This window comes from Oncorhynchus keta, chromosome 18 (genome assembly GCF_023373465.1).
Source record: "Oncorhynchus keta strain PuntledgeMale-10-30-2019 chromosome 18, Oket_V2, whole genome shotgun sequence".
Classification (NCBI taxonomy): domain Eukaryota; kingdom Metazoa; phylum Chordata; class Actinopteri; order Salmoniformes; family Salmonidae; genus Oncorhynchus; species Oncorhynchus keta.
Window position 1 is genome coordinate 2,876,175 of NC_068438.1, and position 118,047 is coordinate 2,994,221.

Genomic DNA, 118,047 nt, shown 5'->3' on the forward strand with positions numbered 1-118,047 from the left:
TAATTGGTCTTTTGACCAATCAATTCAGATTTTTTGACACCAGATGTTTTTCAGGTTTGATCTAACTGGTCAAAAGAGCAATTAGTAATTGGGAATTAAATGTGTCCACCATAATCATGAGAGAGATGACGATATTGACGAAATTAGACGCTATTGCAAAATAATTTTAATGTCCTTGTTGATTTTAATAAGGAATCGTGCAGCTGAGTGAGTGATATCAGTAGTCTCCTGACTGTTGAAATTTTACATCTTAGATATTCATGGCTATCAGCCAAATCAGTAGCAAATTTGGGAGTTCCGATCTTTTACCAACGATGAGTGGCCCGTCCATTATAGTACCCGGTGCCAAGATCAAAGAGCATCTCTCGCCCTCACCGGCCACCCAGACCTCCCTGACGATACAACCAAATGGCAACCTCGGCTGGCCTCATCCTGATGAGGAGGATGAACGGAATTAATGTTCAATGCATTTGTGTTTTGCATTTGTTCTTCTATTAGTATTTTGAGGTACAGTGGAATTGCAACAATAACAGCAATGAATGATTCCTGATAGTGATAATGGTGTGATCAACAAGTGTTGACCCCAGAGGGGCATACTACAGAGCAGGATTAATGGCTCAACCAGCAAACTTGCCTAAATATTCTGAAATAGTGAGCTTGAAATTGACATGGTCTAATTGACTCATCAACCAAAGACACATAAGTCTAGCTTTCTTATTGAACCCGAAAATAAATGGTTATTTCTGGTGGTTTACCAGAGATGGTTGGCTAACTCATTGATCCTGTTTTGTCTTATACCCCTCGGGTCTACTGCACTCCACTAGAGTGTATTTGCTAAATGACTTAAATGTAATGTAAATGTATTAGCCCACTGAGCTATGAAGGCATTAACTTGGGGAGACGAAACAAGTCTTCAGGGAAATTTAAATTGTCACACAAGTGTGGTTCTCAACCATTCCTGGTTATAATGGAATAACGTGAGCTGAATAAGTGGGCTCCCGAGTGGTGCAGCGGTCTAAGGCACTGCATCTCAGTGCTAGAGGCATCACTACAGACCCTGGTTTGTTTCCAGGCTGTTTCACAACCGACCGTGATTGGGAGTCCCATAGGGCGGTGCACAATTGGTCCAGCGTCATCTGGGTCAGGGTTTGGCCGGGAAAGGCCGTCATTGTAAATAAGAATTTGTTCTTAACTGACTTGCCCAGTTAAATAAATAAAAATGAAAGGTGAAAGGTATAAACACTGTAAACATCAGTAGACTGTCCAACTGGCCTAACCTATGGCTACAGTAGCCTACTGTTCTGTGTGCTGTGCAAGATGAAAAGGAGATAGTTACGATGATGGCATGACAAATTAAATCCACCAAATTAGAGACCAAATTCTATCTATTCTGCTTTGCAACTGGAGTTAACGTTGGTTGTATTGTACCAGAACATTGAGCTTTGTCCAACAGCTGATAAAACTAGCACTGTAAAAGAGTGATTTTTTTTGCTGTTAATCCATTTCATTTCTTGACACAGGACCTTCTAATCAGCAGGTTTGCATGTGCGAGAGTTTTGTCTTGCTTGGTGATCAATGTGTTAATATTGATCAACGGAGGGTCAGAGGCAAATTGGTTCATAGAACAATAAGAGTTCCAAACCTCTCTGCCAATAACAGCTAGTTTTCAGTTCCCCCCTCAGACCACTCCCAGACAGTCTTGCTTTTTTCAATTTGAATGGAAAACTGTTACAGTTTATTACATCAAGATACTCAAGAAAGCGAAGGTAACAGAACTAAATTAATTTCGCCCCATATCACTCACTTCTGTCATCATGAAGTGCTTTGAGAGTCTAGTTTAAGGAGTATGTCACCTCCACCTTTCCCGACACCCTAGACCCACTTCAATTTGCATACCGCTCCAATAGATCCACGGACAATGCAATCGCCATCGAGCTGTACACTGCCCTATCCCACCTGGACAAGAGGAATACCTATGTAAGAATGCCTTTTCATTGACTACAGCTCAGCCTTCAACACCATAGTACCCTTCAAGCTCATCATTAAGTTCGGGGCCCTGGGTCTGAACCCCGCCCTGTGCAACTGGGTCCTGGACTTTGGGCCGCCTTCATGTGGTGAAGGTAGGCAACAACACCTACACTACGCTCATCCCACAAGGGAGCTTACTCAGCCCCCACCTGAACTCCCTGTTCACTCCCTGTTCACCCATGACTGCGTGGCCCCGCACGTCTCCAACTCAATCATCAAGTTTGCAGACGACACAACAGTGGTAGGCCTGATTACCAACAATGAGACAGCCTACAGTGAAGAGATGAGGGCCCTGGCAGAGTGGTGCCAGGAAAATAATCTTTCCCTCAACAAAACAAAGGAGCAGATCGTTGACTTCAAGAGGGAGCACGCCCCCATCCACATCGACGGGGCCACAGTGGAGAAGGTGAAAAGCATCAACTTTCGTTCTGTACACATCACTGACAATCTGAAATGGTCCAACCACACAGACAGTGTGGTGAAGAAGGTGCAACAGTGCCTCTTCAACCTCAGGAGGCTGAAGACATTTGGATTGGCCCCTAAGACACTCACAAACTTTTTATGATTATTTATTTGAATTGAGAGCCCTTGCCCATTGTCCCGCTGGCGGGGCCCCTATCCCAGAGGGGTTTTAAAGGCTTGTAAGTAAGCATTTCACTGTAAGGTCTACACCTGTTGTATTCGGCGCATGTGACAAATAACATTTGATTTGATATCCGTAAGGAGACAGTCACTTTGTGCGGGACACCTAACCCTAAGAAGCTTTTAACCCAAAATAGGTTTACTCCAATTGCAGCATTATTTTTAAAATGGCATATGGACAAACAAATTGACACATCTTGATTTTAGAATATTTTTTTTTACCAAGTAATCCATAACTAAAACATACACCGTTACACAGAAATGTTCCGAGAAATGTCAAGTTATTAAATTGACATATTCTTGGCTAATTTAAGACAAAAACATCAACTGTTACTTTATTTGGCACTTACTATAGTAATGTATTTATTTAACTTACTAAACATCTTGAGTTCAGATTTTTTTTTTATTAAAGGGAAATTTCATCCTGGGGGAATCTGGGCTTGTTTCCATCATGTCCGAGGCATTTCTAGGTCAGTTTCACACATAATTGCCAAGTAGAAAGGCAGGTCTGGGCTTCACGCGCTGAATGATACACTCTATGATGGCTTCCAGTGTATTGGGGAGAGATCTGAAAATACATCTAGGACTGCTTTGTGGCATTTCATCAAGGCTCTATCTATGTTATACTGATCGCACTAGATATTTTTGTCAAATCAAATTTTATTGGTCACATACACATATTCAGCACATGTTATTTCGGGTGTAGCGAAATGCTTGTTTTCCAAGCTCCAATAGTGAAGTAATATCTAACAATTCACAACAATACACACAAATCTTAAAGTAAAAGAATGGAGTTAAGAAATATATACAGTTGAAGTCAGACGTTTACCTACACCTTAGCCAAATACATTTAAACTCAAGAATGGGAAATGTCAGAATAATAGTAGAGAGAATGATTTATTTCAGATTTTATTTCTTTCATCACATTCCCAGTGGGTCAGAAGTTTACATACACTCAATTAATATTTGATAGAATTGCCTTTAAATGATTTAACTTGAGTCAAACATTTCGGGTAGCCTTCCACAAGCTTCCCACAATAAGATGGGTGAATTTTGGCCCATTCCTCCTGACAGAGCTGGTGTAACTGAGTCAGGTTTGTTGGCCTCCTTGCTCGCACATGCTTTTTCAGTTCTGCCAACAAATTCTCTATAGGATTGAGGCCAGGGCTTTGTGATGGTCACTCCAATACCTTGACTTTGTTCTTAAGCCATTTTGCCACAACTTTGGAAGTATGCTTGGGGACATTGTCCATTTGGAAGACCCATTTGCAACCAAGCTTTAACTTCCTGACTGATGTCTTGAGATTTTGCTTCAATATATGCACATAATTTTCGTCCCTCATGATGCCATCTATTTTGTGAAGTGCACCAGTCCCTCCTGCAGCAAAGCACCCCCAAAACATGATGCTGCCACCCCAGTACTTCACGGTTGGGATGGTGATCTTCGCCTTGCAAGCCTCCCCCATTTTCCTCCAAACATAAAGATGGTCATTGTGGCCGAACAGTTATATTTTTCTTTCATCAGACCAGAGGGCATTTCTCCAAAAAGTATGATCATTGTCCCCATGTGCAGTTGCAAACCGTAGTCTTTGCACACTCTTAGAATTCTCTCAACCAACTTCATGAGGTAGTTACCTGGAATGCATTTCAATTAACAAGTGTGCCTTCTTAAAAGTTCATTTGTGGAATTTCTTTCCTTCTTAATGCGTTTGAGCCAATCAGTTGTGTTGTGACAAAGTAGGGGTGGTATACAGACGAAAGTCCTATTTAGTAAAAGACCAAGTCCCATATTATGTCAAGAACAGCTCAAACAAGCAAAGCGAAATGACAGTCCATCATTACTTTAAGACATGAAGGCAAGTCAATACGGAACATTTCAAGAACTTTGAAAGTTTCTAAAAGGGCAGTTGCAAAACCATCAAGCACGATGATGAAACTGGCTCTCATGAGGACTGCCACAGGAATGGAAGACCCAGAGTTGCCTCTGCTGCAGAGGATACGTTCTTTAAAGTTACCAGCCTCAGAAATTGCAACCCAAAAACATGCTTCACAGAGTTCAAGTAACAGACACTTCTCAACAGCAACTGTTCAGTGGAGGCTGTGTGAATCAGGCCTCCGTGGTCGAATTGCTGCAAAGAAACCACTACTGAAGGACACCAATATGTAGAAGAGACTTGCTTGGGCCAAGAAACACGAGCAATGGACATTAGACCGGTGGACATTTGTCCTTTCGTCTGGAGTCCATATTTGAGATTTTTGGTTCCAACCGCTGTGTCTTTGTGAGACGCGGTGTGGGTGAACGGATGATCTCTACATGTATATTTCCCACTGTAAAGCATGGAGGAGGAGGTGGTATGGTGTGGGGGTGCTTTGCTGGTGACACTGTCTGTGATTTATTTAGAATTCAAGGCACACTTAACCAGCAATTCTGCAGCCATCCCATCTGGTTTGGGCTTCGTGGGACTATCATATGTTGTTCAACAGCAAAATGACCCAACACAGGCGGTGTAAGGGCTATTTTACAAAGAAGGAGTGATGCATCAGATGACCTGGCCTCCACGATCCCCCGACCTCAACCAAATTTAGATGGTTTGGGATGAGTCGGACCGCAGAGTGAAGGAAAAGCAGTCAACAAGTCATCAGCATATGTGGGAACTCTTTCAAGACTGTTGGAAAAGCATTCCAGTTGAAGCTTGCTGAGAGAATGCCAAGAGTGTGCAAAGCTGTCATCAAGGCAAAGAATCTCAAATATAAAATACATTTAGATTTTTTTAAAACACTTTTTTGATTAGTACATGATTCCATATGTGTTATTTCATAGTTTTTCTGTCTTTACTATTATTCTACAATGTAGAAAATTGTATAAATAAAGAAAAACCCTTGAATGAGTAGGTGTTCTAAAACTTTTGATCGTGCTTCTACACCTGCATTGCTTGCTGTTTGGGGTTTTAGGCTGGGTTTCTGTACAGCACTTTGAGATATCAGCTGATGTACGAAGGGCTATATAAATACATTTGATTTGATTTGATTTAGTGTAGGACTCTGTTTTTACTGTGGATATAGACCTGTTTCCTCCAGCATCTTCACAAGGTTCTTTGCTTTTGTTCTGGGATTGATTTGCACTTTTTGCAACAAAGTACGTTCATCTCTAGGAGACAGAACGCGTCTCCTACCTGAGCGGTATGATAGCTGCGTGGTCTCATGGTGTTTATACTTGCATACTATTATTTGCACAGATTAACGTGGTACCTTCAGATGTTTGGAAAATGCTCCCAAGGATTAACCAGACTTGTGGAGGTCTGCAATTTATTTTCTGAGGTCTTGGCTGATTTCCCCATTATGTCAAGCAAAGAGGCACTGAGTTTGAAGGTAGGCCTTGAAATACATCCACGGGTACAGCTCCAATTGACTCAAATGATGTCAATTAGCCTATCAGCAGCTTCTAAAGCCATGACATAATTTTCTGGAATTTTCCAAGCTGTTTCAAGGCACAGTCAACGTAGTGGATGTAAACTTCTGACCCACTGGAATTGTGATACAGTGAAATAATCTGTATGTAAACAATTGTTGGGAAAATTACTTGTGTCATCCACAAAGTAGATGTCCTAACCGACATGCCAAAACTATAGTTTGTTATCAAGAAATTTGTGAAGTGGTTAAAACATTTGTTTTAATGACTCCAATCTTAGTGTATGTAAACTTCCGACTTCAACTGTATATAGTTGAACTACAGTGCCACCAGAAAGTATTTACACCCCTTGACTTTTTCAACATTTTATTGCGTAACTGCCTGAATTTAACATAGATTAAATTGCCATTTTGTTTTACTGGACAAACACACAACACCCCATAATGTCACAGTGGAATGATGTTTTTAGAAATGTTTACAAATGAATTAGAAATGAAAAGCTCAAATGTCTTGAGTCAACAAGTATTCAATCCCTTTGTCATGGAAAGCCTAAATAAAGTCACACACATTCATGTGTGCGATAATAGTGTTCAACATGATTTTGAATGACTGTACCCCACCCATCCAATTATCTATAAGGTCCCTCAGTCAAGCAGTGAATTTCAAGCACAGATTCAACCACGAAGACCAGGGAGGTTTTCCAATGCCTCACAAAGAATATCCCTTTGAGCATGGTGAAATTATTAATTACACTTTGAATGGTGTATGAATAGTGTATCAATACACCCAGTCACGACAAGGATTTTTAATGTATTTTTATTTTATTTCACCTTTATTTAACAAGGTAGGCTAGTTGAGAACAAGTTATCATTTGCAACTGCGACCTGGCCAAGATAAAGCATAGCAGTGTGAACAGACAACAACAGAGTTACACATGGAGTAAACAATTAACAAGTCAATAACACAGTATATATTTTTTTTGCAGATTAACACTGGAGTGATAAATGATCAGATGGTCATGTACAGGTAGAGTTATTGGTGTGCAATAGAGCAGAAAAGTAAATAAATATAAACAGTATGGGGAAGAGGTAGGTAAAATTGGGTGGGCTATTTACCGATAGACTATGTACAGCTGCAGCGATCGGTTAGCTGCTCAGATAGCAGATGTTTGAAGTTTGTGAGGGAGATAAAAGTCTCCAACTTCAGCGATTTTTGCAATTCGATACAGACATCCTTCCTAACTCAGTTGCCAGAGAGGAAGGAAACCACTCAGGGATTTCACTAGGAGACCAACAATTAGAGCAGTGGTCACCAACCCAAGGCATTCCGAGTCGATCACCAAACATTTCTATTGAAAATCCAACGGTAAAAGCTTGTGCTCCTTTTATTCTTATTTTTTTGTGTTGTGCTGTTGGTAGGTGCACTTTCTTTATTATTGAATATTAAAACATACAATCTACTTGCAGTGAAGCCGCTCAAAATGTACATTACATTCAGTCATCTAACAAACTCCCATCCAGAGCAACCCACAGAAGCAACCAGGGTCAACGCCCTGCTCAAGGGCACATCGACAAATCTCCCACAAGGTCAAAACGGGAACGCGAACTAGTGAACTATCAGCCACCGGCCCAAGTCCTCAACTGCCAGGCCACCAGCCCTCCAAGATCCCCCCACAGTTCCCCGGGAGCTGCCCCTCAACCATCCAAGACTCCCCCAACAGTCCACCCCCCCCAAAAAATAAAAAACATAATAAAATAATTCCACTCCCCACCCCCAAGACCTACGCAGCCCCATCTCCAAATTCACCAACAACCAACAAAATGAACAAAAGAGAAAAGACAAAGGAAAACAGAAAACAACAATGCAAACAACAAAAGACATAAAGAACAACAAAAATCATGGTAGGTGCACTTGATTCAGAATCCCTGTGCACCGTGTAGGCATTTTGGACTGTTTAATTATAGAACTCTACCCAACAGACCAGGAGATCTGTGGCTAAATCAAGTGTATCTACTGCTGGTCAATCAGATCAAATCACTGTGCTGACAGATTTTACGACCCTGGCCACAGCAAAGTTTGATACTAGCCTACGTGAGGTTTTATCACTTTTAAAACCATGACCAGAGACAGACTGTCAAATAATACAGGAAAGAGCTGCTGTTTTTATGACTGAGTTTAAGTTTTTATTAAGCACTGTCAAAAGTTTTTATTATTTTACAAAACACGCTTCTCACTACTTCCTCCCATGCTGCAGCTGCAGTGAATGAGTAGGCAAGTGTATCGATTGAACAAAAATATAAACACAACATGTAAAGAGCTGAAATAAAAGATCCCAGAAATGTTCCATACGCACAAAAGGTTCTCTCAAATTTTGGCAAGAAATGTGTTTTACATCCCTCTTAGCGAGCATTTCTCCAGTTTTTCCGAAGCGTGCATTTGGCATTCTGACTGCAGGGATGTCCACCAGAGCTGTTGCCAGATAGTTTAATGTTCATTTCTCTACCATAAGCCACCTCCAACGCTGTTTTGAAGAATTTTGAATTACATCCAACCCGGCCTCAAAACCCCAGACCATGTGTAACCACGCCAACACAGGACCTCCACATCTGGATTCTTCACCTGCGGGATCGTCTGAGACCAGCCACCCAGACAGCTGATGAAACTGAGGAGTATTTGTGTCTGTAATAAAGCCCTTTTGTGGGGGAAAACTTATTCTGATTTCCTGGGCCTATCTCCTAAGTGGGTGGACCTATGCCCTCCCAGACCCACCAGTGGCTGTGCCCCTGCCCAGTCATGTGAAATTCATAGAATATGGCCTAATGAATTGATTTCAAATGACTGATGTCCTTGTATGAATTTTAACTCAGTAAAATCGTTGAAATTACTTTTCTTCAGAAAAGGTTGGCGTTAAGAGTTTAATGCCTGATAGCAGAAAACTGAGGATGGATAAACAACGTTGTAGTTACTCCATAATACTAACAAGTTATGTAAATTATGTTGTTTGGGGCAAATCCAACATATCATTGAGTACCACATATTTTCAAGCATGGTGGTGGCTGCATCATATTATGGGTATGCTTGTCATCGACAAGGACTAGGGAGTTTTTTTTAAGATAGAATAAAATGGAATAGAGCTAAGCACAGGCTAAATCCTAGAGGAAAATCTTATTCAGACTACCTTCCATCAGACACTAGGAGACAAATTCACCTTTCAGCAGGACAATAACCTAAAACAAGGCCAAAAACACTGGAGTTGTTTACCAAGGCGACAAGGAATGTTCCTGAGTGGCCTATAGTTACAGTTTTGACATAAATCAGCTTGAACATTTATGGCAAGACTTGAAAGTGGCTGTCTAGCAATGATCAACAACCAACTTCACAGAGCTCAAAGAATTTTGTACAATCCAGCTGTGCAAAGACTTACCCAGAAATACTCACAGCTGTAATCGCTGCCAAAGGTTATTCTAACATGTATTGACTAAGGTGTGAATACTTGTGTAAATGAGATATTTCTATATTTCATTTTCAATAAATGTCCAAAATATATTTTCACTTTGACATTATGGGGTATTGTTTGGGTGAGCAAAATCTATTTAATCAATTTTTAATACAAGCCAGCAGCAAAACATAGAGATCATTTCTGGTTGAATTGGGACAACCGGTCCCCATTCTCTGATCACATTACGTCCTATTGTTCTAATGTGGATGTTTGGTCATATCTATTTGGTGCTATGTACAGTAAATATACATGCTTTGTCACACCATTCACCATTCTCCAAGAAGCCGACAGTTTTATGTGGGGCAGTCCAAGGTCATGGTCATTAAGCACCAATAAGTAAACCGAACTGAAACTGGGAGGGACTACCTGGAGTGTTCATGAAAAAAAACACTCATTTTTGTTTTTTCCACCGCAAAATGTTTTCAATTGCATTTCCTAATGCAAAGTGCTTTCCTTTTCTTCTGTGGCGGTAACTCTCTGATGTCAGGTCTTTCTGAACACATATCGGCACTCAAACAACGTTCACACAAAAGTGAAGTGTCTTCAATTATATTTTCAACAATTGTCACAATATACACACACTTCAAAGTAAATATTTTTCCAAGGAAACGCCCACCCCACTCAAGCCAAGCCATGAACGTTGCCTGTATTAGCGACATTTCATCTTTGATAAAAACCAAGCTACCTTACCAAAATCATACACTCTTATTCACAAACTCCTACTGTACTGCTGCTAATTGTGGTACAATAATAGTAGCCTCCCCATTGGACTGGAGAGCAACGCACCAGGGGTGTATTCATTAGTAGACACTAGCTAAATGTTTTGCAACGAAAACAAGTTTCTTATTGGACAAATTCAGATAAATTCCACCCCGTTTGCTTCCTAGCGAATACACCCCTGCTGTCTGTAACCGTTCCACCTCCTGTTCAGTGGCTGAAATTACAAATGAACCCTAAACTCTACACCCTTGGCACTCCTGTTGTGTTGAATGAATTTGAAAGATATAAGCATTATGACAACTTCCGGCTAAGTGAAAGATATCGCCATATATAGTGTCCCACTGTGGTGCTGCCTACAACATTCCACTACACTGTAGTGATGTGTAGCCTCTGGCTAGATGAGAAATGTTACCATCGTGCTTCCACATAGTCTCCAACTGTGATCCTACACCATTCCACTCCACTGTAGTGATGTGTACACCACCTCCTCCCCGTCATCTTCCTGACTTCCCCCTGACGAACACAGGAGGACAGTCTTCTTCACATTGGACCCTAGCCTGGCAATGGCCAGAACGTCACACAGGGGCATCGATTCGTCCATGGAGATGCACACGACAATGAAATAGGCGTGGAAACGGAGGGGGTCACCTGAGAGAAAGGGGATACAGAAGAGAGGAACAGAAAGACTGACATGACCGTAGGTTCTCTTTTGTAGAGAATGATAGGCTACCCAAGTCGGTAACATCAGACAAAAAAAAAGACACTTTGAAACTACTGGAATCATGCACTCAGCTGAGCTCAATCAAATGTAACCATAAATCAACGTGATTGAAGTACGGAGCTCACCTGGGTACACCAGGAAGTCTCCCCCAAACTTCCCGGCCGAGGTGAGGTAAAAGCCCTGGCGTCTCAGGTCCCTGAACACTCGGAACCGGGTCTCGGACCTCTCATCCCGTGGTATGGGCCAGTCTGCGGCCAGGAAACGGCGCACCTCGGGACAGTGAGAGAGTCCAGCTCGGGCTGTGCACAGTTGTACCGCCATGGCCGTGCGAGGGAATGAGAAGCCGCGGGCCAGAGCTTCGAGACGGTCTCTCACCGCACCGTCCGAATCCTCCTGGCATCCAGGATTCTCTAAGAGAAAACATAGTGCTGTCAGAGTCAGGACACTTGATTCACTTGTCTCGCACAAATGCCTGTATGTGAGTGATGATGTCTCCTCACCGTTATGTTTCTCAGTCATAACTCTCATTAATGTTGCCTTCCTGTCCTCCAAGGCCAAGGCACCCTGTTCCTGAAAGCTGTTCTCCAGTCCTGCATGATAGTGCTCCACCTCGGGATCCTCATTCTGTAAGGATCAATTGACCAAACTTAGTGTCTAGGGCTTGAGGGGGGAAACACCGGATTAGGGCTTGAACCCACAACCCAGTTATATGGCAAGACACTACCCCCTGTGCCATAAATGTATTTTATACTATGCTCACTAAGTGGCTAAATCGGTCTTTTACAATCCCAACCACCAATTGCTTTATTTATACAGTACAAATCGTAATGCCAAAGTATTTGCAGCCAAATAGTCATTATAGCATCACCACTACACTTGAAAGTACTGAACAAGTGACACAAAGTGTTTACTGTCGAGTCAGGAATAACTGCAGCTCTCCCCATGTCCGCCAGCAGTCGCCCCTCCTCCGGCAGCAGCTCGAGGGGTCTCCCCAGCCGGGTGTTCTGCCTAGGTTGTCGGGCCAGAGACCCCACCAGGTTCCCTATGATTCCCAGTTCACGGACCGATTTCAAATCGTCCGCACGCCACATCAGAGGCGTGGGCCCACAGAAGTTTATTCCGATGACCTGACGGCTGTTCGCCATGCTTTCTTTACTCGCGGTCACTCTGGACACAGTTTTCGTTATCTTTTGCTCCGGCGAATCCATCTGACTGTAGCATACCCAAACGTATGATACTTTTGAGGTCGATTTTGAATTAAATGTTCAGGCACTTAATGTGGTGTCCAAATGAGTAATCATGATGCGTATTGGCTGAAAAGCACAATAATTGAATGATTCCTTGGGTTTAAGAAGCTATTTGCAACAGTAATATCGAGAGAAACGACACGACAATCTCTTAAATATTGAGCGTACCTTACGTGCAGTTCCAGTACGGGTGAGCTCTGGTACTTCCTTGTGTGTGAGAACAACTTCTTATTCGATGAGGTTTAACGGCGGTTGGCATCCAATATGTTGCATTACCGCCACCTACTAGACTGGAGTACAACTCTCTTATAACTTTGCTTGTAAAATAAATAAATACCCTACCATCTAACACTACACTCACATTTTTTTATTCACCAAATAAATACTCCACTATTTACATCTATTTAGACCTACCTCATGCCAACAACCTGATAGGATAGGACATCACCACTTATCCCACCCTGTAACTCTTCTGATGTACAGATCTACTAGTCACACCACTCCTCTCAGGATCCCTCCCTCTGTTCTGGTACAGATCTACTAGTCACACCACTCCTCTCAGGATCCCTCCACCTTGACCCATCTTCCTTTACTTTGTTCACTCAAAATAACAGACAATGTCTCTTCTGTTTCACCACTCTCGCCACCCTACCTGCGTCGCACAATAAACAACGAGCATCACAACACCAGGAATCATCCCCTTCAGTTGGTCAACTTTAACATTTACTGCTACCCATGTAATCATGGCGCCCATTGAGAGCGAAACAATTCTCATTTCTTGCCCCCAATTGTTTAACGCCGAGCACCTTCTCCCTCTGATCAGCAGAAACACAAACTATCACAAGACCTCTTCTGGTTACAATACCCAACTCTGTTTTTACCCACCCTGAAACCACAAATGGATCAGTCGAAAGGCAAGGGTCCCCCTTTTTCCCAAAACCTCACTCCGACTGTCACAGACTCATTTCTATCCTGATCCCCGGTGCAAGCCTCGGGCTCCGAGAACTTCACCACACCTACCCCCTCCGATACCTCGGCCTCATTCACTTCCATTTCTCCTCCTGTCTTCTGCTCCCTCTGCTTACACTTTCTACCATTCTTCTGCCATTTTTAACCAACCATCTCCTTCTCTCCCTCTCGTAGACCTCCTCTGCCTCTCTTTTTCCCTCCATTCATCCTCCGTATTCCAAATACACATCTCCTTATGATAATACTGCACTTCTCCTGATATACACTGCTCAAAAAAATAAAGGGAACACTTAAACAACACAATGTAACTCCAAGTCAATCACACTTCTGTGAAATTAAACTGTCCACTTAGGAAGCAACACTGATTGACAATACATTTCACATGCTGTTGTGCAAATGGAACAGGTGGAAATTATAGGCAATAAGCAAGACATCCCCAATAAAGGAGTGGTTCTGCAGGGGGTGACCACAGACCACTTCTCAGTTCCTATGCTTCCTGGCTGATGTTTTGGTCACTTTTGAATGCTGGTGGTGCTTTCACTCTAGTGGTAGCATGAGACGGAGTCTACAACCCACACAAGTGGCTCAGGTAGTGCAGCTCATCCAGGATGGCAGATCAATGCGAGCTGTGGCAAGGTTTGCTGTGTCTGTCAGCGTAGTGTCCAGAGCATGGAGGCGCTACCAGGAGATCAGTACATCAGGAGACGTGGAGGAGGCCGTAGGAGGGCAACAAACCAGCAGCAGTACCGCTACCTCCGCCTTTGTGCAAGGAGGAGCATGAGGAGCACTGCCAGAGCCCTGCAAAATGACCTCCAGCAGGCCACAAATGTGCATGTGTCTGCTCAAACGGTCAGAAACAGACTCCATAAGGGTGGTATGAGAGCCTGACGTCCACATGTGGGGGTTGTGCTTACAGCCCCAACACCGTGCAGGACGTTTGGCATTTGCCAGAGAACACCAAGATTGGCAAATTCGCCACTGGCGCCCTGTGCTCTTCACAGATGAAAGCAGGTTCACATTGAGCACGTGACAGACGTGACAGAGTCTGGAGACGCCGTGGAGAACGTTCTGCTGCCTGCAACATCCTCCAGCATGACCGGTTTGGCGGTGGGTCAGTCATGGTGTGCGGTGGCATTTCTTTGGGGGGCCGCACAAATCAAAATCAAAATCAAATCAAATTTATTTATATAGCCCTTCGTACATCAGCTGATATCTCAAAGTGCTGTACAGAAACCCAGCCTAAAACCCCAAACAGCAAACAATGCAGGTGTAAAAGCACGGTGGCTAGGAAAAACTCCCTAGAAAGGCCAAAACCTAGGAAGAAACCTAGAGAGGAACCGGGCTATGTGGGGTGGCCAGTCCTCTTCTGGCTGTGCCGGGTAGAGATTATAACAGAACATGACCAAGATGTTCAAATGTTCATAAATGACCAGCATGGTCGAATAATAATAAGGCAGAACAGTTGAAACTGGAGCAGCAGCACAGTCAGGTGGACTGGGGACAGCAAGGAGCCTTCATGTCAGGTAGTCCTGGGGCACGGTCCTAGGGCTCAGGTCAGTTGAAACTGGAGCAGGAGCATGGCCAGGTGGACTGGGGACAGCAAGGAGTCCTCATGTCAGGTAGTCCTGGGACATGGTCCTAGGGCTCAGGTCCTCCGAGAGAGAGAAAGAAAGAGAGAAGGAGAGAATTAGAGAACGCACACTTAGATTCACACAGGACACCGAATAGGACAGGAGAAGTACTCCAGATATAACAAACTGACCCTAGCCCCCGACACATAAACTACTGCAGCATAAATACTGGAGGCTGAGACAGGAGGGGTCAGGAGACACTGTGGCCCCATCAGAGGACACCCCGGACAGGGCCAAACAGGAAGGATATAACCCCACCCACTTTGCCAAAGCACATCCCCCACACCACTAGAGGGATATCTTCAACCACCAACTTACCATCCTGAGACAAGGCCGAGTATAGCCCACAAAGATCTCCGCCACGGTACAACCCAAGGGGGGCAACCCAGACAGGCCGACCACAACAGTGAATCAACCCACCCAGGTGACGCACCCCCCCCCCAGGGACGGCACGAGAGAGCCCCAATCAAGCCAGTGACTCAGCCCCCGTAACAGGGTTAGAGGCAGAGAATCCCAGTGGAAAGAGGGGAACCGGCCAGGCAGAGACAGCAAGGGCGGTTCGTTGCTCCAGAGCCTTTCCGTTCACCTTCCCACTCCTGGGCCAGACTACACTCAATCATATGACCCACTGAAGAGATGAGTCTTCAGTAAAGACTTAAAGGTTGAGACCGAGTTTGCGTCTCTGACATGGGTAGGCAGACCGTTCCATAAAAATGGAGCTCTATAGGAGAAAGCCCTGCCTCCAGCTGTTTGCTTAGAAATTCTAGGGACAATTAGGAGGCCTGCGTCTTGTGACCGTAGCGTACGTGTAGGTATGTACGGCAGGACCAAATCAGAGAGGTAGGTAGGAGCAAGCCCATGTACTGCTTTGTAGGTTAGCAGTAAAACCTTGAAATCAGCCCTTGCTTTGACAGGAAGCCAGTGTAGAGAGGCTAGCACTGGAGTAATATGATCAAATTTGTTGGTTCTAGTCAGGATTCTAGCAGCCGTATTTAGCACTAACTGAAGTTTATTTAGTGCTTTATCCGGGTAGCCGGAAAGTAGAGCATTGCAGTAGTCTAACCTAGAAGTGACAAAAGCATGGATTAATTTTTCTGCATCATTTTTGGACAGAAAGTTTCGGATTTTTTGCAATGTTACGTAGATGGAAAAAAGCTGTCCTTGAAATGGTCTTGATATGTTCTTCAAAAGAGAGATCAGGGTCCAGAGTAACGCCGAGGTCCTTCACAGTTTTATTTGAGACGACTGTACAACCATTAAGATTAATTGTCAGATTCAACAGAAGATCTCTTTGTTTCTTGGGACCTAGAACAAGCACCTCTGTTTTGTCCGAGTTTAATAGTAGAAAGTTTGCAGCCATCCACTTCCTTATGTCTGAAACACATGCTTCTAGCGAGGGCAATTTTGGGGCTTCACCATGTTTCATTGAAATGTACAGCTGTGTGTCATCCGCATAGCAGTGAAAGTTTACATTATGTTTTCGAATAACATCCCCAAGAGGTAAAATATATAGTGAAAACAATAGTGGTCCTAAAACAGAACCTTGAGGAACACCGAAATGTACAGTTGATTTGTCAGAGGACAAACCATTCACAGAGACAAACTGATATCTTTCCGACAGATAAGATCTAAACCAGGCCAGAACTTGTCCGTGTAGACCAATTTGGGTTTCCAATCTCTCCAAAAGAATGTGGTGATCGATGGTATCAAAAGCAGCACTAAGGTCTAGGAGCACGAGGACAGATGCAGAGCTCGGTCCGATGCCATTAAATGTCATTTACCACCTTCACAAGTGCCGTCTCAGTGCTATGATGGGGTCTAAAACCAGACTGAAGCATTTCGTATACATTGTTTGTCTTCAGGAAGGCAGTGAGTTGCTGCGCAACAGCCTTCTCTAAAATCTTTGAGAGGAATGGAAGATTCGATATAGGCCGATAGTTTTTTATATTTTCTGGGTCAAGGTTTGGCTTTTTCAAGAGAGGCTTTATTACTGCCACTTTTAGTGAGTTTGGTACACATCCAGTGGATAGAGAGCCGTTTATTATGTTCAACATAGGAGGGCCAAGCACAGGAAGCAGCTCTTTCAGTAGTTTAGTTGGAATAGGGTCCAGTATACAGCTTGAAGGTTTAGAGGCCATGATTATTTTCATCATTGTGTCAAGAGATATAGTACTAAAACACTTGAGCGTCTCTCTTGATCCTAGGTCCTGGCAGAGTTGTGCAGACTCAGGACAACTGAGGTTTGGAGGAATACGCAGGTTTAAAGAGGAGTCCGTAATTTGCTTTCTAATAATCATAATCTTTTCCTCAAAGAAGTTCATGAATTTATCACTGCTAAAGTGAAAGTCATCCTCTCTTGGGGAATGCTGCTTTTAGTTAGCTTTTCCACAGTATCAAAAAGGAATTTGATTGTTCTTATTTTCCTCAATTAAGTTAGAAAAATAGGACGATCGAGCAGCAGTAAGGGCTCTTCGGTACTGCACGGTACCGTCCTTCCAAGCTAGTCGGAAGACTTCCAGTTTGGTGTGGCGCCATTTCCGTTCCAATTTTCTGAAGCTTGCTTCAGAGCTCGGGTATTTTCTGTGTACCAGGGAGCTAGTTTCTTATGAGACATTTTTTTAGTTTTTAGGGGTGCAACTGCATCTAGGGTATTGCGCAAGGTTAAATTGAGATCCTCAGTTAGGTGGTTAACGGATTTTTGTCCTCTGGCGTCCTTGGGTAGGCAGAGGGAGTCTGGAAGGGCATCAAGGAATCTTTGTGTTGTCTGTGAATTTATAGCACGACTTTTGATGTTCCTTGGTTGGGGTCTGAGCAGATTATTTGTTGCAATTGCAAACGTAATAAAATGGTGGTCCGATAGTCCAGGATTATGAGGAAAAACATTAAGATCCACAACATTTATTCCATGGGACAAAACTAGGTCCAGCGTATGACTGTGACAGTGAGTGGGTCCAGAGACATGTTGGACAAAACCCACTGAGTCGATGATGGCTCCAAAAGCCTTTTGGAGTGGGTCTGTGGACTTTTCCATGTGAATATTAAAGTCACCAAAGATTAGAATATTATCTGCAATGACTACAAGGTCTGATAGGAATTCAGGGAACTCAGTGAGAAACGCTGTATATGGCCCAGGAGGCCTGTAAACAGTAGCTATAAAAAGTGATTGAGTAGGCTGCATAGATTTCATGACTAGAAGCTCAAAAGACAAAAACGTCATTTTTTTTTTTGTAAATTGAAATTTGCTATCGTAAATGTTAGCAACACCTCCGCCTTTGCGGGATGCACGGGGGATATGGTCACTAGTGTAGCCAGGAGGTGAGGCCTCATTTAACACAGTAAATTCATCAGGCTTAAGCCATGTTTCAGTCAGGCCAATCACATCAAGATTATGATCAGTGATTAGTTCATTGACTATGATTGCCTTTGAAGTAAGGGATCTAACATTAAGTAGCCCTATTTTGAGATGTGAGGTATCATGATCTCTTTCAGTAATGACAGGAATGGAGGTGGTCTTTATCCTAGTGAGATTGCTAAGGCGAACACCGCCATGTTTAGTTTTGCCCAACCTAGGTCGAGGCACAGACACGGTCTCAATGGTGATAGCTGAGCTGACTACACTGACTATGCTAGTGGCAGACTCCACTATGCTGGCAGGCTGGCTAATAGCCTGCTGCCTGGCCTGCACCCTATTTCATTGTGGAGCTAGAGGAGTTAGAGCCCTGTCTATGTTGGCAGATAAGATGAGAGCACCCTCCAGCTAGGATGGAGTCCGTCACTCCTCAGCAGGTCAGGCTTGGTCCTGTTTGTGGGTGAGTCCCAGAAAGAGGGCCAATTATCTACAAATTCTATCTTTGGGAGGGGCAGAAAACAGTTTTCAACCAGCGATTGAGTTGTGAGACTCTGCTGTAGAGCTCATCACTCCCCCTAACTGGGAGGGGGCCAGAGACAATTACTCGATGCCGACACATCTTTCTAGCTGATATGCACGCAGAAGCTATGTTGCGCTTGGTGATCTCTGACTGTTTCATCCTAACATCGTTGGTGCCGACGTGGATAACAATATCTCTATACTCTCTACACTCGCCAGTTTTAGCTTTAGCCAGCACCATCTTCAGATTAGCCTTAACGTCGGTAGCCCTGCCCCGGGTAAACAGTGTATGATCGCTGGATGATTCGCTTTAAGTCTAATACTGCGGGTAATGGAGTCGCCAATGACTAGAGTTTTCAATTTGTCAGAGCTAATGGTGGGAAGCTTCGGCGTCTCAGACCCCGTAACGGGAGGAGTAGAGACCAGAGAAGACTCGGTCTCTGACACCGACCCGCTGCTTAATGGGGAAAACCGGTTGAAAGTTTCTGTCTGCTGAATGAGCGACACCGGTTGAGCGTTCCTACAGCATTTCCTTCCAGAAACCGTGAGAAAGTTGTCCGGCTGCGGGGACTGTGCCAGGGGATTTATACTACTATCTGTACTTACTGGTGGCACAGACGCTGTTTCATCCTTTCCTACACTGAAATTACCCTTGCCTAACGATTGCGTCTGAAGCTGGGCTTGCAGTACAGCTATCCTCGCCGTAAGGCGAGCACAGCGGCTGCAATTAGAAGGCGTCATGTTAATGTTACTACTTAGCTTCGGCTGTTGGAGGTCCTGACGAATCGTGTCCAGATAAAGCGTCCGGAGTGAAAAAGTTGAGGAAAAAATAAATAAATATATGAACGGTAATTAAAAAGTGAAACCCGTAAAGTTGTCAGGTAGCAAAATAGGTTGGCAACAAAACGCACAGCAATTCGAAAACAAGCCTGCAAGTTGTGACCGGACTCCCCTCCATGTGCTCGCCAGAGGTAGCCTGACTGCCATTAGGTACAGAGATGAGATCCTCAGACCCCTTGTGAGACCATATGCTGGAGTGGTTGGCCCTGGGTTCCTCCTAATGCAAGACAATGCTAGACCTCATGTGGCTGGAGTGTCAGCAGTTCCTGCAAGAGGAAAGCATTGATGCTATAGACTGGCCCGCCCGTTCCCCAGACCTGAATCCAATTGAGCACATCTGGGACATCAGCTCCATCCACCAACGCCACGTTGCACCACAGACTGTCCAGGAGTTGGCGGATGCTTTAGTCCAGGTCTGGGAGGAGATCCCTCAGGAGACCATCTGTCACTTCATCAGGAGCATGCCCAGGTGTTGTAGGGAGGTCATACAGGCACGTGGAGGCCACACACACTACTGAGCCTCATTTTGACTCGTTTTAAGGACATTACATCAAAGTTGGATCAGCCTGTAGTGTGGTTTTCCACTTTAATTTTGAGTGTGACTCCAAATCCAGACCTCCATGGGTTGATAAATTGATTGATTGATTTCCATTGATAATTTTTGCGGGATTTTGTTGTCAGCAAATTCAACTATGTAAAGAAAAAAGTATTTAATAAAAATATTTCATTCATTCAGATCTAGGATGTGTTATTTTAGTGTTCCCTTTATTTTTTTGAGCAGTGTATATCTTCTTCTTGCTTTCTCAAGGGATGCCATGTTATCGGCTGTCACAATCTCTGTACAATCAGCACGAACCCCACAGGATCACCTCCTAGAACAATTGTTAGCATTAACCCCAACAACGTTTACTATATGCAATTGAGATTAAGACTTGGGCAAAACCTTCTATTATATGATTGCAGTCTACAAACAAACATTACAGGTGCATGCCGCTACCTACTGTGCTGGAGTGTGTGGCCAATCACAGTTTACAACATTAAATCCTCCTACCTAACTCAGTACTACTGGGAAAATAAAAAACAGCCCTATTAACTTCTAATAGACCCCATCCCCCAACCTCAATGACCCATCTCTTCTGCCACACTATCAAAATGGCTCTGATATTACATTTGCCCTCACCTTTAACCAGTGGAACATTAATATAATTTATATATCTCATTTTAAATTGTCTACAATTTCATTCCCTTCCACACCCGAATGGGCTGGGACCCAGCAGAATCTCACTACTACACCCATTCTCTCAATTCTCCCTAATAACATGAATTCCTCCAATAGTAGGTCACTCCTATTAGATTTACCAGATGAGTGGTCCTTCTGTAGCTCAGTTGGTAGAGCATGGCACTTGTAACGCCAGGGTAGTGGGTTCGATTCCCGGGACCACCCATACGTAGAATGTATGCACACATGACTGTAAGTCGCTTTGGATAAAAGCGTCTGCTAAATGGCATATATTATATATATATTATTATAAACTATTCAATACAGACAGGGAATCTGAGCATCCTATAATTCTAACAGGTTGTACGTCCTCCACCCACTAGAGGGCAACTATCATCACCAACAGTTCAACTGAGTATACTGACATCAAATTCAGGAACGTCAACACCTGCTCCTGTGCGCCATCTATCTGGGTCCTTGAATCCATCTGTGAAAAGTGGAAAAATGCATTAAAAACTACCATTGTAATTATCAACCAGTTTCCATATATCACTGACTTCTGACCAATCTTTCCTTTTCTCTGCCAAGGTTAGATCAACAATAGGATCTGGGAGTGACCATGGAGGAACATCCCCTATCACCACAGAAGGGCCAACCTCCAACTCCCTCAAACCACTCTCATCAGCAAGCTTTCCAACTGTCCAACCAAAATCACTACCTTGTCTACTTGTATATTCCCAACAGTCATCTAGAACAGTAGCAGTGAGATGACCAACCTCACAGCCTTTCAGCCTAACCTAATAATGACCATTTTTTACGTCGTATATCCAAAGGCATCTCACCTGCCTCCATTAGTAATGCATCATACAGATGTTGATTTAAATGCACCAATACATATCCTTAAAGCTCTATACTGGATTCTGTCCAGCCTCTGAAGCCTAGTCTTCACCTCTGTTCCATAAACTATACACCTGTAATCAATTGTCGTCCTGATCAGAGCTCTACAAATATCCATCAACGATTGTCTGTCAGCACCCCATTCATAAACTGAGACCGAGCGCATAAGATTCACCACCTTCTTTACACTTTGTTTCAAAATGTATGGCATGATCTTTCCATGTATATCCCTCATTGAACCAAAGACACAAATATTTGTACTCAGAAACCCTCCCCATAAGCTGTCCATACAGAAACAACTTTATATTATCAGCAACTTCCTACTTTCGAAATACTTTGCCAATGACAATTTAAATCCCTAGTCAATCGACCATCTTTCAACATCCACTATAGCTTGTTGAATAGATTTGGTCACGAGAGACATTCCTTCGCCTCTTCCAAATAGCTCCATCATCAGCATATAGGGAAGTCCCAATACCCCTACCTACCTACATTCGAAAACACATTGTTAATCATAATGTTGAACACAATCGGACTGAAAGCACTGCCTTGACGAATGCCATTGTCAACTCCATAGGCATCCGATAAAATGGATCCTATTTTAATTCAAAAAGAGTGATTAAATAAGAAAGCCAAAACCCAGTTATATAATCTCCTACCAATACCAAGAATTTCCATCTTAATCAGTAGGCCTTCTCTCCACAGAGTTGTAATGCCTTTTCAATATAAAAAAAACAGCCATTACATCTTTCATGACCAGGGTTTTTTCATCTTCATTGCTTACCTTTACTTATGCATCCAAAGTAGTTGTACCTTCATGGAATCCACTTCGACATTGACTCAATAAACCTTTATGTTCCAGGAAATATGACAATCTGTTGACTATCATCTTTTCACAAGTTTACACAAGTTAGAGGTCAGTGCTATTGGTCTATAACTAATCAGCACATGAAGGGTCCTTACCAGGCTTTACAAAAGGTAATATGAAATCTAATTTTGTCACATGCGCCGAATACAACAGTGAAACGCTTACTTACAAGCCTTTAGCCAACGATGCAGATTTAAGAAAAAAGTTCAAATGTAAAGAAATTAGAAAATAGAAAAATATCAAATAATTCAAGAACAAAAAAATAACAGTAACGAGGCTATATACAGGGGGTACCGGTACAGAGTCAATGTGCGGGGGCACAGGTTATTCGAGGTAATTAAGGTAATATGTAGGTAGAGTTAAAGTGACTATGCATAGACTATAAACAGAGAGTAGCAACAGCATAAAAATGTGTGTGTGTGGATTCAATGTAAATAGTCCAGGTAGCCATTTGGTTAGCGGTTTAGGAGTCTTATGGCTTGGGGGTAGAAGCTGTTAAGAAGCCTATTGTTCGCAGACTTGGCGCTCCGGTACCGCTTTCTGCCATGCGGTAGCAGGGAGAACAGTCTGTGACTGGCTAGGGTGGCTGGAGTCTTTGACCATTTCTAGGGCCTTCCTCTGACACCACCTGGTATAAAGGTCATGGATGGCAGGAATCTTGGCCCCAGTGATGTACTGGGCCGTACTCACTACCCTCTGTTGTGCCTTGCGGTCAGAGGCCGAGCAGTTGCCATACCAGGCGGTGATGCAACCAGTCAGGATGGTGTAGCTGTATAACTTTTTGAGGATCTGAGGACCTATGCCAAATCTCCTGAGGGGAATAAGCACTGTCGTGCCCTCTTCAAGACTCTCTTGGTGTGTTTGGACCATGATAGTTAGTTGGTGATGTGGACACCAAGGAGCTTGAAGCTCTCAACCTGCTCCACTGCAGACCTGTCGATGAGAATGGGGGCGTGCACGGCCCTCGTTTTCCTATAATCCACGATCATCTCTTTTGTCTTGATCACGTTGAGGGAGAGGTTGTTGTCCTGGCAGTCTCTGACCTCCTCCCTATAGGCTGTCTCCTCGGGCCTTACTGCACATTTCCAAATAGAAGGTACAACCCCCTCACTTCAAATCGTATTAAATAATCCCAGGAGAACATGTATGACCTCATCAGGTAGATGCTTACACATTACATAGCACAGCTGATCATGACCTGGGGCTGTATATCCACAGCCTATTAAGGCTGAATGCATCTCATGTATGGTAAAATCAACATCCAAAGAAGAGTCAACAGTATCCCTTTTCTTATAAACATTAACATGAGCATTAAAAAAACTCACAGCTGCATTGCTTATATACTTCATCCAAAGTAACCCCACTATGTATCCTAACAAATGTCTTCCCCAAAAAGTCAGCCTTTTCTTTATAAATTACAGCCATTTTTTGACCCACAATTAAAATTGGAATTCGAGTGGACTTGCTTCTCCCAGTCATTTTCTTCAACATAGACCATACATCCCCCAGCTCTGTACCCCTGCCCATTGTAGAGCAGAACTGTCTCCATGCATTTCACTTGAAAGACTTAATGACCCTACGAACTGATGCTCTCATCCTTTGGAAATCAAGTAGATTCTCAGGAGTCGTAATCCCTATGCAACATCCTGTAAACACAATTTATTTTCTTGAATAGATGCAGTGCACTCTTCAGTCCACCAAGGAACCACCTTCCTTTTCTCACCCACTTCACTTACTGGCAAATATAAATTCACAGCACTTAAAATCAGCGGTCACAGAGGCAGCACATACATCAACCAGCCTCTCTAAAGATAACTGTCCAACAGACTTTAAGCAAACAGACTTTAAGCATATCACATCAGGTTTGATCTCTAAATCAATTTTTCTTAAACTCCTGACCATTAGCAATAAGCCTTCTGGCATTCCACTGAAGAAAGCCCATCTGAACTTCCTTAGGCAAAACCTTCTCAAACATGAATACTGCTGTCAGGCTTTCACTTCTCTGCCCCTTTCTTACTGAATAGCCTTTTGGCTTCAACCACTATGCTCCCTCCGCACTACATTTGATTTTATATCATCTATGGACATAGATAGTGGAACCCCAGAAATGACCCCCCTCGGCTTAGCCGAAGCTCCAGGGACATAACTCGTTTTTTTCTTCCCATTGAGAGTATTCATTTTCAGAATCGTCCCGTTGAACATGGTCAGCACAGAATATTAACAGTCTACCATTACCAACGAATCAGGCTAATGCGACTTCACCTTTCTTTCTTAAGCCCTTGGTTAATCGAATAGGTTGCACGGTAGATGAGGCCCCGTGGTCTCATAAAACACAATTACAACTTTCCACTTCAACACATTACTTTCGTTTTCCACTACCTTCACCCTCGCAACACTAGATAGAAGTGCCACTGCTGTCAGCAGCGCTTATAGATGGGTCATTCTTTTTCACCACAGACCATCCAGGTCCATGACTTTCATCATCCCCACCCATACCGTCAGAACTATCATCCATGTCGTGTACAGTCCAGCACAGCTGTTGCTAAACGCCTAACCCAATATAGAACGATGGATTCTATATTGCTTCTCCACCGACCCTTGAGACCACAAAAACGTTTTCTACATAACAAATGTTTATTTTTCTCGGTTTACCTTTCGGGTGGTTACAATATCACTGGTGTGTTGTGTGGTTGCCAATGGAAAGGAAGAACCGTGATTGGCAATGTTCTCGTCCAATGATAACCCAATTCAATCAGTAGTAGTGACATCACACAAACTATTCTCAATTATACTTTTTTTTTGTGGCAATTTATGAAATTAGCAACCCTTTCTTGGAACCATGAAGAAGAACAACTGTTTTGGCAGCATACCTTTTTTTTCAGAATCTCAATGAACTGAAACTAGTTAATTAAATTTAAAGTAAAAACCAACGTAACATCTAGCTGTTGAAACAGTTAACTGCTTACTATATACATCAAATTCTAAATAATATGTATCATCACTGGTTTTATTAACCTGTACATACATTGCATAGCAATAGTGCGTCGATGTTTTTAAGTTTTCAAGGCTCAAATTGACTTTAAAATGTGACAAGCCTTCCCGAGTAGTAAAAATGGTATGAGATCCGAATTTTTGTCCATTAAATATAGCTTTGGGAGTGCTCTTGGATCTTGATCATATGGCAAGGATGTTTTGTGTTTTATTCATGAACAAATTCAGTCATTTCTTTTACACTTTTAGTTGAAGATCCTCAAGCTCTTTCATGAGTTGAGCCTCCTTTTCCATCTTTTCAAGCTAAAAGAGAAATGACAAGGGAGAAAAAGAGAATACATATTTTAACACAATTCTGTGATATTTACAAGTTGAATATACAAATGTATAAACTGTGGATATTTATTGACGGTTTGCGTGACAATAGTTTGTCAGAATAATACCTGGTTCTTTTGAATGGGTTTCCCAGTTGCTTGCAGCACTTTCAGCTCGTCTATAGCTTTCAGTTTCTAGGAGTTAGTTTGAAATGAGTAGAATTAACGTACAGCTAAGCCATTCTCAACACCAAGGGCAACACTTGACGTGGAACTTACTCAAAGAGTCATTTGTCTACAGTATGCTTGTGATAAATAATTTTCATAGGAGTGAAAAAATTAAGTCCAAGTACAGAAAGAAGTAAAACTCGCTTTCCCACATACATTTGGGAAACCAGTCAACGGTTTCTCTTTATTTTTTACCATTTTCTACATTGTAGAATAATAGCGACTTTTTTGGTTACTACATGATTCCATGTGTTATTTCATAATTTTGATGTCTTCACTATTATCCTGCAATGTAGAAAAACTCTTGAAAGAGTAGGTGTTTAAACTTTTGACTTGTAGTGTATATTGCATATGAGAAATGACTGTGAAGTAAATTTGTAAGTAACAAACAGGTCACTGCAGGTACTTCAGCCACCAACTGATACAGTAACTCCTGAGTAATAAACAGTGACCGTGTTTTGTCACCTTTTTGACGCTCTTGATCTTCTTGTCAGTCTCTGGGTCGCCACAAGAGGTTTCAGCTTGAGCATTACTGGCTGGAGATGGGTCTGACTGGGGCTCAAGAGCATCTGGGTTTATCTCCTACACAAGCAGAAAACGTAACTTGTTCAAACCCTAGAAGGCTTCAAACGTCACAAAAATAATACACACAACTTGAGATCGCTTACCTCTCCCCCTCTGATAACTTAGACAAGAGCAGTAGCTCTGAGCTATTCTCCACCTCACTCAGTCATGAGGAGAAGATCATGCAAAGCATCCGTACCTGTTTGGCTGCTTTCTTTGCCTCTCGTTTTTTCTGGTTCTTCAGAGCCGTCTTGGACAGCTGCTTGTCTCCGGTGGCGCCAGGCCTCATGTTCTGTGGAGGCTCCTCTTCATGCTGACAGAGAAAAGGGTGGATATTTATGGATATTCCCTCATCACTATTAGGTTTTTCTCCTCAGGGGTGGATTTGATACAACTTTATTTGGCCCTTTAACACATCAGAGTTTAAGCCAGGGGAGGGGTGTGTGAGTTCTACTAAGCTATATGGAATTGTTTTAAGATGGTCATAACAGGGATCATTTAGTTATTTGATTTTACATTTTAAGACCCCAAAAAACATATTTGATTTTTTTTTCTTTTTTTGTCCTTACTGCTACTAGCCAATACAAACGCATTGAATAACAGATTCACTACATGGAACAGATAGTCCCAAAAATATCGAAAGGAAGTTTGCTCTGAAGTGTCTCTCCTATATCTGTTAAGATCAGGAGAGAAAAAAATGTTGTTATAGATGTTTTAAACACCATATTTTTGGCAAAATATATTTGGATTTGTTTAAAACTTTTTTGGTTACTACATGATTCCATGTGTTATTTCATAGTTTTGATGTCTTCACTATTATTCTACAATGTAGAAAATAGTAAAAAATAAAGAAGAACCCTTAAATGAGTATGTGTCTCCACAGTTTTGACAGGTACTGTACATGTTGGTGAGAATCTCACTTTTGCAGTGGGGTAATATTAGTGTGTAGCCCAAACGGTTTGGACGCTACAAACAGAATTTGGCAGATCGCCTGTACCGACTTCAGCCGAGTCTCCTGACACTTGTGATGGTACCATCGTGTTCGTGAGAGTCTCATCTTTCCATAGAGGGGTCATAATAGTTTGTAGGCCAAAACGTTCAGACGATTTTGTGAGAAGACCGATTCTCAGGATGTCTCATGGTATGACAAACACCGCTCTAGCTATGTCACCTTTCACCACAGATTCGGAAGTGCAACATAGGCGGATGTGGTGGATTGAGACGCATCCAATGCAAAAGACATTTCTATCTCAAACTTTTAATTTTTTTAATGTATTATGCTAATTAGATTTCCACGCCGACATTGACCTTAGGGGGTTAAAAGGATAGTTCACCCACATGACATCATGGTTTCTTTACTCTGTAAGCAGTCTATGGACACGGTAAGACAGCAATCCATGCTTTGGTTTTGTTCACCTGGCCACGGTCTCCAAATGCTAACTTGTCAGCATTTATGGCACAAAACCAATGCCTGGTATCACTTATATTAGCACCAATGCATTTTATGTCCAAATCATCCCAAAGTGGTTCAAACTGATTGTGTAGCTCAATAAAGTCACTTAAAAGATGATTGGGCATGCTAATTCGAATTTGGAGAACTCTCTCTTTAAATGCACATTTTTGTTTTACAATTGAATGCCTATTGAAAACAACACAAACCTGAACCTCTGGACCTCCTCTACTCACCAGTTTGGAGCTGGCTGTGACCGGTTTATTCCGCAGGGCAGGTGGGCGGTAGGCCTGGGCCAGCTTGGCCTCTGTGCTGCCCAGCTCGCTGGGTGCTGCCTGGTACTTCACCGGCCTCTCAGGGAACGTCCCGTCTGGGAAGGGCTGCCACACAGTCTCCCAGAGCTCTGTTCCCGTCGGCGTGTCCTGCTTGTACAGAACCGTGCCAGTGTAGTGCCAGATCTTATAGCCGTTACTGACACGTAGCCGGGGGGCACAGGTCGACGTGACGACATGTTCACCATCCGGGCACCAGGCGAAGTGGGTGGAGTCGGGCACCTGGGGCTTGGACACCTGCTTCCACTTCTTGACATCCCACACCTCCATCTGGCCCCGTAGGTTCCCGAAGCCGGCCAAGACCAGGATGTGGCCCTGGGGGCTGTAGTAGACGGCATTGCGGGGGCCCGTGCCGAAGTCGAAGACAGGGTCACACTTGAGGTTGTAGACAGTAGCCTTGGCGGGCATGAAGCCATAGACCACGCAGAACTCTGTGGAGCTTGGGCTCCATGCCACATCGTAGATGGGCCCGTTCTTCTCTGTTCACAACACAGATAGATACCACACGTTTATGAACCACAGAGCATCAGCTAAATTCATTTAAATGAAACCTGGGCGTAAGCAGCGTGGCTCGGTCAGAGGTTCGAGCTGCTCAGCGTACAATTGCACTCTGGTTCTATTTTTTTAAGAATGACGCACTGCTCACGCCAGATAATACTTAATAATGTGGCTCGTGCTCCCGCCGGCAAAATCTACACGTCCAGTGTAACAGCTAAAAACATACCGAATGACCATGCCTTCAGACATACAAATAATGGTGGAGTAAAAACATACTAAATACAAATCTGCAGACTCACGTAGCTGCACAGCAGCAGTCTCCCCATTGGTGGCCAAGTAGTGTAAAGTTTGTTCTCCGTAGTATGAGGCTCCTGTTTTATCCACCTCTATGCTGGCCTGCACCAGAACCGCAGTGGCTGATGGGAAAAAAACAAAACCCGTCATGGCAGTAATCTTCTACAACTACAAACTTTATTAGGATAATGCAAACCACACATTCTCCATAACATTTACTTAACATAATTCTATTATAAACATTGACCAACCTTTTTTGTTCCATAGCATGGTCACCCTGTCGGCCTTAAAGAAACTCTTGTTGGCCAGAGCACAGGTCGGGCCACCAAAGTTGGGGTATTGGTATAGCCGGACAAACGAGGGGGCACCTTTGCTCCCAGGGACATAAACAGCCACCTTCAGCAGAAACACAGTGGCAAATGTCAGTACCCTCTTCTACAGTCAGCTAACCAAACTGATATATGGAAACAAGATAAAAACAGAGGTATACCTTACTAGGCTGACTTCCAGGGGACAGCATAAACTCGGACACCTTCTGCAAGTGAAGCTTATTGGCAATGTTGACTGGGAAAAGAGATGATTAACTAATACAACTATTGGTACTTGTACAATATAAAGTGCATAAAATCGCTAACAAGTTCTCTCAATAAATTCTTGGTTCTATGTGTCACATCAGTATGGAGCTGCCATCATAGCTTGTTCTATATTGTTAAGGAGATCTCTTGACCGCAATGGGAATTCCTGGTTGATTAAACTTTCAATAAATAAATACAATTTATGGTGGACAAGAAAGGGGGCAATTGAAGACACTTACTAAAATCGTTGTTCTCGAAAAAGTGAAGTTCATTGTTAACACTCCTGACCGCAATCTTCTCGTCATCTGACCAACTTGGACACCTGTACACATTGACAAGATAAAAAATGATCTGTTCAGAAAATAAAGGACATGATGCAAACATAGCTAAAAACTCTCAACATTTTCAGTTTCTATTCAATGGAGCGAGGGGTTATAACGATCGACAGTTGGACAAAGTGGTGGCAGACGTTATCTAGCCTTCCCAAGTCCATCATTAATTAAATCACACTCACATGATTAGTAACCTTGTCATAGTCTTGGGCCTTGGCTTTAGCTTAGTGGGCACACAGGAGACCCTGTTTCTAACTCAATCTGTGCATCATTGATAGGCAACACATACTAATGTATTTATTTACCCTTATTTTTAGAGGTAAGTTGACTGAGAACATATTCTCTTTTGCAGCAATGACCTGGGGAAGAGTCACAGGGGGGAGGAAAGGGGATGAATGAGCCAATTGGAAGCTGGGGATGATTGAAAGGGGCCAGGATAGGAATTTAGCCAGGACACCGGCTAACACCCCTACTTTTATGATTAGTGCCATGGGATCTTTCGTGACCACAGAGTGTCAGGACACCTGTTTTAATGTCCCATCTGAAAGACGGCAACTTACGCAGGGTAATGTCCCCGTCACTGCCCCGGGGCATTGGGATTTCCTTAGACCAGAGGGAAAAGTGCCCCTTACTGGATCTCCAACACCACTTCCAGCAGAATCTGGTTTCCCATCCAGGGACCGACCAGGACCGACCCTGCTTAGCTTGAGAGGAAAGCCAGTAGTGGGATGCAGGGTGTTATGCTGCTGGCTAATCCTCTGCATTTCTTTACAGATGGACAAACACACAATAATACAACACTGTGCAAACTCACCATCCCTGAACCTTCTTCTGGTAGAGAGCCTTGAGGCAGGTCCCAGTTTTCAAATCCCACAGCTGCAAGTTGGCATCTCCCTGTGGGTTGTCCTGCGTCTCTGACAAGAGAAAGGGAAACTATAATTACATTACTAACTGTAAAGATGAGTGCTAGTGCAGCACAAACAACCGCAAACCATACATTGCAATGGACATGACGTTCAAATTATATCTAGGTTCAAACGGAACACATTTCGACTCCCTACTCGTGTTCCTGCTTGAGGACTCTAATACACTAGGCAAACAGAGTAACGTATAGTCCGTCCCAAAAACTCTGTGAATAAAAGGTACATAGAACTAGGTAGAAAGTGACTCTCCGTCACTCCATTTGCATAATGTGTAGAGCCCTTTAGCCATAAATAGATTCCTGAAATATGCGAAGGAGTACAATATCAAGGGTCAGTGTTTTACATTTATCATGATCTAACCAAACCTTATAATAAATGTTTTATTGCATTTCTATGTAGTTATGGAAACTTACTGCTATACACCTGCCATGTAGCCAGCACAGAGTTCAGCGGAGAGAACTCCAACATTGCAGTCTTTGGAAGGTCAAACGACCTGACTTGAGAGCCATCTGCAACCTTCACAACAGTGACCCTGACAAACAAAACATGGGCATGACAACTACTGTAATCGGAACAGTCTCAACTCATGCAAAATATTCCAATGACTGAAGAGGTAGTCTACAGGACTAATGTCATTCAAACTACAGCATGCAAGAGTTGTATACTAATTCTGCATACGGATACATAGGGCTCGGGGCAAAAGTGGTGTACTATATAGGGAATAGAGTGCAATTTTGGACGCAGACATAGTGTCATAATGTAGCTTTTATTACTTCTCTCCATTGCACCATGCAAACAATGTCCCGTCCTTGCTGAACGCCACATATCTACTTTGCCGAGGGTCCCTGAAATTGAAAGGTTTAGTAAATAAAAATGGAATTCGAAACAGTTGCAAAGTGATTGATTTGGCTAACAATTTAAAATTGATGGAAGGGAAATTACCTTTGAAAATCTGCATTCTTCTCGCAGTTTGGTGGTCCACGGAGGAGCACTGTCCCGTCAGATCCCCGGACTGTGTGATCACAATAACAGCAGCAGTTAGTCTAATATCACTGATGTAATAGCTCTGGAAGATTAAAGAATTGGCCATATTATCATCAGCAGGAGGTGAATCTGATTGGAAAGGAATTTTACTTGCATGCTACAGCACCTGCCAAAATATTTATAAAGCATTTGGCTAGCTTGTAACATTATGACTCTGACAACAGCAGGTCACAGTCGACTTGAAATTAAGGAAATTCCAACATTCCAACTCACGTGGCAGTTAAAATGGGCCGTTGCGTATATTCTACAACCCAGGTTAACATGTAAAACAACACGTAAACAACTAATAAAGAGTTTACTTTTCAATAAAGTAACCCACCTGCTAAATTAGGTATGGGGGTCGCCATGATGTACCGGAAAGAGAATAATTTGCAAAAGGAAATGCGGAAGTCTCAAGAAAAAAGGGGCGTGTCATTGGAACATTGGCCACATCATCATGAAATATGTGACTAATCACATTTTATGTCCATAATAAATTCACTCCTAAATTGAATGTTGTTTATGATCAAATACATGCTGATCTATAAAAAAAATGTATGAAATTCTTTTAGCCATTTTGTATTCTTTCTAAGAAAAGAAAAACATTTGTGGAATGACACGACCACGGAATAGCCCTTCCTGTGTGGGAGTGGTCTACTTTGTGTGTACGTAGACAAATTCGAGACACCCTGCCAATGGTGGAGTTTGTTTTGCATGATCCGGTGCCCCGCTGAATCGAGATTTTACTGAAGGATCAATTGGAATGGTCTAAAGTCTATTACGCCCGGGTACCGGGGCATGCAAAACTGACTCCACCCCTCACTCATCACTAAACGGCGACCGAGCTCTGGAAATTAGCCTACTGTCTACATTTGACAGACACAACTTCATCAATAATCAATAGCTAAAAGGCTACAATTATCTTAAACAATGGTGGCAAAACAGAGAATACGCATGGCCAACGAGAAACACAGCAAAAACATCACGCTGAGAGGCAATGTGGCCAAATCCACGGTAAGTTTTTGGGATACAAAGAACCAATAGTCAGTGAAGACTGTACTAGATACATTTCTATTTTGTTTTAAAATAATAGCCTAGTTACTTGTTTGAATGGTTTCAAAATATCTAAAAGTTTACTTCAACATTTTGATGTATCTTGATGTTGGTTTCTGATCTATTTCTGCAGAGAAATCCAGGTGAAGACAAGGTGGCAGTGGGACCATGGCTTCTGGCGTTATTCATCTTTGTCGTCTGCGGATCAGGTAAATGCATATGTACAGTGTACACGTTTTTTCCCAATGATGTATACATTACTATTGGTTTATTTCTCTAGGCCTATGTCTCATGATAAACCAATTGTTTTACGCGGCTAATATTATGTGATTTAGGTAAGGAGTTCCCCATTCGTAGACACTATAGCTACTTTTAGCGCCTATTGATGAAGGTATCTTCTTCCCGGGGGACTTTAGTTAAGACCCTTGGTCTGAACTAGCCCAATATGTACTCTTAAGAAGCCTAACGTTACCAAGGACCTTATGTTATTTTCAGAGGTAGACTTGCTCTAGCAGCCAAAACAGCCAAATACTCCATCTAAACGTTAATCGATTCTCATTTGCAATACGGTTCTAGAAACATAAAGCCATTTACTTTCATATCACATCTAAATAATTTTACAAATGCAAAATACACACATACTGCACACTGTTAACCGCCTTTATCATAGTTTCAGCCAACAGTATTTTTCAGTGACAACACGTTTCTGGTGGCCTTCTTCTTTTACACAGGTGTTCGGAGCATGCTATAGATAACTAATTAGCACAGAGGGTCCCTCTGTCTTTTGTAAACACGTAACATGGATATATGGCTTTGTGGGAATACTAACTGCATAAAAGGTGTGAATCAATTTAACATTTTGTTTTTTGGAGAAAAAAAATACAGAGGCCTTCATTCAAAGACTCTTATTTGTAAAGGAACTGAGAGTCATGATCAAAAGCTAGGTTTCAATGTGAACATGCGTGGCTTGCAGTACAGTTTTGGAAACATAAGGAACATATCTTTCATATCGGTGATAAGTAACTTTCAAAAAACAAAAGGTGAAATTACTCCACACCTTTTTTATAGGGTTTGGGTTAGTGTTCCCACACAGCCTTGCCAGAAGATACTGAACCTACCATTACACCGATTTACACTGAGCTGCACTGAGGTCAGAACGCAATCATGGTTACATTAAGACACCGTGGAGCCGGCGCGAGATATGGGTCAGAACTTAACTCAATGCATTTTGCAATGGCAATTGCGTTCCGACCTATGGCCGATACCGTTGGCTGTAACTGCAATAAATCCAGATAAAATCATGTACATTAAGGGTATATTTTGCATTTGTGAAATTGTTTTGATTTGATATGAAAGTAATAGGTTTTATGTTTCTAGAACTGTATTGCAAATGAGAATCGATTAATGTTTAGATGGAGTATTTGGCTGTTTTGGCTGCTAGAGCAAGTCTACCTCTGAAAATAACATAAGATACTTTGACCATGCAGCGCCTTTTCATGTCCATCTGACATCTGCATTGGCCGTGCATCATTTAAGGTGATACGGCCTCTGCAGATGTCAGGGCATTCATACTTCATGCGCTTTGTGGAGTAGCGCAGCGCTGCTGTCAAGGAAGTGAGTTTGTGTTTATACAGGACCTCACGCCCCCACCTTTCGTCAACCAATCATCTCATTTGTGGAGCTATACTGCGCCCTCATTGTTACAGCATTTTGAAGACTCATGGCAATGCGGTACGGAGCTCAGTTTGGCCTCTGGATGCTTCACCCAATAAGGAGCCTCCAACCACATTTTCAAATCAAACATAAATTGGCTTTAAGGAGTAACGGTATGCTTGCCTACACTCCTTAAGAGTACATTATTTTGCTAGGCTAGGAGATGCAATATGATATCAAACATCAGTTTCTCAAATAAGTGCTGTTTGACTGAATGGTTGAAGTTCACCACTGTATCCACTAACTCAAACCTTGAGCTTAGGCCCTCTGGCTGTGGACAGTTTTAGATAGTTATACTTCCTGTCTGTACCTAATAAGTGTAGTGTTACTTTTGCAAGGTCCTATCCAACAATCAAACATTTCGCTACACCTGCAAAACATCTACGTATGTGTAGGCGACCAATAAAATGTGACTTGATTTGTATGCTGTACAGTGATACCATAGCCAGTAGGCTACTGCTGAGGATAGGAGCACATGTACACTTTTCAGATTCAAATAACATTTTATTAAATAATATAACATTTTACACATATTTTGCAGATGTCATTGTGGGTGTAGCGAAATGTTTGTGTTCCTAGCTCCAACAGTGCAGTAGTATCTAACAATCTAAAAGTAAAAGAATGGAGTTCAAAAATATAAATATTAGGACGAGCAATGTCAAGAGGCATTGACTAAAATACAGTAGAATAGAATACAGTATATACATATAGAATCACTGGTCACTTTACTCATATCGTGTTTATGTATATAGGGCAGCAGCCTCTAAGGTGCAGGGTTGAGTAAACGGGTGGTAGCCGGCTAGTGATGGCTATTTAACAGTATGATGGCCTTGAGATAGAAGCTGTTTTTCTGTCTCTCTGTCCCAGTTTTGGTGCTGTAGATGTCCTGGAGGGAAGGCAGTGATTAGTTGAGCAGACTGCACCAACCTCTAGAGAGCCGTACGGTTGCGGGCGGTGCAGATGGGTTAGGGCAGTGTGATGGGGATTGCATCGTCTGTGGATCTATTTGGGTGGTATGCAAATTGAAGTGGATCTAGGGTGTCAGGTAAGGTAGATGTAATATGATCCTTAACTAGCCTCTCAAAGCACTTCATGATGACAAGTGAGTGCTACGGGATGATAGTCATTTAGCTCAGTTACTTTTGCTTTCTTGGGTACAGGAACAAGGGTGGACATCTTGAAGCAAGTGGGGACATCAGACTGGGGTAGGGAGCGATTTGAATATGTCCTTAAACACACCAGCTAGCTGGTCTGCACATGCTCTAAGGACGCGGCTAGGGATTCCATCTGGGCCGGCAGCCTTGCGAGGGTTAACACGTTTAAATGTCTTACTCACGTCGGCCATGGAGAACGAGAGCCCACAGTCCCTGGGAGCAGGCCACGTCGGTGGCACTGATCTTCTCAAAGCGGGTGAAGAAGGTGTTTAGCTTGTCCGGGAACAAAACGCCATTTCATCAATCTAATCTAACCATCCCCCTGCTATTTGATAGAAGCAGGAATAACCTCTGTATTTAAATACAATCTAAAGATAAGATGGGTTTGAATTTGCTGCGTCATACGTACTATCATGCATGTTCTTTTTCTTCCACATGTGGGATAAATAAATCAGTCAATCAAGAGTACATAAACCACAGTGGAACTATCCGTTTATGTAATGTGATTGAGGGCCCTATTTAATGTTCCTCTCTCAAACGTATTGAATGCTTAATAGTGTTCTGATATTTTTCAGCAATCTTCCAGATCATTCAGAGCATTCGAATGGGAATGTAATATCAGGAGCCCTACCGCCATCACCTGTTTCCAGCATTCCTCTACACATCAAGTCGTTTCATTGTGCCTCACAAGACTGAAGATGATCAACTACCATCTGTCCATTCCTTTTTTCCCCCCTATTTCTCTTTTCCCCTCTTTGGCATAGCCAAGCAGGGTAAGCACACCCTTGTCATCTTTGCCTTACATAAATTAAGAAGAAAAAAAAAAAAAGATTGGAGATGTTGTTTCAGGGAACTACATGGGTATTTGTACAGTGATGACTGCTGTATGTGTTGATTGATGTGCCAAAACCAAATGGAGTGAATGTCTGATATTCTCCTGTGGTATAAATTCCAGAACACAAGACCACAGTGACTTCATTCTAGGACTAAACTCTTCTTCTTGGTTGTACACGGCCAGTATCTGGTGTCTTATACCCTTTATATTATAATGAATATTATGTGACGCCTTTGCTGTATTTACAGTCATTTCTTCAGTTACGAAAGGAAAGTAAAGGTCTTTTGAATCAGAAGATTTGCACTCTGTGGCTAAGACAATGACATCTACTATTTCTGCTTAAACAAATAAAAAAAAAGGTGTATCCTTGTTATTGTTTGTGTTATTTTCTTGAATGGCTGCATGCCAAATAACATTGTATGGGTTCATGCACTTCAAATGTGTACTGTTGTATTGAAAGAGGAATATATATATATATAAACAAACAACTGGTCCTGTGTGGCTCAGTTGGTAGAGCATGGCACTTGCAACACCAGGGTTGTGGGTTTGATTCCAATGGGGGGGTGTATGTGTTCTATGGGATTAGTGTTACTGGTGGCGCTAAGTAATATCTGTCCTGTCTGAATCTGCCATGTCAATAGTTTTTACTTGGCAGGAAGGTTTATTATCCCAGCCATGAAAACCTACTGTTTTGTTGTTGCAAACTCTGGTCCTCTGATAATACTTATCCCGTGCGAGTCGTCATCCCTGTGTTTTGAGGGATATTACAGAGTTTAATGTGCTGCACCCAGTTTGGGTAAGAACATGGGAAGAAATTGATGCCTTAAACAAAGTGCTATACACGTAGCCTACAGATGAATGCTCTGTTTTGTCATATCAACTTTCCTAGTAACATACTTCTTTTAAAAGGTGAAGTGGACAATATTGTGCCAATGAATTGATACATTGCCAAATGCGTAAGTTAATTAAATGTGCAAACCAAGCGCCACCGAATGATCAACAAAATGTGCAATTTTTTTTTATACAGATGTTATTAGCAACTTCTGGAGTAGCTAGCTAGCTTTAGCTTGGTACCTAGATAGCACCAATGAAACCAGCCTGAAAACAATGACTAGTAGAAACTGCATTCATTTTCAATATTTTAAGCAATGATTTAGGAATCATTGTAAGTATTCGCTAGGTAGGTTTATAGGTTGTAGTTATTTTAGGAATTATAGGACTATTTCTCTCTACCATTTGTATTTCATTAACCTTTGACTATTGGATGTTCTTATAGGCACTTTAGTATTGCCAGTGTAACAGTTTATTGATGTCCTGATGCAGGTTTATAATGTTTGGGCGCAGGTTATTGATGTCCTGATGCAGGTTTATAATGTTAGGGAGCAGGTTATTGATGTCCTGATGCAGGTTTATAATGTTAGGGAGCAGGTTATTGATGTCCTGATGCAGGTTTATAATGTTAGGGAGCAGGTTATTGATGTCCTGATGCAGGTTTATAATGTTAGGGAGCAGGTTATTGATGTCCTGATGCAGGTTTATAATGTTTGGGAGCAGCTTATTGATGTCCTGATGCAGGTTTATAATGTTTGGGAGCAGGTTATTGATGTCCTGATGCAGGTCTATAATGTTAGGGAGCAGGTTATTGATGTCCTGATGCAGGTTTATAATGTTTGGGAGCAGATTATTGATGTCCTGATGCAGGTCTATAATGTTGTTTGATGTCCTGATGCAGGCAGCAGGTTATTGATGTCCTGATGCAGGTTTATAATGTTTGGGAGCAGGTTATTGATGTCCTGATGCAGGTTTATAATGTTAGGGAGCAGGTTATTGATGTCCTGATGCAGGTTTATAATGTTAGGGAGCAGGTTATTGATGTCCTGATGCAGGTTTATAATGTTAGGGAGCATCTTATTGATGTCCTGATGCAGGTTTATAATGTTGGGGAGCAGATTATTGATGTCCTGATGCAGGTTTATAATGTTTGGGAGCAGGTTATTGATGTCCTGATGCAGGTTTATAATGTTAGGGAGCAGGTTATTGATGTCCTGATGCAGATTTATAATGTTTGGGAGCAGCTTATTGATGTCCTGATACAGATTTATAATGTTTGGGAGTTTATAATGTTAGGTTTGATGTTGATGCAGGTTTATAATGTTAGGGAGCCTGATGCAGGTCTATAATGTTAGGGAGCAGGTTATTGATGTCCTGATGCAGGTTATAATGTTTGGGGGAGTCCAGATTATTGATGTCCTGATGCAGGTTTATAATGTTTGGGAGCAGGTTATTGATGTCCTGATGCAGGTCTATAATGTTAGGGAGCAGGTTATTGATGTCCTGATGCAGGTTTATAATGTTTGGGAGCAGGTTATTGATGTCCTGATGCAGGTCTATAATGTTAGGGAGCAGGTTATTGATGTCCTGATGCAGGTTTATAATGTTAGGGAGCAGGTTATTGATGTCCTGATGCAGGTTTATAATGTTAGGGAGCAGGTTATTGATGTCCTGATGCAGGTTTATAATGTTAGGGAGCAGGTTATTGATGCATCTTAATGTTGATGTCCTGATGCAGGTTTATAATGTTGGGGAGCAGATTATTGATGTCCTGATGCAGGTTTATAATGTTTGGGAGCAGGTTATTGATGTCCTGATGCAGGTTTATAATGTTAAGGAGCAGGTTATTGATGTCCTGATGCAGATTTATAATGTTTGGGAGCAGCTTATTGATGTCCTGATACAGATTTATAATGTTTGGGAGCAGGTTATTGATGTCCTGATACAGGTTTATAATGTTAGGGAGCAGGTTATTGATGTCCTGATACAGGTTTATAATGTTAGGGAGCAGATTATTGATGTCCTGATGCAGGTTTATAATGTTAAGGAGCAGCTTATTGATGTCCCGATGCAGGTTTATAATGTTAAGGAGCAGGTTATTGATATGTCCTGATGCAGGTTTATAATGTTAGGGAGCAGGTTATTGATGTCCTGATGCAGGTTTATAATGTTAGGGAGCAGCTTATTGATGTCCTGATACAGGTTTATAATGTTAGCGAGCAGATTATTGATGTCCTGATGCAGGTGTATAATGTCAGGGAGCAGTTTATTGATGTCCTGTATTCATGCTCCTGGATGCACAAACAACAGTTCTAGGCACAGGAGGTATATGGGTTAGTGACAGGATTTCATTGGTGTAAACGTTGTTCATGTGACTGCTTCCATTCATGGTGTTTTTGCCTGTCACATTGACCAAAATGTGTGCTATCCAGTGGCAGGCTTATGAGAGTGAGGCCTGCCACAGCACAGCACCCTCCTGTTTCCCAACATTTCCTCATTGTTTCTCTGCCCTTTCATCTTTACTAATGCTGCAGCAATCTGCTTGAAAGCAGTATCCAGATCTATCGGATGTAGTGATCACAATATAGTAGCCATATCTAGGGAAACCACAGTTCCAAAGGCTGGACCTAATATATTGTATAAGAGGTCATACAATAAGTTTTGTAGTGATTCCTATGTTGTTGATGTAAGAATATCTGTTGGTCCGTGGTGTGTAATGAGTAGCAACCAGATGCTGCACTTGACACATTTATGAAATTGCTTATTCCAGTTACTAATAAGCGTGCACCCATTAAGGAAATGACTGTTAAACACTGTTGAATCCCCATGGATTGATGAGGAATTGAAAAATGGTATGGTTGAGAGAGATGAGGCAAAAGGAATGGCAAATAAGTCTGGCTGCACAACCGATTGGCAAACGTATTGCAAATTGAGAAATCCCGTGTCTAACCTGAATGAAAAGAAGAAGAAACTATACTATGAAACAAAGATAAATTAAATAAAGAATGATAGTAAAAAGCTTTGGAAGACATTCAATTAAAGTCTGGAAAAAATAGGCAAACTCAGCTCCATCATTCATTGAAACAGATGGCTCAGTCATCACAAAACCCACTGATAATGCTAACTACTTGAATGATTTTTTTAATTGTCAGGTTTAGCAAGCATAACATGCCAGCAACAAATGCTGACACTACACATCCAAGTATAACTGACCAAATTATAAAAGACAAGCATTGTCATTTTAAATTCCGTAAAGTTACTGTGGAAGAGGTGAAAAGATTATTGTTGTCTATCAACAATGACAAGCCACTGGGGCCTGACAACTTGGATGGAAAATTACTGAGGATAATAGCAGATGATATTGCCACATCTTCAATCTAAGCCTACTAGAAAGTGTGTGCCCTCAGGCCTGGAGGGAAGCTAAAGTCATTCTGCCACCTAAGAATAGTAAAGCCTCCTTTACTGGCTCAAATAGTCGACCAATCAGCCTGTTACCAATCCTTAGTAAACTTTTGGAAAAAATTGTGTTTGACCAGATACAATGCTATTTTACAGTAAACAATTTATAGTTCACAATTTCTTAACAACACCATCAACCAGGCAGGTCCCACAGACCCTAGTTTTGTCGCACCTGGACTACTATTCCGTCATGTGGTCAGGTGCCACAAAAAAGGACTTAGGAAAATTGCAATTGGCTCAGAACAGGGCAGCACGGCTGGCCTTTGGATGTACATGGAGAGCTAATATTAGTAATATGCATGTCAATCTCTCCTGACTCAAAGTGGAGGAGAGATTGACTTCATTACTGCTTGTATTTATGAGAGGTATTGATATGTTGAATGCACCGAGCTGTTTGTTTGAACTACTGGCACTCGGACACCCATGCATACCATACAAGACATGCCACCAGAGGTCTCTTCACAGTCCCCAAGTCCATAACAGACTATGGAACAGGCACAGTACTAAATAGAGCCATGACTACATGGAACTCCACTCCACATCAAATAACTCATGCAAGCAGAAAAATTAGATTTAAAAAACACCTTATGGAACAGCGGGGACTGTGAAGCACCACAAACATAGGCACAGACATGCATACATACACACCTAAAGAAAATCAAATCCAAACCTGGCCAAAAGAGCACTCTTCCTTGGCTAAATGGAGAAGTCTGGAAATTGATGCAAGAACGAGATTATGCTCTAAAAACAGCCCTAAAATTCAAATAAGAGCATGACAGACGTAGGTTTACCATGTTGAGAAATAAGGCGATGAAAGAAATCGGACAGGCCAAGGCAAACTTTTTTATTAACATAATTGGTGAATCAAGGGAAATTCTAAATTGATCTGGGAGAATCTGAAAAAGTTAACAGGGAAAGACCATAGTAACACTGCAAAAAAGACTAGAAATCATGGTGAATAACAATCTAACACAGGATGCAGTCGAAATAGCAATAGCCTTCAATTCCTACTTTATTGACTCTGTCAGGGTACTGACACAGAACCCCTCCACTGGTTTCTTGGGCTCAGTGCTAGTAAATGACGCTCAACCTGTCTTCATCATAAGGGAGGTTTCTGAGTCAAAGGTGAACAAGGTGATTAGCTCACTAAATAACTCTAAAGACAAAGATGTGTTTGTGATGGACTCTACCTTTTTTAAAAACTACAAAGAGTCACTCATTGGCCCCATTACTAAGGTCACCAACACATCTATTGGTCTGGGGGTGTTTCCAAGGGTATGTAAGTCGGCCATAGTAACGGCCATCTTTAAATCGGGTGACCTTGCTGACGTGAGTAACTACAGGCCCATTAGTATACTACTCGTGGTGTCGAAGGTTGTTGAAAAGTGTGTAGCAGAACAACTGATTGCCCACCTCAACAACAGCCCTTTCACATTACACTCCATGCAGTTTGGCTTCAGAGCGATACACTCCACAGAAATGGCCAACTGATTTCTTCTGGAAAATGTGAAGTCCAAGATGGACAAAGGGGGTGTTGTTGGGGATGTGTTTCTGGACCTAAGGAAGGCTTTTGATATTGTTAACCATTAGATTCTCATCACAAAATTGTCCAAGTACAAGTTTTCCCCAGATGCCTTGAGATGGATGAAATCCTACCTTGAAGGCAGAACTCAGTGTGTCAGAGTAAGCAATGAGCTGTCGCCCACTCTTAGCTATGATGTGGGCGTGCCCCAAGGGTTAAAACGGGGGCCCCCCCTGTTCAGCCTGTACATTAATGATCTGCCTTCTGTCTGTAATGGGTCTGAAGTTCAAATGTATGCAGATGATACAGTGATATATTTGCATGCAAAGAGCAAACAACAAGCTGCACAAGAACTCACTACTGTAATGGTCCAGGTTACAAAGTGGCTCAGTGACTCGTGTTTGCATCTCAATGTGAAAAAAACTCTGCATGTTCTTCACAAAGAGGGCAACAGATGCTACTGAGACAGATTTGTGTCAGGGGAGAAGCTCCAGGTGGTGTCTGATTTTTAAGTACCTTGGCGTCATACTTGATTCCAACCTCTCTAATAAAAAGCATGTGAAAAAGGTAATTCAAAGAACCAAATTCAACCTAGCTAATTTCCGATTTAAATGAAATTTTTGACTGCAGAGGTAGCAAAACTGTACTTCAAATCTATGATACTCCCCCACTTAACATACTGCTTGACTAGTTGGGCCCAAGCTTGCTGTACAACATTAAAACCCATTCAGACTGTCTACAAACAGGCTCTCAAAGTGCTTGATAGGAAGCCCAATAATAGCCGTCATCACTGTTATACATCAGAAAGCATGAGCTCCTGAGTTGGGAAAATCTTGGAAACACAGACTTGCTCTGTCTGTATGCTATGTCTTGCTTGTCCTATGTTGCTCTGCGTGTGCTCACTGCTCAATAATTGTCTGTATTGTTATTGTAATTGTTTTTAATAACCTGCCCAGGGACTGCGGTTGAAAATTAGCCGGCTGGCTAAAACTGGCACTTTTATTGGAACGTTGATTAATGTGCACTGTCCCTGTAAAAAAATGTAATAAATTCAAACTCAAACACACGATAGCATCCGCACTATACACCTGTACACATGGATTCTGTACTGTATATATGTGGTAGTGGTGGAGTAAGGGCCTGAGGGCACACGGTCTGTGAATGTATTGAAATGTTTTTACAATTGTATAAACTGCCTTCATTTGGATTAATTTGCCTTGGCAGCAGCTAATGGTAATAAATAAAAATACAAATCTTGTTTTTATTTGAGCTTTTCAATGGCAAAGGGCATGTCTGTCTTGTCATACTGTTAACCTGTTGACTACAATCAGTTGTAACAGGACTAAAATGTTAAAAGAAAAATACGCAACTTTGAAGTAAAATCACTTTAATATACAATGGTCTATGTTTGGCAATGTGTTGTTGCATATTTCTAAAGTGGTGTTGGTGCATATACATGTCTGGCAACCATTCCGTGTTACACAGGAGTGAAAATATCTGAATTCTCATATTTTTTTCTACAATATATACCAAACAATTGAACATGGTACAAAAACATCATAGGCAATAGTATTCACTTCAATTGCAGTTTTCACATGTTGCATTAAATATACATTTTCACTGATCTGCACATCCTACGCCACATCTTTAAAGGGAGAGACAAAATATAGAAATGTTCTAAAATGAATTTCTGCTTGAATGCATACATATTCACCCATCTTTCCTGTGGCAAACCTAACCCATTCAACATTGCAGTAATGTCCTTTAACTAGTCACTAAATAAATGTAATGGAGTCCATCTCTTTGTGCAACAACATTTGTTTACATTATATCAGAATAAATACCCATATTTGTGATAGATTTCAAGCAAATATTTAACCTCAAAGCTACCCTGGAGCATTCAGAACATCCATTCATAGATTTATAGGCAGGTATAGATCAGAAGAGGGTCCTTTAAGCATGGTCAAGTTAATAATTAAGCTGTGAATGATTTATCACATCCCCCATACGACACAAAGATCTGTCCATCTATCCTAACTGAGCTGCCGGAGAGGAAGGTAAATGCAATGTCACCGAGAGGCCATGGTGATTGTGAAATAGCTAGAGTTCCTTGGTCAGATGGGGGGAAAAAGATAAACAACATTGATGTCACTCCACAATACTAGCAGAGTCAAAAGAAAAATGGTGCAAAGTCCGGGTAAAACATATTCCGTCTGTTGAACGCCTGGATAAGAGTTTCACATTTCACCAGGACATTAACCCAGAATAAGACCAATGTTTACATACACCTTAGCCAACTACATTTAAATTCAGTTTTTCACAATTCCTGACATTTAATCCAAGTACAAATTCCCTGTTTTAGGTCAGTTAGGCCACTTTATTTTAAAAATTTGAAATGTCAGAATAATAGCTGTTATTTATTTCATCCCATTTCCAGTGGGTCAGAAGTTTACATACACTCAATTAATATTTGATAGAATTGGCTTTAAATTATTTAACTTGAGTCAAACATTTCGGGTAGCCTTCCACAAGCTTCCCACAATAAGTTGGGTGAATTTTGGCCCATTCCTCCTGACAGAGCTGGTGTAACTGAGACAGGTTTGCAGGCCTCCTTGCTCGCGCACGCTTTTTCAGTTCTGCCTACACATTTTCTATAGGATTGAGGTCAGGGCTTTGTGATGGCAACTCCAATACCTTGACTTTGTTGTCCTTAAGCCATTTTGCCACAACGTTGGAAGTATGCTTGGGGTCATTGTCCATTTGGAAGACCCATTTGCAACCAAGCTTTAACTTCCTGACTGATGTCTTGAGATGTTGCTTCAATGTATCCACGTCATTTTCCTACCTCTGTCACGTTCTGACCTTAGTTCCTTTGTTTTGTCTTTTGTTTTAGTATGGTCAGGGCGTGAGTTGGGTGGGTTGTCTATGTTAGTTTGTCTATGATTTTCTATTTCTGTGTTTGGCCTGGTATGGTTCTCAATCACAGGCAGCTGTCAATCGTTGTCCCTGATTGAGAACCATATTTAGGTAGCCTGTTTTCCATTGTGTTTTGTGGGTGGTTGTTTCCTGTTTGGTGTTTTTGTTTCACATTTCAGGAATGTTTGCTTGTCGTGTTTGTTGTTTTGTCTAGTGTTGCATATTTCATTAAATAATGTGAACACTTACCACGCTGCACATTGGTCCTCCTCTCCTTCCCCAGACAAGAAGCGTTACAACCTCATGATGCCATCTATTTTGTGAAGTGCACCAGTCCCTCCTGCAGCAAATCATCCCCACAACATGATGCTGTCACCCCCATGCTTCACAGTTGGGATGGTGTTCTTCGGCTTGCAAGCCTCCCCCTTTCTCCTCCAAACATAACAATGGTCATTATGTCCAAACAGTTCTATTTTTGTTTCATCAGACCAGAGGACATTTCTCCAAAAAGTACAATCTTTGTCCCCATGTGCAGTTGCAAACTGTAGTCTGGCTTTTTTTATGGTGGTTTTTGGAGCAGTGGCTTCTTCCTTGCTGAGCGGCCATTCAGGTTATGTCGATATACTGTAGGACTCGTTTTACTGTGGATATAGATACTTTTGTACCTGTTTCCTCCAGCATCTTCACAAGGTCCTTTGCTGTTGTTCCGGGATTGATTTGCACTTTTCGCACCAAAGTACGTTCATCTCTAGGAGACAGAATGCGTCTCCATCGTGACCGGTATGACGGCTTCGTGGTCACCTGGTGATTATACTTGCGTGCTATTGTTTGTACAGATGAAAGTGGTACCTTCAGGCATTTGGAAATTGCTCCCAAGGATGAACCAGACTTGTGGAGGTCTACAATTTGTTTTCTGAGGTCTTGGCTGATTTCTTTTGATTTTCCCATGATGTCAAGCAAAGAGGCACTGAGTTTGAAGGTAGGCCTTGAAATACATCCACAGGTACACCTCCAATTGACTAAAATTATGTCAATTAGCCCATCATGCTTCTTAAGACATGATATTCTGGAATTACCAAGCTGTTTAAAGGCACAGTCAACTTAGTGTATGTAAACTTCTGACCCACTGGAATTGTGATACAGTGAATTATAAGTGAAATTATCTGACTGTAAACAATTGTTGGAAAAAATACTTGTGTCATGCACAAAGTAGATGTCATAACCGACTTACCAAAACTATAGTGTGTTAACAAGAAATTTGTGGAGTGGTTGAAAAACGAGTTTTAATGACTCCAACCTAAGTGTATGTGAACTTCCGACTTGAACTATATCTTATAAGAGTTTAATTTGAGAGATAGTAACTCGTTAAATACGTTTTCCCCCTGGTGCCCCAAGTTACTGAGTTAATTGTTACACGAGTAATTTAAATCACATACTAATTCAATCATAATGAATTGATTTGATAAGATAAGATATAACAGTCATCGCATTAATGATAGTCACGTCACAACAACGGATGACTGTTCAATATTTTATAGATGCATGTCTGAGAATTTGGGCACGGTCAGAATGTGGACAAGACCAGGATGCATGTTAGAACCAGGCATAAAAAAACGGGGCTTGAGTGCCCTAATATCAGTTATGACTTAAATCTGCGAATACTTTCCGTAAGTACTGTACACACAGTGATAGCTACATCATATTTCCACCATTTTCATCAAAACATCTTACTAGAAATATCAACTCTGTCCTAGACATTTTACAAAGTGAGATATATCAATACAACAACTGCATGGAAATGACAGTCATCACATTTAAAGGGTGAGCAAAGCTAGTCTTTTCTGTCTGGATCTTAAAGTCTGATGTCCTTGATGATGAATGAAGTATAAGGTTGAGCGCTGGGGTCTATCCCATTTATGACCTGGGGAGTACTGTCAGAGTACAATCTGCTTAAAGGTAGACTCAGCTATATGATATCATCCTACAAACCGGGGAAACTTCCTGTTTACAGACATTAACAACAACAGAATTTCAATCTGCAAGACTGACACTATTGGCTCTAGACTAGAGGGTTGTTTCCATTGGTAAATGATCTGTTGATTCTAAGGTTAAACTCAAGGAAGGTTTTCTGTTTTCTGTTGGGTTCTTTTATTTTAGAGAAAGGAGGATACCTAGTCAGTTGTACAACTGAATGTCTTCAACTGAAATGTGTCTTCCGCATTTAACCCAAACCCTCTGAATCAGAGCTCACAACCCCTGAGTGAATATGGTCCAATATGTGGCAGTCATGGCAGATTTTAAATATCAGGAAGTCGTCATGGTGTATGATGTCAAATTGCTGAGTTCCATTTTAATATTATAATTGTTGCCACCTGCATTCCACTGCGGCTAGCGGAGAGGCACATGTGGCACAGCTGTGGGTTCGTCCTCTTTTCCTCCATGCCTTATACTTTCCTTCCCAGCTCTCATTCTTCCTTTCCCTCACTCACTCCGTTCAGCTCAACTGTTGGAGGGCTGTTCAGGCTTCAGCCGGATGGCCCAGGAGTTTGCAGAGACCACATTGCCGCTACGATGGACGCGACAGGTGTAAGTGCCCTCGTTAAACTCGTTGGCAACGATGCGGAGGTCGCGGCCCTTCATGATGATGTAGCCGGGGATAGAGATCAGGAGCTGTTCTCCATCCTTGTACCAGCTGGAGCAAGGTCAAAGGTCATACCAGGGACGAGCACAGGGAGAGAGGAATCAATCATTCAAATGTTATGTACATATGTCCAACAACCTTTGCCAGAAACAGAGTCACAGTAAAATAAGAAATACTCCCATAAAAAGACCTGACAGAGCAATGGGAGAATCTGAGCATTAATTATGGTATATAGTGGTCTGAGATTTGGACAAGCCGTCTGCCCCTGCCTCTGGATCACTTGTATTGTGTACTGCCACTATGTGCATTGGTTCGAATCCAACCTACTGTTCTATCACCATCTCTCCTCCATCTACTTCTCTCGCTCTCTATCCTGTCCAATAAACACCCAAATATATGAGTTGTACATTACTGTATTTAGACTATTCTCTCACCTGACTTTGGGAGGCGATCTAGGATTCTTCGTCCCACAGCGGAAGCCCACAACCTTTCCACGAGGAACCATCTTGACCTTGACGTTGGAAGGCAGTGGAGTTGGCGTGATAATGGCCTCAAGAGGCTCTACAGGAGGTGAGTGAAATATCAGGACAGTCATGATACTTCCCCCACAAGATAGGCCTAATATTCCTCTGTGGGTTTTTCTCAGTTCATCTTTCCTCAATTGCTCGCATCCTATTTCCTCTCCTCCTTCTCAAAACAAACTGGAGGAGAAGGTCTGAGGGGAGAGACCTTGGACGTTCTCCTCCAATATGGTTGAGAAAGAGGAGAGAAGATATGATGCGAGGATTTGTGTAAAGATGAGTCTATTTGGGGATAAAAACATATGCCACAGAAGTGATATCAGTACAGTAGGACAAGGGAGGACACAGAACACAGAGTTGGGCAAGCTAAAGCCTGAATTTGTGCAACATAACACAAGGTTTAAGCATTTTAGTTATCCGTTTCGCAAATGTTGTCATCCAAAGCTTCTTACAAACCCAGGCAGGTCCAAAATCAAATCTATCAAAACCAGGCTAGATCCACATTTAAGTATTGAGTCCTGATCCATTTGCTGGCTTAAGACAGTCCTAAAAGCATGCTGTTAATAGATGTAGATACATGGAGAATGCAACTTTACATTCAATATAAAATCCAACTGGTGAACTGCAGTGTACTTAAATGAATGTACAATCAAGAGTGGACAATATGCCTGTCTGACCATAGCAGAGGTCGCAGCGGCGGGCACAGTGTTTCTTCATGAAGCTCTTCCTCCTTTCGCAGAAGCCAAGGCGAGCCCATGGATCACACACGCGCTTCTTGTCTGTGCATCCTGGAATACAACACACATATAGACATTTGTGGTATTAATGTTTTCTTAGACTTATGTCTTATACCTGTGTAATTAAAACGAATTACTTGTGTATCAACAACATTGTATTAACACGTTACATGGTACTGGGGTATTTGTCTTGTTATTGTGTTGTAATTGCACAATGAGTTGAGCGGGAATTGAGGGAATAGAGAATATGTTAATACAATGTTAAGACAATGTTAATACAATGTTAGAAACTACATCATCACAATACATGTATATAAAGTCTTAATGTATCCTCGCACACAAACAAAAAAACATATGATTGATCTGAGTGTTCCTTCACCATAGAGGCGCTGGATTCCCCAGATGTCGTCCTGGGCAATGTTCCTCTGGCCCGTGTAGGTGGCATTGGGATGCATCAGGGCCTGGGGGTCACGGGAGTGCCACAGTCCGAGGGCGTGCCCGATCTCATGAGCCGCAACCTGTACCAGGTCATTCAACCATACACCTGGGGGAGGGAATAGACACAATTACGCAGGTACACAACATATATCAAAAGACAAGGGGGATTGGGATTCCTGGGTAGAATACGTAGAGTCATTATAGACGTGATCATGGTTGAGTAAACTTAAAGATTCTAGAATGGTGTGTTGGTATGTACAGGTATCTGCCAAAAAAAGGAAACACAAGTAAATGAGAGTGTGTGTGGTATTTCTCGTGGAAGAATGTTGTTGAAACCCTCCAAAAGAGTTCCAGACACTTGTAGAATTTATGCCAGAGGCATCATGCTCATAGGCGACACAGGTGCACGTGCCACCTCAGATTTGTCCAGTTCAAAAATATACATTATACACTATATATACAAAGGTATGTGGACACCCCTTCAAATTAGTGGATTCAGCTATTTCAGCCCCACCCATTGCTGACAGGTGTATAAAATCGAGCACACAGCCATGCAATATCCATAGACAAACATTGGCAGTACAATGGCCTTACTGAAGAGATCAGTGACTTTCAACGTGGCACCGTCACAGAATGCCACCTTTCCAACAAGTCAGTTCGTAAAATTTCTGCCCTGCTAGAGCTGCCCCGGTCAACTGTAAGTGCTGTAAAATGTGAAGTGGAAACATCTTGGAGCAACAACGGCTCAAATGCAAAGTGGTAGGCCACACAAGGTCACAGAATGGGACCGGCAAGTGCTGAAGCACGTAGCGTGTAAAAATCGTCTGACCTTGGTTGCAACACTGACTAACGCGTTCCAAACGGCCTCTGGAAGCAATGTCAGCACAATAACTGTTTGTCTGGAGCTTCATGAATTGGGTTTCCATGGCCGAGCAGCTGCACACAAGCCTACGATCATCATGCGCAATGCCAAGCCTCGGCTGGAGAGGTGTAAAGCTCCCCACCATTGGACTCAGTGGAAACGCGTTCTTTGGAGTGATGAATCCAGCTTCACCATCTGGCTGTCCGATGGACAAATCTGGGTTTGGCGGATGCATAGTGCCAACTGTAAAGTTTGGTGGAGGAGGAATAATGCAATTCTAGAGTGGTGTATCAATATACCCAGTCACTACAAAGATACAGGCGCTCTTCTTAACTCAGTTGTGGGAGAGGAAGGAAACTGCTCAGAGATTTCACCATGAGGCCAATGTGACTTTAAAACAGTTACTGGGTTTAATGGCTGTGATAGGAGATAACTGAGGATGGATTAACAATATTGTAGTCACTCCACAATACTAACATAAATGACAGAGTGAAAATAATGAAGCCTGTACAGAATACAAATATTCCAAAACCTGCATTCTGTTTGTAATAAGGTACTAAAGTAATACTGCAAAGAATGTGGCAAAAAAATTCACTTTTTGTCCTGAATACAAAGCGTTATGTTCGGGGCAAACACAACACATTACTGAGTACCACTCTTCATATGTAAGCATGGTGGTGGCTGCAACATGTTATGAGTATGCTTGTCATTGGCAAGGACCAGGGAGTGTTTTAGGATTAAAAAAATAAACGTAATAGAGCCAAGCACAGGCAGAATCCTAGAGGAAAACCTGGTTCAATCTGCTTTCCAATAGACACTGGGAGGTGAATTCACCATTCAGCAGGACAATAACCTAAAACACAAGGCCAAATAAACACTGAAGTTGCTTACCAAGACAACGTTGAATGTTCCTGAGTGGCGTAGTTACAGTTTTTAATTAAATAGGCTTGAAAATCTATGGCAAGACTTGTCTGTCTAGCAATTATCAACAACCAACTTTGAAAGAGCTTGAATAATTATTTCAAGAATAATGGGCAAATATTGTACAATTCAGTTGTGCAAGGCTTTTAGAGACTTACCCAAAAAGACTCACAACTATAATCGCTGCCAAAGGTGATTTTAAAATTTCATTGATCCAGGGCGTTGTATACATATCTAATCAAGATATTTTATTTTCCATTAATGTGGCTAATAGTAGTACTAGCCTCTCTACACTGGCTTCCTGTTAAGGCTAGGGCTGATTTCAAGGTTTTACTGATAACCTACAAAGCATTACATAGGTTTGCTCCTACCTATCTCTCCGATTTGGTCCTGCCGTACGTACGCTGCGGTCACAAGACACAGGCCTCCTTATTGTCCCTAGAATGTCTAAGCAAACAGCTGGAGGCAGGGCCTTCTCCTATAGAGCTCCATTTTTATGGAATGGTCTGCCTATCCATGTGAGAGACGCAGACTCGGTCTCAACATTTAAGTCTTTACTGAAGACTCATCACTTTAGTAGGTCCTATGATTGAGTGTAGTCTAGCCCAGGGGTGCAAGGTGAACGGCAAGGCACTGGAGTGACGAACTACCCTTGCTGTCTCTGCCTGGCCAGCTCCCCTCTCTCCACTGGGATTCTCTGCCTCTGACCCTATTACAGAGGCTGAGTCACTGTGCTCTTCCATGCCGTCCCTAGGAGGGGTGCGTCACTTGAGTGGTTCGAGACACTGACGTGATCTTCCTGTCCGTTTTTTCACCCCCTTGAGCTTGTGTGGTGGAGGAGATCTTCATGGGCTATAAGCCTTGTCTAAGGGTAGTAAATTGGTGGTCTGTTGATATCCCTCTAGTGGTGTGGGAGCTGTGCTTTGGAAAAGTGAGTGGTGTTATATCCTGCCTGGTTGGCCCTGTCAGGAGGTATCGGACAGGGCCACAGTGCCTCAGATTTTTTTGGGTGCATGATGCCCCTAATCTATGCCAAGGTGCATTGGAGTGGCTCAACGCCCTATTGAGACACTTTATGTTGGTGTTTCCTTTGTTTTTGCAGTTACCTGTATATGCAGTTACCTATATATATGATACAATACATTTGTGTGATGTATCTATGTGCTGTATGTTTTTTGGTTTTGTTTGTTTGTTGTTTGTTTTTGTTATTTGCTGTGCTTAAAAAATGGAATTACTGAATATCACATGACTTATTGAATGTTGTGAAAACCAATAAATACAATTTTCCACCCCCAAAAAGGACAAGGGGGATAACGGAAGTATGTTCGATTTACAGTAGCTCGTCTGGCGAGCAGAGTCAGCACAAAGTGCAACCTCTTCGTGCCCATCTAACACACACAATATCAAGTGCACCTCTGGTTGTAAACTGGTTTTCTGGTTGAGGATACGTCAACCAGATTATAACCAACTGGTCTCTATTACAACCAGGTAAACAGTTTTTTTTTTCAAGACAACATCAAGTTTACATCTGACAAAAGCATCTAAAAAAGATGTCATCAACGTCAATCGATTCCTTTGAAATCCATGGGTGGGGGAAAGTGAACTAGTACACTGTTTGGGGGAGGATAGAGAATCGGAGCACAGACAGACAGGGAGTAGAGTCTTTGCACCTTGTTTCCAGCTGAAGCGGGACTTCCCCAGGATCCAGAACTCATGGTTGTCAAAGTGGATCTCCCCACGCGGGGGCAGGAAGGCATGGGCCAACTCCCCGTTTAGCCCATCAAAACAGGGGTGCAATGGAGACCACCAGCAGTCTGTGTGGTTCCACGTGTAGAAGCCTGGAAGCATGAGCACACACACGCGTACACATTTAAAGCAGGGTGAATTAAAGTCACACACACACCATTAACTTATTAATGTCTAATCTATAGTGATACTGTCAGGTTCTATTTAATTATGTGGTCTTACCGATGATAATGTCAGCACTCTTGTTGGGGTTTGTGATTTCAGCAAAGTAGAGAGGAGACACGTCGCTCCACTTGGAGAACGCAATGCTGATGGCCTTGCGGGTGCCATCTTTGTTCAGCGTGTTGGGAAACTTCACGATCCTGACAGACGTGAACGGACACGCAGACATACAGACAGATGTGAACAGAAAGACAGACACAAGTATAGATTAGAAAGTGACAGACAATTTTTTTTTTTTGATTTGACAATGCGACGAACTTGGATTCCCAAAAACATATTGCTGTTCCCTTTCAGTCGGTCATTCAGTATAACATTCTATGGGGAGTCAACGATCAACCATATTCACCTGAAAAACGCCCAACAGGCCAATGGATGCCGAGTCTGTCACGCCTGCTCCCGCTCTTCCCCCCTTGGCGCTTGAGGGCGCCAGGCTGCCCTGCATCACGCACTCCTACCATCATCAATTGCACAATCTGCCTTCAATCTGCCTTCCCTCGTCATGAGCATCAGCGATATTGGACTCACTCATCACTTGTTTATTACCTCCCCTATATTTGTCAGTTCCCCTGTTCTGTTCCCTGCTGATGCATTATCTGTTTTTGTCTTTGCCTCATTGCAGAGGGATCGACAGGCGTCCTTGCCTCAGCCGGATCGTCAGGCCCCCATGTCTCAGCCGGCTCGCCACGCTCCTACGCTCCTGCCGGTTTGTCGGGCTTTCCTCAATTCTTTTCTCTTCAGCTCGCCTTATCAAGCAAACTTTTCAAGCACACAAAGACTACGAGATTTGCCTCTGACTTCGGTGTCTGTTAGTGGGGAGTACTCATCCCCCTAGATGTTGAGAGTTTTGGGTATTGGTATTGGTTTTTGAGAGCGAACTACTTTCTGCTCTACTTGTGTAGCTAATGCTTCCTTGCTTGGGTAGGATTTGTGTTTGCTAATACCCCATTAATTTCTGCTCTGCTTGTTTAGCCAGTGCTTCCTTGCTTGAGTAAGATGGCCAGTGGTAAGAGTAAGTTTAAAAAGGCTAACTATTCGGATGACATCAGTCTGGGGCAACCTAAAGCCCCGGCTTTGGATTTGGCGGGGAGAGTGAACTGTTGGTGGTTAATGCGCCTTTGATGGAGCTGTGTTGTAAGGCGGCAGATCACCTGGTTGTGGATTGGCCATCTTCTCCCCCTCAGTGGACATACTCCAGGTTTGGGGGAAGGTATTTACCTTCTGTCCCTGCAGAAGTGAAGCGTCGCTTAGCCCTGTTTAAACATTTTGCAGATGAGCTAAAGACGACCTGGGATTCCCCTCATTCAGCCAGGCTGGTGCTGCCAGGTTTTGGATTAGTTCATGAATGTAGAGGGTATGAAGGAGGCGGGGCTTGTTTGCACACCGCCGATGGATGGAAAGCTGCCAAGTTACTTAACTTCCGAATAATAAACAGTGCCGGTTCTCGGCGGATCAGCTGGACAAAGTGTAAAAGGCTCATGGTGTTACTCTGTACTCGGACAGAGGGATTTGGTCAACAGCGTAAAGGGAGCTGCATATAAATTACCTAGAGTTACGGACTGTTTTGCTGGCGCTGAGGCATTCCCTTCCGATGTTGGAGGGTCATGTGTTGGTAAGGTCCAACAGCATACACTACCATTCAAAAGTTTTGGGTCACATAGAAATGTCCTTGTTTTTGAAAGAAAGGCAAATGTTATTGTCTCTTAAAATAACATCAAATTGATCAGAAATACAGTGTAGACAATGTTAATGTTGTAAATGACTATTGTAGCTGGAAACGGCTCATTTTTTATGGAATATAGGCGTACAGAGGCCCATTATCAGCAACCATCACTCCTGTGTTCCAATGGCACGTTGTGTTAGCTAATCCAAGTTTATCATTTTAAAAGGCTAATTGATCATTAGAAAACCCTTTTTCAAATTATGTTAGCACAGAATAAAACTGTTGTTATGATTAAAAAAGCAACAAAACTGCGTGTCTGTTCTTCTCAATGATGGATCTGTGCACTCCGCGGGGACCTGTGGTGGGTTTTGTGTCATTGGGTCTATTGTCCCAGGCGCACAGGAGAGATTGGCACCCATGACCACAGATATGGGATCTGTGGGTTTGGCCCCTGAAAGGTTTAATTTGACAGCTATGAGTTTACCCTCAAACGTCATTACGACTATACAGTCGTCGCGTGCGCCCTTTACAAGAGGGTTCTTCGTCAGTCTCTCATTCACAATTTGGTGTCAGGTTAAAGGAGTTTCTCCTTTTCAGAAGTCTTTGGTGAACATGTTGATGTCCTTGCAGGAGCTTTTTGAGTAGGGCCTTTCTTTTTCCACATTAAAGGTTTATATCAGTATACCCTTCCCATATGGAGTCCGTGCCAGGCGACATGTAAAGACAAAGGCATAAGTAGGGCTGTGGCAGTCACTAAATTTTGTCAGCCGGTTATTGTCAAGCAAATAACCGTTGGTACGTCAATTAACATAAACACATTTAGCATCTCCTGGCTTCCACACATCACTGGCTTCCTACAAGCCAGTGATGCAGACCTATGGAGCATCTACCTATCTATCTATTTAAAAAAGTCTAATAAAGCCATGTAATATAGCCTACACCTTTACAATAAATCCATTATTTATTTTAGACAAGTCTAAAGTAACATGATATGAAGAAAATGTAGTCAATTTCAGAAGAACCAAATAGCATACTCTGAGTTGTCCTTATGTTCGGTCCTGATCGCTGTGGGCTACACTAGTTAATTAAGCAGACAAGATTTGCTTAGAATTCCGATGCATTATTTTATATTAAGAATACTATATCAAAGCTGAATAAAATACAACGGATATTTTCTCCAAACGATTTGAGGGAATGCACACATGCTATTCTATGTTGAGGGGTTAACAAAGAAATTGGTACTCATATTTGCTTAATTTAGAGTTATTAATATAACTTTAGTTGTTCTACAAATGTTAGACTATATGTTTTGAAGATTTAATACATTGTAAGACTGCATGGTGCAACTCCACCAAAAACCCTGACATTTCCATCCCTAACTATAACAATTTCCGACAAGATAGAACTGCCAAATGGGGCGGTGTTGCTATCTACTGCAGAGATAGCCTGCAGAGTTCTGTCTTACTATCCAGGTCTGTACCTAAACAATTCGAGCTTCTACTTTTAAAAATCCACTTGCTATAGACCATTCTCTGCCCCCAGCTGTGCCCTGGACACCATATGTGAATTGATTGCTCCCCATCTATCTTCAGAGCTCGTGCTGCTAGGTGACCTAAACTGTGACATGCTTAACACCCTGGCCATCCTACAATCTAAGCTTGATGCCCTCAATCTCACACATTATCAATGAACCCACCAGGTACAACCCCAAATCCGTAAACACGGGCACCCTCATACATATCATCCTGACCAACTTGCCATCCAAATACACCTCTGCTGTATTCAACCAAGATTTCAACTATCACTGCCTCATTGCCTGCATCCGTTATGGGTCTGCGGTCAAGCGACCACCCCTCATCACCATCAAACGCTCCCTAAAACACTTCCGCGAGCAGGCCTATCTAATCGACCTGTCCCGGGTATCCTGGAAGGATATTGACCTCATCCTGTCAGTAAAGGATGCCTGGTTATTCTTTAAAAGTGCCTTCCTCACCATATTAAATAAGCATGCCCCATTCAAAAAAATTAGAACCAGGAACAGATATAGCCCTTGGTTCACTCCAGACCTGACTGCCCTTGACCAACACAAAAACATCCTGTGGCGTTCTGCATTAGCATTGAATAGCTCCCGTGATATGCAACTTTTCAGGGAAGTTAGGAACAAATATACACAGGCAGTTAGGAAAGCTAAAGCTAGCTTTTTCAAGCAGAGATTTGCATCCTGTAGCACAAACTTTAAAAAGTTCTGGGACACTGTAAAGTCCTTGGAGAATAAGAGCACCGCCTCCCAGCTGCCCAATGCAATGAGGCTAGGAAACACTGTCACCTCTGATAAATCAACTATAATTGAGCATTTCAAAAAGCATTTTTCTACGGCTGGCCATGCTTTCCACCTGGCTACCCCTACCCCGATCAACAGCCCTCCACGCCCCACAGCAACTCGCCCAAGCCTCCCCACTTCTCCTTCACCCAAATCCAGATAGCTGATGTTCTGAAAGAGCCGCAAAATCTTGACCCCTACAAATCAGCCGGGCTAGACAATCTGGACCCTCTCTTTCTAAAATGATCTGCCTGAAATTGTTGCAACCCCTATTACTAGCCTGTTCAACCTCTTTTGTATCGTCTGAGATTCCCACAGATTAGAAAGCTGCCGCGGTCATCCCCCTCTTCAAAGTGGGAGACACTCTTGACCCAAACTGCTACAGACCAATATCTATTCTACCCTGCCTTTCTAAGGTCTTCGAAAGCCAAGTTAACAAACAGATTACCGACCATTTCGAATCCCACCGTACCTTCTCCGCTATGCAATCTGCTTTCAGAGCTGGTCATGGGTGCACCTCAGCCACGCCCAAGGTCCTAAACAATATCATAACCGCCATCGATAAGACACATTACTGTGCAGCCATATTCATCGACCTGGCTAAGGCTTTCGACTCTTGTCAATCACCAGATTCTTATCGGCAGACTCAACAGCCTTGGTTTCTAAAATGATTGCCTCGCCTGGTTCAACAATTACTTCTCTGACAGAGTTCAGTGTGTAAAATCGGAGGGCCTGTTGCCCAGACCTCTGGCAGTCTATATGGGGGTGCCACAGGGTTAAATTCTCGGGCCGACTCTCTTCTCTGTATACATCAATGATGTCGCTTTTGCTGCTGGTGATTATTTGATCCACCTCTACGCAGACGACACCATTCTGTATACCTCTGGCCCGTCTTTGGACACTGTGCTAACTAACATCCAAACGAGCTTCAATGCCATACAACTCTCCTTCCGTGGCCTCCAACTGCTCTTAAATGCAAGTAAAACTAAATGCATGCTCTTCAACCGATCACTTCCCGCATCTGCCAGCCCGTCCAGCCTCACTAGTCTGGACGGTTCTGACTTAGAATATATGGACAACTACAAATACCTAAATACCTAAATGTCTGTAAATTCTCCTTCCAGGGTCACATTAAACATCTCCAATCCAAAATTAAATCTACAATCGGCTGCCTATTTCGCAACAAAGCATCCTTCACTCATGCTGCCAAACATACCCTTGTAAAACTGACCATCCTACCGATCTTCGTCATTTACATAATAGCCCCCATCACCCTACTCAACAAATTGGAAAGTCTATCACAGTGCCATCCGTTTTGTCACCAAAGCCCCATATACTACCCACCACTGCGACCTGTACGGTCTCGTTGGCTGGCCCTCGCTTCATACTCACAAACCCACTGGCTCCAGGTCATCTACTAGTCTCTGCTAGGTAAAGCCCCGCCTTATCTCAGCTCACTGGTCACCATAGCAGCACCCACCCGTAGCACACACTCCAGCAGGTATATCTCACTGGTCACCCACAAAGCCAATTCTTCCTTTGGCCGCCTTTCCTTCCAGTTCTCTGCTGCCAATGACTGGAACGAACTGCAAAAATCACTAAAGCTGGAGACTCTTACCTCCCTCATTAGGTTTAAGCATCAGCTGTCAGAGCAGCTCCTTATCCTACCTCATTTGCACATGCTGTATATAGACTTTTTGACTGTATTATTGATTGTATGTTTGTTTATTCCATGTGTAACTCTGTGTTGTTGTATGTGTCGCACTGCTTTGCTTTATCTTGGCTAAGTCGCAGTTGCAAATGAGAACTTGTTCTCAACTAGCCTACCTGGTTAAATAAAGGTGAAATAAAAAAATAATAAAAATATTGATGATTTGAAAAAAGTCCCTTGAAAGGCATTGAGGTCTGCTTTGTTTTTTGCGCAGGCAGTACACACTGTCAATTTCCTATTCACAATTAGAGAAGCCCTCACATTTCCCAGCGGCATCCCTTTTGTGTGGCTATAATGCACCCTAAAAAAAATCCATGTCTGCCTGCTCCGAAGCACCTTTCATCTCACTCGCAGGGCACTCCATCACGTGATTGGGTCTTTCTCACAGGCTACAAGTGGAGACGGACACATCGGGAATGCAACTGCGAGGTTCATATTGAAGATATTGGAAGAACTGTCCACATTTACTTTTCGTCAACAAAATGAGTAGGCCTAACAAACTGCAAAAGCACTTGCCTACGTCAATCTACTATCCCCCGTAGTACAAAAGTTTACCTATCCTATTCTGTGTGAGAAATAAATATTCCAAGCATAGTCTGGGACAGTTGTGTGATACGATAGATCCCAAATGAATACAACCACTAGCATCAAACAAACTTTTTTATGCAATGAGGCTGACACAACAGATTAGCTTAGACGTTTAGTTTTAAATGTTTATAAACTATTAGGCTATTTATTCAAATGATATGCACAGCAATGTGCACACGGCTAAACTATTAGGCTATTCCTGCACATTATAAGCGCAGAAAGGTTATAAGCAGGAATGTTCCATTAGCGGGAAAACACCACTCTCAAAAGCAATTGCAATTTTGCATGTAATGGTTTTATTATAAAGGTGCATTTTTATGGTGAAAATTATCTTCCCCAAACTTGAAGCACACTGCTTATGTATGCCAGTTAGGCTCTTCGACCTATGTAAAGCGGATTAATGTGCTTAATTTTGAGAAGTTATTTGGACGCTTTAGCTGTGATACAAATCATTCACAAGTGATAATATATTATTCACAAGTGATAGGCTAATATTGTCACCCAGGCTCGACTATTCTTGATTTATTCTTGTATTTACATATACAATAATACGGACATATTCAATCAATCCCTATACCAGTCTGCTGTTCCCACATGCTTCAAGAGGGCCACCATTGTTCCTGTTCCCAAGAAAGCTAAGGTAACTGAGCTAAACGACTACCGCCCCGTAGCACTCACTTCCGTCATCATGAAGTGCTTTGAGAGACTAGTCAAGGACCATATCACCTCCACCCTACCTGACACCCTAGACCCACTCCAATTTGCTTACCGCCCAAATAGGTCCACAGACGATGCAATCTCAACCACACTGCACACTGCCCTAACCCACCTGGACAAGAGGAATACCTATGTGAGAATGCTGTTCATCGACTACAGCTCGGCATTCAACACCATAGTACCCTCCAAGCTCGTCATCAAGCTCGAGACCCTGGGTCTCGACCCCGCCCTGTGCAACTGGGTACTGGACTTCCTGACGGGCCGCCCCAGGTGGTGAGGGTAGGCAACAACATCTCCTCCCCGCTGATCCTCAACACGGGGGCCCCACAAGGGTGCGTTCTGAGCCCTCTCCTGTACTCCCTGTTCACCCACGACTGCGTGGCCACGCACGCCTCCAACTCAATCATCAAGTTTGCGGACGACACAACAGTGGTAGGCTTGATTACCAACAATGACGAGATGGCCTACAGGGAGGAGGTGAGGGCCCTCGGAGTGTGGTGTCAGGAAAATAACCTCACACTCAAAGTCAACAAAACTAAGGAGATGATTGTGGACTTCAGGAAACAGCAGAGTGAACACCCCCCTATCCACATCGATGGAACAGTAGTGGAGAGGGTAGCAAGTTTTAAGTTCCTCGGCATACACATCACAGACAAACTGAATTGGTCCACTCACACTGACAGCGTCGTGAAGAAGGCGCAGCAGCGCCTCTTCAACCTCAGGAGGCTGAAGAAATTCGGCTTGTCACCAAAAGCACTCACAAACTTCTACAGATGCACAATCGAGAGCATCCTGGCGGGCTGTATCACCGCCTGGTACGGCAACTGCTCCGCCCTCAACCGTAAGGCTCTCCAGAGGGTAGTGAGGTCTGCACAACACATCACCGGGGCAAACTACCTGCCCTCCAGGACACCTACACCACCCGATGTTACAGGAAGGCCATAAAGATCATCAAGGACATCAACCACCCGAGCCACTGCCTGTTCACCCCGCTATCATCCAGAAGGCGAGGTCAGTACAGGTGCATCAAAGCTGGGACCGAGAGACTGAAAAACAGCTTCTATCTCAAGGCCATCAGACTGTTAAACAGCCACCACTAACATTGAGTGGCTGCTGCCAACACACTGACATTGACACTGACCCAACTCCAGCCACTTTAATAATGGGAATTGATGGGAAATGATGTAAATATATCACTAGCCACTTTAAACAATGCTACCTTATATAATGTTACTTACCCTACATTATTCATCCCATATGCATACGTATATACTGTACTCTATATCATCGACTGCATCCTTATGTAATACATGTATCACTAGCCACTTTAACTATGCCACTTTGTTTACTTTGTCTACATACTCATCTCATATGTATATACTGTACTCGATACCATCTACTGTATGCTGCCCTGTACCATCACTCATTCATATATCCTTATGTACATATTCTTTATCCCCTTACACTGTGTATAAGACAGTCGTTTTGGAATTGTTAGTTAGATTACTTGTTGGTTATCACTGCATTGTCGGAACTAGAAGCACAAGCATTTCGCTACACTCGCATTAACATCTGCTAACCATGTGTATGTGACAAATAAAATTTGATTTGATTTGATTTAATATATGTGTGATATTCATTTTGATTTGGAACGGTCCATTATCATGCACCTGTCTCGAAACAGGGACAGCGGGAAAATATACATGTCATCTACGCACTTAAATAGCGAATGGAGGACGCTGTGATAAGAGGGACAACAGAGTGCTGAGTATCAGGCAGTTAGCAAGTTTGGTAGGCTACTAATGACCAACAGCATTATCAGAGCTTGGAGAAGCCTAATTATCGAAATGTAACTGTGAAATGTGACTGCCTTCATGACTCGTGACCGCCGGTGTGGCGGTAATATAGTCACCGCAACAGCCCCCCGCAACACCCGTAGCCCACGCACAAACTATCTCGGTCAAACAGGGGAGAGGCGTTGTGTCGTGAGGTGCCGCTTTATCGGTTTTTTGAAACCAGGTTTGCTGTTCACTTGAGCAATATGAGATGGAACGGAGTTCCATGCAATAATGGCTCTATATAATACTCTACTCCTTCTTGCATTTTTTCTGAATTTGGGGACTGGTGGCATGTCTGGTGGGATAATTGTGTGTGTAAATTGACTATGCAAACAATTTGGGATTTTCAACACATTAATGTGTATTATAAAAATAAGAAAAGACGCAGTCAGTCTCTACTCAACTCTTAACCAAGAGAGACTGGCATGCATAATAATTATAATTAGCCCTCTGATTACAATGAAGAGCAAGACGTGCTGCTCTGTTCTGGGCCAGCTGCAGCTTGACTAGGTCTTTCCTTGCAGCACTGGACCACACGACTGGACAATAATCAAGATAAGACAAAACTAGAGCCTGGGTGCAACGTGCGCATTATCAAGGTTACCACAGTCCCCTGTGGGTTTCTGCCTTGGGCTGCCGTGGTCGATGCTTTGCTTTACCATGTCATGACAGGTGCTCTGTTGTTTTGGACTTGGGGTTCCTTGTACGAGTTCTGACATTTCAGGCTCACAAGGTAAGTATTGTTCTTGGAACCGTGGGCCGGCTTGGGGTTTGATTGTATTTCCCCATTGTATGTTATAGCAAGTGACCGACTGAAAGAGAATGATTGAAAATAACTACTGTTCCCTGACAGAGGTGATGAGATATAATATACTTTTGCCTCGTGCTGTCAGAGGATTTGAGCTTGCTGAAGAGGGGTACTGAATTGAGGAAATGGAGGCAATGGGCTGCCTTTGGGTATTATAGCCAGGAGGGATTCTGAGGGCAGGCTCGGCATCTATTGGCCAGTTGGGATTTATTTCAGTTTTCAGGGGAATATGAATGGTCATTGACTCTCCATAGTATGTTCCTCCTTCAGGGAACAGTAATTATATTCATAATTGTATGTTATCAATTTTGCTTTCACAATGAATATTTATATATCTGGCCAGTGGCCCCAAGCCATAATTCTCAAAATATCACTCCGAAGCCGACCTCACAGTCTCTTCCATTTCCTCCCCATCTCTCTCTTTCCCCATTTGTCTCTTTCTCTCTCACTCCCTGAAACCCTAGTCCCTTCCTCCTCGACCCTACATCTGAGAGGATTGGATAGGTGTCAGCAATATGGTGGAACCTCCATCTTACCCACTAAGACTTGGGGGAATTGGTGCCATATTTCTTTATCTACAGTGCTTCCAGAAAGTATTCATACCCAGTGACTTATTCAACATTTTGTTGTGTTACAGCCTGAATTCCAAGTGGATCCAATAGATTTTTGTTCTCACCCATCTTCACATAACACCCCATAATGACAAAGTGAGAACATGTAACAAAAAAAAACAAAGGTCACATTTTGTGAAAATGAAAAACAGAAAAATCTAATTTACATAAGTATTCACACCCCTGAGTCAGAATCACATTTGGCTGTGCCTCCCGAGTGTCTTATTGAAGGATTTGGTCAGCTGGGATGTCCTTGTCCCATCGCACTCTTCTCATTCCTGTGGCGTGTTGGGTGCATGCACGCTGACACGGTAGCCAGTTGTAAAGTGTTTGCTCTGACACATTGGTGCGGCTGTCTTCCGGGTTAAGAAGCAGTGTGGCTTGGCAGGGTCGTGTTTCGGAGGACTCATGGCTCTCGAGTCCCGAGGCCGTACGGGAGTTGCAGCGGTGGGACAAGAATGTAACTACCAATTAGATATGTTTTTTGTCACCTTTAGCAGCGATTACAAATGTGAGTCTTTCTGGGTAAGTCTCTAAGAGCTTTACACACCTGGATTGTACAATATTTGCACATTTTTTAATGTCAAGCTCTGTTAAGTTGGTTGTTGATCATAGTATATTTGGCCTTGTGTGTTAGGAAATTGTACTGCTGAAAGGGGAATTTGTCTCCCATTGTCTGTTGGAAAGCAGACTGAATCAGGTTTTCCTCTAGGATTTTGTCTGTGCTTCGCTCTATTCCATTTATTGTTAGCCTAAAAAACTCCCTAGTCCTTGCCAATGACAAGCATACCCATAACATGATGCAGCCACCACCATGCTTGAAAATATGAACAGTGGTACTCAGTGATGTGTTGTGTTGTATTTGCCCCAAACATAATGGCACATTTCTTGCAGTTTTAATTTAGTGTCTTATTGCAAACAAGATGCATGTTTTAGAATATTTGTATTCTGTACAAGCTTCCTTTTTTCCCACTCTGTCATTAGGTTAGCATTGTCGAGTAACTACAATGTTGTTGATCGAACAGGTTTCTCCTATCATAGCCATGAAACTCTGTAACTGTTTTAAAGTCACCTGATGGTGAAATTCCGGCGCGGTTTCCTTCCAATCCGGAAACTCAGTTAGGAAGAACGCCTGTATCTTTGTAGTGACTGGGTGTATTGATACACCATCCAAAATGTAATTAATAACTTCACCATGCTCAAAGATATATTCAATGTCTGCTTTTTTTATTTTACCCATCTACAATAGGTGCCCATCTTTGCGAGTCATTGGAAAACCTCCCTGGTCTTTGTGGTTGAATCTGTGTTTGAAATTCGCTGCTCGACTGAGGGACCTTATAGATAATTGTATGTGTGGGGTACAGAGATGAGGTAGTCATAAAAAAAATCATGTTAAACACTATTATTGCACACAGAGTGATTCCATGCAACTTACTGTGGGACTCGTTAAGCACCTATTTGCAATAAGAAAGGGGTTGAATTGACTCAAGACATCTCAAGACATTACAGCTTTTCATTTGTAATTAATGTGTAAAACAATTCTAAAAACATAATTACACTTTGACATTATTGTCAGTAGGCCAGTGACACAAAACCTCGATATAATTGTAAATTCAGGCTATAACACGACAAAATTTGAAAAAATCCTGGGCTGTGATTCGGCGAGTGAGTTTATAAGGAAGTGCATAGGAGATGGTCCACCCACACAGACCGTGTGATGAAGAAGGCGCAACAGAGCCTCTTCAACCTCAGGAGGCTGAAGAAATTTGGCTTGTCACAATTGAAAGCATCCTGTCGGGCTGCATCATCGCCTGGTACGGCAACTTTTAATGACTCCAACCTGAGTGTATGTAAACTTTTGACATCAACTGTATGTAAACATTATTAAAGCAGACTGCACCACCCTCTGGAGAGCCTTGCAGTTGTGGGTGGTGCAGTCTACTTTAATAATGTTTACATACAGTTGATGTCGAAAGTTTAACACTCCACAAATTATAGTGTTGGCAAGTCGGTTAGGACATCTACTTTGTGCAATTTTTACAACAATTGTTTACAGACAGATGATTTTACTTATAATTCACTGTATCACAATTCCAGTGGGTCAGAAGTTTACATACACTAAGTTGACTGTGCCTTTAAACACCTTGAGAAATTACGTAAAATTATGTAATGGCTTTAGAAGCTTCTGATAGGCTAATTGACATCATTTAAGCCAATTGGAGGTGTACCTAAGGCTGTATTTCAAGGCCTACCTTCAAACGCAGTGCCTCTTTGCTTAAAATCAAGGGAAAATCAAAAGAAGAAAAGAAATCAAGCAAGACCTCAGAAAAAAAGTCTGGTTCATCCTTGGGAGCATTTTCCAAATGCCTGAAGGTACCACGTTCATCTATACAAACAATAGTACACAAGTATAAACACCATGGGACCACGAAGCCGGCATATCGCTCAGGAAGGAGACGCGTTCTCCTAAAGGGGAGGCTTGCAAGCCGAAGAACACCATTCCAACCGTGAAGCACGGAGGTGGACACTGACTGACCTAAGACAAGGAATTTTTACTGGGATTAAATGTCAGGAATTGTGAAAAACTGATTTTAAATGTATTTGGCTAAGGTGTATGTAAACTTCCGACTTCAACTGTATCTTGCATTACTCGTCTCATATGTATATACTGTATTTTATACCATATATAGCATCTTGCCTATGCCGCTCTGTCATTGCTCATCCATATATTTATATTATATATATATATATATATATATATATATATATATATATATATATATAATATTATTATATATTTATGGATGATTTATAACCTCCTTTTACTCTCTGTTCCAGACGTTCTAGACGACCAATTCTTATTGCTTTTAGCCACACCCTTATTCTACTCCTCATATGTTCCTCTGGCGATGTAGAGGTGAATCCAGGCCCTGCAGTGCCTAGCTCCACTCCTATTCCCCAGGCGCTCTCTTTTGATGACTTCTGTAACCGCAATAGCCTTGGTTTCATGCATGTTAACATTAGAAGCCTCCTCCCTAAGTTTGTTCTATTCACTGCTTTAGCACACTCTGCCAACCCGGATGTTCTAGCTGTGTCTGAATCCTGGCTTAGGAAGACCACCAAAAATTCAGAAATTTTCATTCCAAACTACAACATTTTCAGACAAGATAGAACTGCCATAGGGGGCGGTGTTGCAATCTACTGCAAAGATAGCCTGCAGAGTTTTGTCCTACTATCCAGGTCTGTACCCAAACAATTTGAACTTCTACTTTTAAAAATCCACCTCTCTAAAAACAAGTCTCTCACCGTTGCCGCCTGCTATAGACCACCCTCTGCCCCCAGCCGTGCTCTGGACACCATATGTGAACTGATTGCCCCCCCCATCTATCTTCAGAGCTCGTGCTGCTAGGCGACCTAAACTGGAACATGCTTAACACCCCAGCCATCCTACAATCTAAACTTGATGCCCTCAATCTCACACAAATTATCAATGAACCTACCAGGTACCTCCCCAAAGCCTTAAACAAGGGCACCCTCATAGATATCATCCTTACCAACTTCCCCTCTAAATACACCTCTGCTGTCTTCAACCAAGATCTCAGCGATCACTGCCTCATTGCCTGCATCCGTAATGGGTCAGCGGTCAAACGACCTCCACACATCACTGTAAAACGCTCCCTGAAACACTTCAGCGAGCAGGCCTTTCTAATCGACCTGGCCGGGGTATCCTGGAAGGATATAGATCTCATCCCGTCAGTAGAGGATGCCTGGATATTTGTTTTAAATGCCTTCCTAACGATCTTAAATGAACATGCCCCATTCAATAAATTTAGAACCAGGAACAGATATAGCCCTTGGTTCTCCCCAGACCTGACTGCCCTTAACCAACACAAAAACATCCTATGGCGTTCTGCATTAGCATCAAACAGCCCCCGTGATATGCAGCTGTTCAGGGAAGCTAGAAACCATTATACACAGGCAGTTAGAAAAGCCAAGGCTAGCTTTTTCAAGCAGAAATTTGCTTCCTGCAACACTAACTCAAAAAAGTTCTGGGACACTGTAAAGTCCATGGAGAATAAGAACACCTCCTCCCAGCTGCCCACTGCACTGAAGATAGGAAACACTGTCACCACTGATAAATCCACCATAATTGAGAATTTCAATAAGCATTTTTCTACGGCTGGCCATGCTTTCCACCTGGCTACTCCTACCCCGGTCAACAGCACTGCACCCCCAACAGCAACTCGCCCAAGCCTTCCCCATTTCTCCTTCTCCCAAATCCATTCAGCTGATGTTCTGAAAGAGCTGCAAAATCTGGACCCCTACAAATCAGCCGGGCTAGACAATCTGGACCCTTTCTTTCTAAAATTATCTGCCGAAATTGTTGCCACCCCTATTACTAGCCTGTTCAACCTCTCTTTCGTGTCGTCTGAGATTCCCAAAGATTGGAAAGCAGCTGCGGTCATCCCCCTCTTCAAAAGGGGGGACACTCTTGACCCAAACTGCTACAGACCTATATCTATCCTACCATGCCTTTCTAAGGTCTTCGAAAGCCAAGTCAACAAACAGATTACCGACCATTTCGAATCTCACCATACCTTCTCTGCTATGCAATCTGGTTTCAGAGCTGGTCATGGGTGATCCTCAGCCACGCTCAAGGTCCTAAACGATATCTTAACCGCCATCGATAAGAAACATTAATGTACAGCCATATTCATTGATCTGGCCAAGGCTTTCAACTCTGTCAATCACCACATCCTCATCGGCAGACTCGACAGCCTTGGTTTCTCAAATGATTGCCTCGCCTGGTTCACCAACTACTTCTCTGATCAGTGTGTCAAATCGGAGGGTCTGCTGTCCGGACCTCTGGCAGTCTCTATGGGGGTGCCACAGGGTTCAATTCTTGGACCGACTCTCTTCTCTGTATACATCAATGAGGTCGCTCTTGCTGCTGGTGAGTCTCTGATCCACCTCTATGCAGGCGACACCATTCTGTATACTTCCGGCCCTTCTTTGGACACTGTGTTAACAACCCTCCAGGCAAGCTTCAATGCCATACAACTCTCCTTCCGTAGCCTCCAATTGCTCTTAAATACAAGTAAAACTAAATGCATGCTCTTCAACCGATCGCTACCTGCACCTACCCGCCTGTCCAACATCACTACTCTGGACCGCTCTGACTTAGAATACGCAGACAACTCCAAATACTTAGGTGTCTGGTTAGACTGTAAACTCTCCTTCCAGACCCATATCAAACATCTCCAATCCAAAGTTAAATCTAGAATTGGCTTCCTATTTTGCAACAAAGCATCCTTCACTCATGCTGCCAAACATACCCTTGTAAAACTGACCATCCTACCAATCCTCGACTTTGGCGATGTCATTTACAAAATAGCCTCCAATACCCTACTCAACAAATTGGATGCAGTCTATCACAGTGCAATCCGTTTTGTCACCAAAGCCCCATATACTACCCACCATTGCGACCTGTACACTCTCGTTGGCTGGCCCTCGCTTCATACTCGTCGCCAAACCCACTGGCTCCATGTCATCTACAAGACCCTGCTAGGTAAAGTCCCCCCTTATCTCAGCTCGCTGGTCACCATAGCATCTCCCACCTGTAGCACACGCTCCAGCAGGTATATCTCTCTAGTCACCCCCAAAACCTATTTTTTCTTTGGCTGCCTCTCCTTCCAGTTCTCTGCTGCCAATGACTGGAACGAACTACAAAAATCTCTGAATCTGGAAACACTTATCTCCCTCACTAGCTTTAAGCACCAACTGTCAGAGCAGCTCACAGATTACTGCACCTGTACACAGCCCACCTATAATGTAGCCAAACAACTACCTCTTTCCCAACTGTATTTAATTCATTTATTTATTTTGCTCCTTTGCACCCCATTATTTTTATTTCTACTTTGCACATTCTTCCATTGCAAAACTACCATTCCAGTGTTTTACTTGCTATATTGTATTTACTTTGCCACCATGGCCTTTTTTGCCTTTACCTCCCTTCTCACCTCATTTGCTCACATTGTATATAGACTTGTTTATACTGTATTATTGACTGTATGTTTGTTTTACTCCATGTGCAACTCTGTGTCGTTGTATCTGTCGAACTGCTTTGCTTTATCTTGGCCAGGTCACAATTGTAAATGAGAACTTGTTCTCAACTTGCCTACCTGGTTAAATAAAGGTGAAATAAAAAAAAATAAAAAAAATGTATATATTCTTATTCCATTCCTTTACTTAGATTTGTGTGTATTATGTAGTTGTTGTGGAATAATTAGATTTCATGTTAGATATTGCTGCACTGTCGGAACTAAAAGCACAATTATTTCGCTACACTCGCAATATCCTGCTAACAATATGTATGTGACCAATAACATTTGATTTGAAGAGATTTCATTGTAGGCAGAACGCATCAGAGTACAATTCAGCCCATACTAATCAGAGCTGCGGTAGGCTTACATGCAAATAGACCATTGCCATATATGGATCTGTGCCATTCACTTTGAACTGGACTGTGTTTACAGCATGAGTGGTCATGAGTAGATGCACTTTTTTTGAGATCAAAGAGAGAGCTGCATGGAGCCACGTTTGCACATGTTTTCATATCCTTTGCTCGTTAGTGAGTTAGTAGCCCAGTTATAGATCATTTGTAGTCAGCAATAGGGGAGTGATTGCTTTCTACAGGAGCACAAAATGTGAACATTTCTAGATATCTTTGAAAAGCGAGTCTGGTATAGATTTTTTTGTATTAAAGGGGCAGTGTCATATTTCGAGACAGGCTTGAATAAGTTACGGGTAGCATAATTTGTCTGAATCTCTATAATAATGGTATGGGAATAATAAAACATTTTATTTTGAATCAAACAATAACATTGTGTTGGTTGGTCTACATTATGATCAAATAACCACAGCAGCCTACTTGACCACTGTCTGAAACTGTACAACCTTATTGTTCACAGTAAACGCACGTGGTCAGCAGACCTGAAATTTGCTCAGTGTCCCTTTTGAAGGAACATTGGGATTGAATACTTTCTGAAGGCACTGCATATCTAATCCTCTCAGATCTTCAAAAGTGCCTAGGGGGTAAGGACAGGGGTCTGACTTGGTATTCAGGGTCTCACTTGTAGGTGAGGTTGAAATGCTTCCACTTGTGTCCCAGTGGGTTGATGGCGTAGCGTTTGGAGCGGCTCAATGCCGCTCCCGTCACGGGATGATGCTTCACAGAGCTCAGGGACTCCACAGACCGCTCACCAGCTTCCTGAGAGAGATGGAGGGGGGAGAGAGAGAGAGAGATCATTAGAGGTGACAAGAGGAGCATGACATGACCATGGAGAGGTGAAAACAGTGTGTGTGTAGGAGCGAAGCTTTGCACAGTCAGTATGTTGCAGTAGAGAGAATGGTACAGCGCCTGAGACAAAGAACAAATTATCAGTAGCCTGAGAAACAAGACAGGACCAGTGGCAACCCGCCATTCAGGGCAAGCTCGAAAATTCAAGCCCCTTGGGTCCTGCCATAGAGTTACATCGGAAGTGCCCATCCAAGAAGGCTCAAGGTCATTGGCCACAGATAAAATGACATCAAATCACTTTATATCTACTGTAGCTTTGATTGGACTGATCATGTCAACATCACACTTTCAAAATCTTAGCTAGCAAGCTAGAGAAGCGGTCATCATCTACTGGCAAATCCTTTTCAATCCTTGTCATATGAAGAGACATTATAGCTAAAACGTATCGGTGCTCATTACACACCAATATCAAAATCGCAAATTCAAATCAGTGGTTTGGAAGGAATCAGTGGCTAACAGCAAGTGTTGCAAAGCAAGCACTAGCCTGCTATTCAGTGGAGAAGGTGTGTGGTCCAAGTCTGGGTTTAAAGGTCTCTCTTCCAAGTTTAAAAGCATAAGCATTCAACACCATAGGCCAGAAAAGGTTGAAATGCAGTGCATTCTGAAAATATTCAGACCCCTGGACTTTTTTCACATTTTGTTACGTATTCTAAAATGGATTAATTTGTTTTTTCCCCCTCATCAATCTATACACAATACCCCATCATGACCAAGCAAAAACAGGTTTTAAGATATTTTAGCAAATGTATAAAAAAAATGTCAATATGACATTTACATAATACATATACAGACCCTTTTCTCTGTATTTTGTTGAAGCACCTTTGGCAGCGATTACAGCCTTGAGGCTTCTTGGGTACGAAGCTACAAGCTTGGCACACCTGTATTTGGGGAGTTTCTCCCATTATTCTCTGTAGATCCTCTCAAGCTCTGTCAGGTTGGATGGGGAGCATTGCTGCACAGCTATTTTCATGTCTCTCCAGAGATGTTAGATCGGGTTCAAGTCCGTGACTGGGCCACTCAAGGACATTCAGAGACTTGTCCCAAAGCCACTCCTGCGTTGTCTTAGCTGTGTGCTTAGGGTCATTTTCCTGTTGGAAGGTGAACATTTGCCCCAGTCTGAGGTCCTGTGTGCTCTGGAGTAGGTTTTCATCAAGGATCGCTCTGTACTTTGCTCCGTTCATCTTTCCCTCGATCCTGACTAGTCTCTCAATCCCTGCCACTGAAAAACATCCCCACAGCATGATACTGCCACCACTATGGTTCACAGTAGGGATGGTGCCAGGTTTCTTCCAGACGTGACGCTTGGCATTCAGGCCAAAGAGTCCAATCTTGGTTTCATCAGACCAGAGAGTCTTGTTTTTCATGATCTGTAAGTCTTTAGGTGCCTTTTGGCAAACTCCAAGCCTTTTAATGAGGAGTGGCTTCCGTCTGGCCACTCTACCATAAAGGCCTGATTGGTGGAGGGCTGCAGAGATGGTTGTCCTTCTGGAAGGTTCTCCCATCTCCACAGAGGAACTCTGGAGCTCTATCAGAGTGACCATTGGGTTCTTGGTCACCTCCCTGACCAAGGCCCTTCTCCCCTGATTGCTCAGTTTGGCCAGGAGGCAAGCTCCAGGAAGAGTCTTGGTGGTTCCAAACTTCTTCCATTTAAGAATGATGGAGGCCACTGTGTTCTTGGGGACCTTCAATGCTGCAGAAATGTTTTAGTACCCTTCCCTAGATCTGTGCCTCGACATAATCTTCTGGTCAGCGGGGTGGTGGCACCGGGATCCTCATCTCTCCCAAGTGGTCATTCTCTCTTTCTCCCCTTACCCATCTGTCTATCGCCTCCTTTGAATTCCATGCTGTCACAGTTACCAGCCCTTTCAAGCTTAACATCCTTATCATTTATCGCCCTCCAGGTTCCCTCGGAGAGTTCATCAATGAGCTTGATGCCTTGATAAGCTCACCTCTCACAGTTCTGGGTGACTTTAACCTCCCCACGTCTACCTTTGACTCATTCCTCTCTGCCTCCTTCTTTCCACTCCTCTCCTCTTTTGACCTCACCCTCTCACCTTCCCCCCCTACTCACAAGGCAGGCAATACGCTCGACCTCATCTTTACTAGATGCTGTTCTTCCACTAACCTCATTGCAACTCCCCTCCAAGTCTCCGACCACTACCTTGTATCCTTTTCCCTCTCGCTCTCATCCAACACTTCCCACACTGCCCCTACTCGGATGGTATCGCGCCGTCCCAACCTTCGCTCTCTCTCCCCCGCTACTCTCTCCTCTTCCATCCTATCATCTCTTCCCTCTGCTCAAACCTTCTCCAACCTATCTCCTGATTCTGCCTCCTCAACCCTTCGATACTGTGAACCATCAGATCCTCCTCTCCACCCTCTCCGAGTTGGGCATCTCCGGCGCGGCCCACGCTTTGGATTGCGTCCTACCTGACAGGTCGCTCCTACCAGGTGGCGTGGCGAGAATCTGTCTCCTCACCACGCGCTCTCACCACTGGTGCCCCCAGGGCTCTGTTCTAGGCCCTCTCCTATTCTCGCTATACACCAAGTCACTTGGCTCTGTCATAACCTCACATGGTCTCTCCTATCATTGCTATGCAGACGACACACAATTAATCTTCTCCTTTCCCCCTTCTGATGACCAGGTGGCGAATCGCATCTTTGCATGTCTGGCAGACATATCAGTGTGGATGACGGATCACCACCTCAAGCTGAACCTCGGCAAGACGGAGCTGCTCTTCCTCCCGGGGAAGGACTGCCCGTTCCATGATCTCGCCATCACGGTTGACAACTCCATTGTGTCCTCCTCCCAGAGCGCTAAGAACCTTGGCGTGATCCTGGACAACACCCTGTCGTTCTCAACTAACATCAAGGCGGTGGCCCGTTCCTGTAGGTTCATGCTCTACAACATCCGCAGAGTACGACCCTGCCTCACACAGGAAGCGGCGCAGGTCCTAATCCAGGCACTTGTCATCTCCCGTCTGGATTACTGCAACTCGCTGTTGGCTGGGCTCCCTGCCTGTGCCATTAAACCCCTACAACTCATCCAGAACGCCGCAGCCCGTCTGGTGTTCAACCTTCCCAAGTTCTCTCACATCACCCCGCTCCTCCGCTCTCTCCACTGGCTTCCAGTTGAAGCTCGCATCCGCTACAAGACCATGGTGCTTGCCTACGGAGCTGTGAGGGGAACGGCACCTCAGTACCTCCAGGCTCTGATCAGGCCCTACACCCAAACAAGGGCACTGCGTTCATCCACCTCTGGCCTGCTCGCCTCCCTACCACTGAGGAAGTACAGTTCCCGCTCAGCCCAGTCAAAACTGTTCGCTGCTCTGGCCCCCCAATGGTGGAACAAACTCCCTCACGACGCCAGGACAGCGGAGTCAATCACCACCTTCCGGAGACACCTGAAACCCCACCTCTTTAAGGAATACCTAGGATAGGATAAAGTAATCCTTCTCACCCCCCCCCCTTAAAAGATTTAGATGCACTATTGTAAAGTGGCTGTTCCACTGGATGTCATAAGGTGAATGCACCAATTTGTAAGTCGCTCTGGATAAGAGCGTCTGCTAAATGACTTAAATGTAATGTAAATGTAATAATCCTGTCTCTGAGCTCTTTGGACAATTCCTTCAACCTCATGGCTTGGTTTTTGCTCTGACATGATGCATATGACCTCAATTTAGTGTCTCATAGAAAACGCTCTCAATACTTATGCAAATACGGTATTTCAGTTTTTATTTTTTATAAATTAGCAAACATTTCTAAAAACCTGTTTTCTTTTTGTCATTATTTGGTATTATGTGTATATTGATGAGGAAAAACATTATTGTAACGGCCGTTGTTGGTGGAAGAACGTGAGGACCAAGGTGCAGCGTCGTATGTGTCCATATTTATTTAAATGAACACGGAGATAACAAAACTAACAAAGAGAACGACCAAAAACAGTACTGGCTTGTGCAGACACACAACAGAAAACGGAAAATAATCACCCACGAAACACAATTGAAAACAGGCTACCTAAATATGGTTCTCAATCAGGGACAACGATAGACAGCTGCCTCTGATTGAGAACCATACCAGGCCAAACATAGAAATAGCAAATCATAGAAAAACTAACATAGACAACCCACCCAACTCACACCCTGACCATAATAAAACAAAGACATAACAAAAGAACTAAGGTGAGAACGTGACAATTATTGCTTTTTTGTTAATATATATATATATATTTACCCCTTTTTCTCCCGAATGTTGTAATATCCAATTGGTAGTTACAGTCTTTTCTCATCGTTGCAACTCCCGTACAGACTCGGGAGAAGCAAAGGTCGAGAGCCATGCGTCATCTGAAACACAACCCAGCCAAGCCGCAGTGCTTCTTGACATCTTGCTCGCTTAATCCGGAAGTCAGCCGCACCAATGTGTTGGAGGAAACTGGCGACCGTGTAAGTGTGCATTGCGCCTGGCCTGCCACAGGAGTCGCTAGAGTGCAATAGGACAAGGACAACCCAGCCGGCCAAACCCTCCCCTGACCCAGACAACACTGGGCCACTTTTGCGCCGCCCCATGGGTCTCCCAGTCACGGCCAGCTGCATCACAGCCTGGGATCGAACCAGGATCTGTAGTGACGCAGCTAGCACTGCGATACAGTGCCTTAGACTGCTGCGCCACTCGGCCATGAAAAATATTAATTTCATCATTTTTAGAATACGACTGTAGGGTAACAAAATGTGGAAAAAGTCCAGGGGTCTGAATACTTTCCGACATGACTTTTTGTAAGAGTTCCCAATTGATGACATAGTTTGATGACAAAATTTGCCCACAAGGACTGCAGAGCCACCTTCCTGTTCAGGTGAGCACAGCACAACCATTTGAGTCCAAAAGTGTATTGTATGCTGCTGCATAAATTATGTAATATGCCAGGGAGATATGTATACTGTAGCTAAGAAAGTAATATGTATGTTGTGTAGTAAGCTCATAGTAGCCCATGTGCCTCACCCTAATAATTTCCCTTTCCCCCTCATAACTTAGCCTACTGTTCTGACTTGGTGGTGCACATGTAGCCTGTAGACTGTTTTAGAGAAATGTAATCATTGAATATTGTCAGAGCTTTCATTGTCTGCTTATATGCCCCCTTTATTTATCCTACGGTTCTGACTTGGTATACAGAGAGAATACTGTATGAACGGGCCATGTTCTGAATTCTGTCGCTGAACATTTTGACTACGTCCGTCCTAGCTCGCTCATTAATGTCGTAATCGAAATTACGGATTGCCTATTATCTGCCCGTCATCCCCTTATGCCATAGTTTGTACATCTCAATTGTCAGTAGAAACCACATTTGTTTAAGCAAGTCAGCAATATCAGATACATTTTTTTTATGCAGTAAATGAGGCTGAATGAACTGTTTCGCTGCCAGACAAGGCTCTGCTGATAGCAAGGTGTAGCAGTGGTTAGGATTCACTCCATGGTGCTGAAAAGAAAGCTCTGCTGTAGGGACAGCTTTATGTAGACCCTAACAGTTTGCGGGCACCGTTTGTCACCGTTATAGTGCAATTAATGTATTGTTTAGTGTTGTGTAGTGGCTTTGCTGGCATGCATAAAAAAACAAGTTGAGTTTTCCCCACCAAGGTTTACATGCAAAAAATCACTTCAATTATGACATTTTGTTGAATCAGTAATTGGGGGAAGATTTCAACTACCACCCAAACACAAAATAGTAATTGGAGTTGTTCATTCTATTTCTCCACATTTCTTCCACTATGAGTTAAAAGGAATAACTTAAAGTCAAGTTAAGCATTTTTCAGGCTTCCTGGCAAAAGGGAGCATGTCTGGCCTCTAGGAAGAAAATGTTGTAAAAAAAAGACACGTGGCACAAGTGCAAAAGGGAACAGAAATCACAACTTAACCCGACACAGATGTAAAACCCTCCTCATCTGCTCTCGTCGCCTGACAGCCCCTCTCCATCTATCCATCTCTCTGTGCTAAAATATCTGTCACCCACATGTGAGCTGAAGCTTCTCCTCCAGCGCTCCCCTTCCCTCACCACCTAAACCACTCCTTTCTTTCTTTTCTTCTTTCTCCCCATTTATTTTCCTATTATAGGCTATTATAACACTGATCAACAAATAAACATACACAAAAATACATTAGGATCAAACCAGAAAAATGTGACTGTCAGTGTAGCTTACTTAAAACACTTGTTTTTCAGTCTGTAAAAAAACGATGACAAAACATAATAAATTAATGAAAATACTGGGTTTGTTGAGTTGCTCGCACAGGCAAACAGTCTAAATATTACTTTTATCATTTCCATGTGCAGCCGTCCACTTACCGTTTTCCTTCTACACGCAGGGAGTCCGCCGACCCCATCCAAACCTACCAACATCAGCACTAGTAGAAAAAGTATCCGACGAGTTCCGCGCATCTCAAACACTGGGACGAAGCCCTTGGCCGAACTCAACTTCTGCTTCCTGTGCTCCATTGGAACCTGTTGTCGTTTTTTACAGTTGACAGTCAATGGTGACCTACACTCAATGTTGAGAGCACATGATTCTGCTAAATGCAATGATTGGTATAAAAGAGATTGATCATCTTGGATAGGCTACCTTATTCAGGTGTTTTCATGCAGAAAGCATGAGTTCTGAACCAGGACGTGGTGCGTATCACAACGTGAAATCCACATTTGAACAGCTCTGCGGAGAATTGGCCATTTGGGCATGGAGCTCCAAATTCTCCAGTCCCATCAAACTCGTATCATTCTCAGCATTCCGCGCTATTCCCCTGTGATAAAATTGTAAACTCTTACTTTTCAACCGAGTCCTTGGTTAATTGCGTCGCATTTGTATGTTTATTGGGTAACTTTGATACTTCCCTGCCTGGTCTATGCAGCGACCGAACGGATCAGGTGTCGGTCGTACAAGTTCGGGCACGTCAGTCGAGTTGGTGGGATAGAGTGAGAGCGCCGCCCAGTTCTAAAACAACAATTTGTCTCACAGACTCTGCTCTCCCATTCTCTCAAGTGCTCTCAAACTACACACAGTTCTCAACCAGACGAATATAGGGTAAAATGTTGCCTTCAAGTCTTCAAACTATTTTTGGGCTGTAAACTCTTACTTAAATAACCGCTCGTGGAATGTAAAAGTATCTCTCATCGGTTGAGGCCTCAATCCGCCATGGTTTAGAATATAAATTATGAAAGTCATTCATAGTTTATAGGCTAAAGACACATTTTTATAAGGAAACGTTTTTCCCTCATTTATTAGTAAGTGTTATTTAGCCACCAAAACTTGACATCGACACCGGCAAGTCTGCAACCCGCAAAAAACACAGCAACAGAGCCAGGGGTTTCTTCACGGTCAGTACTATCGGGGATCCTTGGAACGTCCATAAACTCTAACCCTAACCATCGGGACGTCCCAAAGGGGTATGGACGTCCCAAGGATCCCAATTGCACGGACTGTTTCTTCACCTGTTGACTCATGTGGCGTGCAGTCCCAACTGTCTGTGCAAGGAAGGTGGGCACCATGACAATATTGCCGCAAAGAACATCCTTCCAGATGCGCTCATTTTTCTTTGCTTGCATGGACCCATTTTCCAATCCATCTGTTCAAACAAGGCTCCATTATCCACTTCCTGGCAATGAGCAAGTGGCAACTCAAAAGACTAACAGAGGAGATGTCAAAAAGTTAACTAACTCAAAACAATGATTGAAATCCAGGCCTACATCTAGCCTATCTCAACTCTCTCTGAGCCCCATCTAGGTGTGATAGCTCCTCAGCTAATTATGGATCATCCATTGAAGAGGAAGGCGTTTAGTAGTCTATCATGACTAGCCCACAGTATGCCCCATCCTGGTTAGGCTACAGCAATGTGTCACCGTCTGCAATGCTGTGGCTCAGGAAGAGGCTTTAGGCTTTGCCTCACTGCATCAAGGGTTTGTTCTCGCCTACATCCCTTCATTCACCTCCAGAAAGTGGCCACGCTGGCAACTCTAAAAGTTATACAATTCTGCATGTGAAGTGTGCTCTCATAAAAAATCCATTGTGCAGAATGAGGTAAAATGTTTGTCAATTGAACTTTTTGGCATTGCCCATGGTCTGGCTGGCCAAGTGGTCCACAGTTTCCCCCTATCCCCATCACTCGGGCTGACCTTAGGAAGACCCCGAGACAGCCTGTGGTTTTCAATAGAAGAGGACCCCTGTGACTCTTAAGAACATATAGCAAGAATTTGTGGGTTATGTTGCATGATATTTATGGATCAGGCCCAATGACAATGCTTTTGTTGTCCCATCCTTCCACTGATAAATTCGGATAAATTAATCACTTTTTGACTGAGAAAGTTAACCAGTAGCTTATCACAAAATCGCTCGGAGATGATGGATACTGTGAGAACCGTCCGTGACCATCACACTTTTTAAAATGCTGTAAAACTACCACTCTAACACACATCTACAGAATAAGCGCATACATTTAAAAATACTTTTTTTTTTACTTGTGTGTATATTGTATGACATCACATTTTCTGTATGTGTCTGTCTGTCACCAAGATGTTCAAATAAACCTAAACATAAGGAGAGTAGCCTAAGACGTTCACTTTGGTTCACCCCCAAAAAATATAGAAAAAAATCCTTTTTAGAGACAGATTTTTCAGTAAAGGGCACCTGAATGGCGGTCTCATAACTTCCGCCCCTCACTGGACTTGGCCCTATGCCCAGGGTCTGGCTGCACTCCAGGTGACTAGGGAAACTCTGGGCGGGCTGACCTGACGATGTCACCCACCATGGGAAGGAGCGGAGAGAAAATAGGGAAGGAAGGAGGAAACGGGGGGAGTCGAAAAGAAAAGCTGGAAAGGAGATCTTTTATGGGGCCCTGAAAGATGAGAATTTAATTACGCATCTCTTTATTCATCTGTCCAACCCACACCAACACTGCACAAGCTAACTTTTCTAAACAGTCACCTTCAGCAAATTTTTCCCTACGGACACTTTAAAACCCATTTCAAGTTTATCCCCACATTGTTTTACCTAGTCTTTAACTTCAAAGTCAGTAACCCACTATTAGAGTTAGCCTACACAGCGCTCAATCACACTTAAACATTGAAAATGTTTCTTTTAAATTTGACAGAAAAATCTAATTGCCAACACATTGACTTTCATGAATGCGCATTAATTATCTACTCATAAGTAGTGGGTACTAATGAGTCGCCCCCCCCATTTATAAATCAGATATAAGCATTACAATCCATACACATTTGATGGCTTATTATACAGTGCATTCAGAAAGTATTCAGACCCCTTCATTTTTTCCAACATTTTGTTACATTACAGCCTTATTCTAAAATGGATTAAATAAAATCTACACACAATACCCCATAATGACAAAGCAAAACAGATTTTGTAAAATTTTTGCTAATTTATAAAAAACAGAAATACCTTTACATAAGTATTCAGACCCTTTGCAACGAGACTCAAAATTCAACTCAGGTTCATCCTGTTTCCATTGATCATCCTTGAGATGTTTCTACAACTTGATTGGAGTCCACATGTGGAAAATTCAATTGATTGGACATGATTTAAAAGGCACACACCTGTCTATATATAATCCCATGGTTGACAGTGCATGTCAGAGCGAAAACCAAGTCATGAGGTCCTAGGAATTGTCCGTAGATCTCTGAGACAGGATTGTGTCGAGGCACAGATCTGGGGAAGGGTACCAAAATATTTCTGCAACATTTAAGGTCCCCAAGAACACAGTTGGTGTCCATCATTCTTAAATGGAAGAAGTTTGGAACCACCAAGACTCTTTCTGGAGCTTGCCACCCGGCCAAACTGAGTAATTGGGGGAGAAGGGCCTTGGTCAGGGAGGTGACCAAGAACCTGATGGCCACTCTGACAGAGCTCCAGAGTTCCTCTGTGGAGATGGGAGAACGTTTCAGAAGGACAACCATCTCTGCAGCACTCCACCAATCAGGCCTTTATGATGAGATGGAAGCTACTCCTCAGTAAAAGGTACATGACTGCCCACTTGGAGTTTGCCAAAAGGTACCTAAAGAACTCTCAGACCATGAGAAACAACATTATCTGTTCTGATGAAACCAAGATTGAACGATGTGCCCTGAATGCCAAGCTTTACACCTGGAGGAAACCTGCCACCACCCCTACGGTAAAGCATGGCGGTGGCAGCATCATGCTGTGGGATGTTTTTCAGTGGCAGGGACTGGGAGACTAGTCCAGATCAAGGGAAAGATGAACGGAGCAAAGTGCAGAGCGATCCTTGATGAAAACCTGCTCCAGAGCACTCAGGATCTCAGACTGGGGCGAAGGTTTACCTTCCAACAGGACAACGACCCTAAGCACACAGCCAAGACAACACAGGAGTGGTTTTGGGACAAGTCTCTGAATGTCCTTGAATGTCCTGCATGTCCCAGCCAGAGCCCGATCAAACATCTCTGGAGAGACCTGAAAATAGCCGTGCAGAGACGCTCCCCATCCAACCTGACAGAGGTTGAGAGGATCTGGAGAGAAGAATGGGAGAAACTCCCCAAATACAGGTGTGCCAAGCTTGTAGCGTCATACCCAAGAGGCCTCAAGGCTATAATCGCTGCCAAAGGTCCTTCAACAAAGTACTGAGTAAAGGGTCTGAATACTTATGTCAATGTTATATTTCAGTTTTTTTATTTCAATATATTTGCAAAAATGTCTAAAAACGAGTTATTCTTTGTCATTATGGGGTATTGTGTCTAGATTGATGAGAGGGGGGAAATGATTTCATCCACTTTAGAATAAGGCTGTAACGTAACATAAAGTCAAGGGATCTGAATACTTTCCGAATGCACTGTATATAGTTATTAATGTAAACATTAATAATATACAGCGCCTTCAGGAGGTATCATTATTTTTTTTTACCTTTATTTAACCAGGCAAGTTAGTTAAGAACAAATTCTTATTTTCAATGATGGCCTGGGAACAGTGGGTTAACTGCCTGTTCAGGGGCAGAACGACAGATTTGTACCTTGTCAGCTCGGGGGTTTGAACTTGTAACCAACGCTCTAACCACTAGGCTACCCTGACTTTTTCCACATTACTAGTCCAACGCTCTAACCTCTAGGCTACCCTGACTTTTTCCACATTTTGTTGTTACAGTTTGATTAAAATGGATTTGTAAAATTTGTATTTTTGTCAACAATCTACACACAATACTCACATTTTTTATTTCACCTTTATTTAACCAGGTAGGCTAGCTGAGAACAAGTTCTCATTTACAACTGCGACCTGGCCAAGATAAAGCAAAGCAGTTCGACACAAACAACAATCCAGAGTTACACATGGAATAAACAAACATACAGTCAATAATGCAGTATAAAAAGTCTATATACAGTGTGTGCAAATGAGGTAGGATAAGGGAGGTAAGGCAATAAATAAGTAATTACAATATAGCAATTAAACACTGGAATGGTAGATGTGCAGAAGATGAATGTGCAAGTTGAGATACTAGGGTGCAAAGGAGCAAGATAAATAAATAAATACAGTATGGGGATGAGGTAGTTGGATGGGCTATTTACAGATTAACTATGTACAGGCGCAGTGATCTGTGAGCTGCTCTGACAGCTGGTGCTTAAAGCTAGTGAGGGAGATAAGTGTTTCCAACTTCAGTGATTTTTGCAGTTCGTTCCAGTCATTGGCAACAGAGAACTGGAAGGAAAGCCGGCCAAAGGAAGAATTGACTTTGGGGGTGACCAGTGAGATATACCTGCTGGAGCGCGTGCTACGGGTGGGTGCTGCTATGGTGACCAGTGAGCTGAGATAAGTTGGTGCTTTACCTAGCAGAGACTTGCAGATGACCTGGAGCCAGTGGGTTTGGCGGCGAGTATGAAGTGAGGACCAGCCAACGAGAGCGGTGGTAGGTAGTATATGGGGCTTTGGTGACAAAACAGATGGCACTGTGATAGACTGCATCCAATTTGTTGAGTAGAGTGTTGGAGGCTATTTTGTAAATGACATCGCCAAAGTCGAGGATTGGTAGGATGGTCAGTTTTACAAGGGTATGTTTGGCAGCATGAGTGAAGGATGCTTTTTGCGAAATAGGAAGCCGATTCTAGATTAAATTTTGGATTAGAGATGCTTAATGTGAGTCTGGAATGAGAGTTTACAGTCTAAGTGTCAAAGTGGAAGAAACATTCTAATGTTTGTAAAAAATTACAGCTTTGAGTCTTTCTGGGTAAGTCTCTAAGAGCTTTCCACACCTGGGTTGTGCAACATTTGCCCATTATTCCTTTCAAAATTCTTCAAACTCTGTCAAATTGGTTGTTGATCATTGCTATACAACCATTTCAGGTCTTGTCAAATCAAGCTGATTTAACTCAAAACTGTAACTCAGCCACTCTGTCAAAAGAGGAAGACCAAGGTGCAGCATGGGGAGTGTATATTTTCTTTAAAAAAATGACCAACAAAACAACAAACACAACCGTGACGCTTACAAGGCTCAATGCCTCAAACAAAGTTAACTACCCACAAAGACAGGTGGGGAAAAAGGGCTGCCCAAGTATGGTTCCCAATCAGAGACAACGATAGACACCTGTCCCAGATTGAGAACCATAGCGGCCAAAACAAAGAAATACAAAACATAGAAAATAGAACATAGAATTCCCACCCCACATCACACCCTGACCTAACCAAATAGAGAAATAAAACGGCTCTCTAAGGTCAGGGCGTGACACACTCAGGAACATTCATGGTCTTCTTGGTAAGGGACTCCAGTATAGATTTGGTCTTCTGTTTTAGGTTATTGTCCTGCTGAAAGGGGAATTTATCTCCCAGTGTCTGGTGGAAAGCAGAATGAACCAGGTTTTCCTCTAGGATATTGCCTGTGTTTAGCTTCATTCCATTCCGTTTCTTTTTTATTTGGAAGAACTCCCAAAACCTTAATGAATTTCGGTTCCAGAGTGGCGCAGCAGTCTAAGGCACTGCATCTCAGTCCTAAAGGTGTCACTACAGACCCTGGTTTGATCCTGGGCTATATCACAACTGGCTGTGATCTGGAGTCCCATAGGGTGGCGCACAATTGGCCCAGTGTCATCTGGGTGTGGTCGGTCTAGGCTGTCATTTTAAATAGGAATTTGTTCTTAACTGACTTGCCTAGTTAAATAAAGGTAAAAAAAATGATTACAAGCATATCCATAACATGATGCAGCCACCACTATGCTTGAAAATATAGAGAGTGGTACTCAGTGATGTGTTATATTGGAAATTCCTCAAACATATCACTTTCTATTCTTTACAAAACGTTAATGAATGGCTTTGCCAAGTTATCAGCGTTACTCACAGCCAACTGTTTTAAAGTCACTATTGGCCTCATGAAATCCCTGGGCGGTTTCCTTCCTCTCCAGCAACTGAGTTGGGAAAGACGCCTGTATCTTTGTAGTGACTGGGTGTATTGATACATCAAAAGTTTAATAAATAACTTCACCATGCTCAAAGGGATATTCATTGTCTGAAAACCTCCCTGGTCTTTGTGCTTGAATCTGTGTTTGAAATTCACTGCTCGACTGAGGGACCTTATAGATAATTGTATGTGTGGGGTACAGAGATGAGGTAGTCATTACAATTACGTTAAACACTATTATTGCACACAGAGAGTCGATGCAACTTGTGACTTGTTGAGCACATTTTTACTCCTAAATGTATTTATGCTTGCCATAACAAATGGGTTTGAATACTTGACTCAACATTTTTCAGCTTTTGATAAATTCATTTGAAAACATAATAAAAAAATAAAAAAAGTGTTACACTTTGACATTACTGGGTATTGTATGTAGGCCAGTGACAAAATATCTCATTTTATTACATTTTAAATTCAGGCGCTAACACAACAAAATGTGGAAAAGGTTGAATTGTGCAAATACTTTCTGAAAGCACTAACTGCAAGACAGAAACTGAACTTCTGCTGCAGAAATAAGTTGATAGACAGAATTCCATTCGTTACACCTTTTTATTGGGATTACCTTGACAGTCACATAGTTACCAAATGGATCCCATGGAAACATTGAAGCAGAGGGTCAAGCCCCCAGGACTCTCCCTCCCCATCTCTCAGGGTGTGGCATGACATAGTGGGCATTGACCAGAGAGGGAGACTAAGGTCTCAATTGGCAACCTATTGCCTATATAGTGCACAACTTTTGGCCAGGGCCCATAGGATTTTGGGAATAGTGTGCAATTACAGCCAGCCAGAGAGATAGGGTTTTTCAGAAGTTAGCAGAAGCGCTTTTAGTGTTCATTGGTAGAACGTAGTGCCAGAGAAAAAGAGAATGGAAACTTTATGCAGTGTCACACTGAGTGTTTGTTGCAACTGCAAATGCTCATACAATCTGATAGCCTTTGTTTAATACACACAATAGCCATGACTGAACTAGAAGGAATATGAGAGGAAGAGGAACGCTATCCGAAAAGTGGAATATTTCAAAATGTTCATTTGAAATGCAGGCAGTCCAAGTCCAGTAGGCTGAGATGAGTTGAACACTCAGTCACTGTCTCTGTCCCAAATGGCACCTTAAAAGTAATGTACTATTTGGGACGCAGCCCATTTCTCTCTCTCTGGTAACACACACCATTGTTCCAAATCCCTTCATTAAACTGATTTCAAAATTTAGTTGTAAACAATATTTTTTTTATATGGGTGGGGGAAATCAGTGCACATGGAATATAAGGGGGTTATTGAAGGTTAAAGGAATAGTTCACCCAAGTTACGAATGAGTTTCCTTACCCTGTAAGCAGTCTTTGGACAAGGTATGACAGAAAGCCATGCTTTGGTTTAGTTTCCTTGGCACAGTTTCCACATGCAAACATTTTAGCATTTGTGGCACAAATCCCATTGAAGTCATGGGACCAATATTATCGTTTTTCATGCATCATGTCCAAATGGATCACAAATTGATTTGAACATGATGCGCGACAAATGCTAATATCGGTCCCATGACATGAATGGGATATGTGCCACAAATGATAAAACATTAGCATGTGATAACAGTGACAGGGAAACTAAACCAAAGCATGTTGTTGTCACACCTTGTCCATAGACTGCTTACAGGGTAAGAAACCAATGCCAATGTAATTTGTTGAACTATCCCTTTAACTGGTCAAGAAATACACCCATGCTAATGTAAAGCGTATGGGAGGGTCAGAATTCCAGTCGGGATCAGAACTGGGAATTTGCAGCCAGAATTTCACTCCCGAGACATGTTCAGCAGATCGTGGTCCTGGGGAAGAATAGCAACGCACGCACACACACAGATCTGCTCAACCGCGTCTCCTACACAAACACCATCCCTAACAGCAGACCATTGACACCGTAACAACTGGCTCTGCTCGATAGCACATTTTTACCATTCATACAATATAGAGATGTGTTTATATACATTTATATTCATAGACTGATGTGTCCCGTCGATTGTCAGCGCTACATTTTTTTTGTTCCTAAAACTGACAATTTTGGTCACACAGAAGGAATCTCTGCAGCACTTAAGACAGAAAACGACAGGAACTACAGCAAAATGATACCTGCGTCAGGAGGAATCATAATAATGACACCACCAGCTATTGGAAATAGTAGAGGAGGACTAAGGGTGTGGGATAAGACCGTGAGACAGCGCGATGGAATGGTGGCCAGAGAGCTTTAGAGAAGCACGACAAAACACTAAATACAAAAACACAAGACGATTCATGACTACAATACTCGGGGAAGGCCGGGTGTTAAAATAACAAAACGTATAAAATGTACTGAAAACGGCATGACACTTAACGGATGCATCTACACCACATACGGCTGAAAACTACACACTAGACTAAAGAGTGACTCCGCCGGTTAGATATAGATACAGGGGCAGGGCTGGGGAGAGAGAGGTGGGACAGGAGACGTTAGTTGCTACAGGAGAACAGAAGAGCGACACACACACTCCTATGCCAGCATCAAGAGAGAGGGAGGGTAGCAGTTACTCCTAAGCCAATGATACATGGTCAGACACTTTTTTTTATCCTCCTAATACATTAGGATTGAGGGTATGGTGCGTGATCTGATTCTAGATCTGTGGTTATGGGCAAGGGGTACAGTCGTCCACTAATTCAGTGCCATGGGGAATAGATGGGTTGTACAGGAATAGTAAACAACATATCATGGGAGTGGAATGGATGTTTTGTTTAGATTAAAAAGGGGGAAAGACCCTTTAGATGCAGATGGTATTTTTTGTACTTCACAGGATGTTTGCATTATTTATACATATATGCGTTTAGTAATATAATAATTTTCAATATATAGATTTATTTTCGTTTGTCAGCCAGCCCGGGGGAGAAAAAGACTGAAAGAAACGATCCCATGTTGTCGTCTTTCGCTCCCTCCCTTGGTCCAGCCTCTTCCCTGTTGCGTCCCTCTTTCCACCCGATTGTGAGGTGGCGGTTAGCAGCGTGTCTCGTAAATGCCGCTGCGGCCGATATAGCGCACCCATTTGATGACGTCGTGGTCACTGTAGTTCAGCTTGGGCTCGAACACCTTCAGGTAGCGCACCTTGAGTCCGGACGGAGCAAATGGCACCTGGGAGACCATAACAGAACCATAATTACACCTGGGAGAGAGTTCAGTATTGTTTTTTATTTAACTAGGTAAGTCAGTTAAGCACAAAATCTTATTTATAATGACAGCCTACACCGGCCAACACTGGGCCAATTGTGCCCCACCCTATGGGACCAAACACAGCTCGTTGTGATACAGCCTGGATTCAAACCAGGGTGTCTGTAGTGACGCCTCTAGCATGAAGATGCAGTGCCTGAGACCGCTGTGCCACTGGGGGGCCCATTTGACAGTCCAGAAACATTATCACACCTGGGTCATTCAACCATTGAAGTTGGTAATACAGCACAAACTGATCTGGAGCTCAGCTACAGTAGAGATGACTGTGTAAAGGAAATAAAATATCTAATCACCTCAAAGTTCATGGAGATGGGAGGGCGTGCCCACTTCTTCTTGTCGTTGGTGGGCAACAGCTCGATCTCTGCACTGATTTGAGATTCCTTCATCCCTGCCATACGCTTGATCCTGCAGACACGCATAGCCACACACAGTTAAGACCATTCCACAGCACAAACACAGTCGCGTGCGCACACACACACTAGGGATGAGCACGGTTAATCGAATATCCGGATATCAAATCCTCATTCAAGGGGTTTGTTTAATTTTGTACTATTTTCTAAATTGTAGAATAATAGTGAAGACATCAAAACGATGAAATAATACACATGGAATAATTTAGTAACCAAAAGTGTTAAACCAATCAAAATATATTTTATATTTGAGATTCTTCAAAGTAGCCACCCCTTGCTTTGAAGACTGCCAAAAGTGTGCAAAGCTTTCTCTCAACCAGCTTCATGAAGTAGTCACCTGGAATGCATTTCAATAACAGTTGTGCCTTGCTGAAAGTTATTTGTGGATTTTCTTTCCTTCTTAACGCGTTTGAGCCAGTTGTGTTGTGACAAGGTAGGGGTGGTTAACAGAAGATAGCCCTATTTGGTGTCCATATTATGCAGTGCCTCCAGGATTTTGTGAAGAAAAATTGTGATTCCTGTGGCCAAAAATGCTTGTTTTGCTGCAGCTTTTCTGAAAATCTGCAATACATTGAGATGTTTTCTTTTCACGTGAATTTCATATAAAGCAATAGAAGTAATATGTGCTCAGTTTTAGGACAATATTAACATCTAAAGTACTCAATTCTGTTTATTTTCCAGAACAAACAGCTCTCTCATAATCCACTCACAGATTCACACACACCTCTCCATCAGGCTTAGGGCTTGCTATCAACACAAGATGCACCTCCTATTCCTACTCATTCTCTCTCTCTCTTAAAAAAACAAGGAGGTATTTGGACATAAATTATGAACTTTATCGAACAAATCAAACATTTATTGTGGAACTGGGATTCCTGGGAGTTCTGATGAAGATCATCAAAGGTAAGTTAATATTTACAATGCTATTTCTGACTAATGTTGACTCCACAACATTGGCGGATATCTCTTTGGCTGTTTTGGTCTCTGAGCGCCATACTCAGATTATTGCATGGTATGCTTTTTCCGTAAAGTTTTTAAAAACTCTGACACAGCAGTTGCATTAAGGAGAAGTTTATCTATAGTTCCATGTATAATAGTTGTATCTTTTATGAATGTTTATTATGAGTATTTCTGTAAATTGATGTGGCTCTCTGCAAAATCACTGCATGTTTTGGAACTACTGAACATAACAGGCCAATGTAAAATGAGATTTTTGGATATAAATATGCACTTTATCGAACAAAACATACATGTATTGTGTAACATGAAGTCCTATGAGTGTCATCTGATGAAGATCATCAAAGGTTAGTGATCAATTTGATCTATATTTCTGCTTTTTGTGACTCCTCTCTTTGGCTAGAAAATGGCAGTGTTTTTCTGTGACTTGGTGGTGACCAAACAATAATTTGTGGTGCTTTCGCTGTAAAGCCTTTTTGAAATCAGACACTGTGGCTGGATTAACAAGAATTTTATCTTTAAAATGGTGTGAAATAATTGTTTGCTTGATGAATTTTAATCATGAGATTTTTGTTGTTTTGAATTTGGCGCCCTGCACTTTCACTGGCTGTTGGCGGGGTGGGACGCTACCGTCCTGAATATCCCAGAGAGGTTAAGCCATTTTGCCACAACATTAGAAGTATGCTTGGGGTCATTGTCCATTTGAAAGACACATTTGTGACCAAGCTTTAAACTTCCCAACTGATGTCTTGAGATGTTGCTTCAATATATCCACATAAATTTCTTTCCTCATGAAGCCATCTATTTTGTGAAGTGCACCAGTCCCTCCCGCAGCAAAGCAGCTCCACAACATGATGCTGTGCTTCACGGTTGGGATCGTGACCTTCGGCTTGCAAGCTTCCCCATTTCTCCTCCAAACAGAACGATGGTCATTATGGCCTAACAGTTCTATTTTTGTTTCATCAGACCAGAGGACATTTCTCCAAAAAGTTGCAAACCGTAGTCTGGCTTTTTTTATGGCAGTTTTGGAGCAGTGGCTTCTTCCTTGCTGAGTGGCCTTACAGGTTACGTCGATATAGGACTTGTTTAACTGAATAAAGTCCCCAATTAATCAGTGGTGCAATTAACAACTTTTTTTGGTCCGTAGTTTATAGGCGACTGTGAAGCGTTTCTCAGACTGGCGCCTAACCCGTGTGGAGTTCATCAGGTACAAAATAGTAAAAATTGACTGAAACAGGGAGGGACTACCTGGACTTGTCCAATAAGAACCATATATTTTCCATGTTTTTCCCCCCGGTTGCGTAATGTTTTCCAATGTGAGCCCTAATAAACAGGGCCCTGGTACGGATAACCTGAGAACGACAGTGAGGAAAACTTACTTCCAGACGATGGCGTTCTCGCTGGCCTTGTACTTGGCCTTGCCCTTCATGCAGATCACCTGGACCCCGCTGGTGTTGAGAGGGGTGGGGATGCGCACCTGGGTAGTAAGAACATGGAAAAAGACATTCAGCTCAGTGGATCCATTCCCCATCTACAAACACTCATTCATTAGTTTATGGGTAAGACCAAGGGTGCTTCCGAAATGGCTATGTTGAGCACTACTACAAAAGTGTGTAATTTCAGGACTTTTACCTGACCGTGATGACCACGACCTGGTCAGGTACTGTGTCCAAAGCTCTATGCTCACTTGGTACCCCTATATCCCTCTGTAGCCATACCTCAATCTTCTGAGCCAGAAGCGAGGGCTTGAAGTTGGACTTAATGACCACCTTGACTTCAAGCTTGGTGCGGCCCACCTCCCTGACAAGGGGGATGACACGGAAGGGTAGGATGATGTCCTTGGTGGTGCGGTACCTGTGGAGAAGAGGCAAACACACACACACAAAACAGATACATAAAGACATATCCTGTGTGTGAATGTGTGTGTGTGCGTCTATCACACAAGCTCATTACCTCATGAGTTCACATTCTCCGTCTGGAGGAATGAAGCTGATGCTGCGCTCAGCGTCAAACTTGCTGAGACGCACACATTGGTGGAATGTACAGTCGTCAATGGCTATGGATTGCTTACCGCCACCACCGCCACTAAGAGAGGGAGATAAAGGAGAGGGAGAAAGCGATGGAGCGAGAGAGGGAGATAAAGGAGAGAGGGAGGGAGATAAAGGAGGGAGAGAGGGAGGGAGCAAGAGAGGGCGATAAAGGATAGAGAGAGGGATAAAGGAAAGAGAGAGGGAGAGAGGGAGGGAGCAAGAGAGGGCGATAAAGGATAGAGAGAGGGTGATAGAGGGAGAGAGGGAGGGAGGGAGAGAGGGAGGGAGATAAAGGAGAAATAGAGAGAGAGGGGGGTAAAGGGGAGAGAGGGAGACAGGTGTTTAGAGGGGACAAGAGAGCCACACATAGACACACACACTGGAGGGGAAACCGATCCTAATCATAATACACAGACATTAGATGACAGTGAGATTAACGCTTAACATAAATTTACAAAAAGAGTATGAATTTCAATGAAGAGCTGATGCACTCTGAGCTCCAACATACCAGCCAGACACCACAACACTAATTGCCTGGTCAGTCTGACTTGCATGTCATGTTGCATTCAGAAGGATGCAACATTAGATTGATTGATTATGAACACTACATGTCCAGATCTACCAGTCAGAAAATCAGACACATAACATTGCTCTGTACTGAACGCAACCCTGTGTAGACAAAACGATGGACAGACAAGACAGACACACAGAGGCAGACTGAGGATGGAGAGTAAATGATGTACGCTACCTGCCTCCCAAATCACTGAGGTCCAGCACAGAGAGGGGGAGAAAATCACAGCACGAATCAAGAAGGGGAAAAAAAAACACAGCTTGACATCTTAGCACTATAAACATAATGCCAGGAAAGAAAAAGGTCATAAAAATTTTTTTTTTAAAAAGAGGGTGATGGAAAATGATGAACAAAGTAACAAGCCATGTGATGTAGTTTCAGCATGATGACTTGGTTACGATGGCTGCGGAAAACGGAGTGATCTGGTCAAAAGTAGTGCACTTCATAGGGAATAGGGTGCCATGTGGAACACAAGCAATGTGTTCACCTCCCAATCAGTGTTTTGGACAAGAAGAACAGCATGTGAAAACACTTTAGACAATGATTTAAGGTTTTCCATTTTACAGTTTTATCTCAGTCTTTTCAGCAGTAATCCAGTACATGACAGTGTCAGTGACCCATTTTGCTTTGATCATTATAGGTACTTAAAAAAAATCAAGATGTTCAAGGCTTTACAAAACATTCAATGAGCATATTGCCAACTCCATTGATGTCATTGGCAAGCCAAACATTGTTTGGCATGACAATGATTGCCAGAGTTGGCAATGACGGCACAAACAGACTGGCACTCGGGCTAGCTTAATCCACGGTATAGCTGCAGGCACCAGCAAAGGGCCTTCAGTCAGCTTGCTCTGGAGTTTAGGATATTTCCTATTGGTGAATTCAACAGCTTACTGGCGTGAGAGCTCTATGGACCGTAGCTGTGAAACCTCATTAAGCACCTCTGCCCCCTTGGAAATACAAGAGCTGTGCACAGCTTAATTGAATCAGATCAAGTGCCTTTCTATATCTATTCTACAGATTATTCTAATCTATATTCTACTCTACTTCTATATCTATATTTTTGGCCACTGTTTTTGTTGTGATATCTTGTTTGATACTCTCGGACAGTGACATCTGCAAAAATAATTGACTGAGAACACACTTACAGCAACGACCTGGGTAATAGTTACAGGGAAGAGGGGGGATTAATGATCCAATTGGAAACTGGGGATGATTAGGTGGCAATGATGGTATGAGAGCCAGATTGGGAATTTAGCCATGCCACTGGAGTTAACACCCCTACGATAAGTGCCATGGGATATTTAGCGACCATAGAGAGTCAGAACACCCGTTTAATGTCCCACCGTTTAATGTCCCATGCAAAAGACAGCACCCTACACAGGGCAATGTCCTCAATCACTGACCTGGGGCATTGGGATATATATACACTGCTGGAACATTTGCGCTTATAATATACTGCTGTGTGCGCATTGCTGAGCCTATGTGAAGAAATAGATTAATATTTTGCTGTACGTTAGGCCTACTCTTGTTGTTGGCTGATGAAAAGTAAATGTGGGCAGTTCTTATATCTTCGTCCCAGATGTGTTTGTCTTCACTTGTAGCCTGTGAGAAAGACCCGATCACGTGACAGAGAGCCATGTGAGTGGGAGGTGCTTCGAGCACCCAGCCGGGAGAAGGGAATTATAATATTATATTCAGCCCAAGGGCACAAACGGTCACTGGCCGCAAAAAGTATGGATTGTTTTAGGGGGCATTACGGCCACATAACAGATTTATGAAGGTGTACGATATATTACATGGATTTATTCGATTTGTAAAAATGTCGATTTTCCAAAGGTCTGTGGATGGTAGGATATGTATGGAAGCCAGGATATTCTAAATGTGTTTATGTTAATTAACGGTCAATTACCATGAGACCAGCAGTTATTTGCTTGACAATCACCAGCTGACAAAATGTAATGACCGCTACAGCCCTAATTATGTTTGGTTGTCAGTGCAACCAAATATCAACATTTAAAGATGTATCTTCTGCTTGGATAGTTCCATCTGTACCACTGACTTAAGTCTGGCTTTAATTCCAGGTTGTTGGATTCACGTCTCCGTATCAACTAAACATCAAACTTAAAGAATAGGACTAAATTAAATCAAACTTTATTTAAAGTACATTCAAATATTTGGGGGTTGAGATTGAGTCGTGAAACCAACAGAAACCAACAGACTATCAATTTTTTATCTGTAGACAAATTAAAGTCAGATTAAGTCAGTGGCACAGATATCCAAGCAGAGGATACATCTCATTTAAATATTGATATTTGGTTGCGTTGTCAACCAAAACACAATTCAATATTACTTTTGTAATACAGTAAATAGTTTTATTACAAACTAATGTAACATTCAACCTTAAAATGAGTAACACATCCATGGCCACATTCAGGTTACAGTGACTATAAATGTCTTATGTAACCGTATAAAGTGTGCATGTTCAAGATTGCATATGCAAAGGTCATCGCAGATCTTCACAATTGCTGTAATAATCTGCACAGAATCTCAAACGGCATTGATCACTTGCACCATGTACTTTGAATGCAATCTCAACTACAATGCAGGTCACTTGGTTCTGCTATTAGATGAAACAGTGATAACACAATCTGTTGTATAAATAAACAAAATATCTGACATTATATTCCCATTGGAACTTTCTGTACTTTTAAATGGTTGACAGTGCAGTGATAGACAATAGGGTGACAACTTAACAAAATGTCAAATTGTTTTTCCATTGGTGTTACGGATACAAGTATCCTGTGTGTGTGTGTGTGTGTGTGTGTGTTTCTTTTCTCTCCTTCTCCCCTCACAGGTGAAAACCATCACTCCCCAATCAGTCAACAATCAATCATCAATCAGAAGACACACCTCCTCCTGTTTCCTATCCAATCACAGTTCCTTTCCCTTGGTTTAAAAACCCTGTCAGTTGTTTGCTCTAGAGCTCAATCTCTCTGTAAATGCCATGTCGGTTAGTCTCTGTGTATTAACCTCTTTTTTGTTTGAGCACCTCCATAGCACTGTCATCACCTGTGAGTGTTGTTTTTGGTTATGGTGTTTGTTTGTTTGCTGGTGGGAAAAGGGGAAACCAAGACAAGTCGCCCATGGGCATACACTACCTGTAGGTAGACTTTGTTAAATACACTAGTTAGAACTGGGCGGACCACCCACTGTATTTTTGGTTAGTTAGTTAGCTGTTGTTGAAGTAGGCTAGTCTAGCTTAGGGGTGTTTTTGAATACTTATTGTTTCTTTCCTTGGGTCCAGCTCAGCCCCTCTTCCTGCTCCCCCCATTACCGTGTGTTTTCAAATAAACCTTGAGTTTGACGGCAGATTTCAGTTGTCATGGTTATTTCGTTCACACTTTGTCACTATTTTAATTTGCATGAGTTATGTTAGGGGTCTCATTACCATCCCCCCCCTAGACTGTCGGGCCAAACGGGATTCATAACAATTGGTATTTGATTGCGCTTTTTAGATGGTTGAAAGCAGTGGTCACACATCGGAAATTCAACTAACTTTTGCCTGTCTTTTTCAGGGGTGAATATACAGTGTACAAAATACTAGGAACACCATCCTAATATTGAGTTGCACCCCCTTTTGCCCACAGAACAGCCTCAATTTGTCGGGGCATGGACTCTACAAGGTGTCGACAGCATTCCACAGGGATGCTGGCCCGTGTTGACTCCAATGCTTCCCACAGTTGTCAAGTTGGCTGGATGTCCGTTGGGTGGTGGACCATTCTTGATGCACACAAGAAACTGTTGAGCATGAAAAACTCTGCAGCATTGCAGTTCTTCACACACACACTAACTGGTTCGCCTGGCAGCTACTACCATACCCCGTTCAAAGGGACTTAAATCGTATCCTCAATGGCACACATACAAAACTCAGGGCTTAAAAATCCTTCTTTAACCTGTCTCCTCCCCTTAATCTACACTGATTGAAGTGAATTTAAAAAGTGACATCTATAAGTGGAATTACCTGGACAGTCTAGGCCTATTCGCATGAGACTAGTATTACTTTAGAACGTCGGTTGTGTCATTATTACCACAGCATGTCAGTTTTTCCAGTGGACGATTCGGACGGGATTAGGTTTACCAAACTGCCACTGTAAATCTTTTTTTCCTCATTCAAAATTGACCGTTATGACAGAAGCCTGGAGGCCCTTCTAGGAGTGAAGATATTTCACATCTAGGGATATCCTAATATTGGTCTAATGGCCTTCAGTTGGGTAAAAGTCGAAATACACTGCTCAAAAAAAAAGGGAACACTTAAACACAATGTAACTCCAAGTCAATCACACTTCTGTAAAAACAAACTGTCCACTTAGGTAGCAACACTGATTGACAATACATTTCACATGCTGTTGTGCAAATGGAATAGACAACAGGTGGAAATCATAGGCAATTAGCAACATAAATTATAGGCAATCACCCCCAATAAAGGAGTGGTTCTGGAGGTGGTGACCACAGTCCACTTCTCAGTTCCTATGCTTCCTGGCTGATGTTTGTCACTTTTGAATGCTGGCGGTGCTTACACTCTAGTGGTAGCATGAGACGGAGTCTACAACCCACACAAGTGGCTCAGGTAGTGCAGCTCATCCAGGATGGCAGATCAATGCGAGCTGTGGCAAGAAGGTTTGCTGTGTCTGTCAGCGTAGTGTCCAGAGCATGGAGGCGCTACCAGGACACAGTACATCAGTAGATGTGGAGGAGGCTGTAGGAGGGCAAGAACCCAGCAGCAGGACCGCTACCTCTGCCTTTGTGCAAGGAGGAGCAGGAGGAGCACTGCCAGAGCCCTGCAAAATTACCTCCAGCAGGCCACAAATGTGCATGTGCCTGCTCAAACTCCATGAGGGTGGTATGAGGGCCCGACGTCCACAGGTGGGGGTTGTGCTTATAGCCCAACACCGTGTAGGACGTTTGGCATTTGCCAGAGAACACCAAGATTGGCAAATTTGCCACTGGCGCCCTGTGCTCTTCACAGATGAAAGCAGGTTCACACTGAGCACATGTGACAGAGTCTGGAGACGCAGTGGAGAACATTCTGCTGCTTGCAACATCCTCCAGCATGACCGGTTTGGCGGTGGGTCAGTCATGGTGTGGGGTGGCATTTCTTTGGGGGGCCGCACAGCCCTCCATGTGCTCGCCAGAGGTAGTCTGACTGCCATTAGGTACCAAGATCAGATCCTCAGACCCCTTGTGAGACCATATGCTGGTGCGGTTGGCCCTGGGTTCCTCCTAATGCAAGACCATGCTAGACCTCATGTGGCTGGAGTGTGTCAGCAGTTCCTGCAAGAGGAAGGCATTGATGCTATGGACTGGCCCTCCCGTTTCCCAGACCTGAATCCAATTGAGCACATCTGGGACATCATGTCTCGCTCCATCCACCAACGCCACGTTGCATCACAGACTGTCCAAGAGTTGGCGGATGCTCTAGTCCAGGTCTGGGAGGAGATTCCTCAGGAGACCATCCGCCACCTCATCAGGAGCATGCCCAGGCGTTGTAGGGAGGTCATACAGGCACGTGGAGGCCACACACACTACTGAGCCTCATTTTGACTTGTTTTAAGGACATTACATCAAAGTTGGATCAGCCTGTAGTGTGGTTTTCCACTTTAATTTTGAGTGTGACTCCAAATCCAGACCTCCATGGATTGATAAATTTGATTTCCATTGATAATTTGTGTGATTTTGTTGTCAGCACATTCAACTATGTAAAAAAATATGTGAATATTTCATTCATTCAGCTCTAGGATGTGTTATTTTAGTGTTCCCTTTATTTTTTTGAGCAGTGTATATTTTTAGACCAGAGGAAAGAGTGTCTCCTACTGGCCATCCAACACCACTTCCAGCAGCATCTTCTCTCCCATCCAGGGAGGTGATACGATCCTAAACGCCCAAAGTCGGACACACCCGTTGCCCCCTCACCTCTTGCCCGCCGCCTCCTCGGTGGCTCCCCCTTTGCCCTGTTTGTCGATGACGATCTTGTCGTTCATTCCAAATTTGCACTCCGGCATGCCGCTCAGGTAGCTCTTCATCACCACGCGGCCCGAGACGTGGGCGCTCAGCACCTGGCCTGATTGGAGAAGAAGGGAGAGAGGGCGAGGTTACCACAGAGCAACATGGAAGGCAGGTAACTGGTTCAGGAGAGCTGTCAAGGAGTGTTTTATGAGGTAGTGATACACTTATGTAGAGTTATAGAATAATTTATAGTAGAAGAGAAGCTTTCTCAAACATTAAAACAGGCGGTTGGTGGCCTCTAGTGGCCACATCGGCACTACACCACACTGCTAAATATGCATACATTGTCATACATACAGTTGCGGACAAATATATTGTCACCCTTAAACTTTCTGAAATAATTCCCCATTTCTTCGAAAATAAGTTGCAATTGGCCTCCCGGGTCTAAGGCAGGGTTGGGCCGCCACTACAGCCTGGGGTTCGGTCATCAGTTGAACAGTGTTTCCCTCTGACACATTGGTGCAGCTGGCTTCCGTGTTAAGTGAGCGGGTGTTAAGGGCGGCCTGGCAGGTAATGTTTTTGGAGGACGAAATGACTCAACCTTTGCCTCTCCCGAGACCGTTGGGGAGTTGCAGCGATGAGACAAGTCCTATTCCTATGTCCTATTCAAGGTGTCCTGTGTGAATCTAAGTGTGCAGTTCTCATTCAGCTAATCCATCTCTCCTTCTCTCCTTCTTTCTTTCTCTCTCTCTCTCACAAACCTGAGCCCTAGGACCATGTCCCAGGACTACCTGACATGATGACTCCTTGCTGTCCCCAGTCCACCTGGCCGTGCTGCTGCTCCAGTTTCAACTGTTCTGCCAATTATTCACACCAACTATTATTCGCATCCTACCATGCTGGTCATTTATGAACATTTGAACATCTTGGCCATGTTCTGTTATAATCTCCACCCGGCACAGCCAGAAGGGGACTGGCCACCCCACATATGCTCTCTCTAATTCTCTCTTTCTCTCTCTCGGAGGACCTGAGCCCTAGGACCATGCCCCAGGACTACCTGACATGATGACTCCTTGCTGTCCCCAGTCCACCTGACCGTGCTGCTGCTCCATTTTCAACTGTTCGGCCTTATTATTATTCGACCATGCTGGTCATATGGTCATATGTGTTAAGAAGCAGTGCGGCTTGGTTGGGTTGTGTATCGGAGGACGCATGACTTTCAACCTTCGTCTCTCCCGAGCCCGTACAGGAGTTGTAGCGATGAGACAAGATAGTAGCTACTAAAACAATTGGATACCACGAAATTGGGGAGAAAACAGGGTAAAAATTCAACAATTTAAAAAAAAAAAATTTAAAGAATACTTTTCTAAACACTTCTACATTAATGCGGATGCTACCATGATTACAGATAGTAATAATAATGATGAGTGAGAAAGTTAGATGCACAATTATCATCCCCCCCCTCCCCACAAAAAAAATGCTAGCCTCATCCTTATTCACGATTCATTCAGGACTATCCGTAATCATGGTAGCATCCACATCGATGTAGAAGTGTTTAGAAACATATTCTATTCTTATTTGCAATAAATGTACCATTTAATTCTATTGGGCACAAAATAATCTGAAACAACCAAAACAAACAGAAAATGCATCAAACAAGTTTGTAGTCACAAGCTTGAAACTTTTGACCTCTTTAATACACATAAGTGAATTTGTCCCAATACTTTCGGTCCCTTTAATTTGGGTGGACTATGTAAAAAAACATTTGGGAATTTAAACGGTTTTACTCGATATGGATTAAAATTAAAGCAATTAAAGCTGACAGTCAGCAATTCAACCAGTCTGTCATTGTACCATTTCATGTCCAAAGCGCTGGAGTACAGAGCCAAAACAACAAAAAGTGTGTCACTGTCCCAATAGTTTTAGAGATCCCTGTATTGTATGTATTTTCCAATTGTATTGAATTTGAAGTGCCTTTGAAGTGCACAATGCACAGCCAGTCTTGCCCACACTGTCCATTCTTGTTGCCCACATGATAACGAGGACCAGAATGGAAATAAGTCAATAGACTTAATTGTTTTTTAAATTCTCAAATTTTTAAAAATGTAATTAGTGTTGTCCTCACATGAATGAGTCACCTCATATGCATTTTAAACATGTCCAATAAAATGTATTAATTCAAGACCCGAGTCCAGTGTACGTTTGTCTTTGTTGATTTGTTTCAGTACAGCAGCGATACAAAGTCCTTGCTGCAAAACAAACTCGACACCGGTATTACCTTGAGGAGACATCAGCAGGTTGACGCTCTCCAGCACGTCCAGGAAGAGCTCGTTGCGACGGTACTTGATGCCCTCACGACGCCAGCCGATCTGCCCGGTCACCTGACTGGTGATCTGAGACTGCTCCTCCTTGGACTGGTGGATAGAGATAGAGATAGGAAAGGGACAGAGAGGGGAGAGAAACAAGTAGTTAACATAGATAGGGGAGATAGAGGGAAAAGACAATGAGGAGAGAGGGAGAAAATGATAGGGAGAAGAACAGGAGGAAAAGGATAGAGAGGAGTAGAGAAAAAAGGTTGACAGAGAAAGGATACAGGAAGAGGAGGAAAGAGAAGAGGGATCGTCATAAAGAGAAGAAAGTAAAAGGATAGTGAGGGGAAAAAAAAGAAGCGATAGGGGAGAGAGAGAGACGAACAAACAGTAGGAGAGAGAAAAAGAGAATGCCAGATTGTTATGCCTGAAACATTTTTCACCAGGATCATTTGTAATGATAACTCAATATGTAAAGTTGGAATTAGCAATATGTTGGTGACATATACATCAACACTAATATCCCAGAAACCCTAGACCCACCCCAATTTGCATACCGCCCCAACAGATCCACAGATGATGCAATCCCTATTGCACTCCACACTGCCCTTTCCCACCTGGACAAAAGGAACACCTATGTAACACCTAGCTGCGGCTAGAGTGTTGGGCCAGTAACCGAAAGGTTGCTGGATCGAATCTCTGAGCTGACAACGTACACATATGTTGTTCTGCACCTGAACAAGGCAGTTAACCCACGATTTCCCCTGTACGCCGTCATTATAAATAACAATTTGTTCTTAACTGACTTTCCTAGTTAAATAAATAAAGAATGTAAATGTGAGAATGCTATTCATTGACTACAGCTCAGCATTCAACACCATAGTGCCCTCAAAGCTCATCAATAAGCTAAGGACCCTGGAACTAAACACCTCCCTCTGGATGCTGATCCTCAACACAGGGGCCCCTCAGGGGTGCGTGCTCAGTCCCCTCATGTACTCCCTGTTCACTCATGACTCCAACACCATCATTAAGTTTGCCGATGACACAACAGTCGAGACAGCCTATAGGGAGGACGTCAGAGACCTGACCGTGTGTTGCCAGGACAACAACCTCTCCCTCAATGTGATCAAGACAAAGGAGATGATTGTGGACTACAGAAAAAGGAGGACCGAGCACACCCCCATTCTCATTGACGGGGCTGTAGTGGAGCAGGTTGAGAGCATCACTGCCTGGTATGGCAACTGCTCGGCCTCCCACCGCAAGGCACTACAGAGGGTAGTGCGAACGGCCCAGTACATCACCAGGGCCAAGCTTCCTGCCATCCAGGACCTCTATACCAGCCGGTGTCAGAGGAAGACCTTAAACATGGTCATAGACTGTTTTATCTGCTACCGCATGGCAAGCGGTACCGGTGTCTAGATCCAAGAGGCTTCTAAACAGCTTCTACCCCCAAGCCATAAGACACCCGAACATCTAATCAAATGGCTACCCAGACTATTTGCATTTGCCCCCCATTTTACACTGCTGCTACTATTATTATCTATGCATAGTCACTTTAATAACTCTACCTACATATTACCTCAATTACCACGACTAATCGGTGCACCCGCACACTGACTCTGTATATGGCCTCGCTATTGTTATTTTACTACTGCTCTTTAATTATTTGTTACTTTAATTTTTTTTAATTTTTTTTTTTTAATTAAAACTGTATTGTTGGTTAAAACTTCTTCAGGCTAGGGTAATTTTTTCTCAATTTCCGCCTGACTAACGTGCCCAAAGTAAACTGCCTGTTACATATCCTGAAGCCAGGATATGCATATAATTGGTACCATTGGAAAGAAAACTCTGAAGTTTGTAGAAATGTTAAAATGTAGGAGACTATAACAATAGATATGGTAGGAGAAAATAAAAATAAAAACCAACCAGAGTTATTTGAGAGCCCATGCTCTTACAATGGAAAGTATAGGGAAATAATGAAATCTACCTCCCAGGATGCAATTCCTATGACTTCCACTGGGTGTCAGTAATCTTTGTTCAAGGCCTCAGGCTTGATTCTTCCAAAACGAGTAAGAATGAGTTTTAGTACAAGGACACCTGCTTGGAAATTCATGTGTGCGAGCGCCATGAAGACAATGCGCACCAGCTAAAATTGGATTCCTATTGAACATACTTCTTTCCGTATGAAATATTATAGTTTGATTACATTTTAGGGTATCTGAGGAGTTAATAGAAACATATTTTAACTTGTTGAAACAAAGTTTAGGGGTAGATTTTTGGATTCTTATCTTGGCATGTTGAACGAGTGGATTACTCAAATTGATGGTGCCAACTAAACAGAATTTTTGGGATAAAATAAGGATTTTATCTACCAAAACGACACTACATGTTATAGCTGGGACCCTTTGGATGACAAATCAGAGGAAGATTTTGAAAAAGTAAGTGAATATTTAATAGCTATTTGTGAATTAATGAAACCTGTGCCGGTGGAAAAATATTTTGATGTGGGGCGCCATCTTCAAACAATCGCATGGCATGCTTTCGTTGTAAAGCCTACTTTACTGTACATTGGACAATGCAGTTAGATTAACAAAAATGTAAGCTTTCAACTGATATAAGACACTTATATATGTACCAAATGTTAATATTCATACTTTTTCTGATTATTTATTTGAATTGAGAGCCCTCCAGTTTCACCGGAAGTTGTCCCGCTGGCGGGGCACCTATCCCAGAGGGGTTTTAAGGGCTTGTAAGTAAGCATTTCACTGTAAGGTCTACTACACCTGTTGTATTCGGCGCATGTGACAAATAACATTTGATATCCGTAAGGAGACAGTCACCAAGCTGTGCAAGATGTAAAACAGTTGAGTCTGCCTATAAACAACCAATCAAAAGGGAGAGTACTCACATGGTGCTGGAGAATGACATGACCAGGCGATGAAATGTCAGCCAAGGAGCACATCGAGAGAGAGAGAAGAAAGAGCAAGTGAGAGAGAGAAAAGGACATTACACAAGTCTACAACATCATCAGCTCTGACTAGAGCTATCCCTCATGCCCAACATCAACAGCTGAAAAGGTATACTACTGTGATTACCACACAGTCCAAACTGGATATGAGATATATCTTTTTTTTTTTAAATGGTCGTAGTTCCCACCTGGCTCTTGATGCCTGTTTGAGTGATGAAGGTCTTCAGTGCGCCAGTCTCCGAGTTCTGGGGGTAGCCAAAGTCCAGGATCTCTACAACGGACAAGGGGACCGTGAGACCACACACTTCTGCTATGAGCTCACCAGATGGGCTCACAAAGAAACACCATCTTGTTTTATGTAACCCTTATTTGACCAGGTAAATTCAGAGACTGTATTGAACATGAGCGACGATCTGGGAAAGGGTTGCAGGGGAGGAGAGGGGTTTTTTCAAACAATTCGGCTGAGCCCAATTACTCCACTGGTTGATTGTTTGGTCGTTAGGCTGTTGGTCGACTAAGATTATTTTAGTCGAGCAGTAACAAACAAATACAGTACCAGTCAAAGGTTTGGACACACCTACTCACTCAAGGGTTTTTCTTTATTTTTACTATTTTCTACATTGTAGAATACTAGCGAAGACATCAAAACTATGAAATAACACATATGGAATCATGTAGTAACCAAAAAAGTGTGAAACAAATAAAAATAAAAATTACATTTGAAATTCTTCAAAGTAGCCACCCTTTGCCTTGATGACAGCTTTGCTCTGATCCAGTGGAAATGTCATAAAACAGGCCTACCTGATTACTTCTTATCAGTGATCGACTTGGACTGAAATAGGTTCCGGTTCTCATTTTGGATACTGCTACTGTTTATATTTAGGTGCAGGAGCTCCACAATACTTTAGAGAATATTCTATAAGAGGAACAGGAGCTCAATCCGTGGATCATTTCAGGTGCCGGTACATTTCAGGTCCGGTGAGCGAGTGCCCAAGTCAAGCACAGCTTCTTATCCCTTGAGCAAATAGCCTACATCTTGTGTCTGTGCGCTGGAAACTCTGAAGACTCAGAATATCTTATATAATGTTGCAAGTTCGCTAGTAAAGCCTGACCCAAGTTAATAGTTTATACAATGTTTCAAATTGGTTGCAGTCAGGCCATGTGTAGCCAATGTCATTTATAGGATATTTATTTTTCTTAGAATATTTTCTACCTGCAGGCTGAAATGTTTTTATTTGTTGGCTTTATGTTGGCTATTTTTACATAGTTGGCATTAGAAGTTACTTTTTAGGTTTGTATCATTTTCATATAGATTTGGATAGAATTTTGATTAACACGACAATGATCTTGAAATATGAAGACATTATAAATTAAATGAAACTGAAAATGTGCATATGAAAACTATAACTGGCACACAGATCGGTAGAAATGGTCAAATAAAATTGGCATTGTACATGAGAAAGGTTTTTGAGTAGTTGGCCATGTAGTGTATTTACTAGCAACTTCAAGAGAGTAACGGCAGAATCTGTGAAAGCCAGCGGGAAGGGGAGAAGAATAGTATGTCACGGTTTTTTTCTTTGGGTTATCTAGATATCTGGCGCCCTATTGAGGCATTTGTCTTATTTCATCAAATCGTAAGCTTAAAGAATCAGACAAGCTCACTGCATATAGTTGATTTTCTTAAAACACATAGGGAGTGTCTATATATGGAAAAACATTGATTGGTCGAAAGAACAGACTACTTTCGGTGGACCAAGATTGTTTTTTGTCGGGTACAGCCCTAGAACAGTTACCCTCTTTTAGTTTCATAAACACATAGTCATCGCCCCAAACATCACATCATAGGTCAGAAGAAAGTGGTACTTGTATGTTTTCAAAACATGTTCTGTATATTGCTCTTCACCTAAAGAAAACCAATGTGTCCTGGCTGGTTTAGGGGTAAAGCCCCAGCCTCTGACACATGTCTACTGTGTGGGCCTAGGTTCTAATCTGGCCTACTGGCCTCCATCTATCTCACTATCTGAAAATAAAATTATTTGAAAGAAAGGAAAGCAATCATATTAATTTCACCAATTTCTTGAGTGGATATTAGTAAGTCTGCATGCAATGTCTGTCACAGCACATGTAGACATCTGCCAGCGCTATATTTTTTTTAGGTTTAGATTTTCTCACTTAAGTCACAAAAGTCTAAACCTAAAAAAACAACAGCACAACAGAAAGGCTGACTGTGGCACAAGAGAACCACTTCAGGATGTGGCATGACGGTTGTGTGGAATTCCTGTAAAGTTTGTTAGGTGGTTGTAAACAGAGGGGGAAAATAACACACTGCAATTGAGCACACACACACACACCAGGGGTGGGCAGTTATTTAAATATCAGAACGTATTTAGTATTCGATTACTTGTGAGAGTATTCAAAAGTTGCAATCTGGTGTAGCTGGTGTAGCTAACTTCTTTACATCGATTTAAGTGCAGTGAAGACAGACACTACCAGATGAGATGATAGATAGACAAGAGTATTACTGCGCTAGGTTAACTTGCCAGTTTGGCTACTTTCTCATTTGTTCTTCCTCCGTATCACACACTGGCCCCTGCTCCTCTTTCGACCCTCCCCCACCCGTCTGTTAAAACAACAAGCAGAGTTCACTGGCTCTTACCTGAGAGCACGAGCAAGCCCCAATTGAAGTAAAAATACGTATATAATATTTAAAACATGCATTTCGACTATCCAGAAATCCCTAACAGACACACACACCACACACACACAAAGTAGCAACAATAGACGACTGATGCATCAGCTCTACTCTTTCAAGACAACTCTTTCCAGAGGAACAAAGAGCCAGAGGAAAAAGAGAGCTATAGCCTAAAAGAGTGACAAAAGAAAAGGCTTCCTTTACCGTCCAGCAGCTCGTAGATCAGCACAAAGTTGTTCTTGATGTTCTCCTCGCTGATCTTGCCGAAGTAGGCCGTCATGACGTCGCACATCTTAAGATGAGATAAAAATCAGATAGTTATTTAAGAAAATGTGATTGCTCCAGCCAATACATACAACGCCAACAACTGTACCTTGTAGAGGAACTCGAACACCATGGCGGCGTTGACATTCTGCTTGGTGACCGCCGCCAGCCAGATGTTGGAGCGCTTGACGTGGAAGAAGCTGGTGCGGGCGATGTTGGTGACCGGCGAGCGCACCTGCTGCCGCGCATGGATCACGTTCACGCGGAACGCATCCACCGCGTTGCGCCTGGACACACAAAGACAGGAAAGAAAAGGAGGGGGTCGTTAGGGACATTCAAAAGACCTTGAGAAGGAAGAGGAACAGAGTATTAGAGGCATTTATTAGGCAGGTAAAGATATGAGATGATTAAAAGTCAAAAAGGGGAAGAGTGAAAGAGGAAGAGGAGAAATAGATGACCACGAGATGCACCGAAGGAAGGAAACGGTAAGCTTACATCTGGAGAAAAAGAAAACAGGCTTTAATGGGGGGTTGTCAATGTAGCTTGCATGCCGGCAAGACACTTCAGTCAGGAGATAATCAGTTGCCAGGCGAGCACATCATCTTACCTATTCCTACAGTATCCAATGGACAAAATGGTGGACATGGAGAGAAATGGCTCCAGCAAAAAGGGTGGACAGAAACACAAAAGACAAGGAGGAGGAGGAGCAGAAGAAGGTGGAGAATGAAGATGAGGAGAGAGACATCAGGGCAGAGGGTTAGAGAGACACACAAATGGCGGGCGCAAGCACAGGCACACCAGGGTTTCCATTAGCTGGCAACTGCAGGCTTTTGGCTGATAAAAATAAATACAATTGTAGCCGGCATCCCAATTTCACGCTTCAGCACCATTCTCTCACTCCTTGTGGGCAAAATAAAAAATAAATAAAAAATATGCCTATAGCCTGGAATGTCCTCCGTGTGGACAAATGTTTTAATTGTAGCGGAGAAAGATGAGATTAATGTTGGTACGGCCAAATGCAGGCTACTGTGCATGTGGCCGTAGGGTGGTCACCAACCCGTCGCTATCCAAGGCATTCCTAATCAATCACTATACATTTCTGTAAAAAACAACAACGATAAACCTTGCATTCCTATTTTTTTTTTTTAATTTTTTTTTTTACCTCACACGGTTGGCGGTAGGTGCACCTGATTTAGCTGCCCCGCGCGCGGCAGGCCCAGAGAGCAAATCACTATAGAAATAATGTGGTGTGACTTGAGTTTCACCAAGTCACCAGATGGTCCATTTCCGGTCAGTATCAGCGGAGGGACGTTGAGAGGCAAACCCTCAGTCTGCTGCTCTCTCCCTCCACTGAGACTGACCATCAGATGCAGGCTCCATCAACCCAGTAAAATAAAATAAAAAGTGAGTTATTAAAATGTATGCTCACTCAGCTGTGCCTCACAAGTAATACAACAACTGATCTATTACCCGGTGTGATCATATAGCCACGCAATGGCAGGGCAATTCAAGCAAAGCCAATATAAGTGTTTTGGGCCTATATCCTACTGAACACACCTAGGGCTGGGCGATTTTTGAATTAATTTGATTAATTCAAATGTATGTTTTTGCGCACTATTCCAAATGCCTGTATTGCAAGAATCAAGGTTTTGTTATTTTTTCATTTATGTCTGCTTGTTCTCGTGTTGTATTTTTGGTCCCGTCCCTTTCGCTCCTCTGTGCTGTGTAAACCAGGTACGGCAGGTAGCCTAGCGGTTAAGAGCGTTGGGCCAGAAACCAAAAGGTCACTTCTTCAAATCCCTGAGCTGGCAAGAGGGGAGAACATGCTGTTCTGCCATTGAGCAAGGTAGTTAACCCATAACAACTTATCCCTGGGTGCTGATGATGTGGGTTTCAATTAAGGCAGCCCTTTGCACCGCTCTTATTCAGAGGGCTTGGGTTAAATGAAGAAGACACATTTTAGTTAAATGCATTCAGTTGTGCAACTGGCTAGGTATCCCCCTTTACCTTCCCATTTACACCAGAGATCTGTATATAATGAAGAGATGCCATTGAGCAAGGCAGTTAACCTTTTGTGTATAGGGGGCAGTATTTTCGTTTTTGGCTAAAAAACATACTCATTTGAAACGGCCTATTTCTCAGCCCCAGAAACTGGAATATGCATATAATTGTCATATTAGGATAGAAAACTAAAGTTTCCAAAACTGTAAAAATATTGTCTGTGAGTATAACAGAACTGATATTGCAGGCAAAAACCTGAGGAAAATCCAATCAGGAAGTGCTCTTATTTTGAAACCTCTCTGTCCCTATGCATGCCTATCCTCCATTTAAAGGGATATCAACCATATTCCTTTTTCTATGGCTTCCCTAAGGTGTCAGTCTTTAGACATAGTTTCAGGCTTTTATTTTGAAAAAATGAGCGTGAAAGATCACATTGCGTAAGTGGATAGGTGGGGGCTCTCAGAGTGAGTTTTGCGCTACAGAGTCAAGCGGCCATTGTTTCTCCCTGTGTTTTAGAAAAACCTACATACCCGTTTGATATATTTATCGAATATATATATTTTAAAAACAACCTGAGGATTGATTATAAAAAACGTTTGACGTTTCTGTGGACATTATGAATATTATTTGGAATATACGTCTGCGTTGTAGTGATCGCTCTTTCCTGTGGATTTCTGAACATAACGTGTAATTTTGAGTAGAGCAGACATTTCCATATATTTTTGTTCGCTGCATGTGTGACATAACTCCACCAGTCCTATTTATGACAATTTACAAAAATTATACTTTTTTTTCTCCTCCAAAAGTATATGTGTGTGTGTGTATAATATTATATCTATATATATATTTTTTTTTTCATCAATTAGTACAATTAGTATATATTTCATCAATTAGTACATTTTATATATATATTTTGTTTTTTTTCATCAATTAGTACAATTAGTATACATTTCATCAATTAGTACATTTTAACTGAGATTAAAACCAACTTTCTATAGCTTGTTTTAAAAATAAATATATTTTGGAGATGATTTCATTTTCAAATAACCGAAATTGAGCAGTTGTAATTGAATAAAGGGAAAAAAAGCCATTCTTGAACACGGGGTGAGCCTTTCTTACTAAACTACTAGAAAACCAGTTCGGATTTAAGTATAACTTTTGTATGACTGAAACCTTTACTGAGAGGTCTAATGCTTTAATATTTAATCATTTCTGTCCTCCGAATTTATATTAATTATATAAATAGGCCCGTTTAATTTTGTCTGGCTTGCCATTCCAAATAAAATTGCATATTTTTTGCTCATAAAATTTAAGAAACAAGTCGTTAGGCAGGGCCATACACAAATAAGTAAACTGGGATATGACTAGAGTTAATAAAGGAGATTTTCCCACAAATAGGCAGGTCTTTTCCTGTCCATGGTAGCAAGATCTTGTCTATTTTTGCTAACTTTCTATTCAAATGTATTGTAGTGAGAATTTCTTTCCTTTGGGATATGAAGACCGATTATTTCACCGTCAAACCATTTTATTAGTAAACTACACATTGGTATATGGGTCAAAATAAAACAATAGGTCCCCCTCTTTGTGAGGCATTGGAAAACCTCCCTGGTCTTTGTGGTTGACAATCACTACTAGACTGTGGGACCTTACATATAATTGTATGTGTGGGTTACAGAGATTAGGTAGTCGTTCAAAAATGATGTTAAACAGTATTATTGAATCCATGCAACTTATTATTTGACTTGTTAAGCCCATTTTTACTCCTGAACATATTTAGGCTTGCCATAACAAAGGGGTTGAATACTTATTGACAAGACATTTCAGCTTTTTATTTTTTATTAATTTGTACAAATTTCAAAAAACATAATTTCACTTTGACATTATGGGTTATTGTGTGTAGTGACACACTGTATGCATTAATTAATCAATTATACAAATCATACAATCAATTTGAATTTGTTTTGACCAATCTAACTACAAAATAACAATGGTGATAGGATAAATCTATTGATGAACTGGGTAAATCAAGACGCTGTCTCGGCCTATTCACAATACAGGTAAATGCTTATTGTTCAATAGGAGTGTGTGCATGCATTGACTTATTGAGGTTGTTTTAGATGATTTCATGGGGCTACAGATGAGAAACAATCACTGCCATTAAGGACTTATTTTATTGGCAACTGCTAGGAGAACATATTATTTTATCAAAAACATTTGCATAGAAGAAGCAATCTCTTTTATAAAAGTGTGCACTGTCTAAGAAAGTAAAGACGTCATTCACAAGGCAGAATGTGGTTATGGAATCTAGTAGAAATCAGACGGAGGCGAGGGAGACAATGAAATGAATGAGTTTTTGGTGGCAAGGGAGACTAAGTTAATTAAGAATGTTTTTGATGACAAATAGCTTTGAAATCAGTATTTCTTTGGGTACTAGGGTAGGGAATTCAGATGTAAGCTAACAAGGATGCCCACAATTAAAGGAAGATACTGTGATAATCTGTATGGACATTGTTTTGCGAACAGTAATTAACAGTTTCAACATTTCTTCATGTTTTGCATTATTCAAGTGTTTGTGAAGCATTAGTGGGGAGCTAACAATGCAGCCCAGACAGCCCGAAATGAATGACTAAGTGGAGCATGCACTTTCCTCTTCACGCTATGAAGTGGATGCGCTGATCGACAGACTTGATCCTCTCAATCACGTGAGAAATTTGACAGAAGTACAGAACGTAACAAAAATGTTAGTACCGAACCGTTTAATTTTTTTATCGAAAAATTACTGAAGTTTCGGTATACCATGCAACACTACTCTGTGGACTCACCCTATGTCATCACGGTAGACGCGGGAGATCAGCACCTCCCCCTTGTGGTTGTAGATGAACAATCCTCCAATCATGATGGCAGCCTCTCAGTCATAACAGGCCAGGAGGAGTGACTGCATGGGGGAGAGATAGAGTAGGGAAGTGATCAGCAGGCAGTACAACAATAAAAAAATCAGAGGGGGAAAAAGGCTTCTTGAAGAAACATCTTCTTGGGTCAGGAGGAATTCAGAAAGAAATCATATATCTGACTGAAGAGGCAGAGAGAGAGACTATTACATCCATCTCTAGATACTACTAGGCAGGAAAGGAGTAGTTTAACAAAAGTACATGATCCAGAACAAGAAAAGCCCTGGATTAACTAATCCTCTCCTTCCCCTTCCTCAGGAAGACCAATAAAATAGGCCTAGACCAGATTACTGCTCCTATAGCTAATACACAGAAAACAGGAGGGGAATCAAGGTGTTCATTAGGCCCCAAAATAAAGAAAGCTGACTGAAACAGAGTTGGTTCTACCTAAACCCACAATAACAAATACGCGCCCTAATGAACACGACCCTAGAGGAGCGATGTCATATAGGCTAATTTGTTAATGAATTAAAAACATGCCTACCCTTTCATTCGACCTTCAGGTGCCATAGGAAGCACATTTCCAATTCATGTCATGATTGAACTGATTTCGGCTCAAATTGAAGGACCCCCCCCAACCCCTTTACCTCTCTACCTCTCAGTCTATTCAGAAGGACAAATCCAAAAGCTTACAGAGAACTCATTTGACCCTTATATCTATTCAAACATCATGAAGCCAGACTGATAGAGTTGACATATGCAAGTCAGCGTAATAGCCTAGTGTGTGTGAATGTGTGTGTTCCACAAGATCTGTATGCACAGGTCAATTAATACCGCTGCGTGTGGTCATAGCCTATGACAAAGTTAGTGTTGTGACTAACCAATAGGTCAGATGAATATAATAGCAGATAATAATAATAGTTTGATTTAAACACTTAGCCTACATGCTGTGCAAGAAGAACAATGTCCCTAATAATGTTGTTTACACGACACACCTGAAATCAAGCTACCTGATGGGATTATAAATCAAAATAAAACATGAATTGGGGAAGAAGACCAGAAGAAATCTTGGCCTGGCAGATAAAACCTGAGGAGAATTTGAGAACCATCAACTCTATTGAAACACAGAATGGTCAAGTGTCTCACAACCCGGAAGAGATGAACAATACTAATTAAACAAGATTAAACAATACTATTCTAAGTTATACACTTCTGATGGAACCAGTAATGATAGACACATTTCTGTCAATTATTGAACTACCGCCCCTCACACAGGAAGACCAAAACGAACTAGAACGCCCCTTTAAAAAAACAGACATTCGAAAAGGCAATTTCCTCTCTACAATCCAGCTAATCACCAGGAGACGATGGCTTTCCCCCAGGGTTTTATAAGGAGTTTAAGGATTTGCTTATTCCTCTCTTGATGGATGTTCTAAATGTATCTGCTGAGACGCAGAGTCTAACAGACTCCTTTTCCACGGCTATAATAACAGTTACACATTTTTTAAAATTAAGATCCTCTACAATGTTCTTCCTATAGGCCGATCTCGCTCCTCAATGCCAACTATAAATTGATTTCTAAGGTGATGGCTAATAGATTAGGACAATATTTGCCAAATCTGATTAACACCGATCAAACAGGCTTTATACAGAAAATATCCTCCACCAATAATTTGCACATCTTATTCAACGCAATTCACATGGCCAGTGTGAGGAGCAATCCTAGTATAGCAGTATCTCTAGACGCTGAAAAGGCCTTTGATAGGCTGGAGTGGCCATACCTATTCAAGGTACTGGCAAAATTGAGCCTTGGTCCTTCGTTTGTCAACTGGGTTAAAATAAAGGGCGTTCTGGTGGGCCAGATAACGCATAAGATCTCATTGTTCGCAGACAACATCATTTTGTTCCTCTCTCACCCGACCGGATCCCTCTCAAAACTACAGACGCTTTTGGGTACATACAGCTCAGGTTACAAAGTCAACATGGACAAAAGTCTAATACTTCCACTGACTCACTTTGACTATAGCATCTGTGAACGAACGGGTCCGTTCAGATGGTCGCCACAGGGGTTCAAATATTTAGGAATCACAGTTGATAATGACTTCAAAATTTGTACAAGCTTAACTACTCTGCCTTGGTTCAGAAGGCGGTGGATGACTTGAATAGATGGATAGATCTGCCTCTCATATTATTTGGGAAAATTATCTGTATTAAGATGAACGTTCTGCCTAAAATGATGTACCTATTTTAATCTTTACGAATAACCCGACCCGAGAGTTTCTTTAAGGGTGGCAGGGCAGTCTAGTAGTTAGAGCATTAGACTAGTAACCAGAAGGTTAACGTGGGATTATAGTCTAGGTCTCTGCCTACCAAATTTCAAGATGTATTACTGGGAAGCGCAAATTTTATTAATTTCATTCCTATTTGAAACTGAACCAGCCTCTTCTTGGACTCAGATGGAAATGTTTGCTCTTCATGAAGAAGTTGGGAGTAATAGTATCTACAAGTGGAACCCCAAGACTACAAAAACCAGCAATACCTGTACCATCAATTTAGTAAGATCTTGGTATGAAATTCGTAAGTTATTTGGTCTGAAAGAAGACTTGTCATCCAAAACACCCCTGTGGCAAAACAGACTCCTGCCAATGATCTTGGATAGCAAAACAATTTGTGAAGGGAGAAGGGAATGAGAAGGGAATAACGCATTTAGAACATTGTTATATAGATGGGGTACTTATTTCATTTGAGCAACTAAAAGCAAAATACCAGTTATACAATTCTCATTTATTTTGTTATTTACAGTTAAACCTTTCTCAGAAGCACTTTTGGAGATATGACTTTACCAAACCTATCAAGCATTGAACAACTACTCCATGATAACAATGACATATATAGATTGACATCCAGAGTGTACTCATTGCTAATGCAACAATGCCCAAAACAAGATGTACATAAGTCGAGAGTGATGGGAATACTACAATTGATGAGGGTCTATGGTCGGACGTATGCCAAGATAGTGTCAACTCTAGATTAGAGGTCGACCATGGCCGGGCCGATTAATTAGGGCCGATTTTCACATTTTCATAACAATCGGTAATCTGCATTTTTCGATGCCGATTATGGCTGATTACATTGCAATCCACGCGGAGATTGTGTGGCAGGCTGACCACCTGTTACGCGAGTGCAACAAGGAGCCAAGGTAAATTGCTAGCTAGCATTAAACGTATCTTATAAAAAACAACCAATCTTAACATAATCCCTACACATGGTTGATGATATTACTAGTTTGTCCTGCGTTGCATATAATCAATGCGGTGCCGGTTAATTTAACATCGAATCACAGCCTACTTCAGGGTATACGCAGCAGTTTGGGCCGCCTGGCTCGTTGCGAACTGTGTGAAGACCATTTGTTCCTAACAATGACAGAAATTAACTTGCCAGAATTTTACATAATCATGACATAACATTGAAGGTTGTGCAATGTTACAGCAATATTTAGACTTAGGGTTGCCACCCGTTCTCGATACAATACGGAACGTTCCTCCCTTCTCCCTTTATTATGGAAGTCCCTTCCCACTTGAACCTGAAATATGCCTTCTGGGTAAGTTCACAAATGTGAATTTGAGGAATAGCTTCAAAATCAAATTTACAGAAATCACACTTGCCACTGCAAGAAAATGCATTGCATTGACATGGAAATCGGATTCCCCTCTCCCAATTACAAGATGGCTCTCTGAAATGAAGAAATGTATTACTATTCTTGAAGATTACCTATGCTCTTAGAAATAAATTAAACTACCGTGTGAAAATATTATAATATCTGGATTACTGCAACTCGCTGTTGGCTGGGCTCCCTGCCTGTGCCATTAAACCCCTACAACTCATCCAGAACGCCGCAGCCCGTCTGGTGTTCAACCTTCCCAAGTTCTCTCACGTCACCCCGCTCCTCCGCTCTCTCCACTGGCTTCCAGTTTCGCATCCGCTACAAGACCATGGTGCTTGCCTACGGAGCTGTGAGGAGAACGGCACCTCAGTACCTCCAGGCTCTGATCAGGCCCTACACCCAAACAAGGGCACTGCGTTCATCCACCTCTGGCCTGCTCGCCTCCCTACCACTGAGGAAGTACAGTTCCCGCTCAGCCCAGTCAAAACTGTTCGCTGCTCTGGCTCCCCAATGGTGGAACACACTCCCTCACGACGCCAGGACAGCGGAGTCAATCACCACCTTCCGGAGACACCTGAAAACCCACCTCTTTAAGGAATACCTAGGATAGGATAAAGTAATCCTTCTCATCCCCCCCCCCTTAAAAGATTTAGATGCACTATTGTAAAGTGGCTGTTCCACTGGATGTAATAAGGTGAATGCACCAATTTGTAAGTCGCTCTGGATAAGACTAAATGACTTAAATGTAATGTAAAATGTAAAATATGGCAACCATTCCTGGACTATATGAAAACACTTCCATTGAGGTTGGTGGAGGTGAGCTTCTAGATCGATGTAGCGATTTTCTCTCTGCAATGTACTGTTTTGTGTATATGTCTGTATCTCTTGTCATTTGTCTTATTTAGTCATTTGTATTATTACTATTCTAATTTACCTCATTTGTCATCGTTTTAAGTCATTTTATTTTGGGGGTGGTGAGGATTGATTTACTTTTTGTCGTAGCATTTACTCTTGCTGTGTTGTATTGTTCTGTTGTTGAATAATTGAAAATATATATAAAAAAATGTAAAGTAAGACTTGAACTTGTAAATGTTCATTCATAGTCGTAACATAGGGTTTGTACGTTTACAGATCTAATTTAACATTTACGTTTCAAGTTTTGAGCATGGCTTTTCTTACGATCCTAACAATGTACGTATGGATTTTCTTACGATCCGCCTCTCCGTAGTCGCAGCGCATGAGGCAAATGGTGGTCACACTAGATACCGACTGGTTTTCTGGTCCACGCCCCTACCTTTAAGGTATCTGTCACCAACAGATGCATATATGTATTCCCAAATCAAATCAAACTGTATTTGTCACACACACACCAAATACAATAGGTTACAGTGAAATGCTTACTTACAAGCCCTTAACCAACAATGCAGTTTTATGAAGAAAACCCAGAAGTAAAAGTAAAGCTACAGTAAAATAACAATAGTGAGGCTATGTACAGGGGGTATTGGTACAGAGTCAATGGTCGAGGTAATATATACATGTAGGTAGCGTTATTAAAGTGACTGCATACATAATAACAGAGAGTAGCATCAGCATAAAGGGGGGGTAGAAGCTGCAAATAGTCTGGGTAGCCATTTGATTAGATGTTCAGGAGTCGTATGGTTTGGGGGTAGAAGCAGTTTAGAAGCCTCTTGGACCTAGATACCTCTTGGACCTTCGGTACCAGTCATGTGAAATCCATACATTAGGGCCTTATGAATTTATTTTAATTGACCGATTTTCCTTATATGAACTGTAACAGGGACATCTTTGAAATGGTTGCGTTTATATATTTTTTCAATATAAGTAGCACATTTTCTTCCCTTTTAACTGCATTGTTGTCAAAGGCCTCGTACATAAACTGTTGTTTTCGGCGCATGTGACAAATACAATTTTATTTGAGGATCCATCCATTCAAAGACTGGAGAACCAGCGGGATCAACACTGAGATCCCATTGAATTACTAATTCCATGCATCAACGTGTCTTCCGCGTTCTAGAATAGTCTAGCAGCTAATATTAGCCAGTTAACCTTCATAACAACTGAACGCATTTGGTATTGTGTCTATTTTAACAATTTGAGATTGCAATGGCCTGTGAACGTCAGTGGCAGATACATGAAATACGCGTTAGAAAGTCGTTATTACATCGATTCGCATGGGGATGCAGCAAACCAAGGTACCTCGCTCACTAATGTCAGCTAACGTAAGAGGTTTTGAAATGATCCATCTAGATAAAATATACTAGTACTACTGTACTGCTAGATGTCTGCCTGACCGGAAAACTAGCTACTGTAGCCAGCTAACGTTAACCGTCACCGATAACTAGCTATACAGTTTGTAGCCATCGCCGTTAAGGTATTCTGTCCTATTGTGTATTCCCATAACTATACCGTTTTTTCAACACCACACAACACAGTCATTGGTTCCAAATGGCCTTTTAAAATAATCTTGCTAGCGTGCGAAATGTGGCTAATTATAGCTAGCATGCTAACGTTATCATTGTCACGACTCGTTTGCTCTCGTCTCGGTCAAATTTCTACTGCATTGCTCCTGTTCTCACCGGTCTACCTCGCATTCACCTGAAGCTGTACCGGCCAATTTATCCGAAAAGCAGCAAATACGTGTCCAAAAAGCACTCATTTTGAAACAGGATGGTTAAGATCAAGATTTTTTATTTCACTCACCTTCTTACTCCAATTCAAGATGTCGACCGCTCGTAGCTCCGAAGAGACTCACTGTCAATTGACAATGAAGCGGATTATAGGGCAGTGAAGCACCCACAACTACTAACCCTGCTGGATTTATAGATTTCAACGGTCGTATTGCTTTATCAAGACTAGCATGTACTGTAATGGCATTGGATGTTCCCCAAGCAAAAATGAAAGTAGTAGACATTAAACTTTTAGATTTAGTTTGGAGGAATAAACCACACTATTAAAAAAAAGGGTATTAGATACAACCTTTAACCCGGCCCAATTTGCAAAATCTGGTTGAAAAGATGTATGAGGTATTTTTATGGTCTTTTTAACGTATTTTTACTGACCGGAATATTACGTTTTTTCCTGAACACCATATCACCAGTTGGTCATAATTGTGACCTCTTTCTGACCAGATGGTCATAATTCTGACCACTAAGTTATGTGCTATATTAGGAAGCCTACTGGTCATAGTTAAAGAAGCAATATGCAGAAATCGCTCCGCCATTTCCTGGTTGTTTAAATTCTAATAGTTAGCATAATTTCAGTTTAATGCCCATGGTTTTGGAATGAGATGTTCAACGAGCAGGTGTACACATACTTTTGGTCATGTA

General features: G+C 42.5%; 5 protein-coding genes across 7 annotated transcripts; 1 reads left to right on the top strand and 4 right to left on the bottom strand.

Annotated features, from left to right (window-relative positions):
- Positions 1–8,239: 8,239 nt before the first annotated feature.
- On the bottom strand, positions 8,240–12,485 carry tsen34 (TSEN34 tRNA splicing endonuclease subunit). The gene is made up of 4 exons (XM_035791467.2): positions 11,931–12,485; positions 11,520–11,643; positions 11,145–11,429; positions 8,240–10,946 (listed from the first exon to the last, which is right to left on the bottom strand). The coding sequence occupies exons 1-4, from the start codon at positions 12,225–12,227 to the stop codon at positions 10,744–10,746; spliced, it is 909 nt and encodes a 302-aa protein (XP_035647360.1). The 5' UTR covers positions 12,228–12,485; the 3' UTR covers positions 8,240–10,743.
- A 12,688-nt stretch (positions 12,486–25,173) lies between these two features.
- LOC118397057 (eukaryotic translation initiation factor 2A-like) lies at positions 25,174–32,507 on the bottom strand. Of its 2 annotated transcripts, XM_035791468.2 has the most exons (14): positions 32,423–32,507; positions 32,002–32,071; positions 31,833–31,904; positions 31,473–31,591; positions 30,951–31,050; positions 30,044–30,126; positions 29,720–29,793; positions 29,481–29,625; positions 29,235–29,351; positions 28,342–28,916; positions 26,855–26,968; positions 26,557–26,673; positions 25,993–26,058; positions 25,174–25,852 (listed from the first exon to the last, which is right to left on the bottom strand). In XM_035791468.2, the coding sequence occupies exons 1-14, from the start codon at positions 32,448–32,450 to the stop codon at positions 25,787–25,789; spliced, it is 1,746 nt and encodes a 581-aa protein (XP_035647361.2). In that variant the 5' UTR covers positions 32,451–32,507; the 3' UTR covers positions 25,174–25,786. The 2 variants fall into 2 exon arrangements, with proteins under 2 accessions (XP_035647361.2, XP_035647362.2); XM_035791469.2 differs by lacking the exons at positions 30,951–31,050; positions 31,473–31,591; positions 31,833–31,904; positions 32,002–32,071; positions 32,423–32,507 and adding an exon at positions 30,697–30,873.
- A 378-nt stretch (positions 32,508–32,885) lies between these two features.
- On the top strand, positions 32,886–37,206 carry LOC118397058 (stress-associated endoplasmic reticulum protein 1-like). The gene is made up of 3 exons (XM_035791470.2): positions 32,886–33,096; positions 33,269–33,344; positions 36,578–37,206. Exons 1-3 carry the CDS (start codon positions 33,013–33,015, stop codon positions 36,616–36,618), a joined length of 201 nt encoding a protein of 66 aa, XP_035647363.1. The 5' UTR covers positions 32,886–33,012; the 3' UTR covers positions 36,619–37,206.
- Positions 37,207–47,082: 9,876 nt separating this feature from the next.
- Positions 47,083–78,225, bottom strand: LOC118397059 (matrix metalloproteinase-23). Of its 2 annotated transcripts, XM_035791473.2 has the most exons (9): positions 77,872–78,225; positions 77,598–77,753; positions 71,040–71,176; positions 53,654–53,793; positions 53,356–53,523; positions 49,844–50,008; positions 49,405–49,515; positions 48,641–48,767; positions 47,083–48,257 (listed from the first exon to the last, which is right to left on the bottom strand). In XM_035791473.2, exons 2-9 carry the CDS (start codon positions 77,745–77,747, stop codon positions 48,065–48,067), a joined length of 1,191 nt encoding a protein of 396 aa, XP_035647366.1. In that variant the 5' UTR covers positions 77,748–77,753; positions 77,872–78,225; the 3' UTR covers positions 47,083–48,064. The 2 variants fall into 2 exon arrangements, with proteins under 2 accessions (XP_035647366.1, XP_035647365.1); XM_035791472.2 differs by having other exon boundaries at positions 77,598–78,225.
- A 7,008-nt stretch (positions 78,226–85,233) lies between these two features.
- LOC118397061 (AP-2 complex subunit mu-A-like) lies at positions 85,234–117,688 on the bottom strand. Its single transcript, XM_052467184.1, has 12 exons — positions 117,422–117,688; positions 110,971–111,083; positions 106,257–106,434; positions 106,088–106,175; positions 103,380–103,462; positions 100,193–100,334; positions 97,882–98,029; positions 91,261–91,392; positions 91,026–91,161; positions 90,687–90,784; positions 88,234–88,345; positions 85,234–87,844 (listed from the first exon to the last, which is right to left on the bottom strand). The coding sequence occupies exons 2-12, from the start codon at positions 111,042–111,044 to the stop codon at positions 87,710–87,712; spliced, it is 1,326 nt and encodes a 441-aa protein (XP_052323144.1). The 5' UTR covers positions 111,045–111,083; positions 117,422–117,688; the 3' UTR covers positions 85,234–87,709.
- Between the last annotated feature and the right edge of the window lie 359 nt (positions 117,689–118,047).

Coding starts and splice junctions, on each gene's coding strand:
- LOC118397059 (XM_035791473.2), bottom strand. CDS start 77,747: ATGGAGCACAGGAAGCAGAAGTTGAGTTCGGCCAAGGGCTTCGTCCCA. Junction 53,794..71,039: donor CATTTCAACCTCACCTACAA/GTGAGACCCTGA, acceptor CACGTCTGTCAG/GATCGTGAAGTTTCCCAACA. Junction 53,524..53,653: donor GAGTGCTGACATTATCATCG/GTAAGACCACAT, acceptor TCATGCTTCCAG/GCTTCTACACGTGGAACCAC.
- tsen34 (XM_035791467.2), bottom strand. CDS start 12,227: ATGGATTCGCCGGAGCAAAAGATAACGAAAACTGTGTCCAGAGTGACC. Junction 11,644..11,930: donor CAGTTATTCCTGACTCGACA/GTAAACACTTTG, acceptor TGATCCTTACAG/AATGAGGATCCCGAGGTGGA. Junction 10,947..11,144: donor AGACTTCCTGGTGTACCCAG/GTGAGCTCCGTA, acceptor CCTTTCTCTCAG/GTGACCCCCTCCGTTTCCAC.
- LOC118397057 (XM_035791468.2), bottom strand. CDS start 32,450: ATGGCGACCCCCATACCTAATTTAGCAG. Junction 32,072..32,422: donor CCCCATACCTAATTTAGCAG/GTGGGTTACTTT, acceptor GTGATCACACAG/TCCGGGGATCTGACGGGACA. Junction 26,059..26,556: donor AGATCAAGAGCGTCAAAAAG/GTGACAAAACAC, acceptor ACTAACTCCTAG/AAACTGAAAGCTATAGACGA.
- LOC118397061 (XM_052467184.1), bottom strand. CDS start 111,044: ATGATTGGAGGATTGTTCATCTACAACCACAAGGGGGAGGTGCTGATC. Junction 106,176..106,256: donor TGTTCGAGTTCCTCTACAAG/GTACAGTTGTTG, acceptor TCTCATCTTAAG/ATGTGCGACGTCATGACGGC. Junction 103,463..106,087: donor GATCTACGAGCTGCTGGACG/GTAAAGGAAGCC, acceptor TGTCCGTTGTAG/AGATCCTGGACTTTGGCTAC.
- LOC118397058 (XM_035791470.2), top strand. CDS start 33,013: ATGGTGGCAAAACAGAGAATACGCATGGCCAACGAGAAACACAGCAAA. Junction 33,097..33,268: donor GCAATGTGGCCAAATCCACG/GTAAGTTTTTGG, acceptor CTATTTCTGCAG/AGAAATCCAGGTGAAGACAA. Junction 33,345..36,577: donor CTTTGTCGTCTGCGGATCAG/GTAAATGCATAT, acceptor GATATTTTTCAG/CAATCTTCCAGATCATTCAG.